Here is a 144179-nt window from a genome sequence, read left to right as displayed (position 1 = left end):
TCGGAATGGCCCTTTCTATTTGTAAATACGATTCAAATCGGAGGTTCAATTCCAGACGTAGTCCCAATCAGGTAACATGACCGACCCCGGATAAAATGAAATTTTCTGTTGCATTAAAATATTATTGATGTTGTTAAAATGTCAAATTCAGTCGTGAAACCATGGCTGCATCTATTAATATCCTGCCACTAATGCCCTGAGGTAGTTTCTTTGTATCGGCGTATTTTTTGAATCAGGTTATGTCATGTTAGTTAAAGGCGGGGCATTCACCTAATTTGCTAACTAGAATTTGAAGAAAACAGATTAGAACTTAGTGAATGGTGGAAACAACAGGATGCTGTTCCAGCACAATTTAAAAAGCCTGCTTTTCCCACAGCTATATACATCAATGTGACTGAAACAGCCCGTAAACTTGCATCAATTTGCAAGTGAGTAATACATACCTGAATCCAGTTTTCTGATAGCTGACTTTTCTCCAGCCATGATCCTTCAGGAAGGGAACTATCACTTTCCTATGCAATGCAGATGGTGGCTTTCCAGGTGTTGCGACGTGCAAGAAAAATGCGTCATCGTTTTCACCCTTTCGGTCGCTTTCCCTTACAACTGCTAGTATGTCCTGAGTATCAAAATCCGCCATGGCGATTGTAAACAATAACATGAACAACACATAAACAACAGGAAACCGCAGTGCTTAAAAACAGCTGCTCGTGAAATCAATCACAATTTTAATAAAACAAATCCACGTAAAGAAAGCCAACTATAAAATATGTGACAAACCTGATAAAAATGCATTCGTAGACCCTATCAAACAAAGCCATTTCAGAATTAGTAATTGTTCGATTTACCTAAAAATGTACATAAAATGTAATTGTTTTTCTTCACTTGTAATAAGCGTTTTTTGTTTGTTTACAATAATCTTAAGTTTAAAACCGTATTAAGCACTTTAACACGGGATTTTGAGAGGTAAAAAACGCAAGTTTGTAAATTTTACAGCTTTATACATCTCGTATTTTTTGCATTCGATTATCAAAAATGTCATTGTCATGTCAAATATTTCGATTGTTCACAGTATATAAGGGTCGAAATACAAAACCACGATTTAGCTTTCTTGCCAAACAGTCAATACTACTGGCTACCTCTCGGTCGCTTTGCTAGCTTTCACGACTGACAATCTTTGATCAATCTACATTGACCTGCAAACTTTTCCAGTCTTTTTGTCCATTCAGTGTCATTGACGTTTACCAAACAATCTGTACTCGATGCCCTAATATCAATTGACCTAGATTAACATGCAGGCAAGATAGCATGTTAACTCCAATGACATAGAACTCTCCTAATCTGTTTGCACAAACTCACTCATATCTCTTTTATCTCTAACAACTAAAACACGACTTTAAACTATACTGGTCCAATTGCTTTAAAATTCTCAATGGTCAAAGATTGTATTTTTCGCTAAAAGGCTATTACTTTCATTTATTTCAAAAAATTTCTGGGCTCCGGAATTTGTTTGTTTGTGTGCCATTACGTTATCTAAATTAAAAATTGTGCACATTATAGCGGTTGAAATCGTGAATTAAAAACCGCGGCACCAGTAGTCTCTCGTGACAAATTGCAAACCTGTACTACCTCGTTTTGGCTTTCCTGTCGATATATTTGAGCATCCATCTCTTGTTAAACAGTAGCATAATTTTTTGGCGTATTTAGCCAATTATACGTTTATATTGATAGATCGCAAAAAATAAATTTATATAAATTTTATATTATTTTTTATATTAGCAAATTTTTATTTTTGAGATTTTTTTGTGTGATATAAAAAGTTTCACACTCGTTCACTCCCAAACTCGCGTCACTCTCACTGTGAAAGTCCTTTTTCCTGAAACGCCATCTGCTAGCGTATGTTTCTTTGCTGCAATGTCTGGACCAGTAAAGGAATATTTTTCAAATTGAATCACATTATTAACAGCGCTGACGTGGAAATAATGTTGGATTCTCTGCAACGCCACACATCACGTTAATCGATTCTCTAATAAAGTCTAACTCAAGGCTTCCTCTAATTTTCTTTTTCTTCCAACAATACCCAGATATGAATATGTTTCATAGGAACTTATACCCAAGACAGATTAATTTGACGTATCGCCACACCATCGCTGTACTACCATAAATTTTGTCCTAATGGCGCCGCGACAGGTATCTGAATAAATGTGTATTAATGCGAGTATTGGAGTACTCATACCTCCTTCAACTTGACATACGTGTGTGTCAGAAATCCTATATTATACCATCTTCCCTAAGGTGATATGTTTTTTATAATTAATATTCATTATAAATGTCATTTATTATTATTACTAAGTTCGCAAGCAAGAATATGAATTGTGACTACAAGTCTGCAAAATAAATCAGCATTCTTCGAGACAAAAATTTCGACTGAAATAACAGATATTTTACACTAAAATAACTGCCATTTTATCACTTTATATTGACATATAGATTATCATTCGAATTGTCACTTTTATAAAGATGACACCAGAAAATTCTTTTCGAAGAATGCATAGGCTGTACTTTTTAACAGTATCCACCGTGGACTGGAATAAAAGTCAGTTCCACTCTGCATCATTCATCATTGATATAACAATGTGAGTTCCGTCTAAAATTGTGTGACGTTATTTCAGCAGTAGTTGAGCGTGGTATTACTAAATTTTCATAAATACCCTGATTCTAGTGAACGATCGGAAGCACTGAGTCATTGTTATCAATTTTTAATCGCATCCCATTATGTTGGAAGTTTTATAATAACTTTAACGGGCTGTAACACGGCAGTGAGCATTTTCTGAAAAGGCTATTGCTCATTTCAATATAGGAATTATGATGAAGTTTGAGCGTTCGTAGCAAATATTTAAAAAAAAAAGTGGCGGTGCATTAACATATCTATTGATTATGTTAACTCGAATTTCTAGCAATTTCAAAATTTTTCGTCGTTTTTGCTGTACTTCTTTGCACTGTAAAATTATTACTGTACTAAACAGTTAGAATTGAAGTCAGTGTTTGACGACCAGGCCACAGAGACGATGAAATTCTACATGATAATCAGCATTATTGGATTTGCTTGTGGCCTAATAATGTCAATACAAGCTAAGGTATTATAGTAACTATTGAAACACTATCACCCGTTTAACATGAATTCATTATTATTATAGACAGACTTCATTGTATTTAAACACAGTTTTTTTTTTTTGACCAATTAATAGCAGTACAGGGCAAGGTGTTCTTGTAAATGTATCAATACAATTATTTTATAGACAGATGGTATTTGAAAATGTAATATTGCATTTATATTATCGGCGACTATACAAAATCAATCAATCAGATCAGGAGTCATAATACTTATTTGACCGCGAGCCAGGTTTGACTCAAACTGTGTTGAAACGGGCCGGACAAATATTTTTGGGGGCTCCCGAAGTATGCGAACCAAGATGGCGGGCATCGGAATATGCGAACCAAGATGGCGGACATTGGAATGTAATATGTGTACTAGGTTAGGGTTAGGCCATGATTTTAGGTATAAATACTACGGGAGGCTCTTGGCTAGTCTTCGAACTGATAATAGGACTAAAATAAGGAAAATTGGAAAAAAATTATCGCCTAACCCTAACCTGTTACCCATGTTACGTTCCGATGTCCGCCATCTTGGTTCGCATATTCCGATGTCCGCCATCTTGGTTCGCATACTTCGGGAGCACCTATTTTTGTCAATGCGATACAATAAATTCCCTAAAGTTGGGAAATGCATTCATTTTCTTCAACAATATGAATTCTACATTTCTGAAGGCTTGAATATTAAATTCTATATCGCAGAATATAGATCAAGAACATCATTGCAGAACAAATATGCATGATTTATAGACAGCTATCCTGAGGTTAGCTGTTAGCACAAGAATTGAATGAAAGCAGTACAAAAGTTAACGTGACCTGTAAAATGCGTTCGACGTTCATTTTAGCACGAGAATACCGATGAGGTCTAGCCTTCCTTAATGTTAACGGTACCTATTTAACAACGTTATATCAGTTAATGCTCAACTTTTGGTAACTATGGTAAGGTTCTACAAATCTTCAAAAAATAGCTTTTATGCCTTTGAACACCGTCACCGTCATAACTTAAGTAGTAATAACTTAAAAAAAAAAATGAAAAGGCTACCCAACTCAACGCAAGAGAAAGAAGTACAAAGTTAGATTCATCCGCCCGCCTACAGCTGATAACATTTTAATTGTTAGGTCACGTAGAAGTCTGCGTTCATTGGCCAATGTCGCCGAAATGGCAGAGAATTTGAGACCGAGGGTATAGCACTTATTTTTTGTAGTAAAAGAGTCTTTTTCGTAAAACGTGCAACTTTTGGGAATGGAAACAAGGTATTATTTGTTATTTAATTTCTGAGGAACATTTTAAAATCATTCCCAAGTAGTTCTTAATGTGCGGTACGAAACTGAAATATAAACGGCCTCGTCTCGCGGCCTAATTCATTGGAAAAAAAATCGCCATTTTTTGTGTTATCGCGGGCCGTATGAAAGACGCCACGTGCCGGATCCTGCCCGCGGGCCGTAGTTTGGTGACCCCTGAATTAGATAATATTGCGACAGATCCGCATTTTCAAGTATGGAAATATTATGTATTCCATAAAATTAACTGATGTCTATCTTTAGAGGGGATTCAGGTCCGTGTATTACCAGAATCATAAACGGACATTTTGTTTCTCAAGGAAATTGCGAAAAACCTGACGGAGAAGGTAATGCTATGATCAAAATTAAACCATGTAGTAAGCATTTAATATAAGTGAAATGAGTGTGTAATATAGTTAACAAGCTGGCCAATCGCTGAGAGATGTTTTCCTCTGTATATTTATATCAATTATTAAATAAATCTCAAAATAAAAAGATGAGAAACAGATAGTATGACTTACAGATATCAGGCACCAACCTTATGTTTGGTAAAATCAACTAAATTTTCTATTTTCTAAACTCGCCGCATAATTTTAGAGATATGGCAACAATACGTCCATTTTCTATCTCTCGGATCGGCAAAAGCAAAATTCGTATAATATTTAAATATAAACTTTTTTTTAACCCGAACCTGCTAATTTTTTTCATATATGATTTGAAAATTTAATCCCACATTGTTTTTCATTTTAGATATTGTTGCTCAACTACGTAGAAAGGTTGATGCGACCAAAGAAGGAGGTTAGCTGCATAATTTATATTCAAAAAAAAAAAATTATTGGGTGCAAAGAATTTTTTGCGCCCTAAAAATTCTATTCTGCCTTTTATTCTAAAGTATAATCTATTCTATATAACTGATGCATTGTACTTTACCTGATAGGCTAATGCCAAAACGTATCATGAAGCTTTTCATTCAATGAGAAAAATGTGATTATCGATAAACTATCGTTAGATTACATTGAAATATATAGAAAATTTTTTTGATAAATACTCAGTCATGAATTATATTTTACAGAAACGTGCCCGATCTACCATAACGGTAAATGTACCTGGCCAATTAAGATTGGTGAAAAAACAACAAACTTTACTGGTGCTATCTCGGTTTGTGAAACGATTGGTCGAAAACTCGCCGACATCACAAGTAGAAAGCAATATAATCTTATCGCCTCTTACATGGAACCGTGGTTAGCTGAGGATGAAAATCAATCATTTTTTATTTGGACTGGAATGAAATACAGTTCTGAGGTGAGAATCAATAAGTTTTATATTGAACAGTATCAGAGCTGACTTATAAGATTGGATTATGAAAAGTGTTCATTCTAGTAACTGAAGTAAACAACTCGCATGCGGCACTTTTGCTCATTTTACTGATGCTATTACATGTTATGGATTATTACATTACGCTTATGGTATCTCTTTGACGTTGTCTCAAATTAAAAAAATCGTTTGTGGACATTATTAGCATTTCCGAGCAGCATCCTAACAAAATTTTATATCAAAAGTTTACATGAAATATCCTAATAACGAAATATTTATCTTGTCGAGTTCTGATGATTGCTCTACTGCTTGATTTTAAATCCTGGCATGTCAGAAAATATTTGCGACACTAACATTGACCAATATACCTCAATTTTGAGTGATAATTCGATATTTTTCATTGGTGCAATATTAATTTATACTTGAGAAATTACAAAATATGATTTTAGTAATATGTTACCTAATGCGAGTTGTATATTTAATTATTTTCAATGATAATCAATGCTTTGTTATAAAGATATTACACACGATACCAGCGGAATCAATACTCGCTTCAAACCGTTTGTTTATTTACAGATTAAAAATCTGACGTTCATCGATGGTACCGAACCCAACTGGTTGTTAAAATACCCTAATCTGCCAGCAGAAGAAAAAGATGTCGGAGTGGTAATGAAAATATCAAATGGACAAGCATTCATTCTTTATCGATATTGGCATAAAGTAGGCTTTGGTGCTTTATGCCAGTAAAATTGTTATATCTTTTCAAAAACACCACATACTGACTAGAGATGTATCGATGTATCGGTATCGACAGTATCGGCCCAATTCTTGGTAATAGACAATGGAGATTACTCTATCTTTAATTAAGTTTTGAAAAATTGTAAATTCATTGAAAAGCTATTTTTCACAATACCAGCATTTTTTGCAAGGCAAAGTAGAGCGAACTATAGGTGTAAGTCTAATTCTAATATGCTACCCGCTACACTAATAGTTCTATATCTGAATGACAACAATTCGATGACCATTTTCGTTGCGATTTATTTTAATTTTTACGGACTTCAATATAGATATTTTATGTGTTCTTTCCCGAAATGCTTTAGTTGTAAACAATTTTTCTTATTTGTTGTTTGCTTTCTTTGTAATTTTTATAGGCCTACATTTCTTCAACTTTGCCTTTGATGTAAATTTCCTCTCGATATGCTTTTCTTGTATTTATTTTATTATACATTTCAGAAAAAATGCTTTTACTGTAAATTTTTTCGATAATTTATCTTTTTCAAAACAGTCAATAGTTGTAACTGAATCATATGTATACTTGGTGTAAAAAGCTGACGACGATGGTTCACGTATGGCCACTCTCCAACCACAAACACAAATGAAATAATATTTATATCATGAAAATGAACCGTTTCTGCAATACTATTAAAAATGTAACTGGAAACAAATATACCTCAAACTACTTGATGTTGTTATCCTTATATATACAGTCGCTGTATCTTAATGACGCGAGGAGAATTCTACCCCAGTATTTATATATATATTTTTTATCATGCACTATCAATTTATTGCGTTTTATCCGCATTGCCTGCGGTAGTATGTTTTACTTCTCACGGCGCTATTAAGATGTATTTTTGGTGTTCATTTTTAGTTTGTATGATATCGTTTCAGTCTGTAAAAGAGCATAGCGCCTATAAGAGCCAATTTTCAACATTTTTTCGAGGCCGCAGTTTGCATACCTACACACCCCTGTGTTCTGCAATAATAATAAAGAAACTGATATTCTATGTTTACGATATATTTTGCATGAGAGATGACCCCAGTACAGCGATGGTGTGGCGATACGTCAAATTAACTGTCTCGAGTATAAGTTCTTATGAAACATATTCTTATCTGGGTATTGTTGGAAAAATAAAAAAAATTAGAGGAAGCCTTGAATGAGCAAAATGTCGTCGTTGTATAATCGTGGCAACTGGATAGAATTGATTTCAATCAGTTTTGCCATCATTGAATTATACTTTATTGGAGAATCGATTAATGTGATGTGTGGCGTTGCAGAGAATCCAACATTAATTCTACGTCAGCGCTGTCTTCATCTTGTGTATCGGATTCCATCTTTAGCACGTGTTGAAGTTCACCTGCTTATGAAAAAAACGTATACGCACTAAATTTGACGCATTCTTCATAGATTAAGTCTACTGTAAATACTGTGATTTAATTTAAAATATATACTGCTACTGGCTCAAACTTTGAAGCACAGAAACACAAGACGATAGCAGGAGTTTTAGGACAGCGTATAACAGAACGAGTGACGCGAGTTTGGGAGTGAACGAGTGTAAAACTATTTGATATCGAACAAAAAAAATTTAAAAATAAAATTGCTCAACATTTGCTTATAGAAAATAAATATACAGTTATTTAAAACTGCTTGATTCAGTCTGTTCATTGCAGTATACTCAATAATTTAATAAACAATTTTCTCCGAAAATATTTGTAAATTTCGGAAAATGCATACAGAGAATCGTATAACTCAGAAATGTTCTCACCATGAAATGTCCTTCTGGCTTATACTGCGCAATTTATTACACCGTATACTAGTGAGAATTATTAGGATATTTAATTTCTAATTTCTTTTGGAATTTATTTCTCTTCGGATAATATTGCGCAATTTGGGTGTCCAATTACCAAATTTCCGACCTACTCAACCGAGGTTGTCAAAAGAGATATTCAGTACTAGAGTACTTCAAAATTTCATTATTGTATCTCATTTTTCTTGTTTGAAGTTTTCCTATCATTGTCATTCTAAATAAATCTAACATTATGACTGCAATGTGTTTCGTTACCGTCAGACAAGTTGACAATTTCTTCAATTGCTTGCATGAAATCTGCAACTGTGTCATCGCTCAGCTCTTCTGATAAATCATTTTCCATCTTGGACATTGCCTTTCTGAATTCTGCTTCGTCCTAGAAATTTTGCATATCGAACTGAATAGCTTAGAGTTGAGGAATAATTTAATCAATATACCATATAGTTATCAATGAGGTTATAATTTTGATGGTTTTGTTGTTTGCACTTGCACAACTACAATGGACAATAAGCAGAAATAGACTTTGGATACGGAAATGTTTTTGAGGGGCACCTTACCATACTTCTTAGAGTTTTAATTCCATCCCAGGATTTAATCGTTTTTTTGACTACGTATCTGACAACGCTGAAAAACACCAGTAAAAAATATCGTTTTAAATTCTTCACAAAAAAACAGGTAGTTGATATTTAGATGATTGTGTCAAAATTGATAATTTTTTTGTCTTTGAATAAAGGAAAATTCATTTGTGGCAGAAATATAATCGATGTCTATTTGAAACATCTTGATAAGTTTTGAATAGTTGAATTCGATTTTGCCAATTTTTATTTGTAATAAATCAAATCCAACACGCATTCATATTAAACTTTTCTATCGCCTAGACTGGATGGATAGAGAAGATTGAGATATTGATGATGCAAACTTCTTAGATAGTTTTAGAAATGTAAATTCAAATGATTCAAAATAAATTCAGACAAATAGTTCTGTATAGTGTGTCTTTTATCTACTTACGGATATTTTCTCCACACACGATGTACGGTTCTGACTGTTTTTTTCACCCAGCCCCAACCTTGGGTGTCTTGTATCAGTAACGCAGCCAATAAAGCAACAAGTACCACCGCTTTCGTATTCATCTTGTATATGTCAGATTTTGAATTTTAGATATGTGACTGGAAATGAATGGCATATTTATAGATTTTGGATACTTCCCACGCTGTGTGATATTTTAATAATTTCCTACCTATTGCCTATCTGGGATCAAATTATGAGTTGCACCTTCCTACTGCTATTTTTTTCTCTGCGTCGCTGCGTGCTAGTGTTTACATATGTACTGACTGTAAAAACATTGTAGCAAAATTAAAAACGGCTATATCAAGCGTGACAACAGCACAGCTTCATAAAACTAGATTGACGTCGATGGTGAGGGGAAAGTAAAAAAAAAATAAGTGCAACTGTACCCCTTTTGTAAGCAAGTTTTGTAAGCAACCTATTTGAAAGTTCAATATCTTGATCTCCATACCTTGTCACTTCAAGATTCATTCGATATCCACCATTTAGATCTAGATCCCCGAGAAACAAATTGAGTAGTATGTGCTCTCTATAGCAGTGGCGGACCGTCGCCGGTCCGCGAGGTTTTGTGCTGGTCCGCGAGAAATTTCGTTGTTTTGTTGCTTTTCTGCCGTCTCAATTGCTTTAGCGAAGACAAAAAGACGAAGTTGCGTTGATTGATTATGCAATTTCTCTTTCGCCATCATATTGCTGTTTGATAATATTAACGGCCCGGCGACATCTTGGCGCCGAGTAATCACACTTTTCGCTTTTCAGTTCTGATTCATCGGGAAAGCGCTCAAATCTCGCATGATTCGGAAACCTCGCACACATGCGTTTTCTGTTTTGCATGCTCTTCCTGATTGATATGACCATACAAATAAAAGATTATGCACATTTCTTTGTTTAAACCAGATAACAGTAAAGAACAGTCTAATATTTCAGGGCTTCGCCCTGACATCCAGCAAGATATGAACTAGTTTAGACCCTACAGATGGTCACGAGACGCGAAACAAAAGCATGAGCCGCTTAGATTTTCTCCAGGTGATGCACAGCAGGATTTTTAGTCTGGTGCCAAATTACCGACAACTTTGTCATTGCAATGTTAAATTATTTTGTTCGGGTCGTCGATCAACTGCAGATGGATAAAATCCGATAAAAAAGAAAAAGATTGATGAAAGTTGTGATTCTACTTTACAGTCCAGATTTAAAAAAGAATCACTGCCACAGGCCTTGTTTCTTTTGATAACGAATAATCATCGTTAAGTTATCGAGCAATCAAACTGTTGTCCGTATTTTCAACCAGTTACTTCTCTAGCTTTAATTAAAACGAAGCCGAGAAATCGACGAGGCGCCGCTGCAGAGCGACGTGTTGCAGAAACTTCTTTAAAGCCTAGTTTGCAATCCTATATTGGAAAAAAGCAGCAGCAAAATTCTCACTAGAGTTAATTGTGTTTGTACATAATTTGGCATGTACATGTTTTTTTTCCATGTGAGATGTTTTCTGTGTGCCTTTTTACGCACAATTTCGCAAATATAGTGTATTATTTTATGTTCCGACCATTTCATTTTTTAGCCGGCACATGATTTGATTCTCTTCATGTGAAATGTTTTGAAGTGTATTTTTTATTATAGAAGCATAGTGAGTGCCAGGCATTGCATTATATTACGTTAATATATGATATTATTTTCTGTTGGAAACCACTGCTCTATAGGAATTATTTCCAGCCTATTTCTGAGGTTTCCCGCTAGTAGTGAGAAAATATCGGAACGAAAATGATACCATTTGTCTTTACGTTTAACCCTTGTTTTAATTTTGTACTCGACCCCGTTAGGAAATGGCACCGGAGGCTCACAATGTATCAGAACCCGGTCACTTCCGTAAACAGGGCTCTTGACCTCTTCACAAATCTCTTCATAATTATTGTTGTAACGCGGCCGAATCATTGCCATCCGGGGCACCATTTCCTCCTATCTTGTTGACTGCCTACAATCTGCAGAAGAAAAAACATCTTATATGACCCAATTTCCTATGATACGGTAATATCATGTATTCAGAGTATTAGGGTCCCCCATGTTTCTATATGCTGACATCAAGGATCATATAGAATCAATTTTACAAAATCTCAATTTCATTTCAGTTCATTTGAAATTTAGTAACCTTCAATCTTTTTTTTCAAATGCATGTTTTCCTGACTCACTATAACCTCACACTCGGGGAGTAAGTTCTCGTGATCTTGCTTCGAGAAAATAGTTTTTAAAAGTATTTATTTTCTAGTTGTAATCTCCATTTTTTCACATTATATAAAATCTAAATTATCTCGTACTTTCATGGAACAAAGTAGGCTATTCAAGAGCCCTACAAAAATAAAATTTTACCTTTCTTAAAATTACCTATCTAGACATTCTAGACAACGGGACTATTCTTTTTAATTTTTGAGTACAGATCATTAAAAACCATCTGGAAACGATAGACTAATAAATTACATGGCAAGAATGCTCAAAGCTATGAACAAGACGAAGAACAGACGTTAGGAGGGCGTTTTGGGGACGTTAACAAAAATGTGCGGGCACTAAATTTAAATTCGAGGCGGCGCGTGACCGACCATAAAAAGAGCAAGCGACAAAATAAGGTGGTGTGAAAAGCTCGCTGACGAATGAAGTGAGCAAGAAAACTTAAATTTTTGTTAACGTCCCCATAACATGAAATTCTGTGACAAACAAATATCAACTTACACATACTACAATCCTAATTTAACAAGCCTATTGCACCATACAGATTTTAATAGCAACAACTATGTAGAGAATGCAGAATTGGTTAAAAGAATTTTATGACAGTGTCAGGTGGGCCAAATTGAATCAACAAACTGGCCGGATTTGGCCAGCCGGCCTTTGTTTGCCCACGTCAGGCCAACACCGACAAAGTAGATTAAAGTATTGACTTCTTTATTGCCTATTTGAACTTAAATGAATTAAAATTGATGAAAGTGGCATTCACCTTCCTACTACCATTTTTTCTACGTTGTAGTATTTACATATGTACTGACTGTTAAAATATAGTAGCAGAATTAAAAACGGTTATATCAAGCATGACAACACGCACAGCTTCATAAAACTAGATTAATGTCAATGATGAAGGCAGAATTAAATAGTTGCAACTGTACCACTAGTTTTGTGAGCAAATATTTGAAAGTTCGATATCTTGAAATCCATACCTTGTCACTTCAGGATTCATTCGATACCAACCATTTAGATTTAGAACATCGAAAAACAAATTGAGTAATATGTGCCCTATAGAAATTATTTCCAGCCTATTTCCGATGTTTTTTGTCGGTAGTGGGAAAATATCTGAACAGAAATGCTATCATTCGCTTCTACGTTTAACCCTTGTCATAATTTTGTACTCGACCCTGTTAAGAAAAGGCACCGGAGGCTCACAATGTATCAGAACCCGGTCACTTCCGTAAACAGGGCTCTTGTACTTTCGCAAATCCCTTCATAATTATTGTTCTAACGCGACCGAATCATTGCCATCCGGGGCACCATTTTCTCCTATCTTGTTGACTGCCTATAATCTGTAAAAAAAAAATAATATTATATGACCCAATTTTCTATGATTCGGTAATATATAGATTATATATTTTGTTTCTATATACTGATATCAAAAATCATATAGATTCAATTTTACAATCTGTATTTTACAATATCTCAATTTCATTTCAATTTATTTGGAAGTTAAAACAAACCTATGGCTGATTTTATTTTCTGCTATTCTGCTTATTTATTTTACCATGTGCGAAATACTTTTAACCCATTCACCCAGTTAATAATTTTGTTCACCGCCCGGTTTAATAATGGTGCCCACGTCGTATCAGGCCCCGGTCACATCCGTAAACAAGGCACTTGTCCTCTCTTAAACCCTTTTGAATTTATTGTTTTAATACGGTTAAACCAGGGGCACCATTTTCTATACTGTACTGTACGTACACCGCAGCTATATTGAAAATTCTTCTGAATATATAGAAAAGGATAAATGTGATTGGTATATTGATACATAAGATTCTCATAGAAATAGTAGTGCCAATATATATCATGTACCACACATGACCTCATTGCATTCGTTAGTAAAGACAACGTCCGGATAAAGTTTACGAATCATTTTATGTGAACCACAATGTAGCCTGATTGTGGAAGTGCCTTTGCCGCTTCAATATAATACCATAAATAGGGTTACAGGCTGTGCTTGTTCAATTCTGTCAAGTCGTACACTTTCTATAACCCGAAATAAACGTTGTGCAAAGGGTAAAACGGGGATCATGGGTCAAATCAGAGTCCAGTATTATATTTCATCAATTCAGTAATATCCTTGTATTTATTATTATATGTTAATATGAGTAATTCGTAATTCAACTTGATACTTTTTTTTTAATATTTTTACCACTATACCCAAAACGGAATCAACCATATCGTAATTTGACAGGAAAATGGAAAAAGAAAATAAAAAATGTTTACAGCGAATAAAACTCTGAAGGAACCTCTGAACCTCTGAAGAGAACGTCTTGCCCTTTTTCAATTATATATATTTAAATCACTTTTCACTAATTTTCCAGTTTTAATTGTCATTACCTTTTTACGTTTTACTACCGTGTTTCCCCGAAAATATGGGTCTTATTTCAGTTTTATTCCGAAAAATAACACTAGGGCTTATTTTCGGGAGATGTCTTATATTTTCATTTATAAAAAACAAAATTACAAAATAGAGAATAACGTGATTTTCAAACATACAGAATACAAAAACCGATATTTATTCTCTTATAAATACCACGTTTTTATTCAAAATAACTGCAAAACATAGATTATCAATGATTTAAAACGTGTAGGAGAGATTTCTTGCTATCGACTAGGTTAAAAAAAAATTCGCGCTGTTGACTAAGTCTTATTTTAAGGGGAGGGCTCATATTAAAATTATTTTTAAAATTCAGGGCAATTCTTTTTTTCAGGGTAGGTCTTATTTTTGGGGAAACACGGCATCCAATGAGCACTAATTGCGATTACAAATATGACATTTCAGTCGGATGACTCAATCGGTGCTTTTACAATATGTTGCATGTCTAAGAATAGTGTTTTAATACATTACTACACCATTTCATCGCAGTAGAATTCCAGAAGTTTTGCAAAAAATATTTTTTAAACATATTGTTGATCTTATTCTCAACATACAAACAGTTTTGAAATGAAGCTAGCAATTTTAGTGAATATTTATTTAAAATAGGACGTAATGAATATAACTTCAATCATGCTGATGTCGAGGTCATTCCATAAGCAAAAATAGCATTTATACAATATTGCTCAGGTCAAGCAAAATAAGGAATTACAGACAATAGTTTCCATTCAAATGATTGTGCAAACAGAGCGTTATTTGGATGGATATATTAATTAAACCTTTAAATTCGTTCATTGGCCATTGGCCTATGTCTTGAACAACTAACGGAAACTTTTACGTCGATTTTATTCAACCAATGTGTCACATAAAGCATTGTTTCGGGGACATCCTGGCTTTCGTATATAAGACGTGCTAATGACAACCTGTTATTAGATATTCTAAAATTCAACCATCGAGAAGGTAATAGAGGGGGTTTGCTATCAAATAAATCAATTTAAAAAAATTATGCTGTCAGAATATTTTATGTATAATTTCATATTCTCATTCACGAGCGCACTATCGTATATTGAGAATGTAGCTGTTGATAATTGGGCGTTTTAAATAAAATCCAATCACAAACTTTATATGTATGTGTATGTATCAAACATATACTTATCTGCTCGATTGAGACCCTGGGTAAGATTTCTGACAGGTAACCTTATTCAACCTTTAGATAAAAATTAAAAAAAAAGTCGTACAGATTACGAATATAATGATTACTCGAAAGGAAAAAGGAACACTGCTGAAAATTAGTATTAGTTTATCTTAAACCTATTCTGGTATCTAAATACATAGATGTTAAATCAATAATAATTACTTCAATAAGTTTACTAATTGGAATTTTTAAGTTTAAAAAATGAATATGACATATTTTCCATATATTCTAGATAGCGTAACTAACATGTTTCGTGGAACGATTGCGTTGTTGTTATTAGCAATTGCTCTCATTCAAATCATTGATTCAAAAATTGACCCCGAGAAAAAGAAATTGCGCAGGGAAAAGTGGAAACGTTTCTGGCAGTTGTAAGTATTCGAGATTTATAATTGTGATTATGAGTAATTTGCAGGCGATAGTTCCAAGCCAATGGAATTTTAGACCAAAATAAAAGTCATGGTTCATTAAATTTTCGTAAGTTTCGTTTAAAAAAAAAATAATGTTTGATTCACCACAATCGTGGCATGATGATAATTAAAGAAAGTTAGGAAAGCCGATGATGATGTTGAAAATTGTTAAACATAGAACTTCAAATGCTGGTGTGATTCGAAGTTTTGTGTTTCGTAGTATTTCTAGAAAATAATATTTTATGTGGAGACAAATCCCAAATGTCGTCATATATCTATGAACTTTATTTTTCTAGTAGGAGATGGAAGAGAAACAAGCAATCTTCATCCGGAGATGTTTTGGACAATATAGTGGCTGAGTTAGACCACGAAACCACAGATTCAAAATACAGAGATGCAGATGACGTGATCTTTAAACGTATGCAAGAGTTCGTCGATGATGTGAACGCCTATAATTGAAAATAATATCTTGGAAAAGTTGCAATACAATACATGATTTTTATTAATCAGAATAAATGAAAAACAAAATATTTGTCATTTTTAAACAAAAATAGGTTTCATAATGGCAGAATTTTCACCATCCATATTGAGAAGCAAATTTATATTGATATCTGTAAAATAATGAAATGAAGGAGATAATAATAGTTGCTAATAAAACTAATACTTCACGTAATCAGTGCTTCTTGTTATAAAAGTTTGCTTAAGATGAAAGAATCGTGTGTGTCGTGTGTCCTCTGTACAAGTTTGTGTGAAAGGAGTTTTTTGCAGATAATATAGACCCAACTTATATGAAGAAACGCAGTTGATCACATGGGAAAAGAATGAAAAAACTACTTAGCAAAACATGCATTCGTATAATATGCATGATATTATATTAAGCATCGCCTACCATTGTTATTACAATTTTTTTATTTAAAGTTGTGAATAGTCACTAATATCAAAAGCCTCTATAGTCAAATGCTATGTGTCTGTATTTTATGATGACCATTTTCGTCCGGAATCCTTCAAATGTTTGTACGTAATAATTTTATATTGATAATATAGGTAATTTTGAAATAGGTAAAATAATATTTTAGTAGGGCTCTTATATAACCTGCTTTGTCCCATGAAAGTACGTGATAATGTAGAATTTATAAAATGTGAAAAAATGGAGATTACAACCAGAAAATAAATATTTTTTAAAACCTTTTTCTTGAAGCAAGATCACGATAACTCACTCAGAAATTGAAAAGAATAATTCCCGAGTTTCAGATAATAGTGATTGAGATTTGTAAAATTCTCCTTGTAAAATTGAATCTATATGATTTTTGATGTCAGCATATATAAACATGAGGGACTCTAATACCCTAAATACATAATAATACCGTATCATAGGAAATCAGGTCATTTTTTTTTCTCCTGCAGATTGTAGGCAGTCAAAAAGATAGGAGGAAATGGTGCCCCGGATGGTCCTGATTTGGTCGTGTTAAAACAATTATGAAAGGATTTGTGGAGAGGACAAGATCCCTGTTTACGGAAGTGACCCGGATCTGATACGTTGTGAGACTCCGGTGCCATTTCTTAACGGGGTCGAGTACAGAATTAAGAAAGGGGTTAAAAGTAGAAGCACATGGTAGCATTTTTATTCAGATATTTCATACCACTAGATGAAAACCTCGAAAATAGGCTGGAAATAATTTCTATAGGGCACGCACTACTCAATTTGTTTTTCGGTGGTCTAAATCTAAATGTTAGGTATCGAATAAATCTTGAAGTGACAAGTGACCTTCAAATATGTTGCTTACAAAATTAGTGGTACAGTTGCACTTATTTTATTTTGCCTCCAACATTAACGTCAATCTAGTTATGAAGCTGTGCTGTTGTCACGCTTGATATAGTCGTTTTCAATTTTGGTACAATGTTTTTACAGTCAGTACATATGTATTAACACTAGCACGCAGCAACGCAGAGAAAAATAGCAGTGGGAAGGTCCAACTCATTTATTTGATAGGCAATGAGTAGGAAACTATTAAAATATCACACAGCGTGGGATCCAAAACCTATAAATATGCCATTTCTTTCCAATCACATATCTAAAATTCAAAATCTGACATATTATACAAGATGAATACGAAAGCGGTGATACTTGTTGCTTTATTGGCTGCGTTACTGATACAAGACACCCAAGGCTGGGGCTGGGTGAAAAAAACAGTCAGAACCGTACATCGTGTGTGGAAAAAATATCCGTAAGTAGATGAAAGACACACTATACAGAACTATTTGTCTGAATTTATTTTGAATCATTTGAATTTACATTTCTAAAACTATCTAAGAAGTTTGCATCTTTAATATCTCAATCTTCTCTATCCGTCAAATCTGGGCAATATTGTTTATCATGAATGAGTGTTAGATTTGATTTATTACAAATGAAAATTGGCAAAATCGAATTTACCTATTCAAAACTTATCAAGCTATCAAGATGTTTCAAATAAGCATCAATTACATCTCTGCCGCAACTAAATTTCCCTTCATTGAAGACAAACAAATTATTAATTTTGACACAATCACCTAAATATCAACTACTTGTTTTTTTGTGAAAATTTTTTTACTGGTGTTTTCCAGCATTGTCAGATACGCAGTTAAAGGAGCAGCGGTGGCGACTGGATTCTGGGATGGAATCAAAACGCTAAGAAATATGGTAAGGTCCCACTCAAAAACATTTCTGTATCCAAAATCTATTTCTGCTTATTATCCACTGTAGCTGTGCAAGGGAAAACAACAAAATGATCAAATATATACCCTCATTCATAACTATATGTTATAATGGTTAAATTTTTCCTCAACTCTAAGCTATTCAGTTCAATATACAAATGCAAAATTTTTAGGACGAAGCAGAACTTAGAAAGGCAATGTCCAAAATGGAAAATGATTTATCAGAAGAGCTGAGCGATGACACAGTTGCAGATTTCATGCAAGCAGTTGAGGAAATTGTCAACTTGTCTGACGGTAATGAAACACATTGCAGTCATAATATTAGATTTATTTAGAATGGCAATGATAGAAAACTGTAAACATGAAAATTGAGATACAATAATCAAATTTTAAAGTACTCTAGTACTGAATAGCACTTTTGACAACGTCGGTTGAGTAGGTCGGAAATTTGGTAATTGGACACCCAAAATGCGCAATATTTTCCGAAGAGAAACAAATTCCAAAAGAAATCGAAAATTGAATATCTTAATAATTCTCTCTAGTATACGGTGTAATAGAACTCCTGCTATTGTCTTGTGTTTCTGTGATTCAAAGTCTGAGCCAGTAAAAGAATATATTTTAAATTAAAACACAGTATTTACAGTAGACTTAATCGATGGAGAATGCGTCAAATTTAGCGCGTATACGTTTTTTTCATAAGCAGGTGAACTTCAACATGTGCAAAAGATGGAATTCAATACACAAGATGAAGACAGCGCTGACGTAGAAATAATGTTGGATTCTCTGCAACGTCACACATCAAATTAATCGATTCTTCAATAAAATATGATTCAGTGATGGCAAAACTGATTGAAATCAATTCTATCCAATTGCCACGATTATGCAACGACGACATTTTGCTCATTCAAGGCTTCCTATAATTTTCTTTATTTTCCCATCAATACCCAGATAAGAATATGTTTCATAAGAACTTATACTCAAGACAGTTAATTTGACGTATCGCCACACCATCGCTGTACTAGGGTCATCTCTCATGCAAATATATCGTAAACGTAGAATATCAGTTTCCTTATTATTATTGCAGAACACAGGGGTGTGTAGGTATGCAAACTGCGGCCTCGAAAAAATGTTGAAATTGGCTCTTATAGGCGCTATGCTCTCTTACAGACTGAAACAATATCATACAAAAACTTCAAATGAAAACGAAAAATACCATAAATTTCATTTTGATAGTGCCGTGAGAAGTAAAACATACTACCGCAGGCAGTACGGATAAAACGCAATAAATTGGGCGTGCATGACAAAAATATATATAAATACTGGGGTAGAATGCTTTTCGCGTCATTAAAATACAACGACTGTATATATAAGAATAACAACATCAAGTAGTTTGAGGTATAGAAACGGTATAGCAGAAACGATTCATTTTCATGATATAAATATTATTTCACTTGTGTTTGTGGTTGGAGAGTGGCCATACGCGGACCATCATCGTCAGCTTTTTACACGAAGTATACATATAATTCAGTCAGGCAATATTTTATTTGTCATCGCAAATAATGATTGCACAGAAATTGATACCGATATTATTACTGGTAATGACAGGAGTCAGAGAGACCTTATGAGGTCTTCAAGTAGCGCCACATCTATAACCCACTGTTACTGGTTGAGTTTGAAAAGTAACTACATATGTTACAACTATTGACTGTTTTGAAAAAGATGATTTATCAAAAAAATTTAAAGTAAAAGCAATTTTTCTGAAATGTAAAATACAATAAATACAAGAGAAGCATATCGAGAGGAAATTTACATCAAGGGCAACGTTGAAGAAATGTAGGCCTGTAAAAATTACAAAGAAAGCAAACAACAAATAAGAAAAATTGCTTACAACTAAAGCATTTTCAAAAATAATATACAAAATATATATATTCAACTTCGTATAAGAAATAAAGTAAATCGCAATGAAAATGGTCATCGAATTGTTGTCATTCAGGTTTAGAACTATTACTGTAGCGGGTATCGGATTAGAATTAGATTTACACCTATAGTTCGCTTTACTTTGCCTTGCAAAAATGTTTTTATTGTAAAAAATAGCTCTTCAATGAATTTACAATTTTTCAGAACTTAATTAAAGATAGAGTAATCTCCAATAGACTATTACCAAAAATTGGGCCGATATTGCCGATACCGATACATAGATACATCTCTGGTCAGTATGTGGTGTTTTTGCAAAGATATAACAATTTTACTGGCATAAAGCACCAAAGTCTACTTTGTGCCAATTTCGATAAAGAATAAATGCTTGTGCAATTGATATTCCTATTACCACTCCGACATAACACATAACAAAGCATTGATCGTCATTAAAAATAGTTAAATATACAACTCACATTAAGTAAAATAATACTAGAATCATATTTTGTAATTTCTCAAGTATAAATTAATATTGCACCAATGAAAAAAAATCGAATTATTACTCAAAATTAAGGTAAATTGGTCAATGTTAAAGTCGCAAATATTTTCTGACTTTCCAGGATCTAAAATGAAGCCGTGGAGCAATCATCAGAACTCGACAAGATACATATTTTGTTATTAGTATATTTCGTGTAAACTTTTGATATAAAACTTTTGTTAAAATGCTAGTTATTACTACTTAAGTTATGCTAAGACGGTGTTAAAAGGCATAAGTAAGCTATTTTTTGAAGTTTTGTAGATCTTTACCATAGTTCCCAAAAGTTGAGCACTACCTGATATAACGTTGTTAAATAGGTACCGTGCGGTAACATCAATGAAGGCTAGACCTCATCGGTATTCTCGTGCTAAAATGAACGTCGAACGCATTTTACAAGTCATGTTAACTTTTGTACTGCCTACATGCAATTCTTTTGCTAACAGCAAACCTCAGGATCAGCTGTCTTTTTCTATATTCTGCGATATAGAATTTAATATTCAAGACTTCAGAAATGTAGAATTCATATTGTTGAATAAATTGAATGCATTTCCCAACTTTTTGTATCGCATTGACAAAATTATTTGTCCGACCCGTTTAAACCCAGTTTGAGTCATACCTGGCTCGCGGTCAAATAAGTTTGAAGACTCTTGATCTAATTGATTGATTTTGTATAGTCGCCGATAATATAAATGCAATATTACATTTTCAAATACCATCTGTTTATAAAATAATTATATTGATACATTTACAAGAACACCTTGTCCTGTACTGCTATTAATTGGCCAAAAACAAAAAAAAAACTGTGTTCAAATACAATGGAGTCTGTCTATAATAATAATGATTTCATGTAAAACGGAAAGACAGTGTTTTCATAGTTACTATAATACCTTAGCTTGTATTGACATTAATAGGCCACAAGCAAATCCAACAATGCTGATTATCATGTAGAATTTCATCGTCTCCGTGGCCTGGTCGTCAAACATTGACTTTAATTCTAACTGTTTCGTACAGTAATAATAGGTTGGGAAATAATTTGACAGTAAAAACAAGTACAGAAAAAACGACAAAAAATTTTGAAATTGCTAGAAATTCGAGTTAAACATAATCAATAGATACGTTAATGCACCGCCACTTTTTTTTTAAATATTTGCTACGAACGCTCAAACTTCATTATAATTCCTATATTGAAATGATCAATACCCTTTTTAGAGAATGCTCACTGCCATGTTTTTGTCATTATAAAACTTCCAACATAATGGGATGCGATTAAAAATTGATAACATTGACTCAGTGCTTCCGACCGTTCACTAGAATCAGGGTATTTATGAAAATTTAGTAATACCACGCTCAAGCTACTGCTGTAATAACGTTACACAAGTTTGGACGGAACTCACATTGTTATATCAATGATGAATGATGTAGAATGAAACAGACTTTTATTCCAGTTCACGATGGATCCTGTTAACAAGTGCAGCCTATGCATTCTTTGAAAAAAAGAACTTTTCTGGTGTCATTTTTACAACTGTGACAATTCGAATGACAATCTATATGTCAATACAAATTGATAAAATGGCAGTTATTTTAGTGTAAAATATCTGTTATTTCAATCGAAATTTTTGTCTCGAAGAATGCTGATTTATTTTGCAGTCTTGTAGTCACAATTCATATTCTTGTTTGCGAAATTAGTAATAATAATAAATGACATTTATAATTAAAATTAATTATAAAAAACATATCACATTAGGAAAGATGGTAAAATATAGGATCCCTGACACACACGTATGTCAAGTTGAAGGAGGTATGAGTACTCCAATACTCGCATTAATACACATTTATTCAGATACCTGTCGCGGCGCCATTGAGACAAAATTTATGGTAGAACAGCGATGGTGTGGCGATACGTCAAATTAACTGTCTTGAGTATAAGTTCTTATGAAACATATTCATATCTGGGTATTGTTGGAAGAAAAAGAAAAATAGAGGAAGCCTTGAGTGAGCAAAATGTCGTCGTTGTACAATCGTGGCAATTAGATAGAATTGATTTTAATCAGTTTTGCCATCATTGAATTATACTTTATTAGAGAATCGATTAACGTGATGTGTGGCGTTGCAGAAAATCCAACATTATTTCCACGTCAGCGCTGTTAATAAAGTGATTCAATTTGAAAATTACCCCTTTACTGGTTCAGACATTGAAGCAAAGAAACAGAAGACGCTAGCAGATGGCGTTTCAGGAAAAAGGACTTTCACAGTGAGAGTGACGCGAGTTTGGGAGTGAACGAGTGTGAAACTTTTTATATCACACAAAAAAATCTTGAAAATAAAATTGCTCAAAATTTGCTAATATAAAAGGAATATAAATTTATATAAACTTGCTTGATTCAGTCCCTTAATTGTGGTATATATTTATTTTTTTGCGATCTATCAATATAAACGTATAATTGGCTAAATACGCCAAAAAATCATGCTACTGTTCAACAAGAGAGGGATGCTTAAATATATCGAAACGAAAGTCAAAACGAGGTAGTACAGGTTTGCAATTTGTCACGAGAGACTCTACTGGTGCCGCAGTTTTCATTTCACGATTTCAACCGCTATAATGTGCACACTTTTTAATTTAGATAACGTAATGGCACCCAAACAAACAAATTCAGGAGCCCAGAAATTTTGGAAATAAATAAAAGTAATAGACTTCTAGCAAAAAATACAATCTTTCATCATTGAGAATTTCAAAGCAATTGGTCCAGTATAGTTAAAGTCGTGTTTTAGTTGTTAGAGATAAAAGATATATGAGTGAGTTTGTGCAAACAGATTAGGAGAGTTCTATGTCATTGCAATTGACATGCTATCTTGCCCGCATGCTAATGTAGGTCAATTGTCATTAGGGCATCGAGTACAGATTGTTTGGTAAACGTCAATGACACTGAATGGACAAAAGACTGGAAAAGTTTGCAGGTCAGTCGTAGATTGATCAAAGATTGTCGGTCGTGAAAGCTAGCGAAGCGACCGAGAGGTAGCCAGTAGTATTGACTGTTTGGCAAGCAAGCTAAATCGTGGTTTTGTAATTCGACCCTTATATACTGTGAACAATGGAGATAATTGAAATGACAATGACATTTTTGACAATCGAATGCGAAAAATACGAAATGTAGAAAGCTGTGAAATTTACAAACTCGCGTTTTTTACCTCTCAAAATCCCGTGTTAAAGTGCCTAATACGGTTTTAAACAATTATCGTAAACAAATAAAAAACGCTTATTACAAGTAAAGAATAACAATTACATTTTATGTACATTTTTAGGTAAATCGAACATTTACTAATTTTGAAATGATTTTGTTTGATAGAGTCTACGATTGCATTTTTATCAGGTTTTTCACATATTTTATAGTTGGCTTTCTTTACGTGGATTTGTTTTAATAAAATTGTGATACATCTTAATGAATTGAATGACTATAAAATGCATTTAGATTTCATGCAGCAGCTGTTATTAGGCACTGCGGTTTTCTGTTGTTTATGTGTTGTCCATGTTATTGTTTACTATCGCCATGGCGGATTTTGATACTCAGGACATACTAGCAGTTGTGAGGGAAAGCGACAGAAACGATGAAAACTTGCATGTTGCAACCCCTGGTAAGCCACCATCTGCATTGCATAGAAAAGGGTATTCCCTACCTGAAGAATCATGGCTGGAGAAATGTCAGCTATTAGAAAACTGGATTCAGGTATGTATTACTCACTTGCAAATTGATGCATGTTTACGGACTGTTCTAGTCATATTGATGTAAAGCTGGGGCAAAGCTTTTTAAATTGTGCTGGGATAGCATCCTGTTGTTTTCATCATTCACTACGTTCTGATCTGTTTTCTTTAAATTCTGTTTAGCTTACGATAAGTTAGGTGTATGCCCCCCGCCTTACTACCATGACATAAAGATACACCGAATCAACGAAACTAGTTCAGGGCATTAATAGGCCAGTATATGCCATGGTTTCAAAATTGAATTTGACATTTTAACAACATTGTTCATTGTTTAATGCAATAGAAAGTTTCAATTTATCCAGGGTCAGTCTGGTTTTATGATTGGGACTATGTCACTTTCACGTCGAATCGTATTTACAAATATATAATTAAATCTTGTGTATTCAACTTTTATTTTGTAAAGTTTTATTGGAGTCAATGGGTTGTTTTTCAAGTACCAACATCGGTTTCAAATTGTTCATTCATTAAAAAGTAATTGGCAGGCGACAATTCCGAATCCAAAGAATTTTAGACCAAAAAAAGTCATGGTTTATTAAGTTTTTGTAAGTTTCGTTTAATGAAAAAAAATTGTTTGATTCACGACAATCGTGGCATGATAATGATTAAAGAAAGTTAACCAGATAGAAAAGACTGAGAACTATTCTTTGTAAATAATAGATTGAATGAAAAATCAGACCTGGGGATAAGTATTCAAATAATAATATTGAACCACACTTTACTCCAAAAGTGATGTTGAAAATTGTAAATCATAGAACTTCAAATGTTAGTTTGATTCAAAGTTTAGTGTTTCCTAGTATTTTTAAAAAACAGCATTTTTTGTGACGACAAATACCAGATGACGTCGTATACCTATGAACTTTATTTTTCTAGTAGAAGATGGAAGATAAACAGGCAATTTTCATCCGGAGATGTTTTGGACAATATAGTGGCTGAGTTAGACCACGAAACCACAGATTCAAAATACAAAGATGCTGATGACGTGATCTTTAAACGTATGCAGGAATTCGTCAATGATGTGAACGCCTATAATTGAAAATAATTATTTGTTGATAAAGTTCAATACAATGTATCAGTTCAATAATCAGAATATATAAGAAATGAAAAATAAAATATTTGCCATTTTAAAAAAAAAATAGGCTTAATATAGGCAGAATTTCCACCGTCCATCTCGAAAGGCAAATTTATATTGCTATCTGTAAAATAGTGAAATAAAGGATAAATAAAGAGTATTTCATCCTAAAACAAGAGCGATAATAATAGTTGCTAATGAAACCAATATTTCACGTAATTAGTGCTTCTTTTTATGAAGTTTTGCACAAGATGAAAGACGATTGTGTGTTGCTTCAGTGTCTTTCCAGATCGAGAGATGGAAAATAATTTATTTTTATGCAAGAATAAAAATTGTACAAAACGGTTCTACGATACATATAATTATGTCTACAAATTGTCAATTGTTTCCTAAATAAAAGTGTACTAGTTTGTGCGAAAAGGAATTCTTGCAGATAATATGGACCCAACTTTTATGTAAAATCGCAGTTGATCACACGGACAATAAAAAATGAAAAAAAAACTACTGGGAAACCAATGCATTCGTATAATATACATGTTATTATATTAATTGAGGATCGCCTACCATAATTATCAAAATTTCTTACTTAAATTTGTGAATAGTTTTACTTTGCCTGCATGGTTTTACCTACTAATATTGAAAGCTTCTGTAGTCAAATGCTACGTGTCTGTATTTTATGATGACCCTTTTCGTCCGGTATCCTTCAAATGTTCGTTCGTAATAGTTTTATTTTGATAGGTAATTTTAAAATAGATAAAATATTATTTTAGTATGGCTCTTATATAACGTGCTTTCTTCCATGAAAGTACGAGATAATGTAGAATTTATGAAAAGTAAAAAAAATGGAGATTACAACCAGAAAATGAATACTTTTTAAAACTATTTTCTCAAAGCACCACACTGAGGAAAATTGAAAAAAATAAATCTCCGAGCTTGACATTATAGTGAGTCCGAAAATATGAATTTGAAAAAAGGTTAAAGATTATTAACTATTTAAAAAACATGCGCTTCCTCTAGGAAAAAAATATACAATGGCTAGTGAGTATAAAATTGATCCTGGAGTGACAAGGTTTAAAATGTGTAACCTTCGGATAACATGGATTACAGAAATGAAAAATTAGTGATATATGTTCTCTTATTGTACGTAAGTTACTCCATAAGCTTTTATTCTTTTCTGTAAAATTTTGCTAGAATTCTAGATGGAGGATGAATAAATCCACTATTTGTTGGATTGTTTTATTGTACGAGTGTACAAGTGGGCCCTTTTAGTAATCATTTATTTGCTTTAATGCTCTTCAAATAAATGTTCATAAACTGTGATAAAGATTTAGTCCAACTCTATTGCTAACTGTAATTTTGCTATTAGTGCAACGAGTACTGTCCTTCACGCGTTTGGAGAGTTTTAATTAGTAAAACTAATCAGGATTATGTTGATAATAAATGAAGCACAAAAAGAATTTCTATACAGAAAAACTTCATCAGGGCATAATTCGAAACGTTGGCAAATTACATCGTTTTGCTAACACCGGTTTTGCTTCATTTATTATCAACATGAGTTTACCTGGTGGCAATCATGCACTAATCAGGATTATGTTTAAACTGGGGAAACGGAGGTTTAGTTTATTATCATACAAGAATATGTGCACGCGACAGGAAATATTAACGCTATTCAATGAAGGTTACTTTTGCCCCCGTTACGACTTTAAATAGCCATTTTTATTCTTTTACCGTCAGGTTCGGTACGGGTTCATCATTATTGAGAATCAATAAAACAAAAGGTTTCAAAGAGTAAATGTTGAAACGCTTCCGTACGACTCATAATATTATACGCTTTTTAATAAAACAATGAAATACGATATGCCTTGTCAATAGAGTTCTTCCTGGATTATTATGTATAAAAGTAATGCAGTCGCTGCTTTTAGACATATTTTGTTCAACTTTACTCATAGACGAAGACGTATTACCTGTTAGAAGGTAAGTACAAAAAACTTCAATATTATCAAAAAATAATTATTTAAGAAAAACAAGTGTCATGCCGTTCAAAGTTATCGTTTTAAAATACCGTCAGTGAAATTTTATTTTCTATTCTTACAGATAAGTATGGAGATGCGTGCAATCGTGTTGGTGTTGTTGTTGGCAGTCGTATTGATCAGCTTCGCTGAGGCTACTTCTGAACCTACTACTAAAGAAATTCGGCTACAGAAACTAAAACGTTTCTGGTATAACCACCTGTAAGTGAAACACAATTATTACTGATATCGATTTTAATCGGTAAGTATGTTGATAGGTATTTGTCTGATAGGTATTTGTCTGTCTGTCTGTTTGTCTGTCTGTCTGTTAAATGCACGCGATATCTCACGAAAGCGAGATTGAATCTGCTCCAGATTTTGCATGTGCATTCATCAGATGTCGGACCAGAAGCCTAATGATTTTGGATGAATTATGTCGTATAATTGGCGAGTTATTAATTAATTGGTGATGGGACACAAGGTGTCACTATGAAGTAAGAGCGCTGTTTTGGGGGATCCCCTAACTTTCGGTCGATAAGTCTTCGGTCTCTGACCGAATACGTTTTTTGAATATTTGAGTAAAAATGAATCAATTTCAACGAAGTAACAACTTAAGTTGCTGTACACGAATTTTTTATTATTAGTGTACAAACTTTCCTTTTGACGTAGCTAGTTTTATATATCATTCTAGTTTTGTATATAATTTTCAATCACTATTTTAATCACTATTTCCTTTTTTACTAGAAAATGGAGAAGAAAGTGGATGCAGCAAAATCCTGCTCCAAAAGACAGTTTGGACGAAATTTTGACAACGTTCGACGACGACAGTGATGAGTTGGCATACCAAGACACCATGGCCGAAAAATTGCAAAAAATATTTGAAGACATTTATGAATAAAACGAAATCACAACAAACACCCATGTTTCATAACCACAATTTGAAATGATAAATTATGTTCAACACAGTAAAACATGGGAAAATCACAATTTCAATAGTGTTTCAGCTTAAATGTCTGAACAAAATTTTCAATACATTTCAATTATGGTTATGACACTAAAATTACTTAGTATGACAACGACCTCTATTATTTTCATTTTGTAATATTCGGTGAAAATAAAATGAATCTTTAAAACAATTCTTTGAAGTCCTTATAAACAAGCATAGTCAGCAATTTTTATACCACACTTATTCACGCTTTTTGCTTGGTACAATTCCCTATACAAGCAGCCGCTGATATCTAACGATATGTAAGGAGTTAACTATTATTTGGGAGGACTGGTATCTTTCCGCTGTCATACCGTGACTGGAAATGATATCAAACAGGGTTTCATCGTTTTCCACGTTGTTTTAATGTTCCTGAAAAGCAGAAAATAGATCCGGTACAAATACACTGAAACCAGTCATGGTGATAATACAAAATAAAACTGGTTGAAAAAAAATGCATCTTTACTTTCCCAACCCTACGAAATATAATATTTTTGAATTTATAATAATTCTGTCCACGTTTCTGTACAGAAGGTTAAGTTAGTGTAGGCCGTATGGAATGATAAGAGAGTCGTAAAAATGTTAGTCGCACGGAATTGCAGTGGCGCCCTTTTTACAAGACTACTTTGTAGAAGTATGAAGGGTATGCAAATGATGCGCTCCCTTTCCCTACAATATGCCAGAGTTAGATGACAGGCACATGTTAATCAAATAACTAGTAAGGTTTTCAATCCGAGATAATTGTACATCGATGGCATCTAACGTATATTGGATCCTCAATTAAAATTTATTAATGATCTGTTTCGAACGTGTATCCATCGTATCAAAAAACAATTTACTAATGATATAATATATGACATAGAAAAGACTCATTTGAGGCATTTGTTGGAGTTTTCTGCTGAAGTAGGAATAATTGTTTATTTTATTATAGAATTTTCTCAAAATGCATATTCTGTCGCTTTATTGCAAATATTCAGTTTTCACAAAGTGACTCATAACTCCCAAAATACAATAGTGCTATTTCAAAATTGTCTGGTTCAATCCTTGTTCATATATAGAAAGATAATTTCGGCTAAGTGTATTTATATTTGCCATAAATGTTCCCTGTTTGGCTCTGGTCATAAACATGCTAGTCATAATCATCATTGTCTTTTAAAAATCATAACCTTAAGATTATGAAACAACAAGAAGTGACCTATTTTCTTCTATTGTTAAATTTGAACAAGGGCTGTTTTATATAGTGTAACACATGTCCGGTATTGCTATTGGTCCCAAGGGCTGAAAAGATGTTTCAAACATTTAGCCTAAATATCAACGATTACGTAGGTCGTAGACTAGGGGTCGGCAACCTTTTGTCGCTCGCGTGCCAAAATAAGGGTTGCAAGTCATTGGCGGGCCGCACATATTTTTAGAAAGATGAAACCGAACAGATGGTACTTTTTATAATAAAAATCAAGCAGTGAAACATCTCTCGCATAGAATATAGAATTATTTCCTCAGTGCATCTCATAAAATCCCATTTGAATATTTTCAGCGCCATCGAACCCTTTGCACTTAGCATCAACTTTTCTGCGTTTTGTTGCCATTTGCTTAATTATCATTAAATTATATGCTCATTGAACAAGTAATTGTGAATTATATAATTGTTAGGTTATAATATAATTTAGTCTAAAGAATATATTCGTCAAAACGGATGTTTCGTTACTATAATTCAGTGAAGCGTCGCGGGCCGGATTATAGTGCCGGATTATAGTCGGCCGTAGGTTGCCGACCCCTGTCGTAGACTGTAGATCGTATTTTTCCTATATGAGTAAGATCCAACCCTAATTCCCAAATTAAAAAAATAAATAAATTCAGATGAGTTAGTATATAAATGCGACTGAAACTCAACTTTAAATCCAGAATCACGTAACACCCAATTTTACGATATTGTAGCCGACATCTCATTATTTTCATCGAATAATAAATAGCTAGAATATCAAAATACTACACAATTTAAACATTTTAGTAATATTATTATTTTTTCAAGAATTCTGTGGTTGGACAATTCTTCTCTTCTCATCCAATAGATTTCAAATTTTCAGTACATGAAAAAAGGGCTCTAGAAGGTAATAATCCCTTTTTTCATTCAATTCGAGATCTATGGGTTCTACATTTCCCCTTACCCTTCAGTCGTTTTTCTACCACGTGACATTGCGTCAGACTAACCCGCCATACATTCAAAAACCGATGCTATGCCAAAGGTACCAACGCATACTAAACAAAAACAATAATAAATGTAAAACATCAAACGCAGTTCACTTTTAACAACTTGTATAAAAATTGTAAATTGCCATCCCATAATTCTGAGCATATACAATAGAATACTGCATAAAAAATTGAACAAATTTACATCCAGCTAATTTTACGAAACCTAATATTAACCTCATTACTGAAATTTGCTGCACGATAAATTCAACCCATGGCATAAACTCTGTGCAATAGTCGCGACCTTCAAACAAAACAAAACCAGGGAAGTTATGGGGGTCAGACGAGGAAGCAATTTTGGGTACACGATGCTTAATATCTAATTGTTGACAATTGAATAAAGGTTATGACTGATGTCTCTTATTGTTCCAGGCTGGTGTTTAAGGTGAAAACAATTATGAAGAATAGAGTGTTTGTGCAAGTGCGTTTTAAAAACGTGTTAGCTTACAATATATTGTTTAATATATTAGATCATGTATTCTCATTTAATAGATCAGGAAATTGATTAAACCACCTAAACACTTGCACTTTATTGTTTCATTCTATAGATGTAACAAAATTACAAATGGTATAAAGAATGTGTCGTTAACCCATTGGTATAGATGGAATATGCTTTTAAAAAGCGTGACGGGTGGAAATTGAGCTCATTTTAAAATCAGTCCTGTTCACAACGCCCAGATATTGTGTAACCGTGTGTAAAACCTGGTAGCATGTTTCGACTGAAAACGTCAATTATTCTTTTATTGGTTATTTTAATGGTTATGGATTCTTTGGAATGGAGAAGGAGAAGAAGAAGGAGAAGAAGGCACAATGTCGCGAAAAAAATGTATGCGTTCTTTATATATGTTAAAATTGTTGATTGCTCGCTGGTCCATTTGCTTTATTTCATCGTGTTTATTTGCTAACGAGACCATAGAGAGTATTTTGAAAAAATAATGCAGTTATAAACACAGTAGGATACAAGTCAAACTTGCTAAATGACCATGAACAAAGGAAAATATTATGCAACATCATATTACAACTGGGCTGCAATTTATGACACCAGCTATTAAATGATCACTATCTAGAGATCTTTACATGATATTGACATGTAATTTGACTAATTTGGTGTTCTCGACTTGGTTATATAAACACGCATTTATGCAGGTAAATCAAAAGTAGTTGTTATGCAGGTTGTTATTCTATTTTGCCCTACTAAAGACTTAATGATATCCACGCACTCGTTTTGCGATGCTCTAACAGTCTAACATATATTTTTCTTTCATAGAATACGTCATCGCGCTCGTCGACGAGGCTGGTGGAGGCGGCTATGGTTGTGGGATACTCAACAATCTGAAGAAAAAGTAATTTACTAATTAATATGAATCATTTTGGTATGCTCCAAAGACAATATTTTTGAGATAAAGTGTTGTTTTAATATATGATGCTTGCAGAAAACTTCAGCTAAGATCAGTGATCAATTAGATGAAGACACACTGCGGGACTTGGAACTGCTTGGAGAAAGTAATATACAAAATATTATATTTTTATGATTCAGGTTTTTCTTACTCCCCCCACCACAATTTTTTTAATAAAAGCTTTCAGTAAATGGAGAAATTCAATCATTATGTGTAAATAATCATGATGCAAATAAGCGGTTCTAACAATATTTTACTATGGTTAATACTGAGATTTTTCTCCTGGTTTTAAATCGCAGTAAAATTATTTTTACAGCTGAGATGAACCTATCTGGATCACCGCGCAGCGATGTGACTAAATAAAGATGATTGATGAAAGCAAAATATCCTCACCCTACTCATCTATATACATGCAAGTTTTACACATGTAATCATATATAATTTTATAGTCATCATATCAAGTCGACATAAATAAAAATAGACAAATAAATGTTTTATCTGAGAATAACGAGTATTTTAGATAATATGGATGAAGCAATAGGATGCTGAGCTTTGAGCTGACTGCCACAATAATACAGTAAAACAAATGAAAACCGTTCAGAATATACAAAATGGGCCAAAAGTAGGATGACATTTATTCCTAATAAATCCAATAAATAACATAACATAAATAATAAAATAACATAAATCCAATAAATCCACTGACTGTTAACCCACATTTGTCCCACCCTGTAGTAGTATTTAGTTGATTTGGAGACTACAAGTTCTTTGCAAAATTTAGATGCTGAGAAATTGTCACAAAAACCACAACCTGTCCCAGATAAATGATCAAACTGCAATACTTAACTTAATAATTATGATGACCGCAGTCAATAAAATTTCCCGTGGCAAGGACCATAGAAATACAATAATTTAATGCTATACTCCAGACAAGGGATGGACAAACTACGGCCCGATATTGCATTTTGCGCGCCCCCGGCTCTTGGAGAAAGTTGGAAATTTTTTTACAATTAAATACAAAATTCAGACTCATTTTTAATTTTTTTTTTGAAAAAGCTCTTAGCTAGGGCATCTCATAAATGATCAGATAAGGGAGGGTCGGATCAATGGCGCTGCCAGTTTTTTGAAAGACTGAATAGGGAGGTGGTAATAAAGTGCTTCTTCGGGTCTTGTCTTGTTTTAATCGCTCATCGAAGTGAGACGTTATTATTTCATTTTAGTGAACATCTCAATATCAGTTTCTAAAAATTCTCACAATCTTTTTCCCCTATCTGTCGAGAAATGTACGAGTTGCGCGACGAGGACATCGATAATTTAGTTGGGTTAGAACAGTATTATCATTAGATTGAGAAATACGGAAAAAATCAATATCAGCGGAAAAAGTCAGCTTTTTTAATAAGTGAAATGGCAACCCCCAACCCCGCGTCATGGCTGCGCCCCTGAGCCTTGTTACCCGTTCTATACAATACAAAGTCAATAGAATAAAATTAAATGCAATTTTAGGGGGCTTTATCGTACCACTTTTTTATATTATTTTTCACAATATACACAACTAATGTTGACGTTAGAAAAGCGCGCGAGATGAAGAATCGTAGAAAAATGAAGTTAATTTCATATTTTGAAGCAAAGTTTGGACGACAAAACTAACTCATACATAGCAGTACATATCGAAAGATAGGAATTTTCCAAAGAATGCGGTGATTTTGTGACAAAGCAAAGTTCTATATATGCAAATAACTCTATTACTAATCTTATACATGAAGAAAATTTGGCCTGTTTATTAATTTAAAAACTGCAATAGAGATTTAAATTATGTCTCAAATGTCAGAATTCACAATATTTCACAATCAAAGGTTGACATGAAGCCGCCAGTATCAGTTTCACTGATTTCGGGGAATTCAGAGCGATGTTCAATTTGGTGAACATACAAAACGCAAATACCACTTCAAATATACTGTACACCACTAAGAACATTTTATTTTCTGTCGTTCCCTTCGCGAACATGTTTTTGGATCTTGATAACTGGCGAAAATAAAAGTAAATGTGATTAATGTCGCGACTCCCACGTTGAAATCTCTGCGTCAGACCATCTCTCCCACTCATAAATTTGGATTTCCGCTATCCGGAGCTGATACCCACGGAGATGGCCACATAAACATAAAAATGTCTTATGTAATGAAATATACAACAGTCAAATACAAACACTATAAACTTATTAAAAACCACTTTATATATATATTTAATGTTTTATAGTGTCATTTTTCATAGCATTGGAAAAAGTTTTGTTATTTTAGGAATGTTGTGGTGACAGTGTGAACCACCATTGATCGTTTTTCCACACAACGCGCATTGTTTTGCAAAATAGTTGATTCTGTCGTTGTTGTAAAATGGCTGCTCTCTGCAATTGATGGGCCAATGAATTTTACAATTGCGGGACCTGAAAATAGGAAAAGTTCCTAGAATGCAATTTTTTATAACCTTCAATTTTTTTCCAGTGCCTGTGGAGATTGATATTTCACCCAACATTTTCTATTTTTAAGTAGATTTTGTCATCACGTGTTTTTAGTTCAGGCTAGTGCTCACGTAGTAGTCATTGTACTCACGTGACCATGTCTTTGAACTTTGTTCCCTTATTTTTCTATAATTTCGATGGATTCAATTTCAACTACAAACGCATCTGACGTCATAGCGAACTATCTACTATAAAAAATAACAGCAAAAAAGATTAAATATTATTGAATTACATTGAATAATTGTTACGAAAATTATAAATTACGCCATCATCGATTTGAGCATACATAGATATACAACATACAAGCTTACAGAATATTGCACGAAAAAATGAGATTAAAAAAATTTGGACTGATTTACGTCCAATAAATTTTGCGAACGTTGTCGGTTATCATCACTAATATTTCCTGGACGATAAATGTCTCTTGTGCCATAAACTCTGTATATCAGGCACGACCTCCAAGCCAAACAAAACCTGGGAGGTTGTGATGGTTATGTGAGGAAGCAACTGTAGGTACCCGGTTTTATTGAATGCAACAACAAATAATTGTTACGTTCACACCGTTGGCGATTGAATAGAGTTTATGGCCTCCTGCCCCTTTTTGTTCTAGATTAATATTGGGTTACATACCTTTGCTTAAAGTAGATAAAATGTGGAGCATCCACAGAAATTTGGATGTTTTTTTTATGACAACATTAGTGTTTAGAACTTTATTGTTTCCAAATTTTAGATAGTGGTGATTCGAATAATTGTTCCAACAGTTACAATCACAAATAAGATATTGTGTCGACTATACTTCAATTAAATACTAAACTATGCAATATCGACTTTTCAGTTGTGTAAAATACAACTGAATCTTATAGTCTTGCATAAATCTCGTCGTTAGACTTAGAATAAAGCACATGTCTTTGGAAAATAATTCAGAAAAGACATTTTTTGCTTATTTATTGCCTTTTCTCAAGACCAAATTGTTTATCGTTTGGGTTGGGTTCCACATATTCATTTTACCTGTTAGTAAAGTAAAAATACGATGATTTTTTTTGTACAATTTTTGCTCAAAATGCTTAGAAATAATTTCTTCCTTTGGTTAAAAACTGGTTAAAATAAAATTTAATGTGATTTGTGAATCCGCATTTACCTCAGCAACAAATCCATTAGGTAATAATACAAAAGCAAGATTTTCGTAAGAGATCGAACAGAACAAATTTGTACAAAATATTGATTTTTTTGAAGAATTTTTAAGCAATGCCATTAAACAGTATGGAGTGGTGCCCCAGTGATCATATTCAAGATATACTTATGAATTTACTAACTTTCTCGAGTCCTAACGGCATACATGCATGATTGGAGTTTTTTAACGAACGTTTCAAACCAACAATTAAATATTATTGGTATTTTAATCAAGACCACAACCTATATGATGAAACAGATAGTCACTAAATTCAAAAACTGGTGTTTCTTTGATCGGGTTATTTCCGTCGATTTCAAATACAAAAGTGAGTCAGCTTCCAAATGCACTAAAGATTGTCAGCTACACTATATTGTGTAATATTCCCCTTCATTGTTATTAATTTGTCTAGGAAGTTGATTGAGGCGATTGAACATCGCTTGAACACTTGCACTAAATTGTTGCATATATACTATTCATAAAACATGTAGAAAAAGTGATAGATTAAAATCATTAATGAAGAAAGTGATTAATCATTATGATGTTGATGAAAGGAGGGTTTATAAAGGACTGAAAAGCTCATTTTCGAACTAGTACTTTCAACAACGCCTACATATCGCGGTTTCACATCTTGTCAATAGCGAAATTCAGAAACATGTTTCGATCGAAAGTGCTGGTCATTTTTTTAGTTGTTCTTTTAATGGCTATGGATTCTTTGGAATGGGGTAGAAGAAGAAGGAGGGGAAAAATTGCAAAAAAAGCGTATGTTTTTTTATATGCTGAAATTTAGATATAAATTAAAAAAATTCCTCATTTGAATATATTGTCCAGACAATTATATTGAATTTGACCATTTTTTTCCAATTTACCTGCTTCACAACATTCAATTGTAAAAGAAGATGCTATTCTGCGATAAATATACTTGATGATAATAAAAAGAGTGTTTTCACGTATTATATAACAGGGCTACTAAACTCAGGATCTTTTGAGTATTTGATTCGGACCGCACCTAATTCTTTATTACGGATCATTAGCCCCACTTTTGAGGTTTTCTTCTATAAAATCACTTTTATATAGTTGTGAATATATATATGAAAAGAACTATAACGCCATATTAAACAATTTTGATTAGCTAATAATCATTAGCCGGCCGAGGAAGTGCGTGTTTAAGGATGCCGAAATATAATTTTAAAGTTGTGCATGTGGATCTTCGGTAAAAATAGTTGAGTAGCCTTGTAACAGCAAAATTTGTTTCAAATAAGAGATAAATTGCTTAAAAGTTATATCGCTCCAGCGATTTCTTTCGTTTTGATGTTATGTTGTGAAATCGATTGGTCCATTTTTTCATCATCACGATGAGCATAAAAAATAAAAACCGTTTGATCGTAAACAACCAGCCCATAATTCCTCATTATATTGACAAAATGTTCTTTATTAGAGTCATCCGTCGTGCAATTAGATGGAGTTGGGATGAAAAACCATTACAGGTAAAGTTTTTTTAATGTTACAAATGAGTATTTGATAACTCTCAATCTGTAAGATATTTAAAAATGTTTCCCTTCGCAGGAATTGTTCACTGATGATGACCAATTGGGTGAGAATCTACTTCGTCAACTAGAAGAACTCAAGGAAAGTAAGATGTACATTATACATATTATCTTATCAACTATCAATTGACTAAAAGCAATTTGTACCGTGTTCTTGTTCCATATTCGAGTTTGAATTGTTGAAATAAACATTATTTTTTGAAAATATTACATTAATTTAGTATAAAACGCAATCGCATGACAAAACTTATAGATGGTCGTTGTTGTTGACTGTATTCAATTGACTGGGCCGTTTAAATTTAAAGGTTCAAATCATAGAAAAGTATGGTAATTTGCTTCGAATAAAAAAAGTTACAATGTTCCTATCAAAAAAATATAATATTAATGTTAAATATTCATATTTAAATATAGTTTTTCACATTAAATTGAGTTGCTTTTTATTGATTGCTGTGTTAAAGTGTTTTGACATTAAATGTTATTTTTACAGTTTACCCAAAACGTTTTGAGTTGCCTGACAACGATGCCAGTGATTGAAGAATGTCACCATAGCATACCCGAACGGACTCCAGCAAGAACGAACATTGATTTTCTTTCTATATATATCTTGAATTATACATGCATCTAGAAATCTTTTAATTCACATGTATTCTGGAAATGTCGTATTGTATTGAAATACAAATTTTAAATAATAAAAACACGGCTGAAAATATTCTTCTACATAAGGTGCCACAATTTTTCATTGCCCCGATACAAAATATCGGTAATATACAGTAAGCAGCACCAAATACTGCCGACAGTGGGGAAATGGTGTGGAAATAGCGAAGAGAGAAAATGGAAATAATACGGAGATCCACAGGTATGTGCTCCAAGATGGCGCACATCCTGAACATAGTATTTGTACCAGCGCAAGGTTCAGGTTGTGCACCAATATGTTGGCCTAAGTAGAGTTTTGTGAATATGTGGGTATATATGTGTTTAATAAAAAAAAAAGAGAAGATTACCCAATTTTTGATAGTTATTGGAGGACTGGAGTTTTCGCCAACAAGTATTGACCCATAGAATATACTTCCACTTTTACATGAGACATCAGTATGAAGTCGAACCAAGAATTTCCGATTGTGTTTGAGATTTATTCAATGCCATTAATGGCATGCTCGTTTTGCTACTACGGATGAAGATGTTACGTGATTAGAAAAATCATTTTGAGTTATTGGCCTACTCAAGGTTTGCAAATATACATATATATGTATATATTTTAAAGTGCCATATTCACTAACGAGGCAGATAACTGCTATCGTGCGATTAACTTTTTTATTTCCCTATCAACCTAATTATCAACACAGATAACAATAATGCGGTTGTAAAGAAGTTAAAAAACTAGACCGGACTTCAATTATCAGAAACAGACTTCAGCTATACATAGTTTATGTCTTTCACTACCATAAATTAAAAACTTTTAGTTGATTGCATAGACCTTAGACTAGAACTTTATTTTATTTTCTTTGCCAATAAAATAAGTTGACAAGCTTATTCTCTTCTTTTGGCACAACATCGAAAAAATTCACAGTAAAAGCAATTTTTCCAAAATGTATAATAAAAGAAAAAAAAAGAAAAGCATATCGAGAGAAAATTTACATCAAAGGTAAAGTTGAAGTAAGGTAGACCTATTAAAATTACAAAAAACAAACAAACAACAAATAAGAAATATTGTTTGCAACTAAGGCATTTTGAAAAATAATATACAAAATATATATATTTAAATAAGTCCATAAAAGTAAAATATATCGCACTGAATATGGTCATTGAATTGTTGTCATTCAGGTTAAGAACCATTAGTGAAGTGGGTTAGAATTACACGTCTTACACCTATAGGTCGCTCGACCTTGCTCTGTATTACTGTTGTTATCGTGAAAAATAGCTTTTCGATGAATTTACAAATTTTCCGAACTTGAAGATAGAGTATTCTACAATAGACTACTACCGAAAATTTGGCCGATATTTCCAATACCGTTGCATCTCTAGTCACCTTACCAGACATCTATTCATGGCCCCTAACTTGTCGTAGAAACTCTTACTATCTGCTGTCACCAAAAAAGCACCCTGGCCATTCATAGTCAATATGTTTTCATAATACAAACATATTCGTGGAAAAAAATTGCAAGATAATACACCAAACCAACCGTTTCTGCATAAAACGTGCCGTTTAAAATACCTATTTAATATTCTATCGCGACAAATATTTCCGTTATATAGCGCAGGTGAGCTTGAAAATGACCGGAGAAGTGACGACACAACCCGGTTCCGGTAGTATTATTACAAATTATGAAATTAAATATAGGTATTACCATGACTTGAAAGCTAAAGTTCCGAACATTCATGTTCTTCTTCCATCCTATCCCCAAAGGATACTAAGATGATTTCCCATGGCTGTCACGGATGTAAACAACTCATTATTATAGCAATAACAAAACGATTCGCACTATTACAGAGAGCACGGCATCGTTGTACTGTTAGCCCAGCCCTCTCCGAGTCCAGTGAAATAAAAAGTTACGCATTTGTTGCTCATTCCCTAGCCAAATTGTGCTACTGTTTAAGTTTCAGTAACAATATAATCGATACGTCTAACATATATACTACTATCATAACAGCAGCAGAAGGTGATGCTAATCTTAAGTTATTGTACCACCCCGCAGATTTGAAAGATCTTTTTCTGCTATGAATGTAGGTAATAACTGGTGCTATCATCCAGCCACGAATATGAAGTGATATATATAGTGTGATTGACTGCGCGGGTAATACCAAGAACACTGATCCAATATTGACCAAGTAATGTTTGATGCTGAGATTTCATTACTGCAGTAATGAACATCGGTGGGTCAGATCGTTTCGCCATTTCCTCAGAATTTGATCTATTTGTATAACCATCACTCCAAACCTAAGCTATCTATATAAAATATGAAAAATCCCGCTCACAAAACCAAAAGTCCAAAGCCGAATGACAGAGACTGACCCCCTAAATTGCAGAATAAAGAGAGTGGCATGGTGAAATTCAGGGTTGCCAGATTATGGGTCGGCTTGGACTGCATATATATTATATACCATGAACAATTTGACTCCGTTAAATTTGTTTGTGACTCTTGTATGCTAGGGCCTAGGAATAATAAAAACTATAGATGCGAATCATCGGGAACATTTGATTTTGAATGGAAAGTCAGTCCGAGTAACCCAGTATGAATCTTAATGCAAGACTGGTTAATGAAAACAGATATTTCGAAAGAGAATTGTTTTGTACAAAACCTAGTGTTCATAAATAAATCGACGAATATCTATAGTTAGGCTTACCATACGTCCCGATTTAGGCGGGACAGTACCACATTTCAACGTTTTGTCCTGGCGTCCCGACCAGCCAGCCAAAAGTCCCGCTTTGGCGCTCAGTCAGTCGTAATAATACACGAACAATACCAATTAGCATGTTCTCAATACAGTTGTTGCTGTGTAGCGTACCGGTAGCCTACTTACTGAATGTGAATGCGTGGTTTTGATTTTTCCGTTGTTTTAATTGCTACAATTTGTTACTGGTAAGCGCCGTACGCCAAAAGGGTACTTAACGTTAATGTAAATTTATTTCTAATTTACCAATTGAAATCGATATTTAGACAGACAGCGCACGAACTCTCGATGACAATGGCCAATGAAGACAGCCGGGATGATTTTAAATGTAGGCCCCTAATGTAAAATCGGTAAATTTAAAGTTGAAAAATTCACATCTATGGTCTTTGGAGGCGTCCCGCTGTGAGGTCACAAAAATATTGTAACCCTATCTATAGTTATATACAAAGATAGAACTATCCACAATTTAGATGTAAACTGACGAAGCCACTTGAAATTCCCACAAATCTTAAGACAAAATAATTTGGGCTATATACTACAGATCAGTGGTTTCAACCGGTGTACCGCGTGAGACGTTTTCCAATAATTCCTCTTCAATATATATATATTTATATATGAATATTACTAAACTTCCCCAATATCATATTACATTTTTCTTTTAAACTATACTAACGATATGCGTAACGAAGATTAGTAAAAGATTAAATTTCAAGGCCTTCGACATATGATTGCAAAATTGGATGATATTCCTCCTTCTCATATTTCATCAAGACTAATCCTCGAAACATCGAAAAATAAAAACATTGACTTCATTTATTCTTTTCATGATTTAATAAAAAATAAGGAATGACGAAAAGTGAACAACAAATCAAAAAAGAGAAAATATTGTACAACTAGATGAGAATATTAACAGGTGATATTTTTAGTTTTTTGATCAATATATATTAGAGATGTACCGATACCGCTACTGTCGCCGATACACCATTTCACACCAAAAAAGTCGATACTCCGATACTATGTAATTATTATCTCAAGTGTGTAGAATAGTTTAAAGGTTGGAACAATAGTCTTTGAGCAATATTCATAGCGCACATCAATTCAGATTGGAAAGATATATATATATATATATATATATATATCACAGAATAAGAAATTGCTTTATGTACTGACGATAGTAATCTTGGTGTTCAATTAGAAAACTCTTAGGGTTTGGCTACTGTGGGTGGTAAAATAAATGAATATTTACTTTTCCTATCGATCGTGCGCAGGATTGTACCTATATAACGACATATTTTGTAGTATACTCATTGGAAAATCCATTAATATTCGATTTATATATTTGTTCATAATTAAAAAATCGGTCCACATTCATCCGATACCGATATAGTCAATATATGGTGTTGCTACAAAGATATATATAATAACTTTACTGGCATAAAGCACCAAAGCCTACTTTATTCCAATATCGATAATCAATAAATTCATGTGCATCTGATATTCCTATTACCACTCCTACATTTTTTTCTTTTGCTGGCGGATTAGGATATTTTAACAACCAGTTGGGTTTGGTACCATCGATGTACGTCAGATTTTTAATCTGTAAAAAAAATCGGTTTGAAGCGAGTATTGATTCCGCTGGTATCGTGTGTAATATCTTTATAACAAAGTATTGATCATGATTGAAAAAAAAATTGAATATACAACATACATTAAGTAAAATAATATGGGAATCATATTTTGTAATTTCCCGATTATATATATAATGCACCAATAAAAATATCGCATTCTCACCCAAAATTGAGGGAAATTGAGGCAAATACTTTCTGGCATGCCAGGATCTAAAATATTCATCAAATCTCGACAAGATAAATATTTTGTTATTAGGATATTTTGTGTAAACTTTTGATATAAAACTTTTGTTGAGATGCTGCTCGGAAGGGCTAATAATGTCCACAAACGACTTTGGGACAATGCCAAAGATTTTCCATAAACGTATTGTAATAATCCATAGCGTGTAATAACACCAGTAAAATGAGCAAAAGTGCCGCATATGAGTTGTCTACTATAGTTGCTGGATTGAAAACTTCTCATAATTCAATCTCACAAGCCAGCCTAATAGGGTTCAATTTAAAAAATTTGATTCTCACCTTAGAACTGTATTTCATTCCAGTCCAAATATAAAGATTTCGATTTGAATCCTCATCTAACCATGGTTCCATGTATGAAGCAATAAGATTATATTGCTTTTTACTTGTGATGTCGGCGAGTTTTCGACCAATATTTGTGCAAACCGAGATAGCACTAGCAAAGTTTGTTGTTTTTTCACCAACTTTAATTGGCCAGATACATTTACCGTTATAGTAGATCGGGCACGTTTCTGTAAAATATAATTCATGACTGATTATTTATTCAATCTAATCTAACGAAAGCTGATCAATTGTCATTTTAGCTTTTCAGTGAATAAAAAGGTTTGTGAAACATTTTGGCATTAGCCTATTACTTAAATTATATTATATCAGTTAAACGGGATACTTTAAAGTAAAATGCGGAACATCATTTTGTAGCGCGTAGAAATTCTTTGCATCCATTAAATTTCTTTGAAAATATAAATTATGCAACTAACCCCTTTCTGTGGCTGCATTAACCCTTCTACGTAGTTGATCAACAATATCTGACAGAGAAAAACGATGCGGGATTAAATTTTCATATCATTTATAGAAAAAATAGCAAGTTTGGGTTAAAAAAAATTAATTTTTAAATATGTTTTTATTATTTGAATATTTTACTGATTCATTTTATTGTATAGAATGGCCAAATTGCCGTCATTTCTATAAAGTTAGGCGTCGAGTTCAAGAAATATAAAATTTAGTTGAATTTACCAAACATAAACCTGATATCAGTAAGTCATACTATCTGTAAACCCATCTTTTTTGGAGATTTATTTATTATTATGATATGAATATACACTAGAAAACATCTCTCTGTTATTGGCCAGCTAGTTAATTATTACGCACTCATTTTAATTTTATGAAATATTTGCTGCATGCTTTCATTTGATCATAGAAAGCATTACCTTCTCCGTCAGGTTTCTCGCAATGTCCTCGAGTAACGAAACGTCCGTTGATGATCCTGGTAATACACGCGCCTGAATCCCCTAAAGACATAGATTTTTGTAAATTTCACAGAATACATAATATTCTCATGATCTGTCGCAATATTATCTAATTAAACGATTTTGTATAGTCGCCGATAATACGAATGTAGTATTACATTTTCAAATACCATCTGTCTACATCAGCGTTTCCCAACCTTTTTTGGTCGCGGACTATTTTCTCTCTGGCGAAAACCTTTGCGGACTCAACGTGAGTTTTTTGCAAACGTATTCTGTGTGAAGAAGTAATAAAACCAAACACAATAGAATTTTTCAGAATTTCAAAATCGGCTACGCAATTACGCCTTCGTTAAAAGGGCCGACTTCTTTAGTGTATAAATTGTCCTTTCTGTCGCACAATATTCTATCCTTGACAACGACAAGAATTTAAAATGTTGTCTTATTTTAATTTAATTGTGTTCCTGGTCACTCGCGGTTGACTTATGACAAGATGAAAGCTTTACTTCTTTTAAATGTCACGGCAATCTGCGAACATAATAATGTGAGAATATATTGCCCGGTTATATTTAGTTTTGATTTAAATTATTTGCGATCTTGCGAATTTGTTATCGCCGTTAGAAAAATCCTACTATCTGCTATAAATTTCTAGAAAGTACAACTTGATTTAGTACTTATTAAAAATATAATTAGTATATTAGTAAATAAAAATAAAAAATATTCATCGCCTTGCTTTAATATTAATTTAATTGTGATCATTTTACTCTGCGACTCGTATTTTTGTGAATTCGACAAATATGAGCTGTTCGTACAACAGGAAAGCCAGGAGTCGGCAACATTTTGTCGCTCGCAGGCCAAAATTAAAGATTGCAAGTCATTGGTGGGCCACGCATATTTTTAGAAAGTTGAAAGCCGGGCGTATGGCCAATGAATCACATTTTTTCATACAGATCAGAAGTTGAATTTTAAGCAGCGCCCGAAGACTGACCATTCGAATATTGAACCAATTGCACTTAGCGTTCAACTTTTCTGCGTTTTGTTGCCATTGAATGCCTAATTATAATTGAACTATATACTTGTTAGGTTATGATATAATTTAGTCTAAACGTGCCACAAAATAAATTCTGTCACGTAAATAATATAATCGCAAAAAACAGCTGTTTTGTCACTATAATTCAGAGAAACGTCGCGGGCCTGATTATATTGCTCCGCTGGCCGTAGGTTGCAGACTCTGCAGTAAAGCAAAGAATTATGAGAGAAATGCCCTGATACGAATACTACATTAGCACCCGAAATTTTGCAATTTGCAACATGTCTAAAGAAGCGTTTTTAAAAAACTTATGGTGTTTTCAGTTTTATTTTCAGTATTTTGTATTGCCGCTTTTCAATTTAGAAAATTTAGGTTGCCCCCATTGACACCTACCAGAAAAATTATTCCTCGAACAACAACTACTAAATCCAATCATTTGATTAAACGACGCGCAAGTGACCTGTCGCGTTACTTGTTACCAAATTTTCGAATAATAAATTGATATTCTAATAATTGAATATTCGAATATATGCCAAGCCCTACTCATTCAGTATCCAGAAATTATTGACTCGATTAATGTTATATGAATAAACTTACTTTTTATGTTTTATGTAAATTCTAGCGTAAATCGTGGCTGATGGTTAAGTTTCGCAAAAACGTTTGCGACCCGCAGTGAATTTCTGGCTCGTTGCGGACTCATTCAAACGCTCCGCGGACTCATTTGAGACCGCGGACTGGGGTTGGGAAACACTGGTCTACATAATAAATTCATGCACAACGCGAAAACAGTGTATTATTAATAATATCTGTTTATAATATTAAAAAACTTATGTAAAAGGGGAAAACTGTATTTCAGTAGTTACCATAATACCTTACCTTGTATTGCCATTAAAAAGCCAAAAGCAAATGCAACTATGCTGGTTATCATGTAGAATCGCATTGTCTTTGTGGCCTGGTCGTCAAACACTGACTTTAATTTCAAGAGTTTAGCACGGTAATAATATGTTGGAAAATAATTTTACAGTGCAACTATTATTACGTATTTTTACATCATCATTGCGTAATTTCACTGCTTGTACGATGTAAAAATACACATACTGTTGCATATTTATAAAACAATCATACGGTTGTTAAATAAACAGTGAATTATACGTAACATACAAAAACGGTTTTAATGAAAACAACTATCTCGCGGTTATGTTAAAATAAGTCTACTTGGCAGTGATAAAAGGCATAGAGTTCAGAAGACAGTCTTCCACATATTATATCAGCAAAATGCATGTCAATGAAAAATGTATAGATGCGACGAATTTGGCACCTAACTCCGACAAATTCGGCCCCGCGTGTCTGACCAATCACATTTTCGGCATTGAAGCAAGGCTCAAGTCATACACTGCTACGTAAACCTGCGGCCTTGAGTATGTATGTCATCGCAGCATAAAGAATATATAGCTTACGATAAAAAGCCTTAATATTATATCGAGTGGATATTTCATATTTTTTAAGATATTTTATTTTAGCCATCATGTAAACTGGTGATTAAACTGACAGCACTCATTCGCAAACGAAAAGGTCTACTTGCAGTCACGACTTCACTGCTGGTAATTTTAGTTGTTTTCCACTGTATCGCTATATCCTTAAATGTGTTCGTGATAGCTCTGACTTTCCCAGTTTTAATTCTATGTTGCGATTCGCACGTCAGCCTAAAAAAGAGCACGAGCTATTTTTGAAAATGAAAAAAAAAATCAAGTATACAAGTGCTTCATTCTTTGGAGAGTATGGTACTCCAGTCAGCCAGAGAAAAATTCATGAAGTGGGTTACCACACAAACTTGCTAAAATCTTGCCTCCGATTTCGCGCGCCTCGGAAGTATTAGTACCAAGATTACGCACATCCTGGACCCTGACCGGCTACACATGATATATTCAGGTTTTGTGCCATCTTGGTACGAATACTTCGACGAAAGGTTTAGTGAATAAATATCATTTTTTGCTTGATGGACGAACAAAGGATAGACTATTACAAATATAGGCATAATCGGGTCGTTCATGCAACATGAGTACTGCAAACATCAAAAATCAAAAATCAGTATATACAATTAAAATATATCAATAAGAACAATGTGCCTTTATATCGATTGCAAGTGGACGTGGATGATGAACATCGATCACAAAATATATGAGCGGTCCCGACAATGCATGGAATAAAGGGAATCCTCAAAAGGCATGGTATGAAAACTACGGTGTAAAAATATGTAAAAATGTTCACTTTTATGCGGAGGCGATGTGGACGAAAACACGTAGAACACACTATTTGTAGATTTTGGACACGTGCGCGAATTAACAATACGCTTTCGCAACTGATCAAAACCCAAAGTGGGATAACTCGGTCAAGACATCGCTTGGCGTACTTGTCAATACCATACTTAATTAAGCACCAATTGCCAAATAAATCAACTTTGCTCTGTATATTCAATAACCAAGCGACTACACTGGTACAAAATAACAAACCAACATAATTTCTCGAAGCCTTGCGAAAAATCCAATTTACCCTACTCTCCAATTTTTAAATCCTAGTCAATTGTGTGCGCATGTTTAACAGAAATTAAGCGACCTCTAAAAATCTTCACTTCACCCCACCCGGGTCGCGACCCACAGCCTGGGAACCACTGTCGTAGACCGCTTTTCAGTTCCATCTTCTCGAGACCATTAGTCTAATATACTACAAAATTTGATAGCTATCACGACAATGTGTAGGTTATAAATGAAATTCCCATGTCACCGGGTCCTGCATCTTGCCCGCCTAAACACTTGCTCTCCCGCCATCCGGATGAAAACATGTTATGTTGTTAACTGCCACAGCAGTATATATATATACAAAACATTACAAGTTTAGTAATCGCCGTTTGATCCACCTATTTTCTTGGCTTGTAATTGTCAGTAACAATCTTTGCTGATGTAATGATGATGTTTTTGGCAAAAACTTGCCCATTCGATTGAAGTCAATAGCGCCACAAACAATAATGCTTGGCATCAACACTGAGTTCTGCTGGGCAGCTACAAGCATGTATAATTGTCTGTGGCCTAATTGTCTGTACTATTGACTACTGACGTGACTTATTCTCGCTAACTTCACAAGTATATATATGATATGTTTCATAATTTACCTTACCGGAAATCTATTCATGGGCCCCAACTTGTCGTATAAACTCTTACTATCTACTGTCACAGAAGGAGCACCCATTCATAATCGATATTTTTTTTATAATAAAAACATACTCGTAGAAAAAATTGTAAGGTAATACACCAAATCAACCGTTTTTGCATGAAATGTGCGTCTAAATTACCAATTTCTTATTCTATCACGACAAAAATTCCCGCTGTATAGCGCAGGTGAGCTTTGAAAATGACTAGAGAAGTGATGGAACAACCCGGTTACTGAGACGATTTCCCATGACTGCCATGGATATAAACAACTCAATAATTAAAACAATAACAAAACAATTCGCACTATTACCCAGAGCCCGGCACCGTTAGACTGTTTGTTCAGCCCTTTCCTGCTCTATTGGAATAAGTTACGTATTTATCTCTCACGCCCTAGCCTAATTGTGATACTGTATAAGTTTCAGTAACAATATACCCGATACGTCTAACATACTACTATCATAACAGCAGCAGAAGGTGATGCTAATCTTAAGTTATTGCACCACCCCGCAGATTTGGAAGATCTTACTAAACTTGCTACACTTTGAAGACCATTTTGTCTATTTGTAAATACTTACAGACAATAAAAGACAAACAAAACTTCTTCCTACGCATCTTATTTCGAATGTAACAATCTACCACCACGTTTAAACCCTATTGTAGGTTGGTGCCTGAATACACAAAATGAAAACTGAATATTACGACTGTAGAATCGAATAATTTATTCATATAAAATATAACTGATTAAAGGCACTATGTAAGATTCCTTTTACTGCATTTCAAGCTTTATTTTTTCCTATCGTTTGGGAAACTGACGAAAAGTAATTATGATGTGATAACATACATACTATATACGGTTAGTTACGTACATTAATTTCAAATCATATATATTTGTTCAAAATATAATGACGACGCAAACTCATCATTCAGCATTTTAATGATATCATCAATATATCATCCGGTTATTTGTTTTTCGACAGTTTACGAAAGGCCGGTCCAGTCACGCGGTTAAATATTATGTTTCTGTAAACAATACGACTTCATAACAAATTCTTTTCGTATATTGTCGGAGTTTATTCCGCTTTTTGACAAGAAGACACCTACGTTCAACTTCAAACACACGATTTTATAAAGTGATCAATCAGTAGTATAATGTACATTATAGTTTTTATTGCTGTCGTATATAGAACATGAGTAATCAGTTGGGTGTATTTTATTGAGAAAACACATCCTTGGTGTTTTGTTCGAATATGGAAAATAGGAAAACCTTAGCCCTTGTACACTTCTATATATACTTTGTTTGTGTTTGCAGTAGTTTGGTAGATTTTATTTTATTAATGCAAAATAAAGATCTTCACAGTAGAATGACGGTCTCACGGAGTGTTGCTGGGAGAAAACTGCGATCCAGTCAACGATAGGAAACTATTAGTTTTTATCTGGTTTATGCACAAACGGTTCAACAATTTATTTGCGTGCTTCAAAAATGTGCCATTGGTGTCTCATAAGGGTTGTAAATAAATCCCGAATTAAGAGACAGAAAAAGTTTAATATTACCACATATGTTGACTTGTTTCAAGATTTTCGATTTCCTGGTTGTCCGAAACAAAACAATAAGACGACATCATACACAAAATGAAATTGTACCGTGTTCAGTTGATCATTTTATTTATGTCCGACGATGCATTGTTAATCGAGCAACAGATCCATGTATTGGGTGTTCAGTTTCACAACACAGCATGTTAAAAATAGGTATAACGATGGTATCAGTTACAAATCAAACGTTTATCCAATTTGATAATTTTATAACTCATAAGATTGGAATTTGATCCTATAGTATAATAAGCAATACTCTGAGTTTTTGTTGACAAGCCCCTTAAAGTCTGAAGTGCAATTCTTACCTTAAACTTAAATAAATCCATTAGTCTACACCAGCGGTTCCCAAACTATGGGTCGCGACCCCCTGGTGGGTCGCGGAAGGAATCTTAGTGGGTCGTGAAAAGATGTAGAAAGCTTTGGTTAATTATACTGGTTATTAGGATCAGTGGCGACTCGAATACGTAAATCTTCAAAAAAAAAAACAAAGAAATTAAATTGAATTTAAGTTCTAATCTGTGGAAGTTTCCTTTTTACGATCTTCTCAAAAGAACAAAAATTTGCTACTCAAAGAATGACCATTTGGCTTTTTTTACGCATAGCAGTTTTGTACACTGTACAGCACTTCTTACCGTGTTTCCCCGAAATTTAGACAGAATTTAGATTTATTTTTTTTTTGAAGAATAACACTATGGTTTTTTTTTGAAAGAGGTCTTTGGCGTTCCTTTATCAGAAAATCAAAGTTATGTGGGTCGCCATAAGCTGTGGTAATAAATAGTGGGTCCCGACTCTAGAAAGTTTGAGAACCACTGGTCTACTCCATAAAATCAAATTAAAACTCTTCAAGTAGATTATAATAATTTAATAAGTGCAAATGATTGGTGTTTTTAATTGCTTATCTGACAGTACGACCAGGATGACATTGACATATAATGATATTTCAACATCGCTTTCTTAGTAGTTGTGAATTTCCAATTTGTGTTTAAGTTTAAGTTTCAAGCATCTTGCAAATTTTTGATTAACTTTTGAAGCGTTCTAATGCGACTGCCAATTAAAATCAGAATAGAAAATTAAAATAATTTGGCAATTCACAATTTGCGATTCTTCTCCATCAAATGTTAATGTGTATTTTATGACTTGCGGTAATCACTTTTGGAATTTGTTGCTTTCGATTTTTATTTTTATTACACATTTGATTCAATCTATTCTTTACCACAAATGAAGTTATTTATTTATTTTTGTATTCTACAAATATATGTATTATTATTGTATTATTGATTTGCTATCTGTTACATTTTTTGATTGCTGATTTAAGTGAAAAATATGATTGACAGATCAAATTGCAAAATAATAGCACAATACATTCTATAATTTTGACTCGCATTCTCCAAGAAACACTTGTTCATAAGTCTGTGGAGAAATATGACAATTGGTATTGGTCGTATATCATCAATGCACGAAAATCTAAGTTAACTGACTCAAACGTATAGGTAAGACAATTTTACGAAACAAAAATGCTAATTTTATCATAGTTTATACTAAGGTTAGATATTATGGCGTGCACTTTGTATTTGACATGAACTTAAAATGCTAATCTCAATTCATTCATATCGTACACGTAATTTCAAATGGCAACTCAAGAATCATAATAGGAAATGCAGTGCTGTAAAATATCTCTTTCTTGAATGTTTATTTTGAATGATCATATTTTTTGAATACAAATCGGTTAGTCATCAAAAATACGTGTGTTTATGTACTCCTCATCCCTGTTGTGATGGGCATTTTAAACTTCTACTGTAGGAGCATCAGTAAACACAATTTTCTTAAATATGATGTGTTTTCTAAAATCATTTTTTTTTAAAACAATACACCATTTTCATAAATACTATGCTTAGATTCGATAAGTTTAGAAAACTGATTTTTTGAAATGAAGTTCAAAATAAGTTTAATCGTCGAGATTTGATTCTAATAATATATTTCCCAAAGATACAACTTTTATCAAATCCATTACACAGGTGTGATTTGACGTTATATGGTTTGTAAATACTAGTACTTATAACAAATGTCTGACACGAGTTATTTGTACAACCTATTGTTTGAATCAAATAATTACCGGTAATGGCAGAGTAGAATAAAGGCTTCGCCTATTCACCCATTGAATAGAATAAAGGTCTAATTATCGTAATTTTACCACTTTACTTAGCTAGTTTAACAGTTCCCGAAGCGCACCATGTTAATTTGTATTTTAGTTTTATTACTGGAAAGTCTGGAATCTGTATATCATGCAGTAATACAAACTTATCTTGTTATTCGCGGTCAAGAATTTTACCATCATTTGTCACACTTAGCAAGATAAAAACAACATTTTACCACACAAAGTTCATGGAATATACACGTTACTATATCCAATCACGGCCATAGATATATTGTACTATTAGAATCGATTCATGTTTGGGTTTTGCGTTTGAATATGTTTCAGTAAATGATTTTCTTTTTGTTGATAAAGTATTATTTCCTAAAGTGGTCTTAATGTACAATGATAACATGGCATAAAATTCGCGTATGGCTAAATTTAGCATATCTCAACATTGAGTTTAATATTGGAAGCAGATTTTAGAATATATTAAGATAAATGGATTTGAAAGGATATGTGTTATCTAATGGAAGTATAACATGTTCTAAACAAACTATTTCTACTTTCAAATGATATGGACACATTTTCAGATCATTAGAGTGATAAGAAACCACTGCGCTGTTTTTTGTTATGTTGTTGTTATGCCTACGTTTTTTTAAATAAAGTTTCAGACAAAAACCACATTGAATGAATTTAAACATATTCATACGTGAATGGAAACAAAGCCTCTGAAAAATCCTGGAATTAGAATCAGAATATTATTACCTGATCAAAAATCAATTCGTTCAAATGCATATGAGCATTCAGCGCTGACTAGATTGCTAGCAGTGATCGTGCGGTATCTTCACAGTGAATAAACAAAAATTAGGGATTAGAGAGTATTAATATTAATCCTATTTTGAAACAAGAGGCGTTTTAAGACGCACCTATAACTTGCCAATATTATGGGAGCGATCACCGCTTTCTGAATGGAATCGAATGATCAATTCAATATGGTCGTGCCGATTAGTCACAATACAAGCAAAAACTTTCCGAATGCCCTTTTGAAGTTGGAAAAGTAAATATGAATATCGGGAATAAAATATGCATACATTGAAAAGGGATTAAGGGTGGAATTTTTATATTGATTTCTATACTGAGCAAACTTCATGCACACATACTATATTAATCTAGGTAATAATATTACTTAACTCTAATCCTAACGCCGAAATCGTGCTTCCGTCATTTCTCTTCGCGCTTTTTCTGCCTTTATTGCCATAAAATTCTCAAGCAACACACAGGAAGTTTTGTTTATACTTCTCCTGCAAAAAGACAAATGCGTTCCGTAGCTCAATTGAATTTTATTGTCGTTTTATCTCGGAATGTTTTGAATGATATTTTACGATGGACGGGCACTTGAACTTCAGACAAAAACTTGTTGTTATAATGCGACCTTGTGTTGAGTTATGATGACACAAATTCATAAAATGTTTTTATTTCCCTAACTTCACCATCTTGAAATATTCCATTCTAGTCGGTAGTGTAAACATAGTATAGTGGAAATGTCTCACCCACGAGTAAATGTAAGATTCTATTGAGAAACGGAGGAAAACAGGCATTTTTACGTGTTCTCGGTTTGCAACATTGTGAAATTCCGAATTCATTAACCTGGTCCGTATAGAAAAAGAATATGTTTGGTGACCAATATGCCCAATGTAGCACACATCGTGAGCTCCCACGATCCGATTCCATCACATATCCGTGTCACTGAGGCGTATTTGGCGTTCCAGTTTGAGCTTATTTCTCTGTCAACGCAATCCTTCCTAAGATGAGAAAGCGCATGAAGTGGTTTCATATATTTTTCAACTTTGTACGTACACCAATTCACTTTTTTCTTTTCAAAAACGAAATGTTTGAGCCTTTGTCAGAAGACACACAATATATATAACGTTTTGTTATCATTTTATACCGCGAAATTTTATCAAAATCTCGAATTAAAGCATATTTTTTATAATATTAAATAGTATTCAATTAAATATCCTCAAATTTCAATCTGAAATTTTGTTATGAATTATTGTCATTAAGTGAAATAAGTATTAAGTGTTATAACTCAGGCGTTCATCCGATAGTTGAATAAATCGCGGAATATTGACACTTTTACTGTGTATATTGCACACGTGATATTATTTACTGAACAAATCAAGGCAGATAAAGAATAAAGCCTTGTGTGCGATTCTTATCAATGAAACAAATATTTAACATTATTATAGGTATATTATTTGACACTTATGACACAATAAAATATCCACGGTGCTTTGATATATTCGCTTTCGATAAATCAAAAGGGATATTTCGTCCGGTGTCTTGCCGCAAACTTTTTTGATGTGTTTGCTCTTGTTGCATTAAAACAAAAAGTCAAACAAATTTTAATTTTCTTAGCAAACAACTCAAAACACAATCAAAAGTCTCTTATATAAAGATTTCATATTAATATAAAGCTTATCAAAACCAATATGAATTTTAGGTTATTTTTGAGTGATCCTTTTTATTACAGTTACATATCTAGTCGGAGCTTTATATCAAACATTCTAATAACTGAAAAATGTGCAATATTTGACGATGTTTCATCAAAGTGTAGACTAATATCTCAACAGGTGTGCAAAGGAAGAGAATTATTAAATAAGCAAATATCAATGTATAAGTTTTTATTCGCAACGTAAATGATTTTGTCACATTAATTCTACATATATTTCAAGAAATTGGGTCATTCGAATCGACCTTTCATTTCAAAATATTACTAAAATATACGATGAGATAGCCTAGTCTAGTGGACAGCGTGTTTGAAATATAGACGTTGGTGTATGGAACATAAATTGAACAGGCATATCCCAAAGATCGCTATCCCGGTAAAAGCTGAGCTATTCACACAATAGCAAGTGCAGCGTACATACATGAAGGCATTTTACAATTATATATTGCCAACTAATTTTTTTTATTTTGCTATAATGGTATAGGTCTATTCAGTCGTTTATTTTGAAATCTCAAGACAGTTTTCAGAACTAAAAATTTATGTATTAGCATCGCGATGCAAAAAAAATTAATATTAAAACAATCTTCAGATGAGCTGAACTCATAACAGTTTACCAAGATATGATAATATTGTTAATAATACTGAGTGAGAAATGTGAACGACACAAATGCGACATCGGAATGTTTCGATATTATACACCGCAAGTCACAAGATCTCATCGTTACAAATGCAAATCGCGCGATGTTACGTACGAGTTTCTCTTTCCGGTGATTTTTTTTTTTCAAAAATGAAATAATATAAGCAACATCTAAAAACAATAATCACACTGCTATAGTTGTTAACATGTGTCTGATGCATTGAACATTTTCTGGTAGAATTCAATACTCATGTGCTGGAATGTTAAAGTCTTCAGAAAAATGTAATAAATTTATAACCAAAGTTCGCGTTAGCGCTTGATCATAAATAGATCCCACATTATAGGTCAATTCGTATCAAACATTCCTAGTTCACCATGGAGTGAGTTAAAATGACGACATATATTTTACAATACAAAATTGTGTACTGGCCGTTTATCGCAATTTGAAGATTTTAGTTTATCTGCTTGGTTATAATGTAATTCTTTGTTTCCAGACACAAGATCTTAGGAATTACAAAAGATTACTACTTGTTTCATCTGACCACAAATGCCGCCTAGAAGAAAATTTGCCGTTGGCGATGCAAATTGTGGAGTTAATTTGCCAGCGAGTCATCAAAAAGGAAAGATATGTTGACTTCACTAAACAAAGGCCTGCAATCAAACGTTTGATCCAAATTTTATCTTATATCAAACCTAAAATTCTTTAATAAATCAGGTTCCGTAAAATGAGTTTTAATACAGCAATGAGTCTTTACAAATTAATAATTTCATGTGTACCAAAAAAGATATTTTAAAATAGAACCGAAATTGGATTCGTCTCAACTATTGTAAATGTTATTAACTATGAATTGTAAAGTACCTATGTTTGTCAGCAATACTTAAAAAATTCACTGGGTTGTTCTTGAAAAATGTTACTGATGCAATTATCAGTTTTTAGGCCCAGTTCAACGAAAGCTAAAATATTTACTACGGAACATAATATTGCATCCTCACAATCGAGTGCACGAAAAATTGATATCAATTCATTTCGAATAATTCAGAAATACGTGAAATATTTTTACCCAATTTCAGAACGTATAAAATCCTTTATACGTCCTTAAAAAGTCCTTAGTTTAGATAAGAATGGAGCCTACAAGGAAGCTTTAAATCCCATCTAAGCCCTAATGATAGGGTATAGACTGGGGTTATCTAAACTTCGCGTGATTGAGTAAATTGAAAATGTACAGCTATATTATATATGATCATTCAAGGGGTATGTATATACTACATTAAAATGGGGAAATCATATGCGGCCCTACGTTTTGTGAATTGAAGGATGAAATAAGAAAATTGCATATTTTATTGTATTTGGCAATTCATGACGTACACAAATATTTTGCTTTTATTGAAATTTACACAATTGATAGATCAGACGCAATTATCGGACAATGGAATGCTAAATTGCCAAATAATAGATTATTGGACCAAAATATCAATTCGATTTCCCGATTTCTATTCTGTGAAAACCAAATCGCGTGCGTTCTTTATGTGAAGAAATTGTGGGAGAAATTCCGGAAAAAGAAAAAAATACGAAACTCTAATTTTCATCAACATCAAATATAAAATATGACATATTCAAAATAAAATTTCACCAAATTAAATTTTTAATCCTACAAATTTTAAAGTTTGACTAATTTTAAACGTAATTACGGTGCTGTACTTATTTAATAATTATTCTGTATTTTTCTGAACTTTCGTCAACTTATGGAACAAAAAATGCTTCATCTTGTCGTAGAGGGATTGTTAGTGTTGTATGTTTACATTTCAAAAATTAACTCAAAAATATGTCAATATTTTTCATGCTCATTATCCGATGAGTTGTTTTTATTGTGATATCTATTGCCATTTGGTGGCTAAATTTTTCATTGCGTGTAAAAATTGTAAATACTACTATTGTTAAAAAGTTGACTTGACGCTGTGGGTTAAAATTCCATGGTTGGCAATCCGGATAGCGTGTGAGAATAATGTTTCAAGCTGTTACTTTAAAGTTTAAACCGTCGATAAATTTGAAAAGTCTTTTTCATGCCGTTGTTCTATTTCCCTTTTGTGCAAACAAGTTGCGACAAGAAGATTTAAGGATTAACTCACTGCGTTAACTGATGATTGAAACAGCTGAAATTTTGGATTGGGTTACCATTAATTTGCGACGGTGATTTGACCCCAATAACAACTTTATCTTATGTCCTCTTAGCCCGTGACGTCACACAAAAGTTGAATGGTATTTCGTTAATATACTTGGACCTTACATAAATTATTCTTCTAATAGTCAAATTTATCTATGTATTATGTTTGATTGCACATACTTGGGAAATAACAAAACGAGTTGACTTTTGTGGTCTACCTGTAGCCAGGATTGTTTTCGACGAATCTGCACTTTGGTGTTGGTTAACAAATCGATCAAACAAATTATCCATGGACATCGGGAATTAAAGGATTTTCGATGAAAAACAAAAACCTTACAACGGAACTACCGAAATGGCCTTCTTATTTGTTTCGCTCACGTTCCCACAAATGTTTTCGTCATTCTGATTATTCATTCACAATCTTGGATAAAATGAAAATGAGTATTTTTGCATGTTTAAATAAAAAAAAATTTGTAATTGCACTTTTTATGCAGATAAGGGTTGATCATAAAATATCATGTCTCGTGAAAATTGATTGCCGGAGACGTTAATTAGATAAAATGTTCTGGTGAGGGTCGTATCACAACGACATGCAATACATTCAATACATCGTGGAAATGTGGGTTTTCGAAATCACGTGTTGCTAAAGCACTTTTCGGTCTCACTATATTCATTATCATAATGTTTGGAATGTTTGACAAAAAACCTTTTGCATAAGACACTCTGAGTATATACTAAATGCAAAAACTGACAATTAAAGATCTCACCCAATATCGCAAGAAAAGATTTCCTACCATATGCTGGCAATTAAAACTCTTATTTTTCCATCGCTTTTTACTATACGTATGAGAGATGCTAAATCCAGCACTGATTCATATTTTCCTACTTGGGAATTGTTTTGACGTCACCTTTCCAAACAGCCATTTCCTTCGTTCATGCGATATTAATCGGTCAGTGACATCTGAGAATTTGTAATAGAGTAAATTAATTTCAAATTTGGGAAATGTAAATAAATCCCGTTCCAAATCACCGATATCGTCGAGGTAAATTTATAGGGCTGTTGAGCACGTTTGGATTTCCTGTACGTTATAGACGTTTATAGTCAATTAACAGAAGATATATGGTAAGTTCTTCCATGTCTGTATGGTTTTTAATTATCCTTAGGCATACATGGTTTACGAACAAAATAAGCATCGTTTGTGGTCGCGATTACCTCAATGATCTCTCGCCAAATTTTGCTTACTGATTGAATATGGTACAAAGGTCATAACTTTGAGTTGGTCTAGATTATTTATGGTAGATTGTACATGAAATTATGGAATAATAACAAGAGCGCAAAATTTACAATTAGCATGGATTATTGGAACCTGCGACTTCCGAACGAATAATATACTAGATTTTGAATATTTGTTACGACATAGCAACAAGAATTTATAAATTATTTGCTTATTCCGGGAAGTAATACTGAATATTGAAGTACCGAGGCATCAGGTGGTGCAATTATTCGTGACGTAAATAACAAAATAGTGCCAATATCAGTGGGAAATTAACATGGGCAAACATTGAGTATGTGATATTGTTTTCAATAGAATTGCTATAAATAATAACATAATTGCCAGAACGAGAGTCAATTTTATATCACACAGAGATATTCAGAACGCAGTTCCATGTAAAGGTTGCACGTCATTAACTTTTGTAATTTGTGGGGAAGGATTTTTGAAATTATTAGGCCAATAAAAATGAAATCATGGTTCATAGTATAGCTAACTAGAACTAATTTGCTTCAAAAATTTATCGAATATTTCACAAATGAATTATTTTGTTGATTCCGTTGGACAACTGGTATGGTGCCTGGTATCGATTTTACCTTTGACAAATTTTTGTGAAATTTATAATTTTTCTGTTACAAACTGAATTTAAACAAAATATGCTTTGGCATTATGTAGTTCCAAATTATGATCAGACGTCATGTCTGAATGAGTCCCGTATCATTCGGTCTGCGGTAATGACCACGCTACGCCTTTGATAAACGATACTTATCACTATTTAGTATCAGATTACATCAATGTTCTTTTTCTCTAGCTTTTCAATAATTTTATACCCGAATTTTCCACGAAAACCTAATTTTGTGAAACAAAAATAAATGTTGTTATCTATCACACTAGGACAGTTATAGTCCGTTGAGACCAATCACGGCAGTTATATCTTATTTTTGAATTCATTGCATCAATATAAATGAAGGGTCTTTACGTTCGAATGTTATTTTAATGACCTAATGACATACTGGCTAGTATTCCGCATTACATCACATATATAAATATAGATGCATCACACGTTTTCGAAGCAAAATATATGATTTTTGCATGGGTTCATGGTAACATTACACTATAATAGAAGGTGCATTAGAAGATAATCTTATTCACAAAAAGACATTTGCACCACACAGTGAAATTATCCCAAAAATATAGTTTATATTTTGCAACGAACAATGTAAACGTTTGTATCTAAACATTTTATCTAAATTATTATGTCTGTGCCACTCGGTTCAAGGCCTTCGTGTTATCGTTAGATGTGATGCCATGGAAACCATGCAATTTCCAACTTATGGTTACTGGAAACACCTCTATCGTCGAATCCGCGGATAACTTTTTTGATTAAATATATTCATTTATTTGCGACGATAAACAGGAGAAAATGAAAATTATGCGAAAAATTTGGATGTGGTATTTGCGTTTTGGTTTACGTTGCATTGCAAAGTTGAAAAACTGTAGGAGTATGAACATTCGTTATGAGAAACGCCTATAATGTACAGCGGTCTTTAAAATACCAAAGTGAACTCAAAGGACTGAAACAAATGTGTGGTATGACATCATAATAAATGTTATTGTTATCTAACAATAATTGCAATAATTCAAGAGAGGTATTTTATAATTTTGTAAATTTATGTACGATAACAATGAATATTTTTGACAACTGTAAATAAATGTAACTCGAAGTATAACCATCAAATATTTGAATGAAATTATGATTCAAAATTTTTCGTGCTAGTCAAGAAAATCCGATAATAGGTTTGTTGCTATTGTGTTGCAATGATAAGTGTTGCAAAGCAATTAAAGTATTTTTCCAAATTGACATGTATAAATACAGCATTTTGATGGAGTGATAAAATACATGTATGCCTTAGACTAGAACAGGTCAGTTCTATCGCGTCGAGAACGTTTTCAAATAAAAAACATGTCGTTTTTGACTAATAGTGTGAACATAATCTGCATAAAGACACAAAACCCACATTATATTACAATTCGTGGTAAGCCATATCTTGAGTAGAAAATTATACTTTTGATTCGCCGATCTATTTATTTACATAAGATACCTGAAGTTTAAGACTATTTTTCTTCGTGATCATTACGTTAACCATAATTTTGGATTTGTTCGTTATCTCTGAAATAGCCTTAATAATTTGTGACCATCCTCCAGCAGTAACAATAATATAAAAATCTATTGACACAATGGCATTTTACAGTCATTCGCTGCTTAGTTCGTACTACACAATGTTTTTTTTATCGCATAGAAAACTTTTTCGAAAGATTCGGAGTATCTATGCTGATTGAAATAACCCACTTCAATCTAAAAATTCTATAAAACCTACAATATCATTTATTTGTTGTTTATATACTTATTTGCCAGGCTTGTTGTTAAGTTTTTGCGAATATTTATGTTTGAACAAAATTATATGCTACATGAGCAAAGTTATAAAATAGATATATCCATTCAGTTTATTTACTTTTTTATAGTATAAATTTTTTTCAAGAATGGGCGGTTTTTCAAACTTAAATTTTATCTTTCCCTAGAAAATCAAAACATTTTGGTTCAGCGACTGTGTTACAGTTAAGGCTATGCAATTTTAAAGAGAAATGTTCCACTACAAGTTGTTATCCATATTATGTGTAGTCTAGTTGTAGCAACCAAACTTGTTGAATAGTTATCCATCGATATCATCTACTATACATTGCTGACTTTGTTAAATTTAAATTATGAGCTTCTTTTCTCTTCTGTATGCATGAGAGAAGACAAATGCACACGATTTTCATTTGTCTCAAAATTTGCATAAAGTAGAATGAATGATTTTTTATTATAAAAGTTCAGATCGTTTGCAGAAAGTCAATCAATCCGTGATATTGTCACTCAATAGATTAGCCCGGAATTAAATATTTCAGTTAAGACTGCAGACATCTTAAAAATTTGCTTCAACAGATTGATAACAATGGACAAACGTCGAAAATACGTCACACAATTGCTAAACAGTCAGGATCAAATTTCGAAGTAGCTTTCTTTTCAAGCGGCTTAGTATTAAATTTCAATGGTATGACGCCTGTCTACAGTGCGTCATTACTACAGGATTTTCTAAAGGAAAAGTCCGGTTGTCCAGCCAAAAAACCGAGACTACACGCAGAGAACAAGGACATCCACAGATGGGCGTCTCAAAAATTTTTTGATTTCGAATTTACAACAAAACTGATCGCGGACATCAAGTTGCGTCATACATTGAATTCTACTTTGCTACAATTTCGTCATTTACATCGTATCCGACCAAAAATGTTGGGCGGGATGTAAAATTTTAAAGTTCATATGCTCTCAAGTTAAAAAAAAATAAAATTATTCAAATAATGTTTGCCATCTTATTTGCTGACACGTAATCAACTTTTTTTTAACAAAATGATGACTAAAAATTTGCTTAATTCAACTCTCACGCACCGACCAGAGCCCGTTACGACCTATAATTATAATAAAAAGAACAGCTGAAATCAAAGTTGCTCATAATTCCCCCTTTCTCTATTCAAGCTGTTGTCACTCAGTACTTCGACATCAAAGTCTGAACTTTGACCTTGACTGTTTCAGTTGACCTTGACCAGATGGGCATTTAACCTTTCTATTCAGTTCGTCAATGCTGAATTTTATTAAATCGATAACGTAGTGAGATGATCACATAATTGGCAATAAGTCGCAGAAATTTTTTTCATATCTTGCAAACCTGATATTTAATCGAAATTTAAAGTGACCGTGACCAATGTCCAGACTGAGTTTTTATATCAGATATTCAATCCCAATCTCATATACTACAAACCAGTATTTTGATATTTTCATTAATTTACATGCTTCTATCAACTTATCAGAAAGTGGCACATGTACCAGGGCAAATGATCAATCGGATACATAGCACATATTAATGGGTTGCAAATAGTTTTATCGTTAATAGCAAAATATTTACCCCCCCCCCCCTAAATTTGGAAACCCCCCTTTTAAAATAAAAAGCTGGGAAGAACATTGTTTAGTTTTAAGTGCTCATTCGTTTGCATATTTTGGTTTCAAACGTACTTCTAAGCCGCTAAATTTAGTTAAAAGTCATAAGAGAATACAAAGCGGCTTAATTTGTTTTCTTTATTATTTTTTGTAATAGAAATGAAGTGAAAATGAGTGAGAAATAGTTCAGTAAGTCAAAAAATATAACTTAAAAAAATAATATGAATAAAATTAAGACAAAGACAAAAATAATAATACGTGTTGAAAGCAGGCGTTGAAAGTGAAATGCAAACTCGAATATTCTTGACTTCTAAATTAATATTATTGAATGAAAATTGAATATAAAAAAGTTTACACCAATAGATGAAGCAAAATGTATAATAATATGATATATCTCAAATTAATTTTGAACATAATTTACTTCGAGAGGTATAAGCACATAATCAAAAAAGAATTTTTGAAATAAATAGAAATTTTTCTGACAACTATAAAATAGCTTTACAAACAAGGCTGATGAAGGTATGTGTTTCGGTACCTAATTTATACCTTGTTTACAGAATGCTTCGTTGACACGGTGACACAAAAATTGTTGAAAATCACGCAAATAACGAATAAAAATGATCGCAGACAGAAAATTACAGATGAGATAAAAGAATGGCGACAATAATAATTGGTCACAGTGATTATTCAATGAAAGTATGCGCAAGACAATTTATCCGACATAAATGCTCCGTGACTTCAAACTAACGCCGCAAATTATAACTGGAGATGTCACGACGTTGTTGACTTCGATGATTACTGTATTTGTTTCTTTATTCGAAAAATTCTGGATATTTCTTCTTCGTAAAATTGATGTTTTTCTGAAAAATGTAACAAATAATAATTTAATGTTTGGAATGTCGGCGTGATGTTTGTAATTTCATCGTTTGAGGAATCCCGCGGTGCGTTAAATTTTTTTAATAACGTTTACCGATGATATTATGAGGTTAACTGCTGAGAGGGGATTGCGAGTTACTCACAGAATAATCGCATTTGTAGAGACCATACAAAGACGTAATTGAATCTCATTGGTCGATACGACCATGTTGGGTTTTTTATTTCAAGGAAAATCATCGAGAGAAATTGTGAAATTTGATTAGAAAATAAGAAATTCCATTTTGCCCAATTTCAAAATTTTCGAATTAGCTACAAGTGTAACTCAAAAAATCAAACTCTTGTTCGCTTGAAATCGTGTTTAAAACGTTATGTATGGTTTCTAAATGAGTATTATCTCTAAACCCCATACTGTCAGAGAACCATGAATATCTTTCCAAATTTTTTCCAGGCCCGTAAAATTTAAAATAGTCTTCGATATACATATATATACTAGTCAAATTGCTTGATTTTTTAGATTTTTGTAGGGTTTTCAAATTTTAACTGATATTCCCAACGGGTAGCCTATTATTGTCGATAAGCAAATAAAATTTGTTGCCCAGAAATTTTAAACATATCGCTAAACGTGTGTGGTATAGCTTCATGTAATTATGGTTAAATGCACACAAAACAAAAAGAATTAAGGTCAATTTGACGGAATACTCCAGCTCTACACGTCGTCAAAGTAGGTTAATGTTTATGGATGGATTCCCATATTGAATATTCTTTGGTACAACAAAGATACTTTGTGGTAATTTCTTTAACTGATGATAAAGCACATATTCAAAGTATCAATGTACTGCTAAATGCTATAATTTGTATTGGCTGTCCATGTGGTTTAAGGACAGTACAAGCGGATTTTTTTTTCACAAAAATGTCAAATTTCAAATACGGTAGCATAACGTAAAAATATTTAATAGGATTTCCGGCAAATTTTCTTTCAGGCTATTGCAAGATTTTAAAAAGATTCTCATAAAAGTTTAAATCATGCCGACAATGCTAGGCTTGGCAATATTTAACCACAACAGCCTTTAATAATAACAGCTTGCCACACTAAAGCTGTTTGTAAATACCCAATGTAGGTCATGTTTCGATGACAGTATTTTTTTATAAATACTATTTTTTAAATAATACTAACCATTTTTTTTATTTCCTTTTCTTTGAAGAAGTTGAAAATTTTGTATTTTTCTTGATTATTATTGCGCAAAAAATATCCTATATATTTTCCATGTAGGTAAAATACAGTTTTTCATTCATTTTTTTCAAGTCAGCTTTGGCGGCTTTTAACTTTTTAATCAATCAGGTAATATCAGAAGAATGAAAGTTGTCATGGCATTGAAATATCCGGAACATGTTTTGAATGATGATAGTATAGTTTATCTGCAAAAATGTTTTACAACAGTTTTTCTGCATTTTTCACACCGCACGGTACAACACCATTGAAATTTACAATTGCATCTTTCAACAACGGTAACATCTTGACGTCGAAAGCCTCGCCCACAGCAAAGAAGTCCGCACCCATCGTCGCCTGACGAATTTTTATTGCATTCACGCCCTCTAGTGCCGGGAACGCCAGTTTTAGAATTACGTTTACAATAGTCGGGCGATGATTCTATAAATATAAGGTCCGTTAAAACTGGCTTCCCTCTTCCTGATTTTCGTGGACGTATTTGTCCTCGTTTACTCATTCGCATTTCAATAGCGTTTACGTGAGCTTGTCTTAATTTGTCCCCGATCACACGAAAGTCGGGTACTTGAAACCAGCAAGTCTTCAAACTGCAGGATCCTGACACACCATGGCATCTACATGCAGGTCGTGTACCCCGAACCACGGCCTAAAAATGAAAAAAAAGGTCAGAATTTAGGTATTTTTACAATGCAATAAAGTCAAAATGTAGAAAGGAGCATACGTAATGATCGGAACTAAAATTCAGATTAAGATCTGAATTTGAATGAATGTGAGGGATTTAGATTAAATCAACTTTCATAATCAATACTTTCTACACAGCGTGTAGGCATAAATCAATAAACAAGAGGCAAGTAAGACTGAAAAACAACACTTTTGACAAAATAAAAATATATGTACACTTTTTCAGGTAACTCACGACAAAGGTAGAGGGTCCTTTGGGTGTATTGCAGTTGATCAATTACTCTCTGCCTACTTTTAATAATTAGTATGAAAAGGGATCGCAGATATATAGGTGTATATAATAATTTAGGCCTGGCATAAACCATGGCACGTACATATATTTCACATCTCTAATAATCCAATTTGAAATTACATATGCGTGCCGAAAACAAGAATTTTCTCGATAAAATAGACTTTTATCGACTTATTATACTTTTTAAGACGTGACGTCTGACTGAGCTGTGTAACATGGGCAAATGAAAATTTTGAAATGAATCCAGGGTGGAAGTACTTGCATTTTCAACGACACATGTTTGTTTGTGTTCTGTAACTCGACAGTTTAATTTTGCCCATTTGTCTATTTTATATCAAGATGGATTCTTGAAAAATTATCTTTTAGCTCATATTATTGTAGTGATAGTTAATCTACGAAGGTACAATCAATAACTTCTCGCATTGAAAACGCGTTGATTAAAAAAATTCGTCACCGATTATAATCTCGGTATGTAGAGGGGCCAGTTTTTTCATGCATTTTGTAAATTAAACTCTCTTTGAAATCGTTAATCTGTGACTTATATAATATAAGAATGTCAATTATACTCAAGAAACATTTATCTAAATCACTTCATAGCAGATATCGGTTTGGTGGATTCTATATTATTTACATTGTCGAAATTTTATGAATGGATATCAATATAATATACGGGATCGCAGGTGGATGAAAATACCTGTACATATTGACTTATGTCAAATCAAACGAGAAAACGCTACGTCGGATGTTCAAACAAACGGAAACGAGTTCATAATTTATATCCGAGTGTTTTAACACTAGTTCATGTTAAACTAAATCACATGTATAAATGTGGTCATGATATTTCAGTAATTTGACTCAACTTGAATTTAATTTTGTGGAAGAAGTTTTTTAGAAACATAATTCGTCGTCGTAACATGATAATGAGTTTTATGTCTGACAACAGCAATGATAGGCCAAGTAACTGACTTTTAAAGTCTATTTATCTGAGCTCGTGATGGTAATTTAAATGGTTCTAATTTTTGAACTTGAAGAAAATACAAAATTATAATTATGACAAATCTTGCTTGGTACTTGGCCATGGCAGCAGAACACAATCATATTGGACATAACAATAATTGATTAATAAATCTGTGGGACTCTAGTGGTTCCAGCCGTATACTTTGAGCCCCAATTCTCATTATGGAGACAAAAAATTATTTTACAATTGTACCGAATTCTGGTATTTGATTTTTTTTTTGCGTGTCAAAGCACGTGTCGTTATAACCTCAAGGTTATCACGTACACTTTGAACTTTGAATGATGATCTAACGTTGATGACAAAAGGGAAACTATTTGGCGACGAAAATTGGCTTAACGACAATATGAAAAGAATCTGAAAAACTGTAGTTAATATTCGTTTTCCTAAAAAGTCAAATATTTACGTATTTTTGGCTAATAAATTGGATGACGCGCTAAGTCAAACTATTCATAAATCTACCGAGGGTTTGACGAGGAAACGTAAAAAACACAAAATTCAGTGCAGGAATATGGCGCCATGCAGGTAGGGTTGTCAGTATTTGTACTGGGTCATTGTCCTAAAGGTTTAAACGTTTTTGACCCGCGTTAAGATACATTTATGCGAGTTGGGTCAAACGGAAGTGTGAAATCGGCTAAAATATTTCTCTAAACAATATTAAATGTCTTAGATTTGTTTCAGCAAATCATACATGCCAGTTATACACAGATTATAAACAAACCTAACTTATTTCTGTTAAAAAAAACTCAATGTGAATAATTTTCATACTTTGAGATCAATTTTACCTTCAACAAATTGAAAACATTCTGGTTCATTGCGTTAGTAACGAGATATAGTTTTTGGGTAAATCGTTGCGATTCTCATTCAATATAAAATAGTATAAACCATTTTTGGCCACTGTTCCTATATATGTTTATCCGGATGTATGTATTGGGCGAAAAATTGCGACAGTCGTTAGCAAGTTCCAAAATTAGTTCTTTGATCTTAAAATCGTAAACATGTATGCGGTTTTTCTCCTGATACGACGTTTCGGTCTGGCTTAAGCTAATTCGGCCTAATTCTTAGTGGATTAAACTTTCATAAGCAGTGAAGCAATGATAGTTTTGTCCCAAAAAATATCGAGCCTTAGTACGATGAAATATTAAAATTTGACAGTGATTGATCAGAAATTTAACTTTTTGGAGCATAGCAAACATGCAAAGAATCCCGATGTAATTCTGAAGGTTATATTACTACGTATAGTATTACACCACGAGCATTAGTTAAAAAATTCAAAGCAGGAAAACAATTAGCAGAAAGCCGGGACATTTTATATGGGGCATTCAGTTGCTATAATATTTGGATAAGCTTTCCCATTACCGTGCCATATTGCTTAAACTTGCAAACACAAAAATGAAGATTTAATTTACAGAAAACCTACCATTCTTCCAGCTTCATTGTTATGCAAGTTCATTGCTTTTCTTGCTTTTGCTTTCTGTCCTCTAGGAGAGACATTGTCTCTTTCTCTCGCATCAATAAATTCTCTTGCAAATCCATAAGCATAATCGGTATCATCTCCACAGCCTCCCCATCTCTGTATATTATTATTCCACGTATTAGATAATGCTAGAATGGATGCTGGGTAATATGAAATAATGTAGACTATGTAGACAGATTTCTTGGCTGAGGATTTTTTTGAATTAGCTTACCCAATCGTTATGCAGTCCCGTTGGTCGTGGCTTCTTACTACAACCACACGACTTTAATTCGGCACTTTTACATCCTTTTGCAATGGAATGCACAACTCCAGCGGAGGCGATAGCGTATGTAAACGCAATTTCTTTGCTGCCTGAAATCAATGACAATGGTTTAAAATATATTTGGATTTGTTCGCTTTAGATATGATTTTTTTGACAAACTTATTTGAATATTGCCAGAAATACCCGCAATAGGGAAAAATTGTGATATCCGTCCAAATGACAACAAATTTCACACTTTGTGGAGGTTATATAACGTGATTCACTCCGAAGTCGAATTAATTTTCATTATCAGAAACATACGTAAGATACGTCATAAGTTTAATAGCGTAAAAAATACGTGATTCACTGAAAATGCTCCATCAAAATTAATTACGTAGTATAGATAGAGACAGGGGCATACTTATTTGTGAAATCTTCTTACGATAATAACAGGTGTCATTGGAAAAATAACTAATTTTTGATAAATGGAAAATGAGTCAATGGGAAATACAAAACACACCAAGTTTACAAAATACAAATTTTAGGGCATGAATGTCACGAAACCACAGCTCTAAACAACAAGAAGGACGCTCGATGTTGGGGGTTAGACAAGGTCAAGATGGTGTCTGTCTGTCGCTTGTTCGATTGGTATTTTATATTCTATTTTTTGCTTCTTTTTAAATGTTTCGTGGACATACCTATGTTAAGCACTTTGCCGAATACTGTACTGTCTTCAACAGTGGAACAATTCCATCGGTGTCCGCTGAATTGATGTTGACATTCCTGGATTCCACTTTCTGCTCCTTCACTGACAAACGACATGTGGTTGTGATATCTCTTGCAAAGGGCTTCTTGATTTCTAGACAAGCCCTTGAAATGCTCACATATTGAAGTTATTCCTTGTTCAAGCTTGTCAATATTTGGATCTGTGGCAACCGACCTAGAATGAAACAAAAAATTAAATTAATTAATAATTATTGAAAATAAAAACACGATCGAGTGATGGGTACAAATCAAAATGATACAATTCATAAAACAGTCGATATCTCAGGGATTTTTGAAATTTGAAATTTAATAACCATTTATGAATACAGAAACATTCGTTGGTATAACAGAAATGAGCGGAGTGTCTGCCAATGTGAGAAAGGAATTCACAACAATAACCATTATGTGATCATTCGTACCTCGCAGGGATTACAGAAACGAAATAAACTTCAAATTGGTATTGTTTATTAAACCAGGTACTGTATATCAATAGCAGCAAGATTCGATACGTAAAGATTTTTTAAAAACACGTGCCTTGCTTTCTTTGAAGTGCCTTATCCCTAAATGACTTCTCTAATAACAACGGCGTCGTATTACTTGCAGTACACACGAATAGTTTTATGAAATAGGGCTTATAAGTACTGTGTACATGTACATAATAATTTTGAAATGCTCAAAAACATGACGTTTCAATTCGCAACTGTTGGCTTGTTTTTTCAGCTCCACTTTATTAAGTCTTTCCGCAAGACAATTTAATAGATATTGCTGTCTTGTAGACCAGGAAGTCTTTCGAATATGGGTGGTATAATTCCAAAATGACTACTTAAATAATCTGCACTTGACCGCCACGTCGTACCAAGATTTGTAGCGAATTACGCAAATGGGTGAATTTTGTGACTTTGTGACTGTCGAATCCACTTGAGAAAACGAATTATACGTCAGAAACATAATATTTCACCAAATACGGCATATAAACTTCGAGCCAAATTCAGTTCAAATTTATGCCTAAGTTGAGCAGACAACAATTGATTGAGTTAGTAGTGCTTTTAAGCTGGATATTTGTCTTAAATCCGACTTTGTGTTAAATAAAAAATAAACAAGATATGAAATAAGCTGTTCTGATCAAAGTTGTACGATCCGACATTGAAAGTTGTTTTTCAGTGTTTTGTATGTCACGATTAAGGATTATGTTATTAACGCCACAAGTATTTATATCTGTCTTCATATGGGTTCACATATTCGTAGTCTTTGAAGTTTTTTTCAAAAATGATCAAATTTCACGAAAACATTTTTGGTACGAAACTATGTTTTTTTTTATCGATAGAGTGTCTAATTGTGTACCTGAAAAATGAGTTTTATTTGAGAGGTATGAATTATTCCTGAAATGAACTAAAGTTTTTCTAGCCCCACGAAAGAAATTCCGATTTTGGGGGTTGCCGATATTTGGTGCAAGATAAATGAAGCTGTATCACCATGAACTAAGTACAGCAACCCACAACATATGTCAGGGCAAGTCATCATTTTTGCATGTGAACTTTACAGTTCAGCAAACAGGAATGTGGATCTTGCTAAATACCTTGGTGCCCAATTATTCTAGGATATATAGGTTATTATAACAATACAATCAAGCTCGAGATGTTGGTAAACCAAAATAATAGACTATGATTTATTTACGTGTTAAACATGGGCGGGTAAAAATTATTATTGTGTACAGTAGTCTGATAGGGGCAAACGTCGTTTATTTCGTGCACTACCGTAAATGTTGTGGCAACATGAATCAACAAAAACAACGAAAATCGACTTTGACTGATATTATTTCTGGTGCCGTTAACTTCAATCTGATCAATTGACGACTAGATAGCGTGCGTTTATGTGCACGTGATCAAATTTTCGAGACGGTGAACCGTATAGCTTTGAAAATTAATGTCTGGATAAATTCACACCTGGCTACTTTCAAAAAAACTTTGATCTTTTGATTAAATTCAAAATTTTCATGTACGCTTGTAAAATTAGGAATAATATTTATAAACATGTGATGATTGGACTAATAACTTTTAATTAGACTATAACATGATCCGTTTCATGATTCCATCTTTACCTTTATTAGGCATCCCATAGAACGTTTAGGACACTAATATTTTACTGAACTGAATTATGTCCATTCAACGCAACATACCAAATTAATTACCATTTGTTGTGGATCGGGGACCTTGGTTAACTGCTCGACAAACGGGTGCGAAGCTGACATGGCGGACCACATGGTTGAAATAACGTATTAATTTGCAGTTTCAATTTTAAATCTTGTTAAAAATGACATTTTTCAATAAAATTCTATACCCAAAAGCATTTTCGCATGGTTGGTGTTTTGGTTTTATGCTAATTGTCTTTTATTGAATATTTTCAATGGGCCAACTTTAGAAATATTTGATGAAACACTTCGAGGGACTTATTAGAAAACATATTATTCAAAATATTTTCAAGCTATAAATTGTTCCACTCATTCAAAACATGTCTGTCGTTTTAATTTTATTGCAATAACAATTACCTTGGATGACGTCAGTACGCGACATTTGTTGGCTTACACGGAGTGAACTCGTAAAACAACCGAAGAATAAAGTACAACGTCCGGTCGGATTGAATTTCATATTCAGTCATTATTTAATTTAGATTTTCGACGAGCTTTTTTGTCTTCAAACTAAAATTGCCCTCGGAGATTGTTTCTCGCGTTATTTGATGTGATTGGTATGGGTCAATATTTGACTCAATTTTGACTATTTTGTCCAAAAGTGGGTTATTTACTCATTGTCTGCACGAACATAGCGTTGAATAAAGATTTTGCAAAGACTTTTTCACTCGACTATTAGCAGCATCCCTACATCGGCGTTGGTACGTTGGTTTTTAATAACTTTAATTTTACTGCGCAGTTAGCGTGGGAAAAACCAATTTAAAAACTGAAAATCTACAAAATTGGTAATGTACTGTCCAGTTGATCAAGGCAATATTATACCCCATATCCCTCCCGTTTGACGTTATTTCCCGGAAACTAAATATATTACTCCACGTATATAAGACCAAGTATTGTTTAAGTATGATTCGTATAAATATCGATGACTACATCTCGATAGGTTCGGATACTACATTTACGTCATAAAGTGATAAAAATAACTTTTGGGAGAAACTTGACCGCACTATTCAGCTGGTTTCTGTGATTTGTTTTCCAAAAGTTATAATATAATGGACAAATTTCCTTCCTTACTTACCACCAATGTCCGTTGACTTGACTCCAACTCAGAGATAAAACCACAATAATAACCGGTAAGATTGATCGGTGTCTGCGGAAATCGGTATCCATTTTCTGGCAGAAGTTGATTTTCGAATTCGACGTTTCAAATGTTGTTTCAAAATTTAAATTTAAAGCAAGGTACTAATGTAATACAACTGCAATAACATAGAAATTGGTAATATGCAACTCAACAATTTCTAAGTTAATATGACTAAATTAAATGACTAACAAGACTGTTTGAATTTATTTGAAAACCAAAACGCATTCAAATTATAAAACTAATTATAAAAACTATTCTCAATATAAGGAAATGAATATATTTTGACTATTTGGTTTTCAATCTGAAAACCGTGACGCGACAACGATTCTGCGCATACTAAGCGAATCTCACCTCATGAAAATAGTTTTTACTCGAGAGCGATTTTTTCGTCTACCGCTTATATACCACAACAGTATTTGATCAAACAATTCGATTCTCCGGTAAGGCGATATCTATGGTTTGAAGATTGAATACAAACTGGTGCGGTTTAGTATGGACCACAAGTATTTTTATTAAATCTTTTTCTATGATTGAAAAAGCATAATTTCGACCCAAAAGTAATATTCTCATTCTTATGAAGTATTTAAATATACATCTTAATGACAGTACACTGAAATAGTGTAATTGAGTGACATGTGAGTTGCTGTAGGAAAATACACTCAGTACTGAAGCACTCACAATAAGCATGAGTAAGTCAGTCCATACATGGTTTGTTATCAGCTATATGCACTCATGTTCAAAAAATTACTGCGACTTTACATATCATGTACATTGTTTATTATATACTATAATGCTTATAAGAAACCGTTTTTGTTGACACCAAATATGTCCTTACTGCTGGTTTTTGCGTGCTGTTTTTGATGTGTGTTGTGGTTAACACGAGATATTTCTATTTTTTCTACTGAGTTTAAATTACGTTATATCAATCAGCATATTACATGATTTTAATCACGCTTATGATCACAATTATCAAAATGCAATTTGATAAAAATTGCATGAGACTTTGATGCAAAAAAGAAATCGAATAGCAATGGCAATAAATATTGCTCAATTCTACACTGGCATAATAGTTATACTGACGAAATAGAAAGAATGATTTATATTAGTAACAAATTATGGAGCTCACATTGCTGTTCATGTGTGTGCCGGAATTTAGTAAACCAAACAATGCTTCATCTCATTGTTCATAGGTTGTAACGGAAGACAATTGTGTACACTTAACTCGACACAATGCGCTTGCAAATTCCGAGAACTTATCGATAATTGTTGGTCTGCGAGTAGCATGTAATTACAATTAAAAGAAAGTCAAAATGATATAAAAACTGTAACATTGCGTATGGCGACTGCTTATTTTCGATACATTTTGTAAAAACACATATTCATAATAAACTAAAGCTCCGTAAAACCGCTAAAAATTCAAGCGTATATAAAAAGCACGATTTTTTACATGCTTCACCCGAAAGGAATTTAGATTCGATCAATTTACAAGTATATACCATGTACATTCCAGTATGTATTTGTATATGAAATGTACTGCAAATATTAGCAACATTAAATAATATAAATATTGAATTGACTTGCTGTTTTTCCACAACACAGTTTTTAAATCGTCAAAGTATTTAGAGAATACTGATAACCCACTTAACGAATTTCAGTCATAGGTGATTCCGTCTGAAGTTGGTTCTGTTATATAGTATGATATTATCTCCTTATCTGCTTCCTCCTTGTCATCATTAACAATTTTTTTTAGCTTGTCTATTGTTGCTCACTTATTATAAAACTAACAAAACCTTCAGCAATCACCCACCTGTATCCTACTCCTACCAAACTATTTGACCAACTCGAAAGCAACTGACCTCGGTGAAAACCTTCAACGAAATGGGCGGGTGCGAATATTGCGATCGTCGAACACGTCTTCTGTCGCTGTTATCGGCACCTTTTCTGAATGAACCCTGTGGATCGCAAATATTTTACGATCTGCTACATTTATCTCTTATTGTATTGTATTCCAGGATGCAACTCCAATTTTTCTCACCTAAATAAAATTTCGTAACAACTGTGCTCATTTGTGTTGGTAAAGTCTTATCCGCCGTAAAATATGTTCTCAATCCATATTAAAACATTCCTAATGTTTAGACTCTTTTTTATAATCCAACCATCTTTGGCTTTTGGCGTTCTTTCCGGTCGCGGTCTTAGGTCCATTTATGACCGTTTTGAATTAAAATCTGAAGTCACGAAGCTATTCTCAATATTCTCATCTTCCGGTCTCAGTATGGATCCTCTAATCCAAAGATTTGTAAAGAGATTTTGAAGCCTGTGTGGGATGGCTTAACTTCGCCCTTAGTCGAATAAAAGGGCCAGTACGTAGCGACAAAAGATATCTCGGATATGTTTACTCTTGCGAGATCAACGCGGAGTGTGAGAGATTTTCTAGCAGGTGCGCTGTATTTGAATAACGGCCAATTTTTTCCCATTCTCGTTGCCAAATTATAAAGAAATTTAACGCGGTCTCATAAGCCACAAAATTTTCGTCTCTTTGGAGTATATTCAACTCTCTTGTTACTTCAGAAAAGATTTATAAACCTTACTGCCATTTTACAGTATTCCAAACGTCCACATCCGCGACAAATTTGATTATTTGCGTTGTGATATGTTACTATCTAATGTAACATTACGTTTTACCAATGTGCATGTTTTATTATATAGCTATGTTCAGGTATAATATTGCACTATCGATACTTTTATAGCCTGATTACAAAACGATATCGTACGATACATTTATTTCATAATTGCAATGTTGGTGTAACATTCTCAATACCGTCTATGAGAAGCAGTTTTCTTCCAAGATCTCTGTTTTCAAGGTATATATACCTTAACTTGAGACCTTATCTAAACCAAACTAACCGCAGTCCTCGATCAAGGTGTAGTCGTTATTGACTGTTGTCATTAATTGAGATCGATGAGCGCGACGCAGAATTTGTGTTGCAAATACAGCAGCAACGTTGGTTCTCGTTGCATGGCATTTCAAACAGCTCAAACTCGTTTTTCCTAAAAAAAAGAAAACGATAAGTTTTCTCAAAAAATGATGTTTTTTCTCTGTCGATCCTTATTTGAGTGAATTACTCAATACTTATACATAGTGTACGTCAAAATCAGAATATGAAAACTTAGTCAAAATAATATTCAATCAGATTTTGTTCTATAAACTAAAAATTGATTCAAAATGTTTGGTGAACATGAAAACCGTACGAAGGCAAGTATCGTCCATAATTAGACGAGCATAAGAGAAAATCTGCCCAGGAAATTTATTCTAATTGAATGATTGTATTTTGTCGGACTGAGATAATGCAGTAAAGACAATAAATTTTACTATTTGGCATAGTTGTTTTAGGAGTTACTTTTTAAAAACGATCGGACTCATTATCTCATTTTATTAATTTTATATTTACCAAGTAAGAAGTTTGAAAGAGAATTTCCTGATTTTCAAGTCAGTAGGATTTTTAAGAATATCTCAAAGTCTATAGAACAAAATACGTCACAAAACTATGAAATATCTAGCCTATATATTGAATCTTTTCATGTTTGCAACCGAATCATCTTTTCATAAATATGTTTGCCGACGCTTTCATCGCGCAAATATGGGTCATTTCCAGAACTCTTAAGCACCGCCTAGCGGTATCGTAAGACAGAATAAATTTTGCATCCAATAATTGTTGGTTTATTGCATATAAATCTCATACATATTTTAGAAATATTATTAGTTAATTAGGGTAAACATTAATATGACGAACATCGTTGCAAAATATTGTTGTCATTTAATTAATACTATAATGAAATGTTGAAGAGTTTTGTTATTAATTCAATTAAGTATATAATAAAGTATTGAACATATTTCAAAACTGATATAATAATAAAAATGAATTTAAAATAACTCAATAACCATTATCCATTTCTGAGAATTTTAGATTGGTGTAGTCGATTCTGGTCTAGACCACACGTTATCACGACCTGTTGATATCAACAACTAATGTGGCAAGTCAATTTCCACCACAAACATGCTTTTGGCGGGTACGGAGACCACCATGTACTGTAAAAAGTGACGATTAAGTAAGCCCTATTCCGCAATGAAATTCTTTTGGAAGGTATATTTCCTACATTTGATTCAGTTAGCGATATAAACAGACTATAAAGTTGTGATGTTTGGTCCAAAATAATTCGTTTCAATAACAATTACCGTGTTTATATTAAGAAATGTTAGGCTGACCCAATTTTTTTTTTTAATTTTTAGGTACGTGTCACTCAATCGCGTTTGCTAGGAGTGTGTTTTCATGTGAGATACAGTGTGACCAATATAGATATGATTAATGGGATAAAATGATGAAATACCAATATTTCATAAACTCGTGGCACAGCGCGTGTCAAAAAAGCTTGATTATGGTAGAAAGGGTATTTGCAAGTGGATTACCGCTGCACGCGAACATGTTGTTGTGAGGAAAATTTTCAGGATAGGCCGGACCACAACATGGTTACAACAGGTGAGATAAATTGCCCAATATGCCGCATAAAAAGTTAATCTCATTTCACTGTATGTTAATGGAGGCTGAATAGCACACGAATTGGTCTATTGAATGTCCTAACCTAAAACCCATGACCACTTTACTAAATTACAAAACAAGACTTTATTCTATTTTTTGAGTTGTTGGTTAGAACTAGTGTTTCTATCTGCTATTGGTTTAACGCTGCATTCGACTCGTTACAACACTTTGACTATGTGTGTATATATACAGAACGTTTAAATCAGGGAATATCGTCTATTTTAGAGTACTTTATGCTGACGATGTAGATAAAAGATCTTGATGGAAGCATATTTCTTTAACCTATAATTGGCATTTTTCTATCGCCAAAGTTTTTGATAATGTTTTAAACTAATTTGTGAATTATATACTAATAAAAAAAATCAAACAGTTCAATTGAATTGCTTTGAAATTCGAGTTAAATAGAAAATTTTTAAATTTCCTCAACTCAGTATTTACTTTTGATTGCTTTTTGAACAACTTGAGAATTAGACCGTAAAATTTTCAAATACCGGGAATATTTTGTTGCTCACGCTAACGACGTTGACAAAACAGAAGCCGCCAAACATCACAAAAGAACAGACTCGGATGTGAACATTTTCCCGAACTGCGTTAATGATCGTTAGTCAGTGTGCAACAATTGAATGGAAGTGAGTCTTTGGTGAACACTTGAAATGTGTTTTGGTTATTTGCTTTTGTTACGTCAGATAACATTCTTCGATGACCTTCCGTTTCCGATCACGTGCTTCAAAATAAAATTGGAAACTTATAACGTGACCTGTCGGCGGTACATCACATGATTGGGTTACGCTTTATATATCTTAAGCAAGACCCTCATAATCAGATATTTTCCATTGAAACTTTCAAGCTACGGTTATAAAACCAACATAAATGTTAATTAGTAAATCATGCACTTCAGTCAATAGAGCCGTGTATTATGTTTTTTAATCTATGATCTTTTGGGACTGAAAGAAGTTTAAATCAAATGGTGATGAGCCACATTGCAATCGTTTTCCTAAGCGACATCTATAATATAATTTAATTCAGATAATGACTTCTATCATTTATTCAGATTATAAATTTGACTATTGTAAAATATTTGACTATTCGGAAGATATTGTACTTAATCTCAAGGATTTATATAAAATACTTTGTGGGATTATTTCCCTGGTTTTGCTTGAGTGCACATTCCTTTTGAGTAAAACTCATGATATTAAACTAGTATTGCCAAAATTTACTTTACTAAAGGTATTCTATGGTATTCTAAAGGTATTCTAACTATGTCTTTATGTTAACTATTATTTGATTCGTGATTCTCATCAATCCACTCACCACAATTACAGTGGAACACTATATAATTTACTGGTATTGGTAACAGCATGAAAATCAACCTATTTCTACTTAACATTTTTAAAACCATAATTGCGTGTGAGTATTCGCGTGAGAACCTCTCCCTTATCAATATATTGGGTGGGGTTAGTACCTACGTCTAATCCCACAATCAGACTATTACAGATAAATCCTAATGCAACAGACTCGCCATCTTAATCGCGTGATTTATATGTGATGAATTACCCTATTTCGTCATTCATTTCTAGTTATACACGACACAAAACTAGGAAGAAAAACAATCAGCTGTGGGTTCGTAACAAGGCCTGTTCTTTCGTCATTGAGTGAGTTTCTGTTGTAATGTTACGCGACAATATAATATCAGTGTTTGCGTGACTTTTTATCCCTAAATATTGTTTTTCATCTTACAAAATTGGTGGGCCTATTGATCTAGTCCTCTGCTATTCTAAGATAATTAGGTTAAGACGATACACACAAAGCTTTCAAGTACAATTTATCCAATCAAAATTTGATTTGAATACATTCACAGTTTATTGCAATAAACTTTGTAATTATTTGGTGATTAATACTTTTTTTTCAATTTGTTGGTTTGACATCAGTTTATCGTTGTCCTGCTGTAAATATTTTACCTAGCTGGTTTAGAACCAGTTGAATTGCGCTTGAAATGTAAATTATCAAGCTTATATTGTATGAAATGGTAATTTATTAATTAATAAATCGCGATTAGCAGAAAGCTATCCACAAATGTGGTTTGCTCTCAAAACATATAGACCTCTGGCGAGGTCTGGTAATGTTATTCAATCATCAAGATAAATCATTATTATGACGGTGTTCAATATAATGCCAAAATTTCAGCGGCATTTTAGTACGTCAAAATAAATATGTAGGTAATTATGCATACTTTATATATATATTCAAATCTACAAATAGAATATTTGGAGTTGACATATATATTATCACAATATAATCTGAGGATTTTTACTATATTACTAAAAATAAAGAGCAATTCTTAAAATACTGTTTCTAAATACAGAATGTTTTTTCAGATTGACTGAGTTTTGATATTTTGACTAAGTTTGCAACCTATGAGTAGACACTAATTAAGCTTTGACTGTAAACCTATTTAAGGAGGAAATTATTACGCGAGTTTGAAATGAGTGCATTTGCCCATTTATGGACAACAACCTTGTTGATTCAATACTTATCTTCAATTTTCTTAGTTATATTTAAATATAATAATCAATTAATCTTTAAAGAAGAAGTTTATGCTTGCGCCCCGAACGACTCGTTTTTTATTTGAGCTTCTCCTAGGCGGGACATCAGTGTCGGTCATCTTCAAATTTAAATAACAGTTCAACTTGGTTGGACATTGCAAATCTTTCTTGAGATATTTCATTTTGTTATTCGAAGAGCCTGTACCTTTACACTTGATTGTCTGTTCAAATCATACCAATTGACTGAATGGAAACCTTTCTTTCGTAACTGATTACGTAATGTACAATAGCATAAAATCATTTGACAAACTATGGATCATAATTTGTTTGCAAAACACAAGTACTGAAAAATGATAGGATATTAAATTGTAAATTATACTTCGATAGACGTCATCTAATGTGTAATCCCTAATTGACTAAATACAAGATTAGCATGGTATATTGCAAACTATATTTTACAAACGTACAACCTAGAAAGCCAAAATACAATTGTTAAAGACAAAATAACGCTATTTTTTGACTGGTATACAACAAGCAAACCCCACATTTTGTACCAAAAATGTTGTACAATGACAAAAAGAGAATATATTCAATGGCACTTTGAATAAAATTGGTAATACACTCATGAGAATTTGCCTAAATCTATGCTGATATTCAAGGATATATATCCTCATAAAACCCAAGTTATACGATACTCACAACATATACTTAACTGCTTAAGTGGGGTCGATTCATCTATACAACGTTCGATTGTTTCTTCTTAATTTTTTGCAATAAAAATATATTAGGCAAGAACCCCCAACAAACTAAAAAAATATTGGTAGACCCATATCTTGACTAACCGGACTTTAACACAGGTGGTCCTAATTTACCACAAGAAAATAAGCCTTACACAATATTTCAGAATTATGACGTAGAGGTAATCTCGATTGGTAAGATTCATTTTTTCTGATTTGATTCACAGGCTATAGATCTCTTTTACAGCTCTGAGCAACTAACTTATTGCTTGAGTATAAAAAAGGTGTAAGAAATCGGACACGCTGGAATTGAATTAAAAACAAAACTGGAATATTTAAACGCAATAGTTTGATTCAAATTTTTATCAATCTTATCAAAAGCGAACATGCGGATCATTTCATCGAATTGTAGATGCACGATGTAAATAAGCTTAACTCAGTTGCCGTTTTTGCATTGTTTTTTTTACGTTGTTTCTATAGTAACTGATTTGGGATTTGTCGGCACATATAAGTCATGTTGTTCGCAGTTATAAATAAACGTATACTTTAATGTGTAATTATGACAAAAATAACTGCATAACTGCAAGGGTGTGTTTCTTATATATTTGAGGTGTAAGCCAAGCAAGGCTTTTAGAATGGAATTCAGTCCGAATTGGGATTATTATACTTACGAACATGAAACTTTGAAATACATAAAATCGATGACACTCTGTCTAGACCGTAAATATTATTCAACAAATTAAGTTATTTCAACTCAGAACATCTTTTAGGGCTTCAGATGAAAAATTTGTGAATACGGACCGAGATCGAGGTTTAGGTGTGATCGAGGTCAATGTGGATTTTTGTAAATTTGGGTCATATGATTAAAAAACTAAAGAGTCTTGTGTACTTTATATTTTAAACAGTTTTTTTTTATTAAGACAGACTTACGCAAAACATCTATTATCATTGTCGACAACGCCTACTGCAATTTTAACATGGAAAATTTGCAAATTTCGCTGGTTGGTTTCCCACATGTATTGAAAATTATAAGATAACAAAATATATGAGCAGTGTGGTTGGCCTAGTCTCCCCAAAATTAGTACCGCTCCTTTAATCTTCTCAAAGTGCACATATCTAAACCTCCGAATTAGGGTGTGGTAAACTAACTACAAGGAAATAACCGTGAGACGACCATCGGTGCAAATTACGTGGTGATAATTTTTTCATCAGAATATTCATATTGTTGTTTATGAACACTCTGTGAAAATATCAAATAACCAACGGCGGACGATAGTGTTTTGAATGATTGTGTAAATGTATTTCACGATGTATGTCACGAAAAGTTTATAAAAGATTCGCTGTTTCACAATGCTTTTTCAGTTATTGTGAAATCTGAATATTATTTCTGATAATAAAGTGTAGTCAAAATGGCCGTTTCTTTGGGGAAATTTGTCTAAAACATGGTCCCCATCAAAGTTGTGTTGCTATGCTATAAAAACTATTGCCAGCCGTAATGGCGAGAATAAATGCCCGTATAAGTATCTCAAGTCATTGAGGTCAGAAAAAAAACTATACTAATGTATTCGTAATACGTAATAATGCGGTTTGGGTTTTGTGAACAACGGGTCTTTATTCGAGATATGGAACACTGCCATTGGTTACTTAGCTTATGTGTTATACCAGACCGCTAACAGGATCTCAATGATGGGGGGATTTACTTATTTTGGCATCCAAAACATGTTAATGTTCTTACATAAAACACTCCCACATGTATTATGTGGTTTAGTGTCAAACGATAACCTCACCTCACTGACTATATTTTCAAAAAAGAAAGATTTCCGATTACCCGGAACCTGTCTTTTTTTACTAATTTCGGCTCCCTAATAGACCATAAATAAATGGAACTTAGCCAAATGGCATTTCCCCCTTTCCGTGAAGTAAATATGCTCTACAAGAAAACGCATTTATTGCACACTTAAATAATAAAACAAAAAATAATATAAGTAAAAAATGATTATAAATTTTATTGTGCTTTTTGGTGTTTTCTTTGATTTGATCTGGATTGTATTTGTCACAAACGGCAGCGTTGCCAACCTGAAAAAAAATAATTTGGTATTATTAATGATTTTTTTTTAAATACAGTGGTTTATTTTCTTTTGACACCAATTTAAATTTATTACTATTTTCACAAGACTAAAAATTTTATTATCTGCAAAATATAGACTAAAAAAGAACAAATAAATAGAGCTTAAAATATTGCAACGCGTATCAAAAAAATAAAGACACCTACTTCTTAAATTTATCTGCCTCTCTCTTGTTTAAGTTATTCGGATAATCGATGCACGGCAATATTGTGGTAGATGACAACGCCCTTTAACAGTGGTGTGCTTTTTTATTTTCTAATTTGAAGTTGTTATTCAATAAGATGGAACATGTCTTTCAAAACGGTGTATAGCAACTTTAGTTGCAAAAATGTTTGATCACTACTTTATGACATTTTTGACATTTGACAGAACAACACCACTGGAATTTGCATTTGCACAATTCCACAACATCTACTGGTTTGCTTCTATAACCACGCCCACAGCAGAGAAGACCACACCCATTGTTTCCCGACGAGTCTTTTTCGCAAACTCGATCTCTTGTGCCCGGTACTCCGGTCTTTAAATTTTCTTTACAATAGTCAGGTGATGATTCTATATAAACGAGGCTTGTTGAAGTTGGTTTACCGTGCTCCAAGTTACGTGGACGAATTTGTCCTTTTTTATTCATTCGCATTTCGATAGCAATTCCGTGTGCCTGCCGCAGATTCTGACCAATTTGTCTAAAATCTGGAACTTGGAACCAACAAGTCTTGAGGCTGCATGATCCTGATACGCCATGGCATTTACATGCTGGTCGTGTCCCTCTAACGATGGCCTGTTTGTAAAAACAATTGCGGTATTAACTAGTAGTTTTAATTTAGTACTGTACAAATTGTTTTGTTATTATATACTCATTCATTGTTAAAGAGAATATCGCAGCTCGTTCTGATGTCTAAAGTTTTCACTACTTGAAACATATAAAATCACTTTTAATGTTCAGCCAGTAACAACAAAATCATACGCCTACTTTTTGTTTGGCTTACACCATTCAGATGGGCGTAATAACAGGGATAGGCCAGGGTTTAAAATTTCATTAAAACAACATAAAACAGATGTAGAACATTGTTACAATATGTTATTGTGTCCGATACATTTTACAACCAGTTTTAAGTGCCATCAATCATTTCCTGTCTGTCTGTCACGATTTTTTAAAATCGTGACATGGAACCACGACAGAAACATTTTTCTTTATTTTAGGGCGTTTCTCAAATAATTTACCGCGTCGATTCTCATTTGTATATAGTTACTTTCGGATTTTCTTCTCAGTTATCGCAAACTAACGAGAGCGACATAATCATAACAATTTATTTAACGTGAGGTTATTTGTAGACTCCAAAACAACTTGATCCTATTCATAGAGTGTAACGATCGACATGACAGGCAATATCATTCAGATTATTTACCTAAATGATTGTTATGGACAACAAGAGCAGCTCAGTTGCTTGTTGTATTTTTTAAAAATGAAAAAAAAACATACTGGGTTGAGGCAGAAGTAATGTCCGCTGTTCAAAATGAGATATTCTGTCTAAATAACGTAAAGAAATGATTAACCAATAACCAATTGATCGGATGAAGTATGTATAGAAGGCAATCAGATAAGAACTCACCATTCTTCCAGCTTCATTGTTATGTAAATTCATTGCTTTTCTTGCCTTTTCTTTCTGTCCTCTAGGAGAGAGGTTATCTCGTTCTCTCGCATCAATGAATTCTCTTGCAAATCCATAGGCATAATCAGTATCATCTCCACAGCCTCCCCAGTTCTAAAAACAGTGGAATCAAGTCAATTTTGCTACTATTTTTCATTTTTTTCTTCTTGTAGAAAACATTTAAAATTATTGATTTTCATCATAAACTTACCCAGTCCTGGTGTAAACCGTTAGGTCGTTTCTTTCTGCTGCATCCACATGTCGACAAAGTGTCTCTTTTACAAGCTTTGGCAACCGAGTGTACAACTCCAGCAGAAGCTATAGCGTATGTGAAGGCAATCTCCTTGCTTCCTGAAATTGTAAAAAATGCGTCAGTTCTTTGTTGAATATCAAATGGAACATTACTTTGACGGATATCATATTGAATCAATATCACATTCATAGAAGATTCTGTATCAATGGAGTACCTTCCAGTTAGCGAAGATAAAATACTAAAATTACCGATATTGAGCACTCTTCCAAACACCGAACTATCTTCAACAGTAGAACAGTTCCATCGATGACCACTGAACTGGTGTTGACATTCCTTGATTCCATTTTCAGCTCCTTCACTTACGAATGACATGTGGTTGTAATATCTCTTGCATAAAGTCTTTTGATTTCTTGAAAGACCTTCTATGCGATCGCAAATTGGAACGTTTCTACTGCTGATCTTCCCAGCATCACCTTCGTTCACCACTGCCCTGAAAAATTGTGGTGTAAACCATTTATCCTCATGCCACCAAAGCAAATAAAAGTACATAATTAGTAGTAAGTCAAATTCAAAGTTAGAATAAGAAATTTCATCTGAAATTATCAATTAGTTGCAATACCTACTCAGAGTACATTGTGTGACTATATAAATTATTCTAAAACTTATCTGATGTACTTCGAGCTGGACAGATAAGTTGTTTCAAGCCTGTATTGCCTTATAATGAATGTAGATTTTCATTCGTTATATCAGAATGATGGATGTTCTGTTATTATCAGTGAGCAAATAGTTTTAGGGGTGATTTTTTTTGGCAATATTTCAATAATGAGAGTGTGTAATTGATGTTATATAAATGGCTTTCCAAAACGAAATAACCATACACACAGTTATTCACACTATGATAACATCAGGTAATTATTCTTCTAACCGGGTAATTGAATTACATAAATAAGCAAGAAATGACCTCCACGCAGTACATAAAAATTAGAATGGATAACACCAAAGCTTCACCGAACTAACCATCATTGATTATATGCGATTCTATCATGATATGGAACCAGAATTTATTGTTGTTTTAAGCTCGATAAGATATAATTTCTATTAATTGTCGAATTAAATGCAAAATCAAAGATAAGCCGAAGATAAAATGTTTATACTGCAAAATGTATCTACGTAGATATAGCATATAGATTGGTAAATGTTGCTTTTTACATAAACTACCTTGAAATTCAAGTTATCTTGCTGATTTTTGAGACTATATTTTACATATGTGTGCTATTTCCACTTTCTCCGTTTAAGCCTTCGATAAATTCTAAAACATGTTTGCTCGCTAGAGTGTGTTTTTAGTAAACAAATTAAAATGTCGTGGACTTGGTCCTGGAAAGCCAAATCAAGAAAAATTTCTGGTCAACGCTCTCACTAATCCCTTTAAGCCGCTGGTCGGCATTGCGCACGCAAGAAACGTTATTGAATTCCTCAAGTTTAGCTTACACCAAAAATAATTTTTGAACGTCTTATTCAATTTAAATAAGTGCCGTTTCAATTTTCACGCCGAAATGTTTTGATACAAATGAGAATAGTGTCACGAATATGCTTTATGCAGCTGCTTATGAGAAAATTGTAACCATGTCAGCATTATTTGTAGTTTATATCCGGTATATGTTGTTGATATTGTATGAAATTCAAAAATAATTATTATTAAAGAATCGACATTTTATTAAAAAAATTCTAAGACAATCTGAAGATAGAAATATAAAAATATCGCCAGGTTTGAGTTTTTCTGAGTTAGTTTTGTCTTTGTCAGTAATATTATATTTTCATCACACTGTATCTACTGGGATTTTATGATGATTTTATTTATAAGAAGATCTGGGTAATCATATAAATGTAGTTTAAATGAATAAACTGATTTTAGAAATCTTCATCTTGTTACTATGCACTGACGTTTCGGTGTGTTTAACATCAATATGAGTTCAATGTAATCTTCTTTAAATAGAAGTTTATGTAAATGAGATTCTAACCGCGAGATCTTATGCGCTGGATTAATGGATTAATATGTTTATATTCCTATTAAACAAACGCAGAAATGTTCTTATTGAGGAAGTTTATGAAATTGTTTACCTCGGTGAAAATTTAGAGAATATATATATAGTATGTAGTATTAACAGCTTACCACCAATGGCCTTGTGCAGGAATAATACACAACATAAGAACGAATAACCCTCTAGGCAAAATTTGAAATTGAACACGGTGCTGAGGATTCATTATTTCAGCAAAATAATTCTCCTTAAATTTCGGTGTAAAATAATACTATAAGTTGAGCACTGTAAACCAAAAAGTTAAAATTGTTTTTCCATGTAATTGTAACTTTATAAACTATTACTAGAATCATTAAAACAATAAATGTCTAATCAAAGTAGGACTTGCAACAGAGATATTATAAAATAAATTATTTTAGCAACTTGAATATTTCAACTTACAAATGCGGGCAAAAAATATACATAAAATTTGTGCAAGATGTTTTATAAGCGGTGATGAATTGAGAAACAATTTCATGATATATAATTCAATTCCAAAGCAATTAAACTTCTGCCTCCAAGATGTCATATTGAATATACACTTTTATATATTTTCGTAAATTCTTTGAAATAGGTATTACAATTTATTCTATGTCTACTGTTCATACATACCGGCTACTTGGAAATGATTCACCCGAAAGTTTAAACTATACAAATAATTTTTGAAATTTTATAACGTGAATAACTAGCGTGTCCGCTAACTAAACTATGATATAACGTGTCCTACTGATCCGCGTATGCTATCTACTGAGGCATTTATACCATACAAATAAAAACATCTCCAGCTACATTGTTCTATTTGCTTCCATATTGATTCATAGTAAACTGCTTTGCTGTGCGACCTTCTCGACCTCCGTCCTATCCATATGATTATTTAAGCTCGGTTCAACTGCTTAAAATACTTCTTAAACTCTCTTTTCTGCTTTTTACGTTGTAACTTTTTTCTCTCTTCGATAAAAATAGCTTTTAAGGCGGCTATTGTGGTTGATCTCGATTGCCATTATCACAGAGATATTGCTTGCCTTTTTCTCCCGTTTTTATTTTATTGTTCATTGTGAGTACTACGCCAATGATACATCCTCGGCCGAATATAAACGATTTTCATCGTGTAGAGGCACGCGACATTGTATAAATTCACCTGTGATTGGATTGCTATTGTATTCACAATAGGAGGTGATAGTTAGCTTCACTTAGCGAACGCGTGAATTCAACGAAAGTTAGACGTTTCGTTAAGTGTAATTAGTATTTATGGCAGTACAAACGTAATTTTTTTTTAATATAATTGGAAGTTTGCTTTGTTCATAGTAATTAGGAGCATCTAAACAAGATTGAGCAAATTTTGTAGCGACAATAAATTTCAAGGATAGAAATACCACATAGGATTTTTTTTCTTGTTCTGTTTGCTTTCTGAAAAATACATAACGACAAATTGGGTAATATTTGAACAACCTTTACATTTTTAGTCTCCCTTTTTTCAATCTAAAAAACTCTTCAATCGATTCTGAACGCATGGTGACCTAGTTCTATCCTATAGTTTCATTTGAAATAGAATAAGATTGACAATATTAATAGTGAATTGCAAAGTCGATCTCCGAATCAAAATGTTTATAATTGAACAAATATGATAAAACTGAACTATGATGTAGCAATATCATGTTACCAGCTTTGCGATTAATTCACACAATTTTATACTTGCTTTGCCGTTAAAGCAAACCATATTAAAAATAGATAAATACATATTGAATTACCTTACTTGATAGACAGATTTAATAAAGGATGACCAAATATTATTCTTCCAGCTTGTTGTATTGAATTATTTTGTTATCAACTATTATGAATGGCAACAGTTTAGCTGAATTTTTGCAAACTATGATATTTTGTATTGCATGCAACTCTTGACCCGCAAAGCATTTGATGCGCATAATAATAAACTCAAACAAATAAACCCAAAAACATAAATCCCCAAAAAATTTATTATTTTGTCAATTTACAGAAAACTGATCTTTATGAAACTGTAACATACGAAATGTAAATTTTTAATAAATATCTCGATTAATAATTCTTATGTGTTATCATAACTTTTGGTTTCATTATATGTGACGTGAAATGATTTGGTAACTGCAGTACAGTAATATATAGCAAGAAGATTTTATTTAAACATATCTTACGATAGAAATGGAGGTTCACTCTGAATTCCAATACATCGGTATATTATAAAACACCAAAAAGTTGACTCTCCGTGAAGTTCCAGATAAAGGAACCTATCATAGAACATGATACAAGGAAACATGAAAAGTGCTTTTTGAATGGAGTTATTAACCTCATATTTTTGTTGTCGAATATTAGTAATACATCAAATATTATTATAAATATGTTATGATTATGTTGATAAAATTGACCATACTGGTCTGCTATGTAATTCTCAGAACCGAACAAAACAACCGAGGCAATATAACTACAAACACTATTAATTAGCCATATATGCGCCTCAGATGTTTTATCATCGATGTTAATAGCCGGTTAAGAAAATAAAATATTTGTGCAACAGATTGCCAGCAATTACGTAGCCAGTGATTCCGACCTTTTTATCGTCGGAAGCAATTTGCAATTTGTTGTTTGATCGGAATCGGTGAATTTTTACGACTTTTAATGATATCATCATTAGATAGATAGAAATTAATGATCGGGTTATCGGGAACTTTAGTTATATTTTGAAAACGCTTTCAATGTTATTTGGGCTTGCACATTTCAGACACATTATTCAATCATATGTACAAGAGATATATAGATAATGAAATAAGTAAACTAGCAGAAAATAAATTTACAGATATAGGCCGTTCGTGAGAATAGTATTTGATTTTCTTACTGTCTGTTTCATATTTCTATGTAGATATCATTGCTACGAGAACCTTTCATATTCACCTCATATCGGGAACCGTTCATATTCACCTCATATCGCGCAAAACTTAAAATTTGACGGCGGACCGGTATCAGATTCTGTTCGTAAGCTGTTGTATACCATACATGAATAGTTTCATTGAATAACAGTGAATTGATGGAAACTTCGTCAAGTAACAAATTTATAAGTTCCGAAATACAATATAACTAACATATCATCTCATAATATTAGTTTACTCACTATCTAAAATCAACCATTCCATGTAGAACCATATCTATACGAGCCCCAATAACACAAAATATACAGAATATAGCTTTTCATCTTTAGAGAACAAAGACCTTTATCTAACTATCTACCCAAAGACAAATACTTAGTGTTTCATAATTGATTGGAACCTCTTAATAAATTAGAACCCGATACCATATTGTAAAAAAATTGCTTAACGCTGTCATAACACATAAACGTCTTCAACAGGTAACAGAACATTTGTAAGACAAAAATTCGACGCACAAAATTCACAAAGGTAGCAAAAGTGGTTTATGTTTTTGTTGCGCTATCACTGTTGAGTTCACATCAATGCGTTGGCTTTTAAAATTGTTTGCAAAAGAATTCAATTCAAGTGAAAATATTTTCGATCTGTATTGTTTGATATTACGATAAAAAATAAGCCATTTTTAGTTTGGTTCTTTCTGATTAATTGATGTTTCTTTGAAGATCTTACTCAAGCATTGGTAGCAAATGGACGATTTTTGCCAAAGTTTGTTTATCTGAGTCTACGGAGTTAAGTTTCATTCAAAATCATATTGTGACTCCAAATGCTGGCGAAAATGTATTAATTATAATATTTTTGCAATTTGTATTTTCAAGCATCAAGAATGCCATTTTTAAACAATGATAAATCGGCCATGCATACCGTTATTAACTTAAGTTATACGTTTCCCATGCTTGTCACATTACACATTTCAAAGACACAATCCGGTATGGGAAATAAACAATAGTACGTTTTTTGTTTGGTGTTGAAACAAGACTCGTATGATCAGAAATACCTAACATTTTCGCAAACACAAAACGTATTTTGATCTGACAAAAATGTCCTTTTTTTCAACACAACTTCTCACTGTCTCACCGACATTTCACTCGACATTTTTTCCCATTTCAAGCTATATTATTTACCCCAATACTATGTTTCTCCCCGTGACGCAGCGGACCAAGATCTTCAACACAAACTTATTGTTGTGATTGAAAACATTGCAAGATTTTTGCAGTAACGTTTTCGATTTCTGCCTGTTGCTGGTAAACTCGTACCCTGTCTAGGTTTTTATCGCCGGTGCATAAAATTGCTATCATCTAAAGTTCTTCTTTGTAGATAGATATACTTTCTTGTATATATAATATTTAACAATAGATGGTTCAGTGCGTGAATAATCGGTGCGTTGGACGACATATATATAACAGAGTTTGTCCGTTTATTTGCTTTTATTTCCTTATAACCTAATAATTCGATCGTAAGAGACTATGATAGTTCATCGTATGTTCATGAGTTTGTTATTCTGGTTGGACACGGGTGTGGACACTAAGATATTTTTACCTAATTGTTGTTGTTCTCATTTCGGACAATAGTGTTGGACTTTATTAAATATCTATTTTCTCTGAAAAAATGGACCAGTCGATTTTAACACTTCAGAACCTGAAAATGGGGAAAATCGTTTAAAATCTTTTACATCATCAATTGGGCCTGATCTCAATATTTCGCTCTAAATTTTGTTGTTTTTCGTAATACACGTTTCCAGTCCCCAATTCTTTAAACGCTTAGCTTAATTTTTGTTATATTAGTCACTTGAATTTTATGTCAATATATTTGTGTATTGTTTTCTTGTCAAACAGAATTTTTTTCGTCTCACATAAAAGCAATTTGTTTCATATACAGTAACAAACAATTTTTATATGACATGAGTTAAAATTGCTTTCAACATTAGATAATATCTTTCGTATTTTGTATTCCGATTTTTTTTAATATTTTTTTTCAGAAAATTCTTGTCCGTTTGGTTTGAGAAAAGTTTTAAGAAATCGTTTTTGTGTAAGAAAGTAATTAATCATAATTCTAATAAGTATAGTAATAAATTTTTTTCCGCTGTTTTGACGTATTTCAAACCCCATTTCCTGCCGCAAGTGTAAATTAAGCTGTTTTGAATACAGATTAAGTTGCGGATGTTTTCAACACTGTGGGTCACAAAAATCATTCTGCACTAAAAACATTATGGAGTGTTGAATACACCTGTCGTTTACCACCAACGCAATTTCAATGCATTAGACGTATGATGAATTGCTGAAAGCAATGAAAGCTTTCAGAAAATAGTGTTTTTATGTTATAAAGTCAATGGCCCACCTCTTATTAAAGGTTGTAGTTCACTCAAGATTACATTGTGTGTGTTCAATTCATTCACATGTATGCAACACGTATATTACCACACGTTTCAGGTATCTGATTTAGAGAATAGTTCAACATTAAACCTATTGAATAAAAATCCCAATAAAGTATAACCCAGAAATTACTCATGGCTTAAAATATACATATTCTGATGATAGAAATAGCTAAGTAATATTACTAAGAAATATTTTTTTGAAATCTGCATTGTATGTCATAACAAAATATAATCGTATATATAATTGTTCTTTTCTAATGATATAATGATATACTAAGTAATTGGTATCTACCAAAGTGATACACGTTCATCCTTCATCTCATTATTTTATGCATACAGACTGTTTACTACTGGAAACAAATAAAAATCAGAATGATGAATATAAACTTTAATTCTATGCATTCTCATCATAAAATCTCTCAACATGAATATGAAGCTAGCCATTGTATGTTAGCTAAGTACACTTGACAGATTTTTCTCATTGATCATCGTGGGGTCAGAAAGGTGGTTCGACCACCTGCTTTCACGCCAATTATTTTATCTCGTTCCCACAACCTTCCAAAGTATCAAATATGCAAAACAATCTGGACCAAGATAACAACTGTAAAAATGGTATTTCAATCAATAATTACCTGATAACTGATAGGAAATAAACGTGTGCCACATTGTTAACAATGGCATTCCAATATCAATGACTACTGCACATCCCCCTCAGCTTCATCATTATATTGAGAGTATATTGAATTACAATAAAAACAAAATATTTCCTCAATGGCTAATCATGATGACAATTATATTTGCATTAGACGATTATAAATCATCTAACTTTAAGAAGTTGAGGCAAAATGTTATGATTTTACTCTCAAAACATAATTAGAAATCATTTTTGTTAACTCAAGAACCAAACTTTTGACGTAACAATTTTTTCTTTCAAGGTTTCGTCAACTAAACGTATTTCGATCATCCTATATTTATTATTCGATCACGTAGATAGCTGTAGAACATTATTGAGAAAAAATAACTTTGATATATTATTGATATGTGAATGTACCCCGTACCGACCGCCGATATTGCAAAGTATTCGTAATATATCAAAAATATATATTCTCATTTCAGAAACATGCGCGTTTTTGTTAGCGGATTGCCTAATCTTTTAATTTAAACAAGGCACAATTTACTCAAACAGCGAAGATATAAATTTTGAAAACTTTCAAGCAAGCATCATATTTCATTACGTCATTCGTTATTGATGGAGCTGATGACTTAACCTAAAAGACAACCCAGAAGGTAATTCTAGATCGAATTAGAATGAATGAAAGACTTCCATTATTTGCATAGTATGTTTAGTTCCCAAATCGCTTATTACTCGCTCAGTCAGTGGAAATTTACTGATAATTGCCTCTCCCTGATTAGAATTATGAGTGACCGTTTGGTACTGCGTCCTACAAACTCAAACAAATTTATATCTGATTTGATATAACAATATTAAAAAAATAGAATTCGCGTAAGAGAGTCTATTTTAGTATTGTATCTCACAAATCAACCACGAAAAGCAATATAAGATCAATTTATCGAGCATTCGGCAATCAGCTTAATCTGACAAATAAATATTTGTAACATTAACTGTATAAAATGCAAAACGCCTTAGCAGTATTGAAATATTTTTTGGTCTTATATTGATATGTTTATTGGACACGTATTGTACATATATATAAATGAAAATATATTATTATAAAAACAAGAGCAACAAACAAATATGTAGACACGGAGGGCAAAACTAAATATTTTATCATCAATTCCCAGAATCATATGCGGTATCTTATCAGTAGTTGTATCGGAAGACGAACAACTCGGCTACACCACACGGACAACTCGACAAAACGGACAGATCTCAGACAGCTCGACTACCCAGGAAAACGGTAACGGTACAGGTACTGTCGTAGCTTTTCCACGTCCTGTGTGACGATAATCCATTCTTCGTGATTCAGTTTTAACGTGAATTGAAATACTAAATGATCCGAGTCATTTCTTTATTACCAGATCAGGTACTGCAGTCTACCGTTCCCCATAACAAATTCCAACTTTCGCTAAGCATGAGATCCACCGACATCGCAGCGCACAAGGTCCGCTGATATGCATTCGCGGACAACTACTGGGTCAATTGCTTTGAACTTTATAGTGATCAAAGATTGTATTTTGCGCTAGAAGTCTGTTACTTTTATATATTTAAAAAATTTCAGTGGGCCCAATAGGATTCGTTTTTTGTGCGCGATGACGTCATTCAAGAATTGCGTATCTTGTGGCGGTTCCACTTTCGCGTTAGTCGTGAAGACAGGTAATCTACTCTGGTAGATTGCATGCTCGTATTACTTCGTTTTGGTCTTCGTGCCCATATAGCTCAGCCTCGCTCTCTTGTTAATTTTTTGCGTATCATAATACACACTAGCTAACACAAATAATGGTTTATGTGAGTATGTTATATTGACAACATCTCTTGAAAGTTGGAAGCACACAAAATTCGGAGTTTGACGCACTTACGTTATGTTCATTGCAAATGTAATACCTACAGACAATGGTCAATGTACATAAATAGTAGAGATGCACTGGATTTATTCATTTAAGTAATTACTAATGACTCTGTCGGCCCACATATATTTCGACGCATATATAGGTATTAAAAATTATTTTGAGACAACAAATGATGTCAGATGATAAACATCTACATCAACATCTGAATAGACATATATAACAATTAACACACCACAAAACTTACATAAAATATTTTAAATAATAGAAGTTACACGTGAACACTTGACAGGGCGCTCATAGTTAGCATATATACCATCACAGTTTACATACATGCATGACGCTGAACCAAAATAGAAAACGAAAGGATTGATTATTTACTATCTCCATATGGCCACCTTGTGATGATGTTTTTTTGATTCTCAACGGTATCTTATCGAGAAGCGTATCCAGGATTTTAGGTGAATGAAATGGAGGACAGGCATAGCATACAATTTTATGTACTTATCTTTTAAAGAGATCAAATTCGATAAGACGCCGTTGCAATATTATAAACATTGACATCTTAACCGAGTCTTATTAGTCAATGAACGAGTCCACGACTAGAACACTATTCGGGTTTTGAGCCAATGTATTAAAGACCGTTCCCTTTGCATTTAACAAACTTTGAGTTTATTGATTAAATTTATTCATCAAACAAGAAAAATATTCAACTTCTACCCTTGGCTATAATTTTAAATAAAAAGAAGAGGGCACCTAAGAAAAGACATCCACAAAGATTTAATGTTTTTTGCTAAACGATACATGTCATCAATATGTATTTTTCTATGAAAATGTTATCACTTTTCAACAGGAGATTCATCAGTAACATTTTGATTATCATCCACATCTAAGTATCGTACTCCATTATCTGCCTTCTGACGTTTGTACTCTGGTGATACCAAGCAAACAGCCGTTGTTGATATCAGCAGGAACCCTGAAACGGCGACTGTCGCAATAGGGACACCAGCGTTCATCATAACCATTCTCACAATGGTTGTGAAAATAAAAACAGCTGAATTTGAAAAAGAAGTGTATAGAGACATCAGAAGTAATTTGTTTGATGGGTATGTTGTTTCGACAAGTAATTCGATTGATGCTGGTAGAAAACCTCCTCCGCAGAAGTTCATTATTGAGTACAATATATAGAGACTTGGAAGATTTCGATGAGAATGAGCAAAAAACAATCCAATGCAAGATGTCGTCATGATCAATTGCCCTGAAATATTAGATAATAAATAATTTCACACTGACTAAATTCAAACAAGAGTACAGCCTGTACAATCTACACAAAAATCTGTTGTCTGATCATTCACTAGAGTTTACTATCTCAGAAAGTCACGTTCCGGTAAGACCTTCGCTGAGCACGAAATTTGTCGACAAGACTGTGGGCTTGCCTGCGGAGTGGCGCACGAAATAGCGAAACTTGGGAACAATATCAGGCTCCATGAGACCCAGATGGAAGTTGAAAAAGTAGCAATGATCATCTAACGGATTTTGCCCTTTCAATATAATGGTTGATCGAGATATACCATATACGTATGTAATAATCAAGTACATCCATAAACGCCACAAACTAATTTTCAAGGTTGGTCCAAATGTGGGCTTTTTTCTATTTTATGTTCATGAATACTGTGCAGAATTCAGTATTGATCCTGCTATATTCTTGTACAAATCGTATATATATATATAGAGAAATTCAAATAGTGTAATTTTTTGTAATATGGTTTCTATAACTGGGTGATCTCCAATAGCGTTCGCAAATTAGCATAATGTTTATGTACCACGTGTACATTAGTCGTCATAGTCAAATAAAGAGCGTATGAAAAGCATCGAATGTTATCGATAGAAAATGATTTACAGATCTTACAAACCTGTTATTATTGTAAGCTTGAATGCCTTAAATTTATCCAATAGTTTTCCTGTTACGATGACTCCAATAATTTGTCCAAAAGTTGCTATGAGAACAATTTTCCCTGGCACCGTGTTTTTTAAATCAGGAAATGTCATTAAAACACAAGATGGCAGTAAAAACACTGAATAAGCCAACTGAGATTTTTGAAACGACGATGCCAAAGTCATCAAGATGAATGATCTTTGACGTGTAATGTTCCACATTTCCGATATACGACTAGTGTTCACTTTATGTTTTTTATTGAAATTTTTTGTCAACATTTCTTCTTGAGCTCGACTCGGTGGTGATGGAGGTTGATTTTTGCAATAAATAATGGTAAGTACTAAGCAAATCAACGAAGATGCAATGAACGTTCCAAAGGTTGAACAGAAAAGCGTAGATACTTCACCAGCCTGATCCCAATTAGTGTCGTTTCCACTGGTAACATTATTCAAATGCAGTTTTGGAATTGCATGAGGATAAATAAGAGAGGAAGCGACACTTCCCAAAGTAAGTGTTACGACGGGAAGAGAAAATGCCATTGCTGTTTCACTTGAAGGAAACCAATTGGCAGCTAACAATACTTGCGTTGTAAACATAGTTCCAAATGTACTAGACGTGATGACTCTCCCCAAAGCAGCAACGTAGAACAAGTCTCTGTAAATTGTAGATATATATAATGTTTATTAACGGTGCGGACACTAAAATGCAATTCAAAACGTGGCCTCTGATCTAAAGAAAACTATGGCAAAAATACCAATGAAACTCAAGTATTATTTTTGACAAAAGATCAAAATAAATTTCGGTTAATAACCACAGTAACACGAGTCAACATTTGCAACACCCAGTAGGACCATTATTTATACTGATGAAACATTCAGCTTGTGAATTTGTCAATTGAATACTCACCTTGAAATAAATCCAATTGCACAAATGAACGAACCACTCAGAAGAGCTAAAATTAAACCCAGCATAAGAGAACGTAGAGAAAGCATGTCACTGAAGTAAGCAGACACTAATCCAACTGGAAATCCAAGTGCAGATCCTATGATCGCCAACAAATCCGTGTAATAAGGTGTCACTCTATAGAAATGTGCGACAATGCCGTTTAGAAGAATAAACCCACTCGAAGAATATATTTGAGAAAATGATACCACACAAAGAATGGAAAGAAGTATCCATCGTTGAGGATATGCTGCGTACTCCATATTCCAAAAGTCTTTTTGTTCTGACATCTCCAGACGGATAGAATGAATATGCGAGACATAGTATGCTAGTTTGTTTTGCAAACGACATTATACGTGCCCCAATCGACGAATTGCTTTTCCTTTGAAAGTGTATTGCCGTCATGTTTTTTGCTTGACTTACAGAATTGCAAATCGATATAATGAAGTGAAGCAGGGCTTATACAGCGATACATTGTCAAGTGAAATACACGGCATGACATGTAAAATTAAATTTTGTCAATTGGTATGCTCATATAACAATAATTCGCACAAAATATATACGCTACGGCTACGCCAATGCAGTAAATATTCTGTTGGAAGAATCGTACGTTATGGTTGTCATTTTTAGATTATGTTTTCCACTTGCCACACGTGCGGATTTTGTTATCATGTTAATCGACTGTTGAATGTACAAAATGTTTTCTTTATCCAATTCAGTTTTTATAAGTTCCCACAAAAATAGCTTTACTTACAAAGGTCTATTGTTAAATTGTTTTCATCATACGACTATAGCTTATAGAAATCAGAGGGGAACGCGAGGGAAATTGGAACCTAATTTTAATATATCAAAATTCCTACCACAGCCATAAAAAACATTCCAGTGAAAGGCAATCTTCAAAATCATTGTAGGCACAGGAATAAACAGTCCCGTAAATGAAAAAGTAAAAACATTTACCCCAAGACAGTTCTAAGGTTAAAGAGGTAAATCATTACAGCCAAAGCTTTGAGCACCCTGTAGTGTAGTGGGAAGCCGATACCACAAGCTTTCTCGAATAGAACATATGATAAGATAAAATTTAGCCAATGTCAGAGTTTCTTCATTCAAAGTTTTTTGCGAGAAATCGTGAGTCTTGGGATTTTATATACGTTTTGATATCACAGAGTCAAAAGTACGAAGGAGAGTTAAATCATAATTTGCTCGTATCGGAGGTGTAATTAAACATTTTATTGCTATATTGGTTCATAGCGACAACTAGCGATGACGATGAATTATAATAAAACCGCTATATTGACGAAAAAGTATGGGAAGTCTGTCATTGAAATGACAATAAAGAACCCTATTTCCGCTTTTTTAAAGTATAAAAGATAGACAAAAGAGAAGGCACCAACGTAAGCATAGGCAGCGGAAATGAACCTCGGTTCAATGTATGGAGGATATATACCACGTTTAATATATTGCAGTAAATCAGTCCCGTTGCACTTTAACTTGAGAGAATGTGGATAGTGTCCGTTGTATATATAAAAGTTTTTAAAGGTCCGTTTAATTTCTACAAAACTATTTTATTAATAGCCCGGAATCTATATAAACGAAAACGTATCGAACGCGCCACTCTCAGCCCCTTTATCCACAAAGAAGACACACGCATATGTCAGCTTTTTTATACACTTGGCAAAGAACAGCGGTTTTTCTAAATGAATAAAACACAATTGATTAACTTAAGTCACAAAGCATATATCGCTCACACACACACAACCATACAGAAGTTATAAAATACATACGGGTAGTTAAAAAAAAATAAATGAAAATTACTTGCCACACCATGTTAATAAATTTATAACGTTTGCCACTGCCGAATTGATAGATTTTATAAATGGGAGTGAACAGTAGTGATGAACTTTTATGAAAAATATATTGCCAAGCTGATTATAGTTGGAGTCAATTGCCAAAAATGCCCAACCAAAGTTGCCAGAATTGGGTGCATGAAGAGGTGGGCTAGACCAGTGATTCCCAAAGTGGGCGATATCGCCCCCCGGTGGGCGAAAACGATACAGAAGGGGGCGAAAAAGTCGAAGGGGGCGATAGGGGGGCGATTTCGCGAAATCTGTTTTTGCCCGGCGCATCGTGCACTTGGTTACTGTACTCTGCGTGGTTTCGTACGTTTAAATCACGTGGGCGATGTCACACGTAAAAGGATTGCTAGACTCGTCTTTGCAGTAAGGTACGGTAGTTTGCGTATCCCAGTGATCGGGAAATCTGTAGTAATCTGGCCCGGGACGCTACACTGAATGGACTTGTCCCCGACCTTTGATCCCGGAAAATTTCCCCGTACTATACCATTCTAAAATTTTCAGTGCTTATTTTAAGCGTGGTTTCGCGAGTTGTTGCCTATAAAATGAAGTATTTGTTACAAACTATAATTCTGATTAATGCCATTCAACGATATGTTTTTTGAAAGTACCGGTAAATAATTTCAGCCTAGCCTATCACAGCTATTTCTGCACTAATAATTGGTCACTGTAATTAAACTGAAACTCCCAGGAGAACAAGGTGATCATTGACTTATTTTATTTAAATTTCCGAAAAACAACTAAAAACTAACGAATATAATTCTAAATCGCGAAAATGAGGTAATGTTCAGTGTTCACGACCACGCCTGAAAGTCTGTCTGAGTGAGGAATGTGTCTGAGTGGATGCAAAAGGGGGCATTGTTACGTTTATTTTTGCATCTTGCTGATTGGCCAATGTCACGAAGTAAACATGAACGATATACCAGGGGAAACATCCAAACGGCGGTACTCCTGAAGTATGCGCCTCAAGATATCGCATAACCTGAACCCTAACCTGGTACACAATCTAAGTTCAGGTTGTGCGCCATCTTGGTGCGCATACTTCAGGAGGTCCACAGAAATTATCGTGAGACACGTTTAGACTAAATTTTATTATATCCTAAAAATTATATTGAACAGCGACTCGTTTAACGAGCCTACAATTTAATTATAATTAGACAAATGGAAACACGCAGAAAAGTTGATGCTGAGTGCAGTGGTTCAATAGCGCAGTAAATATTCGAATATATATATTACAATGCAATAAGAAAAGAAAATTCATATTCTATTCGAGAGATTCATCACCGCTTAATTTTTGGAAGAAAGTATCTTTTTTAAATAAAATCTTTATCAAAATTTCACAAACCATGCGAAAATATTCACTCCGATGTTTGGAAGTACATATTTGTGCGAACAATTATTTTCGAAAATGAACATTACGAAGAACTAGGATTAGTGATGCCCATTTAGAATATGTTCCAATCTTGGCGTCGTAAAGCTATCAAGCGTGATGCAGCAACAAGACAGTGTCACATTGAATGTCATTGTAATAATTTTTTATTAAGACGACTGAGTTGAGTTCACGAATTGTCGCAGTTTTCGCACGATGTTCCACTTTTAACTTTAAAAAAATACAGCAACCCTAAATTTTGTCCCGCGAGCGAGGTAAAATTTTCCGACCCCTGGGCCATCCGAGTCCATGAATCCAAAACAATGGGCTAATTAATTCTATGGACTGGTGATCGGACTGGAGAACGTGGTAGGATGAGGAATCGGGGATGAATTTCACCGAAGACCGTTATATATATATCATGTATTTTGGTGAAGGTGATCAGGCTGTAGGGATGAATGAGATGTACGAAAATCATTATTATAAGTTTTGGAAAATTAATTTTGTTTTAATTATTTTAATGTGAAATGGGGTGAATTTAGGGAATTAAATGCAAGAATACACGGCGGTTTTTGAGGAGGTAGAACCCTGAATTCTTTCATTTCCGACCTCTGATATGGCGAAAGAGGGGTTTTCAGCCGTACAGCTATTGCTATTAAAACCAAATCGCTTTTCCATCAGTAAACGGGGTAATTTTAGATATAATAAAAACTCGCTGAAGAACACCAAGCACATCCATCTCATTAAAAAACATCATAAACTATGATTTGTCTCCTCGTTTGGTCTGTAATATATTCGTTTCAGACTTTCAATTTTTTTGCAGTGCCGGGGGGCGATGAAGTTGTATAAATTACTATAGGGGGGCGATGGTACAAAAAGTTTGGGAACCACTGGGCTAGACCACTTCATTCCCCAAACTAGAGCCTATTATTGCAAAATTATAGTCCAGATTGTAATAAGTATTTAAAGGTACAAGTAACAGTATAAGTAATTATAATTAATTAAAATCGGACAACGGGGAATAGGAATATGTTGGTTACCAAGGTTATGGGTAAGGTTTTTTTCAATCTTAGATATTGACTTCTGCAAGGACAAAGGAATTAGGATTGGTATTTCACAGGATCATTTCTTCATTTACTTAATGTAACACAACTGTTGTCAATTCAAATTTATCATAGATAACACATCAGACTGCCAATTTTGATGATGTATACACCCTTCATATTCAATAAGCTAGCCATTGAATTGGTCATCACAAACGACCTGAAAAACAGAAGATAAATCTGCGAGTAGAATATTCAAGGGTTACATATTAGGAAATAACACTCACTAGTCACTACCCTACACTTTTGCTGAGAAGAAATTATTTTGAGTAAATATTGATCATTAGTTATTTATCTAATGATCAATATTTACACTGCATACAGAGGCAAAATGTACGATGAAATTGTAAACAACGTACGTTTACAACGTAACATACCCCCACCCGAATATATGACCCAGGGAACATATTCTAACAAATTAAACGTTGTAAATGAAACATTAATTCGATCCACTATTTTTGGTCTTCTAGAAATTGACACGGTTTAGTAATGGGTCGTCTGACAACATTTGTGCCGGTTTTCATATCGTCGACTTTGAAGTTATCACGCCCTTTCGTCCATTTTGATCTTTGTGTTGTTGTTGGCAGGTACTCTTTTATCCATCGACGCCAGAATTCAACAGCTAGATATTGTACTGGCGCCATCGCTGTCGAACGTAGCAATCACGCTTCGTGAATACACCAGGTGATACATTTGGTGACGATCCAACAAGCCTGTATAATATTCCAAAGCCATATTCTTAAGCTATAGTCTGACAGTGTATTCAGATATTAATGCAGTAACAGAGTGATGGTTTAACATCACCCTTTCTTCCAGTCTCTTGTTCCAAGTATCAGTATATAGACCTGTAGACGGATATATGTAGTCTTGGTCTGCGATCGTCACGAAGCGTTTTTTGATATTTTTCCCTTATTTTATTTCAGTAATTAGATACCAACATTTCAAAGTCGGAAGGCCTATTTCTGTAAAGAGGGCATGTCGTATTTCTATTCCCAGATTCCTGCATTTGTCAGTTTACTGCAGTACCCTGGTACCAAAAAAATGGAGACTTATTGGAAATACGAATCAAGTTCAGGCTGTGTTAAGTATCCAAAGACATAACCCTGTAACATGGATGTACTGACGTACGCTGGTCTAACCAACCTTGTACTGGTATAACTGCAGAACTGTATACAGGTATAGCTGTATAGCTGAATAGAATAATTTGCTACGGTAGATCTTGACTAGAATCACATTGAACAATACATTAATATTCAGCACTAAACAACACATCACCAACACTGACATTACTGAATCCAAGCTGCATTACCACACAGAGATACTGCTAACTCGGAAATAACAAGAGCAACTTAGATATAACTGGCGTGGACTGACGTACATAATATCGCCTTATCAAAGTCCAAAGGTCTGGAATTCGTCAATCGAACGGAACAATTAGGGAGTAAAGCAACAAAAAAACGGCGCGTTATAATTTACTCGTTTGAAATATACCGTCTGATTGGCTGCTCTCCCTTACCAGTGTGCGCGCGCAACATCGACTAACGCCACGCCTCCAATCACGGTAATTATTATCGACATTTTTCTGTGAATCGGGTTGTCGACACCATTTTTTAAATTTTTACCCTTAAAATGAAGGTAAAATTGACCGAACATTTCTTAGAGTGTAAGAAATTGCAGTATGTGGGGTTTACCTCTTCTATTACGTAACAATAGATCCCTACGTAACGGAAAGTAAACAATATAGAACGGTAAAATGAATTTGATTCATATATACATCATTTGCAATAATGAGAAACAATAAAACATTCGGAATAAATGAAATCGCCTTCGGGACCGATAGCTTAGCGATTAAAGCCGTCATTGTTATGCAATCATCCGCAAATCGGGCCTTACGATCAGAATGTGCATTGTTATGCAAACGCGTTGATTCGGGGGAAAAAAATAAAAAATAATTCCCCGAAAATATACCATGGCTGAAATTTAAAAATGATTTTTATATAAGCGCCTCCCTTTTAAAAAAAGGCTTTTTTTTTACCTATCTCCGTGGAAGTTCGTCGTTTCAATTTTGCTGGGTCGTCGCAAAAGTACGTGATGGTGTTATAATAAAATATTTCAATTCTGAAAATTCGGTTTTTTGTAGATAAAGATTATTTTTCCTTGGTTCAAAAAGCGTTGCGCACTCCCATCCCTTTTGCAATTTCGTATTTATAAATATAAAGCAGGCTTTTCTACCATGGCCCATTAAATGTGATTTTACTGACTTTCCTTAGGTTTTGTTTGTTCGTTTATATGAAACTCATTGCATAAAAGGTCTTTTATTGAAAGGTATCAATGCGTATTTTCACGGAAAGTAGTAACTTGAGCATATTTTTCAGGGCGTCACAATACAATGAAGTTTGAGAACCACTGATTCGATAGCAAGAAATTTTTTGCAAGTTTTAAATGGCGGGTATTCAGCAGGTATTTTAAATGAAAACGTGCTATTGAATAAGTAAATGGAAATCAGTATTCATATTTTGTATATTAAAAAATCTCGTTATTCCCTACATCCCCCCAAAATAAGTTCAATCGTTATTTTGGAAAGAAAATTGAAGACACTGTCTTATTTTCGGGGAAACACGGTGTGGTGATGTATTCATTCGGAATCGCAAAATTTTTGTTGTAGGCTATTTTTATTAATTGTTTTTCGAATAAAGAGTCTGAAAAAGTGCAATAGATATATAAAATTGGTGTTCTCTTTGCGGCTCCTAAAATTCGTTTCGCGGCCCCTAGTTTGGGAAACCCTGGACTATACATTGCTTGTAAATCGATACAGCACCCTACAGGCCTACAGTGTCAATTGCTAGCTATTCCAGCATTAGCTATATGTAATACAGTCCTGACATATTCAAAAACGCAATTATTACTCTTTGCTACGGTGAACTTTACCTATTTCAAATTAAAACTCGACTATTTTTATTGATTGATAACACACATATTTCCAGATTACTTCCATTTATTTGAAAGACAAAGAGTTAGACAAAACAGCTAAAATCAAAACCGACGATTTATATTTGTTATTAACTATCTATATTATTCTATACTATATATTTGTTAACGTATCTAAAGTATTTAAATGATTAAACAAGATGGGTTTGGCAAATTAATATTATTAATATTTTCAAAAAAAGTTTCTTTAGTCTTTTGTCTTTACTCCATTTTGTCACTCTCTATTCAAAATCTTCCATGTTCGCTGCTTTTGCGAAGGCGAGGAATTCGTCTGAAACGGTATTATAGTTTAATGATACTTTCTAAAAAGTTATGTTGAATATTATACTAGATTGACTGATGAATAAGTAGAAAAATAATACAACCAAAATTTATAAAAAATAGAGAAAATGTCCATCACATAAAGGCAGGGTGGTCAGTTAATTGTCTTATTTATATATAAATCTTCAAAAGTTTGAAATCGTTAGAATATTTGTAGATATTTTTTAAATTTCTGTCAAGATAAATATTGTCTAGAGAAGGAATGCTTTAAAATTGGCTATTTTCTATGTTTGTTTTATTTTTCTGTGATTTAATCTAAAAACATACCGTCGTCCATTTCTCTGATCATTTGAATTGCATCAAACATTTGACTGACTTCAGCATCGTCCTGGAAAAATATGAATGCATTGTTTAATTGCGAATGTAACTAATATGATATAGTTTTACAGTTGAAAACTTCTAATTGTAAAAATAAATGCATGGATTATCAATCGTCCGAGTATTTAAAAAATCAACGACACTAAATAATATTTTAATTAATTTCAAATACTTGAATGTATCAAAACAATTTGACGCAGATGTGAAATCTCGATTTTTTTTACAAATAAATTTTTCAACTCTTTATCGCTATTGCTGAATAGACAAATATTTGAAGAATCTGGTATCTGTGTAGTTTTTTCGCATTTTTGTGTAGGTTTTTACTTCGTTGTCGTACACAAATATTCAAGAAATAAATTAAATCTCACCATTTCTCTAATTGCACGAACATCACCGAACGCGAGTTTTGCTGCGTGTGTCAATATTACTCTACCAGTTCTAAAAGCAGAAAGTGAATAAATAATAGATAGACGGTGGATAACTTAAATCTCGAGATTTGGTAAAGCATGAAAGATGTCAATTACAATTTGAAAATCGTGATACTGACTTTTGGAAATTTCTGAAAGCAAAAATACTCAATACGTTATTACATAAATGCGTATTGAATGTGTGAATAAATTACTTACGGACTTCTCGCTGCTTTGATCATGGTTGAACCTGCTTTTTTCATGGCCTTTGTAAAGCTTCCCCATCCTCCTGAGACATCAGCAACAAATAATGCTACCAAAGCTAGAATGATTGCGGTTTTCATGATTTTGTTTTCTGAAATTAAATGATATTAAATTAAATATGTATTGTCGTTTCAAATAATTAAACACGAAAAAAGCAAGGATTGTTTGGCACATGGAAGTTATTCCATTCAAAAAATACAAATTTCCCAAAATCTCACCTGAATCTTCTTCGTCTTTGAGAGGTGAAGTGAAGCTAAATATTTGCATTGTCCCTTTTATAGAATTCCGTATTCTAGTTCGGGAACTTCGTCATTAAAAATCTATCTGGATTTTTCTTTAATCGCTTCATCAAATTTTAACACAGGAAGGAATTATGGAAGGATAATGTGATGCGTAATGATACGCGAATAAAGAAACTTTGTACCTAATGTTTTCCATACGGTTATGGTGAGATACTTCGTGTTCCGTTTTGTGAAATCTGAGACTCTGTAGTTTCATAAACATGAAATTTTATGTTTGTTTTTGACTCGTTTTGATTGTGGGGTTGCTTGTGCTTCATATTTTTGTTGCATTGTGTACAATGAGATGAATCTCGAATACTTGGGAGATATATAATTGTATGTAACTTTTTTCTTGTATTTCTTGTATTAAAAAACACGTTTTCATCACACATTTTCAGGAGAGAGTCTTATGTCAGAATTACCTTGAAAAAATATGGCTTTATTAAAAAAAATTGAGAAATTTATCTCGATAATTGGCGGAAAGGAAAAAAACAAGATGGCGGCGATGCGAAATTTCGTTCTGAACCGATTCGAATAATTTACTATTCGATTCAAATAGTCGATTCAAAATGCCCAGCCCTACTAGTTGTGATTTAATTAGGCTTAGCAAACAGCCAAATCGTGTTCTAAAATTTACTCAAAGACCTTGGATGAATATTATAGCTCACGTAAATCCAACTTATTTCTCCAACATAGTTAAGTAAACATATATTGACATATTTAACAGTTATTCGAATACAACATTTTTGACCGGGAATATCTTCGGGGGACAAATTTCACTATTTCTTTGACACGTCATTGTACATAAAGATCGTTTTAATTGTGTTGTTGTTTTTCTTCTCTTTCGTCATGATAAAATCGCTTTCCTTTTCGAATACTGGACCAGCTTTGAAATTTTCAGTGGTTGAGGTTTAATTTTTTTTGCCAAAAGGCTATTACTTTTATTTATTCCTGAATTGTCTATGAATCTTGTGAGAGCTAATATTTCATCAAAAATTTCGCTTTATCACTTGTTAATATGGGAATACGGATTTAATCCGCCAATCGTGACGGCGTTCCGAAAATCCTTGCTACTCGAAACTCGGAAGTTTTTTAAGGTTACCGGTACCGGAAATGCTAAAGATAAGGTGAACTACTGCAGTACTGCTTCGCTTGGTGTCAATATATTTGTAGACTGTAGTATTTTCTGTTACGTGTCCATATATTGAAGCATAGCTCTCTTGTTAGCATGTGCTATTATTAATATTTTTATTTTAGTTCTATTGTACTAGAGTACAGGTTATACACATGTAGAGCAAATGCTCCGTTGGATATTAATACCTTATACGAACAGTTTTTATTTGTAGGAAGGAATTAAGAGCATAAAAACACGTCAAGGGAGAAATGTCAAAAAAGTTTGGGAACCATTGTTCTAACAGAAATGGCTGTCTGCTGTATATGAGTCATAACGTCTGAATACGCTTGCGCAGATTTGCAAAAACAGAATCTCAGCAACGGAGAGCACTTTACTTATTCACCAAATGTGTTTACAAAAATAGATAACAACTTTCACCACATGAGTTGCAACTGCTGTTAAGAACTTCCAATTTATTTGTCAGCAATTATATTATTACCAATATATTAATTTCATTCGGAATCTTTGCTCAAAACGTCCAATACCAATCTGCACTGTATTAACATTTTTACTCAATCAAAATATAATATTCAATTTATTTTATTATATTTAAAATCTTCATCAATGTGTCTTGTTTAATTTACAGTTTGTTATTAACATGACCAACACATTATTAAAAATCCACAAACAACGTTCAGTGCAATTGTGTTTGTAAAATTTTCAACTTCTAATTATGTAAGTGATAAATGGACATCATGCTTGCGTTCATGAAAAAAATAACTGAATCTTGTTTATGAAATTTCTCTGTTGTGGATGTTTAGAGAAACATTGAGTCATAATCTTAGGGAAGTGATTGAGTACCAAGCTGTATTGTCTTCGACTAATTACAGGTAATTGCTCATTAAATTGCTAGTACGGTGATAACAAAGTTTCTTCCGGTTTTAATATAATAAAAGAACTTATATGTGATACCATATAGAAGCAGTTTCCCAACTTTTTGTTCGTGCAGCGCCGAATTATCACGGATAAAAGTTTTGGTGCCTTTACACGAAATAATTGGCTGCCTTTAATTAAATTTGGCAAAATTGTGATGGTTAATGTGTATCTTATGCCTATTAAAGTTTATAAACATGTATGCCTAATGAATGAACGCGATGCCAACTCTTCTTCCACATCTCTGCCTGATTTTCCTTTGATATACTGTATTGAAAAATCACTCATGTTCGCTACTTTTATGACCTAATTTTCAAACTACATAACTATATTGTAATTTTAAAACAATGCATGTTTCAAACGTTGAATATTTGCTGGCCGAATAGTCTCAACAAAAGTTATTGGACGTCGCACAGACTTTTTGATGAGCGCATAGTATTGTGATAGATTTGAATCTCTGGTTTCTGGGGCTGGGCATTTCGAATCGAATATTCAAATAAAATCGGATAGTAAATTATTCGAATCGGTTCAGACGAGAATTTTGAATCGCCGTCATTTTTTTTCAGTCCGACAAAGATCTAGGTGAATTCTACAATTTGGTTTCCTGAAGCCATATATTTAGAAGGCAATTTGGACATGTGACATTGTACATTTAGTTATCGCTGTAACATGTTTATCATTGTGTTTGAACGCTCAGCGAGCAAACTCATTGATGGATTGACGTTTTCAGTAAGTCATGTGTCAAAACTCAGAAGAAACCATTACAGTATAAGAGTCACATTTTATTGTAGTAATTCTATACTCGATTCGAAAAAAATAGTCGATTCGACTCTCATCAGGCATTCGAAAATGCCCCACCCTACTAGTTTCTCGGTGAACAAAACAACATGTATGCCGAGTGTGATGGTCTGTTCTCAATGCGTGACGTAATATAAAATTTCCCAATGCAAAATCGATTCTAAATAGTCATAATAAAAATACTATCAAATAAATTTTGTAGATACCTAAACGTTTTTCAATTTCTCGACTGATTGACTGGAAACTAATGTCAGTCATTGAGGTCAAGCGAAATGATTTGAAATTTGACACCTATTTGCTTGAAATTCTCGTAGGTTGCAGAAAAAGTCGTCACGGGATGCAGTTTGCCCATTGTAACGTTATCCAAAAGTATATAAACTCCACACAGCTCGCGAGCTTTCTGAAATGACGCCTAGAAAATCCGCATGATCGCGCTATATTTTTTTTATATATTGAATCAATTTTGGAAGAAAGAAAATGCCAAGTGTCGCTATTGGTTAGATTTCTTTACCTGTCCATCAACATTCGCCGACCTCAAATCGACATATATTGAAATAAACATATATTAAAATATTTAAGGATAAAGCAACATTACAACATTTTTCGATCGGGAATGTCTTCGGGGAATAAACTTCAATATTTATTAGCATGTGATATTATTCTATCGGAGTGCAGGTTACACCTATCTAGAGCAAATGCTCAGTTGAAGATTGAATAACTAATACAAATTGTTTTTATTTATAGCAGAGAAGAAATTAGGAGTTTAAAAATACGTCAAGCGAGAAATGCCAGAAAAGGTTGGAAACCATTGTTCCAACAGAAATGTTTGTCTGCGTTCATTGCCAATCTGCACTGTAGTAACATTTTTATTTGATCAAAATATTATATTCAATTTATTTTATTATAACTAAAATCTTCATCAATGTGTCTTTTTCAATTTACAGTTTGTTATTGAAATGACGAACACATTATTAAAAATCCACAAACAACGTTCAGTGCAATTGTGTTTGTAAAATTTTCAACTTCTAATTATGTAAGTGATAAATGGACATCATGCTTGCGTTTATGAAAAAAAAAACTGAATCTTGTTTATGAAATTTCTCTGTTGTGGATGTTTAGAGAAACATTGAGTCATAATCTTAGGGAAGTGATTGAGTACTAAGCTGTATTGTCTTCGACTAATTACAGGTAATTGCTCATTAAATTGCTAGTACGGTGATAACAAAGTTTCTTCCGGTTTTAATATAATAAAAGAACTTATATGTAATACCATATGGAAGCAGTTTCTTAACTTTTTGTTTGTGCAGCGCCGAATTATCAGGGATTGAATTCACTGTTTCATATACACAGCAGTTAAAATAATAAGAAACAATAAAATGTAAAACGAGAATTTCGGTCAGAGACCAAAGACTTATCGATCGAAAGTTAGCGGATCCCTCAAAACAGAAACTGCGGTTTCGATTCGAAAAATTTTGCAAACCCGAAATGGCTTGTTTCGATTAAGGATTTTAGGTTTCGATTTTCAGCCAATATCAAAAACGTAGGAAACAATAGCCAACTCCCCACGTCGTCGTCGAAATAATACTCGGGGAAATTCTTTTATGAAGAATTCTGCAAATCCGAACCGGATTGTTTCGATTAAGTTTCCAGCCAATAGCCTATTTACCAATCCTATATTTTGTGTCAAATACAACGGCGCTAACCCAGGTTTCGACTGCTATTCAAACACAGCCTAGCCACTAGCCCAAATCAATTATTATTATAATCAGGCAGTATACCGAAGATTTTTACGTACAAAGAATGTAGTACTTCAGAATAGTAATACTTTCATTTATTGTAACTCGGCGCAACGGCGATTCACGTTGAAAATTATTGAATATGGCGAGACAACTTTTTATACTCGTATCGTCCATGGACTGAAAATTTTGTGCAACAGAAAAATCATCATCGTTGAAAAATTCGGCGTTCGGCGTAGGTTCAAAAGTGCTGTCACCGTAGATAGCTCAGCGAACAAACCGATTGATGGATTGACGTTTTCAGTAAATCATATGTCAAAACTCAGAAAAAACCATTACAGTATAAGAGTCACATTTGATTGTAGTAATTCTATACTCGATTCGAAAAAAATAGTCGATTCGACTCTCATCAGGCATTCGAAAATGCCCCACCCTACTAGTTTCTCGGTGAACAAAACAACATGTATGCCGAGTGTGATGGTCTGTTCTCAATGCGTGACGTAATATAAAATTTCACAATGCAAAATCGATTCTAAATAGTCATAATAAAAATACTATCAAATAAATTTTTGTAGATACCTAAACGTTTTTCAATTTCTCGACTGATTGATTGGAAACTAATGTCAGTCATCGAGGTCAAGCGAAATGATTTGAAATTTGACACTTATTTGCTTGAAATTCTCGTAAGTTGCAGAAAAAAGTCGTCACGGGATGCAGTTTGCCCATTGTAACGTTATCCAAAAGTATATAAACTCCACACAGCTCGCGAGCTTTCTGAAATGACGCCTAGAAAATCGGCATGATCGCGCTATATTTTTTTTATATATTGAATCAATTTTGGAGGATAGAAAATGCCAAGTGTCGCTATTGGTTAGATTTCTTTACCTGTCCATCAACATTCTCCGACCTCAAATCGAAATATATTGAAATAAACATATATTAAAATATTTAACGATAAAGCTGACTATTCTAATACAACATTTTTCGATCGGGAATGTCTTCGGGGAATAAACTTCACTATTTATTAGCATGTGGTATTATTCTATCGGAGTGCAGGTTACACCTATCTAGAGCAAATGCTCAGTTGAAGAATGAATAACTAATACAAATTGTTTTTATGTATAGCAGAGAAGAAATTAGGAGTTTAAAAATACGTCAAGCGAGAAATGCCAGAAAAGGTTGGAAACCATTGTTCCAACAGAAATGTTTGTCTGCGTTCATTACCAATCTGCACTGTAGTAACATTTTTATTTGATCAAAATAATATATTCAATTTATTTTATTATAACTAAAATCTTCATCAATGTGTCTTTTTCAATTTACAGTTTGGTATTAAAATGACGAACACATTATTAAAAATCCACAAACAACGTTCAGTGCAATTGTGTTTGTAAAATTTTCAACTTCTAATTATGTAAGTGATAAATGGACATCATGCTTGCGTTTATGAAAAAAATAACTGAATCTTGTTTATGAAATTTCTCTGTTGTGGATGTTTAGAGAAACATTGAGTCATGATCTTAGGGAAGTGATTGAGTACTAAGCTGTATTGTCTTCGACTAATTACAGGTAATTGCAAATTAAATTGCTAGTACGGTGATAACAAAGTTCCTTCCGGTTTTAATATAATAAAAGAACTTATATGTAATACCATATGGAAGCAGTTTCTTAACTTTTTGTTCGTGCAGCGCCGAATTATCAGGGATTGAATTCACTGTTTCATATACACAGCAGTTAAAATAATAAGAAACAATAAAATGAAAAACGAGAATTTCGGTCAGAGACCAAAGACTTATCGATCGAAAGTTAGCGGATCCCTCGAAACAGAAACTGCGGTTTCGATTCGAAAAATTTTGCAAACCCGAAATGGCTTGTTTCGATTAAGGATTTTAGGTTTCGATTTTCAGCCAATATCAAAAACGTAGGAAACAATAGCCAACTCCCCACGTCGTCGTCGAAATAATACTCGGGGAAATACTTTTATGAAGATTTCTGCAAATCCGAACCGGATTGTTTCAATTAAGTTTCCAGCCAATAGCCTATTTACCAATCCTATATTTTGTGTCAAATACAACGGCGCTAACCCAGGTTTCGACTGCTATTCAAACACAGCCTAGCCACTAGCCCAAATCAATTATTATTATAATCAGGCAGTATACCGAAGATTTTTACGTACAAAGAATGTAGTATTTCAGAATAGTAATACTTTCATTTATTGTAACTCGGCGCAACGGCGATTCACGTTGAAAATTATTGAATATGGCGAGACAACTTTTTATACTCGTATCGTCCATGGACTGAAAATTTTGTGCAACAGAAAAATCATCATCGCTGAAAAATTCGGCGTTTGGCGTAGGTTCAAAAGTGCTGTCACCGTAGATAGCTCAGCGAACAAACTGATTGATGGATTGGCGTTTTCAGTAAGTCATATGTCAAAACTCAGAAGAAACCATTACAGTATAAGAGTCACATTTGATTGTAGTAATTCTATACTCGATTCGAAAAAAATAGTCGATTCGACTCTCATCAGGCATTCGAAAATGCCCCACCCTACTAGTTTCTCGGTGAACAAAACAACATGTATGCCGAGTGTGATGGTCTGTTCTCAATGCGTGACGTAATATAAAATTTTACAATGCAAAATCGATTCTAAATAGTCATAATAAAAATATCATCACGTAAAAATATTTGTAGATACCTAAACGTTTTTCAATTTCTCGACTGATTGATTGGAAACTAATGTCAGTCATCGAGGTCAAGCGAAATGATTTGAAATTTGACACTTATTTGCTTGAAATTCTCGTAAGTTGCAGAAAAAAGTCGTCACGGGATGCAGTTTGCCCATTGTAACGTTATCCAAAAGTATATAAACTCCACACAGCTCGCGAGCTTTCTGAAATGACGCCTAGAAAATCGGCATGATCGCGCTATATTTTTTTTATATATTGAATCAATTTTGGAGGATAGAAAATGCCAAGTGTCGCTATTGGTTAGATTTCTTTACCTGTCCATCAACATTCGCCGACCTTAAATCGACATATATTGAAATAAACATATATTGAAATATTTAACGATAAAGCTGACTATTCTAATACAACCTATTTCGATCAGGAATGTCTTCGGGGAATAAACTTCACTATTTATTAGCATGTGGTATTATTCTATCGGAGTGCAGGTTACACCTATTTAGAGCAAATGCTCAGTTGAAGATTGAATAACTAATACAAATTGTTTTTATTTATAGCAGAGAAGAAATTAGGAGTTTAAAAATACGTCAAGCGAGAAATGCCAGAAAAGGTTGGAAACCATTGTTCCAACAGAAATGTTTGTCTGCGTTCATTGCCAATCTGCACTGTAGTAACATTTTTATTTGATCAAAATATTATATTCAATTTATTTTATTACAACTAAAATCTTCATCAATGTGTCTTTTTCAATTTACAGTTTGTTATTAAAATGACGAACACATTATTAAAAATCCACAAACAACGTTCAGTGCAATTGTGTTTGTAAAATTTTCAACTTCTAATTATGTAAGTGATAAATGGACATCATGCTTGCGTTTATGAAAAAAAAAACTGAATCTTGTTTATGAAATTTCTCTGTTGTGGATGTTTGGAGAAACATTGAGTCATAATCTTAGGGAAGTGACTGAGTACTAAGCTGTATTGTCTTCGACTAATTACAGGTAATTGCTCATTAAATTGCTAGTACGGTGATAACAAAGTTTCTTCCGGTTTTAATATAATAAAAGAACTTATATGTAATACCATATGGAAGCAGTTTCTTAACTTTTTGTTCGTGCAGCGCCGAATTATCAGGGATTGAATTCACTGTTTCATATACACAGCAGTTAAAATAATAAGAAACAATAAAATGTAAAACGAGAATTTCGGTCAGAGACCAAAGACCTATCGATCGAAAGTTAGCGGATCCCTCAAAACAGAAACTGCGGTTTCGATTCGAAAAATTTTGCAAACCCGAAATGGCTTGTTTCGATTAAGGATTTTAGGTTTCGATTTTCAGCCAATATCAAAAACGTAGGAAACAATAGCCAACTCCCCACGTCGTCGTCGAAATAATACTCGGGGAAATTCTTTTATGAAGAATTCTGCAAATCCGAACCGGATTGTTTCGATTAAGTTTCCAGCCAATAGCCTATTTACCAATCCTATATTTTGTGTCAAATACAACGGCGCTAACCCAGGTTTCGACTGCTATTCAAACACAGCCTATCCACTAGCCCAAATCAATTATTATTATAATCAGGCAGTATACCGAAGATTTTTACGTACAAAGAATGTAGTACTTCAGAATAGTAATACTTTCATTTATTGTAACTCGACGCAACGGCGATTCACGTTGAAAATTATTGAATATGGCGAGACAACTTTTTATACTCGTATCGTCCATGGACTGAAAATTTTGTGCAACAGAAAAATCATCATCGCTGAAAAATTCGGCGTTCGGCGTAGGTTCAAAAGTGCTGTCACCGTAGATAGCTCAGCGAACAAACCGATTGATGGATTGACGTTTTCAGTAAATCATATGTCAAAACTCAGAAGAAACCATTACAGTATAAGAGTCACATTTGATTGTAGTAATTCTATACTCGATTCGAAAAAAATAGTCGATTCGACTCTCATCAGGCATTCGAAAATGCCCCACCCTACTAGTTTCTCGGTGAACAAAACAACATGTATGCCGAGTGTGCTGGTCTGTTCTCAATGCGTGACGTAATATAAAATTTTACAATGCAAAATCGATTCTAAACAGTCATAATAAAAATATCATCAAAAAAAAATATTTGTAGATACCTAAACGTTTTTCAATTCTTCGACTGATTGACTGGAAACTAATGTCAGTCATTGAGGTCAAGCGAAATGATTTGAAATTTGACACTTATTTGCTTGAAATTCTCGTAAGTTGCAGAAAAAAGTCGTCACGGGATGCAGTTTGCCCATTGTAACGTTATCCAAAAGTATATAAACTCCACACAGCTCGCGAGCTTTCTGAAATGACGCCTAGAAAATCCGGATGATCGCGCTATATTTTTTTTATATATTGAATCAATTTTGGAGGATAGAAAATGCCAAGTGTCGCTATTGGTTAGATTTCTTTACCTGTCCATCAACATTCGCCGACCTTAAATCGACATATATTGAAATAAACATATATTGAAATATTTAACGATAAAGCTGACTATTCTAATACAACCTATTTCGATCAGGAATGTCTTCGGGGAATAAACTTCACTATTTATTAGCATGTGGTATTATTCTATCGGAGTGCAGGTTACACCTATTTAGAGCAAATGCTCAGTTAAAGATTGAATAACTAATACAAACTGTTTTTATTTATAGCAGAAAAGGAATTAAGAGCTTAAAAATACGTCAAGCGAGAAATGCCAAAAAAGGTTGGAAACCACTGTTCGAACAGAAATGTTTGCCTGCGTTCATTACCAATCTGCACTGTAGTAACATTTTTATTTGATCAAAATATTATATTCAATTTATTTTATTATAACTAAAATCTTCATCAATGTGTCTTTTTCAATTTACAGTTTGTAATTAAAATGACCAACACATTATTGAAAATCCACAAACAACGTTCAGTGCAGTTGTGTTTGTAAGATTTTTAACTTCTAATTATGTAAGTGATAAATGGACATCATGCTTGCGTTTATGAAAAAATAACTGAATCTTGTTTATGAAATTTCTCTGTTGTGGATGTTTAGAGAAACATTGAGTCATAATCTTAGGGAAGTGATTGAGTACCAAGCTGTATTGTCTTCGACTAATTACAGGTAATTGCTCATTAAATTGCTAGCACGGTGATAACAAAGTTTCTTCCGGTTTTAATATAATAAAAGAACTTATATGTAATACCATATGGAAGCAGTTTCTCAACTTTTTGTTCGTGCAGCGCCGAATTATCAGGGATTGAATTCACTGTTTCATATACACTGCAGTTAAAATAATAAGAAACAATGAAATGTAAAACGAAAATATCGGTAAGAGACCAAAGACTTATCGATCGAAAGTTAGCGGATTCCCCAAAACAGAAACTGGGGTTTCGATTCGAAAAATTTTGCAAACCCGAACTGGCTTGTTTCGATTAGAGATTTTAGGTTTCGATTTTCAGCCAATATCAAAAACGTAGGAAACAATAGCCAACTCCCCACGTCGTCGTCGAAATAATACTCGAGGAAATACTTTTATGAAGAATTCTGCAAATCCGAACCGGATTGTTTCGATTAGTTTCCAGCCAATAGCCTATTTACCAATCCTATATTTTGTGTCAAATGCAACGGCGCTAACCCGGGTTGCGACGGCTATTCAAACACAGCCTAGCGATATTTTGGTGAGGAATTCTGTAACCTCGAACCTGATAAGGGATATGGACATTGCCTAAAAATATCTTAAACCAAGATCGCAAAAATTTAAATCAATTATTATTATAATCAGGCAGTATACCGAGGATTTTTACGTACAAAGAATGTAGTATTTCAGAATAGTAATACTTTCATTTATTGTAACTCGGCGCAACGGCGATTCACGTTGAAAATTATTGAGTATGGCGAGACAACTTTTTATACTCGTATCGTCCATGGACTGAATATTTTGCGCAACAGAAAAATCATCATCGCTGAAAAATTCGGCGTTCGGCGTAGGTTCAGAAGTGCTGTCACCGTAGATAAGATAACTTTAGATAAATTTTTATCACGCGACCAACTAACTCCCTGCGTGACGACCTCGCTCCAACACGAATTGAAATAATGACTCATCGTTACAGTAGAAGAACGCAAGGGCAATGAACTGTTATATTGATGACCATACATTTGAACCCACGTACATTTGAACCCATGCGTATATCCGCGGGTTCAATCTATATGCGGGTGCTAAAACCCATGGTTAGGGTTAGTATGGGTTCAAATATCCGTAAAACAAACAAAAAAAATACATAAGTGCAATAGTATGCAGGTGCAATTGCCATGGGTTCAAATGTGAGGTGGAGTCTGAATAAATCCAAGTTATGAATATTTAAGTGTGTCGGCTTTTAATGACACGGCACAATAGTTCAGGGTTCTTTGTTTCTCACTTTACCAACGATTACTGATGGACCTGAGGAAATTATGGATTATAGTTATCTCAATCTGATGCTGTTGAATACGAAGTTGCGAACCAGTGAGAGAAGTGAGAAGGAACACGAACGTTTAGATAAATGGAATATTTGATGAATCGTTTCTATGTTGAAATATTTACTAATGCTAATAACGTACTGACAAATCACCTAAAAGATTTCCCGCTTATAGAATATTTTTATTTAAAAATTCGACTTGCCCGACAATTTCTTTTCACAATTGTACATTTGCAGCAAAATCAAAATTACAACTCAATGTTACTTTTGCAAATTTTGAACAAGTTTCGAAATCACGATGAAGGGAACTTATGCCAAAGCATACGTTTTATTTCGTTGTTTATTTATTTTTTGTTTCAAGTTCAGCGGGTGCAAAAGTTCCATTATAAATACAATATTATATCAGAATTGGGATCAACAAAAAATACTTTGTTGACGTAAATCAATGTTGTGTCTTCTCATATATATAAGCAGACCTTTTTGTGATTGTATCAAAAGAGAAGAATGCTCTGATTTAATTATTTGCATATGTATTTAGGAACCAATCTATCACACTTGCAATCCCCGTCGTTAATTGACACACAATCACACCTGCTTTGTCTCACTTTGATCAACTTTGTTCTGTAACCGCGACCGCAACATAGATGCTCACAACTTCCTGGTCCAGTGCCGGTTACGGTGCATTCTCTAGAACGTGTCCCGACAATGCCAGCTTCTAGATTTTTATTACACTAATCAGGAGATGCTGAGAGATACACAAGTTGGGAATCATCAAGTGATCTTTCTAGCTCCCCTTGCAGAATTTCACGACGCGACACTCGAATTTGAATCGCTTCATCGTAGGCCTGTCGTAATTCGTCAGCAACCACGCGAAAATCTCTATTTTACATCCAACATTTATTTTATTGCTTTTGCCATAATACCTGCACATTCGTTTTGACGTCTTCACCACCGTCTGTACAGAAAGTTTTGTTCATCACATTCATATTTAATAGGTTCAAACAATGAAAAATTATCTTGTTAAAATTTGATAAAAATTAAATAATTCAGTATTTATACGAAAAACATTTCAGAAGATCAAGTTTTGTTTAAAATTCGTTACAATTAACTTTTAATTTTCAAAATACTATTGAATAAAAAGAGTAGGGAGTGTCTCACCAGTCTTTCTACTTTATTGTTATGAGCAAACATCAATTGCTTTGGGTCAAGTTCTCGCAACTTTCTTTTTCCATCGAGAAAATATTTTACCAAATTACTCACAAATCCGCTATATGAAGCGTATGTAGTTTACAAAAAATAAAATTAATAATAAGCTTATATAATTTCCAAAGTACAAAAGGTGCAATTGGACATGTTAAGATAAACACAAACCCTCTTAAACTATGGAGGCATATTTTCTTTTAGGTTAAATGGAATGTAAATTTTAACAAAAATTAAATAAGATTTCAGAACACCTTTAATATTCATTCTGAAGGGAACTTTTCAATAATCAATCCGAGAACCTTGTTTTACCGAATATGCGACATTAGGGTGTAGCAATCGATTGCACCAAGCATTCGAAATTAAATGCTATGGAAGTATTTTTATTTTTAACGTAATAATCATAAGCGATCACAATTGATATGATCCGCTTTCAAAAGGTTTGCAGTTTTAATATTTGATAACAATTAGTTATATCATCTTTAAATATCTTACCAAATTTCCAGTGTAATTCGAAAATTCTTTTTTCGCACCATTTTCTTTGATAGTTGGTAAATTCATCCATTTGATGACATATTGGAACATCGCTTTTCAGCATATCGTAAACAGAATTTTGAGCCACAGACCTGTACAAAGCAATGTGTGATTGAAAATTTGGATATCCAACAAAACGACATTAAAAATTATTGTCGTGAGTCGTAGGGAGTTTATTTCCAATCAAATGGATTTTAAAAAGAATTATACTTACTTCAAATTAGAGTTGCATTCTCAATAATAAGACTCACTATCCAAAATTGAAAAAAACGAAAAAAAAAACGCTCTATTCTTTGTTTATTATTAGGTATGTTATAGGCTACGACCCATCACATAGCAGGGTACGGCATGCGTTAAGCCCACGTTTCCCAACCGTGGAGGAATAACTCCCCAGGGAGAAATTTTGTCGTTCTTGGGGGGGAATTGTGCTTTGTATTTGCTATAGTATTATGTTCGTTCCATTTTCAATTCCTATATACCGATCACCCATGTTGATCATCAAAATACTGCGATTTTCCTATTCCCTTCCTTCTACTTTCATCACCACCTATCATTAGAAAAACCTGCTCATGATGTATAAATTCTCCTTAGTGTTTTTATCAATGTTGCTAATATTTGAACGATGTTATTTATCTACTGTAACTACATTAATATCTGGTGTTTAAGGATATGTAATACTACCCAATCTTATTTCACGAATATATCAAGCAATTTGTATGTGATATGGAAATATGCCACAATCATATTTTTGCAGCAAAGAGTTTTATTTTTCTGCTGAGCTTTTACGCACACTCGTTTCAGATTCACTCAATAAAAATATTATATGTTAGGAAGTCGATCTAAAAAATTATCACGTCAATTATACATGTCCCAAACATAGTGCTGCAAAATAGGTACTGGTATTCCTTTTTTACTTTCATTTTTCCAATTATTGGAGATATTGCTTCCTGTATCATTTTATAATTTTATTCTGCAAATATATAACTTTCGCCATTGTTGGAAATAATGGTGCTGAGTCAGAAAAACAAGAAAATTTCCAACGGAATAGTTTTGTTCGCAAAATTTTCCTGTCGCGTTTTATTTCTAATATAAATTTGGAAACTGGAACAAGATTCCGTTCTTTTGTTAAACCAAATTGACTTTGCGTTGTTATTCTACAACAAATAAAAACAATTTAATTCTGACTAAAGGGTAAAGATGACGGTAACAAAGGTCACATTCTAAAATAACCCAATTATCCAGATTTTCAAGGCTTTATTATTTTATGGCTATTTAAAGTAACACGTGTTTAACTAGTGCTCCTTTCCCCCTGTCTTAGCGTTAGTTGATCCATATGCAGTGAATGTGGCAAGAGTGAAAACGTCTATATTGAATAGTTCATTTCAATTTCCCAAGTTTTCTTTCGTATTGCTTCGTCTGTCCTAAATCATACTCCCCCAAACAAGAAATTTAAAACAATTATGTTGGAAACATATAAGAGAATGTATACTATAATATTTCCATTTTTATAAGTTATGTTACTTTGCTTGAAAATGCAATGATGCGCTGACGACTCAGTGATGCACAGACAATTTGTACTTTGATGATATACTAAAAGAAAACTTTTCCACAGCATTGACTTCGATCAGAACTAAACAAATATAGCACTCAGTTTAATTAATTTCAGGTCTGTCATCGGCAAAATCGAACGTTATTTTATTGAATTGCTGAAGCAAAAAGAAATAATAACTCAAATACTCCAGGGACTGTGAAAACTACCACGGCGTTTATCTATTAGTAAAATAAAAATAAAACATGAGTACTGTATAACGTACATTCGTTCATTTCCAATTCAAGCTGTATTCAACGGAGTCGTAAACAACGGCCAAACGTATAGCTTTCCTTCATAGCTTAGGATTTTTCTGATTGCAGCTATATTGCTTCCTGAATACCTGTGTTTACCGAGAAACAATCTTGTATTAACATTTTGCCCTTTTCAAATATATAAAACATAAAAACACGGAGATTTCAACCGGTAGTTGTTGACATGTAATAGCCATTGATTTTCTCAATGGAATTATTTAAAAAAACAAGATTAACAACAACACTATAATAATAACTAAACGATCCATATGTAACTTTGTGTACAAAAATGAAACAACAAATTATTAGTGTGAAAATCAAACGGTAGGCTAATCTGGGAAAAATTTACTGACTGGTATTAACCCAACTTGCGAGAGTACAGTAAAGTTTAAGAATCAAGTTCAGCAGTAATACAACCAAATTAAATTTGTTTTCAATCCTACATTTTTATTTTTCGAGACAAAAAAAGACAAACTATAATTGCAGACACGAGTAAACTCTTTTGGCGTTCGTGGTTTGATTAAAATTCATAAAAATTGTTGGCAGTCCCACGACTCCCACATGACTTTCGTCTTTTGCTTTAGAAGTAATGCAGGCATTTGTTGGCAACTATTTCGGAATTTGGAAAAGTGTTTTAAATCTTCATTCACCGCATGATTTTTTTTTTGAATATATTATACGGATTAATTATTTGAATATTTCCGTTCCAAATTGATTGAAGCTCTTGAATAATGCCAACATTGGAATGCGGATATAATTGTAGGCCGAATTGGGCAATTTTGTAAATAGGTGTTGTACATTGAACATTTAAAACAAGGTTTTATTATTTGCCTTTAATTTATATTTACGCTTTGGTGTAATTGTCAAGAATATGACTAGGCAGCCATTTTGGGGACAAATATAAAATCATTCTTAGCAAACTCGTCCGACACAGACCGCAATTCCACATTGCGACACAGGTGTCGAACACATGATAAAATTTAAAAAAAAAGCGGGATTGCGGTATTGCTGTAGAAAAATAGGTTGTATGTAGACTAGAATAATAATTTTTATAAAGTAGATCCTGCTTTGGGATAAGTTTTATATTAATTCAACTACTTAATTTTTATTTTAGAAACAAGGTCGTTTTAGGCTCTTACAATCGCTTGTGTTGCCGTTGTCACGACTGATAGTGCTCGGTTCTCATGTCAGTTTTATGGTCGGTTAAATTTACTCCGGTTTACTCTGTCGCGATTAATAACAGTTTAGATAAATGTAAACCTGTATATATTAAATTTTTTGTTCTTTTTTAGAACGCACAATTGTTTTATGCTTAAAGCAATTAGAAGCGAAATAAGCTTTATTATTTACCTCCTATTTAACATTTGAATAAGGTAGTAAATTTGTTCATGTGAGCACAATGCCGAGTTTCTATTCAGCTTGTGTTGTTCTCATTCCTGTACTTCTATCCACAATTGTTTTGAGCAGAAACGTACATGACCGTTGGTGGTAAGATTTTTCTTTCTATAAATTTAATAACTATTGCACTAAACTTGTTGCGTTGTACGTAATTAGTTGTTATGGTCTATTGGTGAGGCAAAACAAAAACCTTCGCCTTCCAACCTTACTGCTCGAGAAAAAAGTTTATACGATAATGTAAAGATATGATGACTATTCATCTAAATTTGATGCGAATTTCACCTGCATAACTATGAAAAAATATTATTTCGTACCACAAAAGTTAACAAATAGTTCATTTTCAGTCTATAGCTGACATGGTCAAACTACGGCACGCGGGTCAAATCCGGCCTGTTGTGTAATTCAATGTGGCACGCCTGATGCTACCACAACCAAACTGTAACCGAATTTTGATGCCAAAAGTTAGCCCAAGGAATTGGTTGAGATTGCAATTAAAATTAGCTTCAGAACGAGGCTTATTGTTTTTAATTTTTGCTTTTGTAATACTGTAAACAAAATTCTGTTTATAAAATGTAACTGTTTACATCCCGCCAGTCCAGGTTGGCAAAATTTTTGGCCCCTGGCCCCAAAAAACGTGCCCACCCCTGGTCTGTGGGGTTGATTGATATTTCTTACTTGAGATAAAATAATTCAAACGGCAAGATAAATTCTATATATCTATGAACATAGTAAGTAGAACTTACTTTACAAACGTTTTTTTTTTTATAAAATAACTTTCAGGTCGGTCGCACAAGATTCCATTCGCAATATGGTACATAGAAATAGATCTATTTGTCAAAAAGTAGAAGGATTCACCAGTTACCAAACGAGATGGTGTAAGAAGAATAAAGCATTTATGAAGTTTGTAATCGAGGGAGCAAGACAAGGAATCTCGGAATGTAAATATCAGTTTCGCGGTGATCGATGGAATTGCTCAACAGAAGAAAAGAAATGGATATTTTACGGGAAATTTTTAAAATATAGCGGTGATTATCTAGTGAAATATATGAATATTTATTTAGTTTTATGTGGCGGTTCACTTCAAGATAATAACTACCACTTTTGTAAATATTATTGGCCACTAAATGGACTCTTATGGGTCGTTTTGGTATTATGTCGTTTTCTGCTCAATAAACCCCTAAACTTGTATATTTCAATGGTTCTTTGCATTTTTCTTCAACTACTGAACCAATTGCTTTGAAACTTTTCAGTAGTTGAAGATTGTTGTGTCGCTAAGAAGGTATTACTTTCATTTATGACGTCATCAGAATTAGGAGTTGCGTGCCGTGATTACCGTTTTCAGGCAGTCTGTTACATTCAATAAAAAAAAACGAATGGAAACCTAATTAGAATTTGAAACCCAATCAAATTTAAATATAATAAATATTTCAATTTCATATTTTTGTTCTTATATTTCCTATTCAAAATGATTTGCATTTCAGGATCTCGAGAGAGCGCATTTGCACATGCTATAACTGCGGCTGGCGTAGTACATGCCATATCTCAAGCTTGTGCAACTAATAGTCTTCCACCCGAATCTTGTCCCGATGTAAGTTTAATTGGATTTAGTTTATGAAATTTTCTATCGCCCCCTCTTTCACGATGAATGACAAAACAACATGCTATAGGATATAAGTATCACATATATTTACAAACATACAATGTGACTATAAATGACTTTCTTATCATTATTCTTTTTTTACGAGTCTTTTAGCAATCAATTTTATTGGACACGAAATGGATAATCAGATCGTTTTGTTGTAAAGTTGTTGTTGGCATCGTTGTAGTGAAAATAATCGTTTTTTTTTTCTTCCTCAACTACTTGACCAATTTCTTTGAAAATTTCAGTGGTTGAAGATTGCATTTTTTGCTAGAAGGCTGTTACTCATATTTATTTCAAAAAATCCTGTGGCTCCACGGTATTCGTTTAGTGTGCGATGGCGTCATCAAAATTAAAAACTGCGCATTTTGTGGCGGTTCCGCGTTAGTGGTCGTGTCCATATATTTGAGCAGCGCACTCTTATTTACGTAAAACTTGCTTTCAAGCAATCTACAGTACTTACTAGACTGCTCTACTAAACTCTTTTTATTGCCTAAATATAAATTTCATTAGTTTCTATTAAAAGAAATTCCTAGAAATATTCAATACAAATTTGAGTTATTCCTCTAACGATGTTCTTTATTTACAAAAATTTAGTCTTGGATCAGTATTCAATTAAAAGAGGCGTGTACGTGGAAAAATGATGTCCTCCGACATTTTGCTTTTTTGGGTTAATTTCCATAAAAAATAAAAAATAATCCATAATAATATGGATTGATGTTAATTTACAAACGGGTTTATGTGGGAATCAATTTGATATAACTAGGTATAAATATCGCTTTAAAATAATAATAAAACAATTTATTCTTAATTTCCATTAAGGATGGTCTGTACAGCAAATTCGCAAGTGAGTTAGTGAAATATTTTCTTAACAATAAAAGACACAGACGAGGACTGGATCGCCGACTAGTAATGGACGATCACAATAACAAAGTTGGGAGGATGGTATGTGATGTAAACATGTATATTTTAGTTTTTATTCTGATTTGCTGTCATTTCTATAAATGGAAATTCAAAATCTATTGTACTGTACATGAATATTTTATTACAAAATCTAGAAAAACAGCTGTTATGCTTTTTTCAGTTGAATTAGCATATCCTATTTATCTGCCTGTTGTTGACAGACTGTTGTAAATACGTCCACGAAAAAGTGCAAATGTATCGATGTACCGGACAAGATGGAAAAATGCAACAAAACGTTCTGCTGGGAAGAAGTTGAAGATTTTCGAGTAATTGGCAATGTATTGAGAGAAGCCTATTTTAATGCAAGTCAATTTTGGATTCCACGAAACGAAATCGCATCTGGGAATCTGAATACCAAACTCAAAACTGATCTCAAATCGAACACCGAGCTTGTATATTTCAATAGTCCTCCAGATTTTTGCTATCGTGTACCGCGAAACAACTTTTACGGAACTCGTTCTCGTGAATGCAATGCTACAGGGTCGGGGTTCGGAAGCTGTGAGTATTTGTGCTGCGGTTATGGCTACGAAGCAAAAATGTTTGAAGTTGTCGAATTGTGTAATTGTGACACTCAAAATAAATGCTTCAGATGTGTGCGCATGGAACAGCGACATGTATGTAAATAATCAACTCCATCAAGTATATATAACAAAATGTAAGAAATTGTACTACCTAATATCATTTTTTCCGTTACAAATACAACTACAACAAATCTTGTTCTTTTCCGTTTACCTATATTTGTTTTAAAATGATTTCATTTTCTCGATATATATTAATTGACCGATCGCATGCAATATCAATACACAAAAGAGCCCAATACCGAATAATTGAATGTATATATTTGAGCAGAACATAGTATCAATGTTATCGTCAACATCTTTCTGAGATCGTCATTGTCACAAGAGTGATATACTGGTCAAGTTGTTGGTGATAAATATCTATAAAATCCAATAAATGTTTGAAGGTTTGGCATTTTGAATAAAAAAGTATCTTTTGAATTAAAGAACAATAACATACGTGTGTGATTCTGCATAATGGTATATAATATAGATTAAACATGTTCATGACTTTGAAACTTTTAAATTTTTTTTTCAACTTTCTGTTGTGAAAGATAATTTGTATAATAGTGGTTTGGGTCACGCCAGAATAAAAACTGTCTTCTTCAATACAATTGTATGGTGGCCCATCGTTGTCACGCGTAAAATTGAAAATAAAAATAAAAAATAAAATAAAAAACCGATAATAAAAAAATTTTTGTGAAAAAACATAAAAATGATTAAAAAAAAAATGAAAAAAAAAATTTGAAATTAAAAAAAAAATAAATAAATTAAAACGAAAAAAAAAAAAAAATGAAAAAAAAAAAATTAAAAAAGAAAAATTGAATAAAAAGAAAATAAAAAGGTTGACAACGATGGTCCGCCTCGTGGCCCATCGTTGTCACGCGTTTTTATTTTTAGGAAATTTGCTTCTGCTTGGGACCAACGTTGTCAGGCATAATCCTACGCGCACAAATGTGTTCCCTGGGTTTCAAACTCACTACTGATTTTCTTGAGCAATATTCAATATGAAAATGTTCTATAAATTCTCCATGCTACAAGTTCAACAAGAAGTAATATATTTATAATAATGATAAGAGAATATAGAATTGAATACGAAAATTCGGAAAATTTGTTTTTACGTGTATAAGGTAATTTGGAGAATGCTGCTTAACTACTCAGTTGTCTGGACACTCGCGATGCCGGTACCGTACCGTCTTACCAAATACCGGTAGTCGGTTATAGTCGCTTTGCGTCTGACCGTACCGGTAGCCATACAATCACTCATCATCTCCCATTCTTTCACGAGTGATTGCATGGGTACCGGTACGGTCAGACGATACCGTACCGGCATCGCACGAGTGTCTGAGCAGTTAAGCAGCATTTTCCAATTAAATTACCTTCTACACGTAAAAACAAATTTTCGTATCCAATTCTATATTCTCTTATCCTTATTATAAATATATTGCTTGTGGTTGAACTTGTAGCATGGAGAATTTGTAGAACATTTTCATGTTGAATTTATTGGATATTGGTCATGAAAATCAGTAGTGAGTTAGAAACCCAGGAAACACATTTGTGCGTGTAGGATTAAGTCTGACAACGTTGGTCCCAAGCAGCATCAAATTTTCTAAAAATAAAAACGCGTGACAACGATGGGCCACGAGGCGGACCATCGTTGTCAACCTTTTTATTTTCTTTTTATCCAATTTTTTTTTTCAAATTTTTTTTTTTTTTTCAATTTTTTTTTAAATTTTTTTGTTTGTTTTATTTTTCAATTTTTTTTTTTAATTTAAATTTTTTTTTATTTCTTTTTTTTCAATTATTTTTATGTTTTTTCACAACTATTTTTTTATTTTTGCTTTTTCATTTTATTTTTTCATTTTTTTTTTAAATTTTACACGTGACAACGATGGGCCACCATACCAATTGGAATATAAATTTATGGCTGAAATGTCTTTATATTGGCGTATAAATGAATTGGGAGACAGGATGTCGAGATCTATAACATCTTTTGGAGTCGACAACAAATTTAAAAAAAAATAATTTTAGGCGTCAGGTCGCATATGGAAAAAATATTGGGGAAGTGATCTTAAGAGTATTCTAGCCGAATAGAACTCAAGAATACAATTCTAAGAAGTCATGATTGAAGCTTAAGTGTCAAATGGTGAACGATTTTTTTTTTTGAAAATCACCCGTGCACAATGAATTCAGAAAATCAGCCTGAATAGAGTTTTAACAGCAATTTATTTTTGACATTGTCAACCGTTATTCAATCTCCCATACTCGCGTGTCTTTGGTATCGACTTAATGAACCACTTTATTGTATTTATTGTATACTGCAACCTGATTGCGTTGCCGTCATCATGTCCTTATCCGATGATGAGATTGACATATATATTAGATAGGAACGATTCCAATACCCTAATTTTAAGGCTATCAGGAAGTGTGTCTATTCATTCATATAACGTCACTCATATTCAAACTCAGTTTTTGCGTATTACTTTATTTACAAGCGCTGTTAGAACAATAAAAGTCAACTCGAATGCAAGATTTTTGGACCATATGCTGTATTAGCAATTTAAGCCTCTTGTTTCATTGACACTGCCTAAGATCATGCATCACCTGGATACAACTAAAAACCAGCAATCTTGAATTGTATTAACCGTTTCACAACGCTTCCCCCATTCCTGTAGAAATTGAATAAGCAATATTCCGTTTTCTGCACCAAAAGCATTTGCATTTGTTTGTGCAGTTACTAAAGTCCGCGAATCGATATATATATTGTATTTATAGGATCTCTATTTGAATAACTTTTAGGATTCACTCCGAAAGTTAATTAAGTTGTTTGAGAAGCATTAAATACTTGCTTATCAGTGTGTTTCATATCAGTAGTGTGTCGTTTGATGAATACTTTATATTACGATAACATGGTGAAGTCTCTTGCCAAATAATATCGATAATCATTTCTCCATAGTGCAAACCTATACAAAGGAAAACAAGGGGAATTGATTTGAATTAAATTTAAAAGGGTAGCCAAAAGGATTTAATTAGTTTTCTGCTTGCAAACAACTCCCACCTCTTGCATTTGAATAACACGTCAAAATGAACATACTTTAGATTAGATTACCTTTATAAATACTCGATGTGGCTACTCTCTTCTGTTCATCGTAGTATTAAACCACATTAAGCAACTGTGATTTCCATAGACAGTTTGCACTCCCAAGGATCACCAGTTTTGGTTTATTGCTCATATTTCCCTTTTCTTTTATATTTTTTATTTGTCAGCCTTTTTTCCGAGCAATCCGAATGCCACCGCAAGATACAAATTTGAAACCAATAATATGAACTCTACCGCTTTTCCCTTAAACATAATACTCTTAATTATATTTCCATCATCCATGTCGTCGCCACTCATTTCTTCAGTCTCTTCTTCAATCATTGTGATGAAAAAGGAATTACTTAACATCAAATCTACTGATAAACGATTGAAAAAAACTGAACAGGTAAAAAAATTATGATAAATTACCTTATGTTTGTCGAATTCCCAACGCAGAGCAGTAATAAATGTATTATGTCTAAAATATTTTCACATGCTTGGTCTTGGGCACTTAATATTTGCTCTTGTATATTATTAGGTAACTTATCCCCTCGTAATCATAAAAATAATATATTTTTTTTACAGGTCGATTTTTTTTACAATGCATCGAAGTGCCTACCACGATCTAAATACTGTTCTCGCTAGGTCATTTATTTATGATCTCAACTGAAATCAAAATCGAGGAACATTTGAGCTTCTAATTTCAACAATCTAACAACTAGAATCAGGGACTCCTTGTTGGAATATTAACGTCTACCCTGGTTCTGAGACTCTTGGTTAGACTATCAACACGTCTTGAGAACATTATCGTATCGCGTAAGGAATAAGTCAATTTTGCTGTGGTACGGTAACTTACAGTAACGGAGCCGTAGCTGCAGGCTTGATCCCGCAACCGCTTGAAATAGGTTTCAAAACAGTGTTCCCATGAGTAAATTTTAAAACAGCAAAATTTTGAATGAATAATCAGATTTCATAGAAAATTTAGAAATAAATAAAAGTAATAGCCTTCTGGAGAAAAATTTTATCTTCAACCACTGAAAATGTCAAAGCAATTGGTCCAGTAATCGAAGATTTTTTAAAAACGTGTCAAATAACAAGAACAACAACAAAACGATTCCTATGTCCACTACGTGTCGAATTATATAACTCTTACAGTTTACAACCGTACAATACGATCGGTTATTTCTTTTTGACATCTTCCCATTTACTATCGTTTTTGTTATACTCTATGCTGTTATACTCGTTTTATCGGGGATTCATATTTTTGTGAATCAAATAGACAAGCATAATATTTTCTGGATGCTCGTTGTCGCTATTTATTTTCAGGGATTTTGAGACTAATTGCTTTTGATGGCTATGTGCGGTTTTATTGTTAGATTTTACTGTTGACAAAGCTGAATAAGCCTAATTCATCTTTTAGAATAAATTGTTTTCGACTTTTGAAGGAAAATCAAAGAGTGTCCAGCTGTGTGTGTACGGATTACAGCATTTTTTTTGCTCAATTCTCTCGTGCTGTATTTTTTGACTCTATAAAAAAAAACTACTGAGAATAAGAATATTATTTTTGTGGTGGTATTTGTTTCACATTGGCTGTGCTCTTCCCCGACCTTCACCTTAGCATTAGTATTTACTACCTCTGAACAAACAAAGCATATTAGAGTGGACGTAGCTCGCGTAAGAATTGTGGGCAGAAACACCTCCTCCGTGACGTTTGTAAAGTTTGGAAGGCAATTTCACTGGCGAGGAAATATTTTCTGTCCTGCTTCTAACCGTGATGAAATCACTACCATCCGGATCTTTTTATTTGTTGTTTTCTAAAACTTAATTTCCATTAGATTTTAAATTGGGTAAACGACAATGTATGCGAAATTAGATGAGCTGCTAAGTGATGAACAGGAGAAATCGTCTCGAAGAGGTACCAACCTACAAAAGTTGCATGAAATGCGGAATGAATTGTACTGATATGCCATAAACGTTGTAACAGTATTGTTGCCAATAGCTACATAGCGGTTGATTAGAACTACTATAGTAGGTCACTTCTTTATCAGTTTTTATATCTCTGAAACATTTGTATGTTTTTTGTTTAAAAAATCGGAAATTTGGTCGGTCTAGATCACTTTGGGATTCGCGTTTCAGCGGATTATCATTCCTGATCAGGACCTTGTTGTACACAGCAAACATTTTAAACTAAGCATATTGTTGACGTACTACATCTTCGGATTGAAATTAATTTTCGAGAGAAAATTTATCATCTCGTATTGCAATATCAATAAAATTCGCAAAATGCGAATTATGTGCAAAGTCGACTTTAGATCTTGAATTCTGTTTGAAAAGGCACTAGAAATTATCCCAAGATAGTAATCCTTTAGGATTGAAATGATGTTCAGGCAAAACTGTTTTTCTTTGAACAGCTCATATTCACGAGATATTCTTTTCTAATTGAGGATGTAATTGAAGAGAATACGTCACAAATTTTCGAATTAGGTGTTTTTCACTAATATTGAGCGATGCTTTAAATAGCTTAATTCAAACTGAACAGCGTTTCACCTTTGTAATTTTTAATCACTTTGCAAGAACGCATTCTTTGGGTTAAAACAGTTGCTAAATAACAATTGAGGCATGGAATCAAATTCCTATCGCATAGCCAGTTGGATAAGAACGTATGAGAAGTTTAGAGGATTTTTTTATTTGTAATATCACGCATCTTAGCGTATATTTGACATTTGTATTGCTCCTAATTTACTCTAATCTCTTCGCTTAATGACCTTCGAGTGGCCCATTTAAGTTTGCTCCGCCATCTGGTCTTGGAAATGAATTTTTATTAATCAGATTAAGTAGTTTTTGCTTCCGAAGATAAAATAGGTTGTTGCTGGATATCACTACAGTTAAAGTAAATATCTCTATTGTGCTCTCAACAGGCCTATTATTCGCAAGGTAATTGCAGAACTAAAATGGGATTTATTCGAGAAGGTTGTTGGCTTATACTGTCTGCTATTCTTTTTGTTTTAATTTTGAGCGAAAGCGGACATTGCCAATGGTGGTAAGTAATATTATGTTTCCTAATGGATAATACAGTGTAACAATTGTTTAAGATTGAATGATCTTCATTACACTTCAGACGGAGGTTGCGACTTCAAAAAACGCAATTAGTCCCATTGTATCTCTGCAATTAGTGATTAGTGCGTAACAGGCGTTTGTAACATTTGTACATTTTCTTATAAGGTCTGTTGCACGAGATGGACCCTACAACTCGCTTCAAAATAACGATTCAATATGTGATGGCATGAACGGATTTACTAATTTTCAAAAGAAGTGGTGCAAACGAAAAGACAGTTTTATGATCTTTGTCAGTGAAGGGGCCAGAAAGGGAATATCGGAATGTCAATACCAGTTTCGCAATCATAGATGGAATTGTCCAACTTTTAACGATAGCTCAGTGTTTGGAAAACTAACAGATTTGGGTGTGTTCATATAACTTTTCCTTAATTTATAAAAAAAAAATTCTTATTTTTTGTTTCCTTCCCTATGGCTATTTCAATTTCATTTTTTAATCAAATCTGATTGCCAAACCTCTGGTATTAGAATAATATGATCCTATACCATCCGGCACTCTGAATCCTTTGATAACAATTATTTAATATGGAATAATTGACTAGTCAAACTTTCAGTATTCTGATAATCTAACTTCCCCTGAAGATATCACGGGGCACATCGATATGGAATGCTACAGTGTCGGTGTCAATTTATTGCCTTTATTTACGTTCTAATGCCCGAGTAGAGCCATATATATATAGGGCGTCGAACTACCGTGCCCAATAGTCCTAATCAATCACACTATTTAACTATCTTAATAAATACAATTTAATTGGAAATTTACGAGAAAATTCTAAAGAAATCTCAACAATCTTTGATTATCACTCACAAGACCAGCTTCGTCACGCACAAGGTCATACAAACTTACTCTGAGTAGCAAATATTTACGAATCGAATTCTGTATAAGTGGTAGAGTGGTAGACTCCAGGTAATCATGGCTAGGGAAAAGTTCAAATAAATAAATTTAACTGAACATGACCGGAAATTGTAGATTACCAAATTGTATTTGAATTATGTCTGCCTTCAATTTGAAGTCTACAATTATTCCAGACACAAGAGAAATGGCGTTTGTTCGTGCAATAACAGCTGCTGGAGCTGTACATTCAATTGCAAGAGCTTGTCAACAAGGTCTTCTACCAAAGCGTCGATGCCCAAAACCGCTTGTTTATTCGGGTGCAGTATTGGTATGTTTTTTTTTGTTAATATATTTTTAATGCAAGCATTGACTGTAGGCAGAAAAATTGTATCGCCTTCGCTTCTTAACTTCGTGTAAGCGGAAAACCTAATATCTTCTACTTGCAATCCTGACTTAAAACAAACAATGTCATTTTAGAATGCTTGACCATTCGTTTTAAAGATAGTTGCTTTGAATGTAGAAAATGGAAAAAAGTATGAAACATCGGGTGCAAAATGTCGGGACTTGGCTCATATTCATAATTCTACTATGAACTTGGGCAATACATTTATAGTTTTTTCTTGAAATGTTGTATCATCAATAATGAAACATTATTATCGTGACTACGTAAATTACCCAACTTACCCTGTCGAGAATGGAGCCTATATACATATAATTATTTTATATATATATATTTATATATATGAATCAAAACAGAATATATTATACATGTTAATATCTTCAATAATTCCCGGAGCGATTTCGCCAGATATGTATAAAAACGTAATATTATGTATGTGGTATTTATTAGGACTGGGGAGAGAATAGTCCTTATGCCTCTCATGCCAGCGAGTTGCTGAAGGATTTTATAAATAGTCAGAAACGAAAAAAATCATCAAGAAAGAGACAAATAATGAACATTCACAACAATAACATCGGAAGAATGGTTGGTATCAGTCTGTCTTAGATCTCACATACTGTCTTAGATATGTTCATTTCACATAATATGGATTATAGAATAACTAACACAATGTCGTTTGGCGGAAGGTGTTGTTTTATAAAATTCAGTGGCTTTCATCAGCTACGAGGGATAACTACTTTGATATCAACTAGATGTCTTACAACAGCATATTCACTGATTTAGCCAGAAAAAAAGGTTGATAGTATATATAATATATTTTTGTATATTACTCAAAAGAACTAGATGTTATTCATTTTATTAACTACTTCTCAGAAGATTTTATTTGAAGAACTCAATTATTATTAGCTAATAAGATAAGAATAATTTGAATCGATGTTTATATGCCACAGTCATTTTATATATTGATAAATGTTACACCTATTGTCACATCCAGCCTAGGCGAAGAGCAGGGTTCAACACAGCAGTATGCAACTATAACAATAGAGTCCAAAATAGTAGAATTATTTTCATTTTATTTTTCACGGCGTAAGTAGTAGTATCGTCTCTAAATAAAATGGAGAAGCATGAATCGCACTCAAATATTGTTTCTTTTGTATATATCATTTACTCAGCAACTCATAAAAATAATATTGAATCTTTAGTCAACTAAATACTGGTTACTTTAACAGGCCGTTGTCAGGACATCGCAAACCATTTGTGTATGCCATGGTTTAAAGGATTCTTGTGATTTAAAAACATGCTGGAAGCAAGTTCGCGATTTTCGTGTTGTAGCAGATGAATTGAAAAAGGCATACGACAGAGCGATCGAAGTTGAACAGTTGAAAAATGGTGAACTAGTCGCCAGAAGATTGATGAGAAAACCAACCGATTCCGAGCTTATATACTTGCAAGCATCGCCAAACTATTGTGAACGGAATGCCGAAAGAGGAATATTGGGAACAGTCGGACGCGAATGCGATGTGAGAACCATTGGAATGCACGATTGCAACATAATGTGCTGTGGACGCGGATACAAAACCACCAAGTTTCGTGTTGATGAAATTTGTAACGGCAGCACAACTGGCAAACCCGAAATTTGTAGTCGTATTGACATTAGACATGAATGCAATTGAACTCATTATTTGCTCACCAAAATTCAGCTTTCAAGAACTTTGAAACACCAATTGTCGACCTGGGGTATTGTCTGATGCCTACATATAGATATATATTTTCAATACACGTAAGTATATAAATTTCATTGTACACAGACAGTTTGAAACAATTGATGTAGTTAAAACACTCAACAGTTGGAAATTTGACCGGAAACCGCCTGTTGATATATAGGTTTCAATAAATGATTGAGATGCAATCCATTTACTCTGCTTGAATTTCTTTTCCGCTATTTCTGATCAAAGTATCCGATTCAAGTTAATTCAAAATGTTGTAGCGTAGGAACAAACTGATTATGTTTATTGGCCAAAAGATTCTTGTTTGAGATATAACCCACGACTCAGTAGCTCATTGGATTATACTGGTCTTCGTGAATTTCTGATCACATGTGGATTTTTTAGGGATCATTCCGGCAAGCTCAAGTTAGTGTGTATTAAGTATACGAGTGACATTGGTACGACAATGGGCAACGATTTTTTTTCGTCTGCGAAAATAAATGAAAAAAAATAAACGCAATTGATAAAAAATATTTCACAATTCATTTCGCCAGACTGCAATGACTGAAGGTAGTCAATGAATGACGGTAGTTTTCAATCGATCAGTATATTGAACAACAATTTGGCAGGCGTTATGCAAATTTGCCCTAGATTATCAGAATCCATGACTTAAGCAAGATTTAGTAGATTTAGGCTCGTCAAATATTTAACCCACTCGGTAATATGTGCAGGTAAACATATCTAACCAATAGCGATAATTAGCGTTATCTTGCACACATGATTCCAATATTAATAAATTACAGTGTGACCATATGTATTTTCTAGCAAGCTCGTGACCGGTGTGGAGTATGTATACTATTGAATGACGTTAGTATACAACGGGCAAACCGCGGCCCGTGGCGAGTTTTTTTGCAACCCGCGAAAGCTTGAATAAATAAATATCAATTCATAAATCATTTTGCCATATTTTCATGACTGACACTAGTCTTCAATCGGCCATAAAATTTAAAAAAGTTTTATCTGCAAATCTTTTTCTTTATTATACATTTGACAATCTAGAGTCTATATTGCATTCGGTTATATCACGGAGTACATGTGCCGGGATAACATATTTTTGTGTTTGGCCAAACTAGCAAAAAATCTCTTCTTTTTATCCCACTTGGTCGAGATGAGTGGTCCAAGTTTTGAGATTCAATTTTACCCTTTCAGAATAGCTAAAGCACAGCTTTGACAATACTTGGAAATATTTTATTCCACACTTTTGATTTCAAGTGTGTTTCCTAATGATGTGGAAAATTGAGATTTTAATTCATGGTTAAACAGATTGTAAAATTTTAAATTACATTACCTAACATTGAGAACAGGTCATCACACTTGACAAGCATGTTGTTTTGTTCACGGAGAAACCACCGATTCAAACATTCAAACTTATCCCATAACTATGCACCCATCAAAAAGCTTGTGCGACGTAATTGTGGAGCATATTAGGCCCGCAATAATTCAATCTTCAACACATACAATGCATCGAAACTACAATATAGTTATTGCAGTTTCAAAATACGGTCCCAAAAATAAAACTGTAAATAAAACTCGTTTTAACGAGTACATTCAACTCGCACAAAACTTTGTCATCAAATATCATTATGGCAGCGGTTCCCAAAGAGTGCGGCGATCTGCTAAAAGAGGCCCGAAAATTAACAGAATTGTGTTAAAAAATAACTTTATAAGATTAAATATTTGACATATTGCATCTACAATAAATGTTTTATTGTTTCCTATTTTGAATGCTGTGTATATAAACCAATAAATTCATCTCCCTCTCTATGTCGTTCACTTTCTGTTACATAATGTCTGTCTTTATTGTTACCAAACGATGCAATTTCGCGAGCTGCAGTTTCTGTATATGCTGAGCCGAATTTAGCGAACATGAGTGATTTTTGACTACATTATTTCAAAGAAAAATCCGGCAAAGATGTAGAAGAAATGTTGACATCGCCGCTATTTTTTAAGTCCCTATGTTTACAAACTCTAAGAGGCATAAAATACACATTGACTATCATCACAAAATTGCGTTTTAATTAAGGCAACAAATTTTTTCGTGCAAGTGCCCCGATTTTAACTCAGTGTTACATTCCGTATTTTGAGCCTTTAGGCATTCAAGATGTGATTTTATACAGCAGTTGCAACCCATGTGGTGAAAGTTGTTATATATACTTGTAGACACATTTGGTGAATAAGGAAAATAAAGTGCTCTCCGTTGCTAAGACTCTGTTTTTGCAAACTGTGCAAGCGTAGTCAGTCAAGTCATGACTCTGCCACATAAAGCAGACAAACATTTCTATTTGAACAATGGTTTCCAACTATTTTTGATATTTCCCCATTGACGTATTTTTAAGCTCTTAATTCCTTCCTTAGATTCACGGAAGGTATAATATTCATCCGACGTCTTGGAGTAAATTTTAGAGCACGATTTGACTGTTTGCTATTGAAAATCCTAATTAAATCACAACTAGTCATCTCGTTTACACAATGCAACAACAATAAATTGGAGCATAAGCATTCGCACGATCAATTTGAGTCTGTGTGATTTCAGGAAAAAAAAACAAATAAATTTCATGTTATGTTCATGAAGCTATAGAGCAGTGGTTTTTAAACTTTTTGAGCCACCCCCCCCCCCACCTTTGAAAAATTTTACAAACTTCGCGCCCCCCTTCTTTTTGCTTCGAAAAAATGTTTTTGTGATGGGGCAAGAGTGTTGGTCTCATAGCATGGTTGCTCAGATTGTTTAGGCATAAAACGCATCGGAGTACCACTTCGCCTGTCGTGGTCATCATACATTTTCGTTTTTCCGCTCAGTTTGCAATACCTGGTAAAGTCTAACTATTTTTTAAGTAAAACTAAATACGCAATAAACCTATGCATTGGTGTATTTTCTGCCTAAACGTTTACATAAGACACGTAAAATTTCAATCAATTGTTTACTTCATCACTATTGAGCATTGATTGAGCAAAAATTATTTACTTTAATGTTTATTTACTAAGTAACAATTACAGACCTATTGCCTAACGTTTCCAAATTACACTACCAATACATTTGGACAACCACCAAGTTCAAAATTACAGTTTACAAAATGGAGAATTGCAAATGAATTTATGTAAATTTAAAAGGCGTTCAATTTTTAATAGTTATTATGCATGTGGACGTTTTCCCGGCCCTTGACCGCTGAAAAATTAAGTCGCTAAGGCGTTTGCGATTGCATTTTCTTTAAATCTCGATTGTTTTCGTCAGCGTGACGTGTTATTTAGGTCGTAAAATTCTTGATTTCGATGTTTATTCTCCCGTAATCAGAAATTTTCCTCGATATATTTTTGTGCCGCGAAGACGATGATACTTTTTTTGTTTTTGAATGGAACTATGACAGCTGTGAGGAAAACGAGTTAGTTTTATTATATAATCATCAGCTACGAGATGCTAAAGATGTAATAAAGAAGTGAATCCACAACCAAAAATTTCTTGATTGAAAAAGCGGCATTATGAAGTACGAAAAATAAAACGGAAAGCGTACCGCGGGGATTTCGAGTCGATGAATATGTATTTTTTATTTACAAATATACTATATATGTATTTTTATTGTACTAAATTAAATATACTTTCTGGGATATTATACCAGATCTTTCCAACGACGATAACGAATTCGCATTAGCTTAATATATATATATCAAAACTAAATATAATCGGGCAGTTGATCACACATTATTATGTCCGTGGATTGGCGTGGTATTTTAGATCGGTAATGACTAATGAGTTTATTTTGTCGTGAGTCGCCGCAACCGCGAGTTACCTTGAACACAAATGAATTAAAATAGAGAGACATTTTGAATTCTTGTAGTTGTCATAGATTGAATATTACGAGACAGAAAATTATACCGCGAAAAAGCCGGTATTTTCAACGAACGCGGATACCGAATCCCACCACTGCCTATAACGTTACGTTTCGTGACAATAAAGCAGACACAATGTAACAGAAAGTAAACAACAATAAAAATAGGAAATGAATTCACTGGTTCATATACACAGCAGTTGAAATAAAAAAAAAACAATAAAAGATATTTCATAAATACAATGTGTAAAATATTTAATCCTATATTAGTTATGCTTAACACATATACTGGTAATTTTAGGAGCTCGATGAGCAAATCGCCGAGGCGCATCCGTTGGAAATCGCTGCCATATGGTATTTGATGACAAAGTTACATCTATTCGTAAACGGGTTTATTTACAGTTTTACTTTGGAGGCCTAATTTTCAAACTGCAATAACTACATCGTAATTTTAAAACATTGCATGTTTCAAACGTTGAATATTTGGGGCCGAATAGTCTCCACAAAAGTTATTGGACGTCGCACAGACTTTTTGATGAGCGCAAAGTATTGTGATAGATTTGAATCTCTGGTTTCTTGGGCTGGGAATTTCGAATCGAATATTTAAATAGAATCGAGTAGTGAATTATTCGGATCGGTTCAGACGAAAATTTTGAATTGCCGACATATTGTTTTTTCTTTCTGTCCGCCAAAGATCGAGGGGAATTTCACAATTTTCTTTATTGAAGCCTCATATTTAGAAAGCAATTTGGACAAATAAACTTATTTTTTTTATTTAGTTATGGCTCAAACATGTTTATCATTATGTTTTAACGCTCAGCGAAGTAACTGAGTGATTTTATCTTTTCAGTATTACAGTATAATAGAGTTAAATTAAATAAGATATTCGATTCGATTCGAAAAAAAAATATTCAATCCGATTCTGAAACAACCAATCGGCAGATAATTATTATTAAATCTCACAAACGCACATTCGCAACCCAAAATGCCTCACAATTGAAATGAATATAATAACACGCTAACATAATAAAACACGCGAACATAATGAAAAAAATGCATGAATTTATATATATATCAGGGGTGGGCAAATTTTTTCAGTATAACAGCCGCATGCATCAAGTCAGAAATATGTGAGAGTCGCATAATTTTTGAAATTATTAATATTAGAATACCTTGAACAGAGAATTTACCCAAACGTATAATAACAACAAATGATATTACGAAGTATTTGATGCGAAAGTACTTGACTTGCGTGTTTCCATCCTATCTGTGAGTTTTTGAAAGTGTGGGCAATACGTAGACCAAGCGGTGCGGGACATATCGCACTGTGACTGAGACTAACCGCAACCAAGCTGTAATACTGCCAACGCAGCAATAAACATGTGACCATTGTGACCTGTTTTTGTCGCTTGACTGATTTAAATTTGAAGTCCACGCTACAACGATTTTCATACTAAAACATAATTTGTCTCAATCATAAATGAAAACTTCTTCAATCGCTTGATGAATTAAAAAAAAACTTCTACACTACAGATTCTCCAATAGTGGAATTTGGATAAAATTCTATGTTAGCGAGAGGAGCAGTATAATTGCCCATCGTTGTTATATATGGTTCTTCTCCCATTAAACTTTGGCTGCCATGTATTCTCTTGGTTCCGTGGAGCTGTTTCACATCATGGTAGTTTAAGTTCACGTTTGGTATGTGACAAACATGTGAGGAATGCTAGGTAGCTGATGACAATTTTACTCTATAAGAAAACTCTGAGTTCACTCAGGTTTTCACATGTAGGAGACAACAGATGTTTTGTATGCTCAAAGCTTGGATATCATATCAATTGGCTAAAGGAGAATATCGGTCAGAGACCGAAGACTTATCGATCGAAAGTTAGGGGGATACCCCAAAACGGTTATGGGGAGATATTTCGTGTTCCGTTTTGTGAAATATGAGACTCTGTAAGCACATAAACATAACATGAAATTTTTTGTTTGTTTTTGTCTCGTTTAGATCGGGGGGTTGACATGACTAGTTGTTAGGGCTGGGCATTTTCGAATACCTGATGATTTCAGAATCAGATCAAATATTTTTTTCGAATCGAATCGAATCTCGAATACTTGGGAGATATATAATTGTATGTAACTTTTTTCTTGTATTTGGTCCTCCAGATACATAAATTACTGGAAACGTAAAATACATCACTCAGACAGATTGCTTATCCTCGCTACTCGAAACTCGGAAGTATTTTGAGTTTACCGGTACCGGAAATGCTAAAGATAAGGTGAACTACTGCAGTACTGCTTCGCTTGGTGTCAATATATTTGTAGACTGTAGTATTTGCTGTTACGTGTCCATATATTTAAGCATAGCTCTCCTGTTAGCATGTGGTATTATTAATATTTTTATTTTAGTTCCATTATAACAGAGTGCAGGTTACACAAAGCTAGAACAAATGCTCCGTTAAATATATATATACCTTATACAAACAGTTTTTATATGTAGCGGGGAAAAAATTAAGAGCTTAAAAATACGTCGAGAGAGAAATATCAAAAAAGGTTGGGAACCATTGTTCTAATAGAAATGTTAGTCTGCTTTATGACTTCTGAATACGCCTGCGCAGATTTGCAAAAACAGAGTCTTAGCAACGGAGCGCACCTTACTTTTATTATTCACCAAATGTGTCTACAAGTATAGATAACAACTTTCACCACATGAGTTACAACTGCTTTTACAAGTTCTATGGCAATTTATTTGTTAGCAACTGTATTATTACCAGTGTAATAATTTCATTCGCTCGAAGTTTTGCTCGGAACACCCATTACCAATCAATATGGTAGTAAAATTTTTATTTGATCAAAATATAATATTCAATTTATTTTATTTTAACTAAAATCTTCATCAATGTTTATGTTTAAGTTACAGCTTGTAATTAAAATAACCAAAATCTCCAACGTTCAGTGCATGAAGTTGTGTTTGTGAGAAAACTTCCAATTATGTAAGACTGTAAGTGATGAACTGATAATCATGCTTGGCATTATAGAAAAAAACAAAAACAAATCGTGTTAAGAAATTTCCATATTGTGAATTTATGAATACCCAAAATAAGTAACGTAACACCGAGTCATAATCTTACGGAAGTGGTTGAGTACAAAGTTGTATTGTCTCCGACTAATTACGGGAAATTGCCCATTAAATTGTAAACACGGTGATAACAAAGTTTCTTCCGATTTTAATATAATAAACAAACTTATAAGTAATACCGTATGGAAGCAGTCTATCAACTTTTGTTCGTGCGCCGAATTACGAAGGAAAAAAACTTAAGGGGCACTTACATGAAAAAATTTGCTGTTTTTAATTAAATTGCAATTTTGTAATGGTTGATGTGTATCATATGCTTCTTAAAGTTGGTAAACATGTATGCCTAAAGAATAAAAGCGATTTTAACTCTTTTTCCACATCTCTTCCTGATTTTCCTCTGAATCCCTGTACTAAAAATCACTCAAGTTCGGTAGCCTCGGCTCAGCATATATTTACCTATAACGTTACGTTTCGAAACAATAAAGCAGACATCATGTAACAGAAAGTAAACGACAAAAAACGGGAATGAATTCACTGGTTCATATACACAGCAGATGAAATTAAAAAACAATAAAATATATTTCATAAATACAATGTGTAAAATATTTAATCCTATATTAGTTATGCTTAACACAATACTGGTAATTTTCGGAGCTCGATGAGCAAATCGCCGAGGCGCACCCGTTGGAAATCGCTGCCATATGGTATTTGATGACAAAGTTACATCTATTCGTAAACGGGTTTTATTAACAGTTTAACTTTTAGAGTTTAATTTTCAAACTGCAATAACTATATTGTAATTTTAAATCATTGCATGTTTAAAAGGTTGAATATTTGCTGGCCTAATGGTCTCCACAAAAGTCATTGATCGTCGCACACACTTTTTGATGAGCACATAGTATTGTGGTAGATTCGAATATCTGGTTCCTGTAGTTGAGAATTTCGAATCGAATATTTAAATAGAATCGAATAGTGAATTATTCGGATCGGTTCAGACGAAAATGTTGAATTGCCGACATATTGTTTTTTGTAATACTGCCAACGCAGCAATAAACATGTGACCATTGTCACCTGAGATTTGTCGCATGACTGATTTAAATTTGAAGTCCACGCTACAACAATTTTCATACTAAAACATAATTTGTCTCAATCATAAATGAAAACTTCTTCAATCGCTTGATAAATTAAAAAAAAACTGTTACACTACAGATTCTGCAATAGTGGAATTTGGATAAAATTATATGTTAGCGAGAGGAGCCGTATAATTGCCCACCGTTGGTATATATGGTTCTTTACCCATTAAACTTTGGCTACCATGTATTCCTTGGTTCCGTGGAGCTGTTTCACATCATGGTAGTCTAAGTTCACGTTTGGTATGTGACAAACATTTGAGGAATGCTAGGTAGCTGATGACAATTTTACTCTATAAGAAAACTCTGAGTTCACACAGGTTTTCACATGTAGAAGACAACAGATGTTTTGTATGCTCAAAGCTTGGATATCATATCAATTGGCTAAAGGAGAATATCGGTCAGAGACCGAAGACTTATCGATCGAAAGTTAGGGGGATACCCCAAAACAGTTATGGGGAGATATTTCGTGTTCCGTTTTGTGAAATATGAGACTCTGTAAGCACATAAACATAACATGAAATTTTTTGTTTGTTATTGTCTCGTTTAGATCGGGGGGTTGACATGACTAGTTGTTAGGGCTGGGCATTTTCGAATACCTGATGATTTCAGAATCAGATCAAATATTTTTTTCGAATCGAATCGAATCTCGAATACTTGGGAGATATATAATTGTATGTAACTTTTTTCTTGTATTTGGTCCTCCAGATACATAAATTACTGGAAACGTAAAATACATCACTCAGACAGATTGCTTATCCTCGCTACTCGAAACTCGGAAGTATTTTGAGTTTACCGGTACTGGAAATGCTAAAGATAAGGTGAACTACTGCAGTACTGCTTCGCTTGGTGTCAATATATTTGTAGACTGTAGTATTTGCTGTTACGTGTCCATATATTTAAGCATAGCTCTCCTGTTAGCATGTGATATTATTAATATTTTTATTTTAGTTCCATTATAACAGAGTGCAAGTTACACAAAGCTAGAGCAAATGCTCCGTTAAATTGAGACCTTAAAAATACGTCGGGGAAGAAATATCAAAAAAGTTTGGGAACCATCGTTCTAATA

The 144179-nt window shown here is 33.4% G+C and overlaps 11 protein-coding genes and 5 long non-coding RNA genes across 18 annotated transcripts in view; 8 read left to right on the top strand and 8 right to left on the bottom strand.

Annotated features, from left to right (window-relative positions):
- LOC120339249 (uncharacterized) overlaps positions 1–722 on the bottom strand; it is a 1578-nt gene extending 856 nt beyond the window's left edge. Inside the window, exon 1 of the mRNA XM_039407341.2 lies at positions 444–722. Coding sequence (XP_039263275.1) covers positions 444–658 — 215 coding nt within the window. The 5' untranslated portion in view covers positions 659–722. The remainder of the gene's footprint in view (positions 1–443) is intronic.
- A 3647-nt stretch (positions 723–4369) lies between these two features.
- Positions 4370–7388, top strand: LOC120340138 (uncharacterized). Its single transcript, XM_078116370.1, has 4 exons — positions 4370–4778; positions 5182–5229; positions 5504–5733; positions 6322–7388. The coding sequence occupies exons 1-4, from the start codon at positions 4682–4684 to the stop codon at positions 6490–6492; spliced, it is 546 nt and encodes a 181-aa protein (XP_077972496.1). The 5' UTR covers positions 4370–4681; the 3' UTR covers positions 6493–7388.
- Positions 7389–7524: 136 nt separating this feature from the next.
- LOC120339621 (uncharacterized) lies at positions 7525–9484 on the bottom strand. Its single transcript, XM_039407787.2, has 4 exons — positions 9339–9484; positions 8888–8954; positions 8586–8706; positions 7525–7880 (listed from the first exon to the last, which is right to left on the bottom strand). The coding sequence occupies exons 1-4, from the start codon at positions 9458–9460 to the stop codon at positions 7777–7779; spliced, it is 414 nt and encodes a 137-aa protein (XP_039263721.2). The 5' UTR covers positions 9461–9484; the 3' UTR covers positions 7525–7776.
- Positions 9485–15468: 5984 nt separating this feature from the next.
- LOC144427150 (uncharacterized) lies at positions 15469–16258 on the top strand. Its single transcript, XR_013477777.1, has 2 exons — positions 15469–15600; positions 15936–16258. It is a non-coding gene; the product is annotated as an uncharacterized LOC144427150 (long non-coding RNA).
- A 1482-nt stretch (positions 16259–17740) lies between these two features.
- Positions 17741–19388, top strand: LOC120339730 (uncharacterized). Its single transcript, XM_039407918.2, has 4 exons — positions 17741–17864; positions 18241–18316; positions 18504–18624; positions 19034–19388. Exons 1-4 carry the CDS (start codon positions 17743–17745, stop codon positions 19135–19137), a joined length of 423 nt encoding a protein of 140 aa, XP_039263852.2. The 5' UTR covers positions 17741–17742; the 3' UTR covers positions 19138–19388.
- A 4260-nt stretch (positions 19389–23648) lies between these two features.
- Positions 23649–28740, top strand: LOC120340137 (uncharacterized). The gene is made up of 3 exons (XM_039408395.2): positions 23649–24504; positions 27703–27839; positions 28362–28740. Exons 1-3 carry the CDS (start codon positions 24307–24309, stop codon positions 28513–28515), a joined length of 489 nt encoding a protein of 162 aa, XP_039264329.2. The 5' UTR covers positions 23649–24306; the 3' UTR covers positions 28516–28740.
- A 2870-nt stretch (positions 28741–31610) lies between these two features.
- On the top strand, positions 31611–32647 carry LOC144427215 (uncharacterized). The gene is made up of 4 exons (XR_013477819.1): positions 31611–31675; positions 32117–32192; positions 32283–32352; positions 32563–32647. It is a non-coding gene; the product is annotated as an uncharacterized LOC144427215 (long non-coding RNA).
- A 3889-nt stretch (positions 32648–36536) lies between these two features.
- On the top strand, positions 36537–38260 carry LOC144427133 (uncharacterized). The gene is made up of 4 exons (XR_013477758.1): positions 36537–36688; positions 37365–37413; positions 37493–37559; positions 37961–38260. It is a non-coding gene; the product is annotated as an uncharacterized LOC144427133 (long non-coding RNA).
- A 3425-nt stretch (positions 38261–41685) lies between these two features.
- On the bottom strand, positions 41686–43235 carry LOC144411701 (uncharacterized). The gene is made up of 2 exons (XR_013477946.1): positions 43011–43235; positions 41686–42460 (listed from the first exon to the last, which is right to left on the bottom strand). It is a non-coding gene; the product is annotated as an uncharacterized LOC144411701 (long non-coding RNA).
- A 251-nt stretch (positions 43236–43486) lies between these two features.
- Positions 43487–47612, bottom strand: LOC120339500 (uncharacterized). Its single transcript, XR_013477909.1, has 3 exons — positions 45879–47612; positions 43937–44017; positions 43487–43534 (listed from the first exon to the last, which is right to left on the bottom strand). It is a non-coding gene; the product is annotated as an uncharacterized LOC120339500 (long non-coding RNA).
- Positions 47613–64591: 16979 nt separating this feature from the next.
- LOC120339182 (protein Wnt-5-like) lies at positions 64592–72547 on the bottom strand. Its single transcript, XM_039407262.2, has 5 exons — positions 72374–72547; positions 69047–69288; positions 68319–68458; positions 68051–68203; positions 64592–65288 (listed from the first exon to the last, which is right to left on the bottom strand). The coding sequence occupies exons 1-5, from the start codon at positions 72463–72465 to the stop codon at positions 64830–64832; spliced, it is 1086 nt and encodes a 361-aa protein (XP_039263196.1). The 5' UTR covers positions 72466–72547; the 3' UTR covers positions 64592–64829.
- A 9701-nt stretch (positions 72548–82248) lies between these two features.
- Positions 82249–87277, bottom strand: LOC120339412 (protein Wnt-5-like). Its single transcript, XM_039407533.2, has 7 exons — positions 87024–87277; positions 86507–86657; positions 84585–84826; positions 84295–84434; positions 84045–84197; positions 82584–83212; positions 82249–82387 (listed from the first exon to the last, which is right to left on the bottom strand). Exons 2-6 carry the CDS (start codon positions 86596–86598, stop codon positions 82754–82756), a joined length of 1086 nt encoding a protein of 361 aa, XP_039263467.2. The 5' UTR covers positions 86599–86657; positions 87024–87277; the 3' UTR covers positions 82249–82387; positions 82584–82753.
- Positions 87278–94258: 6981 nt separating this feature from the next.
- LOC120339184 (choline/ethanolamine transporter FLVCR1-like) lies at positions 94259–98142 on the bottom strand. Of its 3 annotated transcripts, none has more exons than XM_039407267.2 (4): positions 97998–98142; positions 97102–97275; positions 96173–96849; positions 94259–95517 (listed from the first exon to the last, which is right to left on the bottom strand). In XM_039407267.2, the coding sequence occupies exons 2-4, from the start codon at positions 97185–97187 to the stop codon at positions 95099–95101; spliced, it is 1182 nt and encodes a 393-aa protein (XP_039263201.2). In that variant the 5' UTR covers positions 97188–97275; positions 97998–98142; the 3' UTR covers positions 94259–95098. The 3 variants fall into 3 exon arrangements, with proteins under 3 accessions (XP_039263201.2, XP_039263200.2, XP_039263199.2); XM_039407266.2 differs by having other exon boundaries at positions 97102–97519; positions 97998–98133; XM_039407265.2 differs by lacking the exon at positions 97998–98142 and having other exon boundaries at positions 97102–97917.
- A 6294-nt stretch (positions 98143–104436) lies between these two features.
- Positions 104437–106099, bottom strand: LOC120340204 (uncharacterized). Its single transcript, XM_039408497.2, has 5 exons — positions 105976–106099; positions 105713–105848; positions 105455–105524; positions 105036–105096; positions 104437–104718 (listed from the first exon to the last, which is right to left on the bottom strand). Exons 1-5 carry the CDS (start codon positions 106022–106024, stop codon positions 104669–104671), a joined length of 366 nt encoding a protein of 121 aa, XP_039264431.2. The 5' UTR covers positions 106025–106099; the 3' UTR covers positions 104437–104668.
- Positions 106100–122628: 16529 nt separating this feature from the next.
- Positions 122629–126501, top strand: LOC120340202 (protein Wnt-5b-like). The gene is made up of 5 exons (XM_039408495.2): positions 122629–122823; positions 123514–123758; positions 124215–124321; positions 125195–125317; positions 125497–126501. The coding sequence occupies exons 1-5, from the start codon at positions 122735–122737 to the stop codon at positions 125959–125961; spliced, it is 1029 nt and encodes a 342-aa protein (XP_039264429.2). The 5' UTR covers positions 122629–122734; the 3' UTR covers positions 125962–126501.
- Positions 126502–131840: 5339 nt separating this feature from the next.
- On the top strand, positions 131841–136848 carry LOC120340200 (protein Wnt-5a-like). The gene is made up of 5 exons (XM_039408493.2): positions 131841–132011; positions 132194–132432; positions 133115–133248; positions 133771–133905; positions 134550–136848. Exons 1-5 carry the CDS (start codon positions 131923–131925, stop codon positions 134991–134993), a joined length of 1041 nt encoding a protein of 346 aa, XP_039264427.2. The 5' UTR covers positions 131841–131922; the 3' UTR covers positions 134994–136848.
- The last annotated feature ends 7331 nt before the right edge of the window (positions 136849–144179 follow it).

Source organism: Styela clava, chromosome 9 (assembly GCF_964204865.1).
Source record: "Styela clava chromosome 9, kaStyClav1.hap1.2, whole genome shotgun sequence".
NCBI lineage: Eukaryota > Metazoa > Chordata > Ascidiacea > Stolidobranchia > Styelidae > Styela > Styela clava.
The sequence above is the reverse complement of the archived record's forward strand: the minus strand, read 5'-3'. Positions and strand labels throughout refer to the sequence as shown.

Bases quoted from the DNA above. Each gene is read 5' to 3' on its own strand.
- LOC120339182 (XM_039407262.2), bottom strand. From the start codon at position 72,465: ATGGATACCGATTTCCGCAGACACCGATCAATCTTACCGGTTATTATT. The intron at 68,459-69,046 runs GTATGTCCACGA...CATTGATTTCAG, and splicing joins CGGCAAAGTGCTTAACATAG to GCAGCAAAGAAATTGCGTTT. The intron at 68,204-68,318 runs GTAAGCTAATTC...AATAATATACAG, and splicing joins CGGGACTGCATAACGATTGG to AGATGGGGAGGCTGTGGAGA.
- LOC120340202 (XM_039408495.2), top strand. From the start codon at position 122,735: ATGCCGAGTTTCTATTCAGCTTGTGTTGTTCTCATTCCTGTACTTCTA. The intron at 124,322-125,194 runs GTAAGTTTAATT...ATTTCCATTAAG, and splicing joins CACCCGAATCTTGTCCCGAT to GATGGTCTGTACAGCAAATT. The intron at 125,318-125,496 runs GTATGTGATGTA...TGTTGTTGACAG, and splicing joins ATAACAAAGTTGGGAGGATG to ACTGTTGTAAATACGTCCAC.
- LOC120339412 (XM_039407533.2), bottom strand. From the start codon at position 86,598: ATGAATCCTCAGCACCGTGTTCAATTTCAAATTTTGCCTAGAGGGTTA. The intron at 84,435-84,584 runs GTAATTTTAGTA...TTACAATTTCAG, and splicing joins TGGAAGAGTGCTCAATATCG to GAAGCAAGGAGATTGCCTTC. The intron at 83,213-84,044 runs GTGAGTTCTTAT...TTTTACAAACAG, and splicing joins ACAATGAAGCTGGAAGAATG to GCCATCGTTAGAGGGACACG.
- LOC120340137 (XM_039408395.2), top strand. From the start codon at position 24,307: ATGTTATTGTTTACTATCGCCATGGCGGATTTTGATACTCAGGACATA. The intron at 24,505-27,702 runs GTATGTATTACT...CTATTCTTACAG, and splicing joins TATTAGAAAACTGGATTCAG to ATAAGTATGGAGATGCGTGC. The intron at 27,840-28,361 runs GTAAGTGAAACA...CTTTTTTACTAG, and splicing joins CGTTTCTGGTATAACCACCT to AAAATGGAGAAGAAAGTGGA.
- LOC120339730 (XM_039407918.2), top strand. From the start codon at position 17,743: ATGAATACGAAAGCGGTGATACTTGTTGCTTTATTGGCTGCGTTACTG. The intron at 17,865-18,240 runs GTAAGTAGATGA...GGTGTTTTCCAG, and splicing joins CGTGTGTGGAAAAAATATCC to CATTGTCAGATACGCAGTTA. The intron at 18,317-18,503 runs GTAAGGTCCCAC...CAAAATTTTTAG, and splicing joins TCAAAACGCTAAGAAATATG to GACGAAGCAGAACTTAGAAA.
- LOC120340138 (XM_078116370.1), top strand. From the start codon at position 4,682: ATGTCTATCTTTAGAGGGGATTCAGGTCCGTGTATTACCAGAATCATA. The intron at 5,230-5,503 runs GTTAGCTGCATA...TATATTTTACAG, and splicing joins TGATGCGACCAAAGAAGGAG to AAACGTGCCCGATCTACCAT. The intron at 5,734-6,321 runs GTGAGAATCAAT...GTTTATTTACAG, and splicing joins GAATGAAATACAGTTCTGAG to ATTAAAAATCTGACGTTCAT.
- LOC120339621 (XM_039407787.2), bottom strand. From the start codon at position 9,460: ATGAATACGAAAGCGGTGGTACTTGTTGCTTTATTGGCTGCGTTACTG. The intron at 8,955-9,338 runs GTAAGTAGATAA...GGTGTTTTTCAG, and splicing joins CGTGTGTGGAGAAAATATCC to CGTTGTCAGATACGTAGTCA. The intron at 8,707-8,887 runs GTAAGGTGCCCC...CAAAATTTCTAG, and splicing joins TTAAAACTCTAAGAAGTATG to GACGAAGCAGAATTCAGAAA.
- LOC120340200 (XM_039408493.2), top strand. From the start codon at position 131,923: ATGGGATTTATTCGAGAAGGTTGTTGGCTTATACTGTCTGCTATTCTT. The intron at 132,012-132,193 runs GTAAGTAATATT...TTTTCTTATAAG, and splicing joins AGCGGACATTGCCAATGGTG to GTCTGTTGCACGAGATGGAC. The intron at 133,249-133,770 runs GTATGTTTTTTT...GGTATTTATTAG, and splicing joins TTTATTCGGGTGCAGTATTG to GACTGGGGAGAGAATAGTCC.
- LOC120339184 (XM_039407266.2), bottom strand. From the start codon at position 97,427: ATGTCAGAACAAAAAGACTTTTGGAATATGGAGTACGCAGCATATCCT. The intron at 96,850-97,101 runs GTGAGTATTCAA...TACAATTTACAG, and splicing joins GCAATTGGATTTATTTCAAG to AGACTTGTTCTACGTTGCTG. The intron at 95,518-96,172 runs GTTTGTAAGATC...CTAATATTTCAG, and splicing joins CAAGCTTACAATAATAACAG to GGCAATTGATCATGACGACA.
- LOC120340204 (XM_039408497.2), bottom strand. From the start codon at position 106,024: ATGCAAATATTTAGCTTCACTTCACCTCTCAAAGACGAAGAAGATTCA. The intron at 105,849-105,975 runs GTGAGATTTTGG...ATTTAATTTCAG, and splicing joins CAAAGACGAAGAAGATTCAG to AAAACAAAATCATGAAAACC. The intron at 104,719-105,035 runs GTATGTTTTTAG...ATACCGTTTCAG, and splicing joins GATCAGAGAAATGGACGACG to ACGAATTCCTCGCCTTCGCA.